Raw genomic sequence first — 133,909 nt, forward strand, 5'->3', positions numbered from 1 at the left:
AGAGTCTTCTCCAACACCACAGTTCAAAAGCATCAGTTCTTCGGCACTCAGCCTTCTTTACAGTCCAACTCTCACATCCATACATGACCACTGGAAAAACCATAGCCTTGACTAGACGGACCTTAGTCGGCAAAGTAATGTCTTTGCTTTTGAATATACTATCTAGGTTGGTCATAGCTTTTCTTCCAAGGTGTAAGTGTCTTTTAATTTCATGGCTGCAGTCACCATCTGCAGTGACTTTGAAGCCCCCAAAAATAAAGTCTGACACTGTTTCTACTGTTTCCCCATCTGTTTCCCATGAAGTGATGGGACTGGATGCCATGATCTTCGTTTTCTGAACGTTGAGCTTTAAGCCAACTTTTTCGCTCTCCTCTTTGACTTTCATCAAGAGGCTTTTTAGCTCTTCACTTTCTACCATAAGGGTGGTGTCATCTGCATATCTGAGGTTATTGATATTTCTCTCAGCAATCTTGATTCCAGCTTGTGTTTCTTCCAGTCCAGCATTTCTGATGATGTACTCTGCATAGAAGTTAAATAAGCAGGGTGACAATATACAGCCTTGACCTACTCCTTTTCCGATTTGGAACCAGTCTGTTGTTCCATGTCCAGTTCTAACTGTTGCTTCCTGACCTGCATACAGATTTCTCAAGAGGTAGGTCAGGTGGTCTGGTATTGCCATCTCTTTCAGAATTTTCCACAGTTGATTGTGAGCCACAGAGTCAAAGGCTTTGGCATAGTCAATAAAGCAGAAATAGATATTTTTCTGGAACTCTCCTGCTTTTTCCATGATCCAGCGGATGTTGGGAATTTGATCTCTGGTTCCTCTGCCTTTTCTAAAACCAGCTTGAACATCAAGGAGTTCACGGTTCACGTACTGCTGAAGCCTGGCTTGGAGAATTTTGAACATTACTTACTAGCATGTGAGATGAGTGCAATTGTGCGGTAGTTTGAGCATTCTTTGGCATTTCCTTTCTTTGGAATTGGAATAAAAACTGACCTTTTCCAGTCCTGTGGCCACTGCTGAGTTTTCCAAATTTGCTCACATATTGAGTGCAGCACTTTCACAGCATCATCTTTCAGGATTTGAAACAGCTCGACTGGAATTCCGTCACCTCCACTAGCTTTGTTCGTAGTGATGCTTCCTAAGGCCCACTTGACTTCACATTCCAGGATGTCTGGCTCTAGATGAGTGATCACATCATCATGATTATCTGGGTCGTGAAGATCTTTTTTGTACAGTTCTTCCGTGTATTCTTGCCACCTCTTCTTAATATCTTCTGTGACCTTCCTCTGCCTGAGGGACCCAGGTAGCTGTGGGGACTTCACCCCAGAGGTGCAGGCCAGCCGCCCAGGGGTCTGCAGATGGACAGCAGGGAGTGCTCGCTTAAGGCGCTCTTGAAGAAGAAGGCAGAGTCGCAGCCTTCCCAGGAGAAGGGGCAGCCCTCGGGGCCACCAAGTCCAGCGATGGCCTGGGGCCCACTAGGTGCCCAAAGCAGCAGTCAGCAGGAGCCGCAGACTCAGGACTGGGTAAGCTAGAGGGGGTTCCTCTCTGGAAACCTGGGTCCTGGCAGGGGAGTGTGGGTGGAGAGGGGGCCTCTGGAGCCCGGGGAGGGCCAGAGGGCGTCTGATAACAGGCAGATGCTGGACTGGGGGCCATGCAGGGTGTCAGCATCCTCTCCCGCAGAGCCCGGGGTGGGCACCAAGGTGGGCGGGCACCAAGGTGGGCGTGCCCCTCCCAGCCGCCCGCAGCTGTGGGCGAGCTACCTCTGCCGGCCACCCCAACCCCAGCTGCCGCCACATGGAGGGCGCCTGGCCCGGGGAGGCTCTGCACACAGCCGGGACGATGTCCTCCTGACCAGGTAGGTGGGCGGTTAGCAGGACACCTGTCCACCAAAATCATGACCGAAACGCTCCTGGAGGCCCTGCTTGGTGCTGGCCCCAGTGTGGAGGAGCCCGTCTCACCCCAGCCGGCTGGGTGGGCTGCTGTCTGGTCACCGTGCAGCCCCGCGTGCACAGGGGGCAGCTTCCCAAGCAAAGGAAGCCGGGCCCCCAGAAGTTCCGGACGGTTCCCTGTGCGTCAGTGTCAAAGGCAGGCCTGACGGATCCAGGCTGAGGCAGGGCAGGCCCAGTGGCGCTCGCGCAGCCGCGTGCTCGAAGCCGTCTGCGGCGATGTCTGCAAGGCCCTGGGTTTCCGTGGGAAGGCGGGCGAGGAGGGAAGCGGGCTTTGGGTGCCACACCAGCTGCGCCCCCGCCCGAAGCCAGCCTCCGCTTGGCTTCTACAAGGCCAGTCTCTCGGGACAGGCCATCTAAGACATGAGCACACAAGCATGTCGGCCTGTCCGGGGCGAGGACTCCTTGGGAGGGGCCAGGGTCTGGACGGGGGGCCTGCAGACGGAGGGGCCGGGCGACGCCTGGACAGGGGTGACCTGCTGCCTTGGCAGTTCCAAGAGGTGGGGGTGGCTGTCGGGGAGGGGTGCATGGGGACGAGGCCGAGAGGCAGCGCAGCGGAGGAGGTCCTGGGGGAGGCAGAGAAGGGGTGCAGACGCCTCTCCTCAGACTGCCAGGTTTCTGACTTGGGGCCAGGGAGTCCCACTGGGTCCGCCGCCTCGGCCGCCCTGTGTGCCCTCCTGCCTCTTCCCTCCGCTGCTCCCCGCCCTCGGGCAGCATCAGCCGTGGGCCGTGGCCCCGCGGGTGCGCTTGCTCACTCCGGCTGCCCTGCTGCGTCCGTCCTCTCTGCCCCTCCCTGCTGTGCCCTGGCAGGGAAGCTCCTCCTCCAGTCTCCCCACGTCGGGACCTCGTCGTCTTTCTGGGACGAGCCCAGCTGGCAGAGGTCGGCCCCCCAGTCCCTTCTGCCCCGGCCTTCCCGGCCCGAGCCCGTGCTGGGGGACACGTGCTCACAGGGCAGTGTCCTCGGGCTGAGGCCCAGGTCTGAGGAGACAGTCCCCCCTACAGCGAGGGTCCCCAGACAGGGGGCCTCGCACAGAGGACCAGGCACGCCTGTGCCCGTCCGCCTCCCGGCAGGCCCACCAACGTGGCTGCCGAGGACCCTGAGGAAGGCAAGAACCCATGGCACAGGGTTGGGCGGGAGGACCGGCCTACAGGAGATAGCAACCCCTGTCCAGTGAGTGGCCTTGGGGCGGGCAGGACAGAGGGTCAGCTCTCAGCTGCGTGGTAGGGAGCGGCCGAAACACGAAGCTGGCCCCGTGGCCAGGCCCCAGCCCGCCAATGTTGCTGTCAATTCTTAGTCCCTGCGGTAAACGCGAGGGAACAGCCAAGGGCACCAGACATTCTGAGATCTCTATCGTGAAAGAGAGCAAGACACCTGGGAAAAAAAAAAAAAGGAGTCCAAGAACCACAGTGCCAGGCGGGTCAGAGCAAAGCTGGAGGTGGGTCACCGTCCCCAGTGTGGCCCGCGCCTTCTCAGAAGCCTTGGCCTAGCAGCCGGGCGGGGGGGTGGAGCCAGCACCGTGGGAGACACGCACCTGCACCCCGTCGGTGCCGGGGGTGCACTGGAGCCCGTCCACAGAGACGGTCCAGGAAGGGGTTGCAGGCGACCACTTGGAGATGACCAGCCCTTGCAGACAGGTGCTGGGAGGCGAATGAGTGAAAAGGCGCGTTTGACAACAGGAGGAGACTTGACAGGAGATAACGCAGACCTGCCTGAAGCTTTAAAAGACCGCAGAGCGTTGCCAAGAGGCTTGGCAATGGGCAGACACCACGTTCTTGGAGAGCACAACTCACTGGCACGGAGGGCTCTCCCCGGCGTTTCACAGCCCACTGTCAGTAATGGTACAATGGTAAACATACATCGTCCCTTTCTTCAGTTGGGCAAACTGGTCACGTGGAAGAATAAACATGGGTGCAGCTCTAACAGGTGTGACTTCACATCACAGAACTTCAGTTATTAAGCTAGAGTGTCCTGTCGTGTCATGAGTCACAGCAGAGCTGAACGGGAGACCTAGAAACTCACTCCAGCGTGTGCAGACACTTGGTGTAAACTGGAGATGCCATCTCAAACCCATGGGGGGGGGGATGAGGGGGTGCGGGATCTTAGTCCCCTCGCCTGGGGAGGGACTGGTGCCCCCTGCAGTGGAACCGTGGTGTCTTAACCGCTGGCCCACCAGGGCAGTCCCGTGGATGTTTCGGTAAATGTTGAGACAGTGCGCAGCTGTCTCGAAGAAAGCGACTTGTAGGCACACCTCTCACTCAGTACCAGGATGAAGGCGTCGAAGTTTTAAATGCACAAAAAATAAACCATAAAAGTGTTAAGAGGCTTCCCTGGTGGTCCAGGGGCTAAGACTCCGTGCTCCCAATGCAGGGGCCCAGGTTTGATCCCTGGTCAGGGAACTGGATCCCACATGCTGCAACGAAGACCCAGCGCAGCCAAATAAATAAAAACAGTCATTTTTAGAAAGTGGTAGAAGAAACCCTGGGAAGATCCCTCTGTGGCCTTGGAGTGTTAGCCGCCCAGCCGTGTCTGGCTCTTTATGGCCCCATGGACTGTAGCCCTCCAGACTCATCTGTCCATGCAATTCCCCAGGCAAGAATACTGGAGTGGGCAGCCATTCTCTTCCCCAGGGTATCATCCTCACCCAGAGACCGAGCGTGACTCCCCTACCTTGCAGGCAGGTTCTTTACCATCTGAGCCACCGGGGAGCCTATGACCACAGAAGGAGGGGCAGCCTTTCCAGTCAGGCCTTTGCGGCCCCACGGACTGCAGCACACCAGGCTCCTCTGTCCTCGCTTAGAGCTCCCGGAGTTCGCTCAGATCCGAGCCCACTGAGTCGATGATGCCATCCAACCATCTCATCCTCTGCTGCCCTCTTCTCCTCCTGCCCTCAGTCTTTCCCAGCAGCAGGGGACTCTCATTCTTCTCCAGCACCATAGTTGGAAAGCATCAGTTCTTTGGCGTTCAGCTTCCTTTAAATCCGTACATGACTACTGGAAAAACCATAGCTTTGACTATGTGGATCTTTGTCAGCATAGTGATGTCTCTGCTTTGTAATACATTGTCTCAGTTTGTCATAGGTTTCCTTCCAAGGAGCAAGCGTCTCTGAAGTTCCTGGCTGCAGTCACCATCCACACTGATTTTGGAGCCTAAGGAAGCAAAAGCTGTCACTGCTTCCACTTTTTCCCCTTCTATTTGCCACGAAGTGATGGGGTCAGATGCCATGATCTTAGTTTTTTGAATGCTGAGTTTCAGGCCAGCTTTTTAACTCCTCTTTCACGCTCACCAAGAGACTCGAGCTCCTCTTCACTTCCTGCCATTAGAGTGGTGTCATCTGCATACCTGAGGTTAATCCTTTCCTGGCAATCTTGATTCCAGCTTGCGATTCACCTAGCCTGGTACTTTGCATGATGTGCTCTGCATATAAGTTAAAGAACCGAAGGAGATGGCAACCCACTCCAGTATTCTTGCCTGGAGAATCCCATGGACAGGGGAGCCTGGAGGGCTACAGTCCACGGGGTCGCAAAGAGTCGGACACGACTGAGCAACTTCACTTTCACTTTCAAAACCCAACAACAACAAAAAAACAAGAATTCAACTCAAAAATAGCGAAAAGGCTCGAATGGACACTTCTCCAAGGATGCACAAAATGGTCAGCCAGCACACGGAACAAATGCTCCACATCATTAGTCCCAGGGCAATGCAAATCAGAACTGCAGGGAGACACCACCTCAGGCTTGTTAGGCTGGCTAGAATGACTTTTTAAAAAGGACACGTGCTGGCAAGAGTGTGGAGAAACTGGAACCCCACGCACTGGAGGGAGTGTGAAATGGTACAGTCGATGGAGTTCCCTCAGAAAGTGGAGCACAGAAGGGTGGTGTGACCAATTCCAGTTCTGGGTGAAGAGCTGAGAAAATCCAAGGCAGAGAAGCAAACAGGTGCTTGTGTATCCACGTTCTCAGGGAGGGCGCACTGGAGAATCACCAAAACCTAGAAGCAACCCAAGTGTCCTTGGACAGACGAGGGCGGTAAAGACACAGAGCAGAGCATAACTCAGCCTCAACAGGAAGCAACTCTGACACAGGACACAGCGTGGGCGGGCCTTGAGGACATGATGCTGAGTGGGATAAGCAGAACACAGGACAGACGGGCCCACGCGCGGGGTCCCTCAAGGTGTCAGCTTCAGAGAAAGAGAGTAGACGAGTGGGGCTAGGGCTGGGGCAGGGTTGGGAGTGAGTGTGTCGTGGGGACAGAGTCTCGGTTTGGGCGATGGAAAGTCCTGGACATCTTGGTGACGGTTGCACAACTGTTTGGATGTGCTTATGCCAGTGAGCTGTACACTTAAAAATGGTCAAAGTGGCCGATTTTATGTTACATGCATTTTATCACAGTAAAAAAAAAACAAAGGGAGGGAAAGAGAAGGAGCAAGAGGTCATCTGACGGTGCATAACGCAGGGAGCAGCGGGAAGCCAAAGAAGCTCCCCGGGGCCCAGAGGTGGCGCTTCCTGGAGCCCGTCCCCGCCCTGGAGGAAGGGCTGGTAAACGAGCTGGCCCCAGGGAGTTAACTGAGGACACAGCCCAGCGGCTCAGATGAATGGTGGGCGGGGAATTAGGGCTGGAGGCCGAAGGGAACTTGAGCACAAGTTCCAGGACAGGAGAGAGGCTGAGTGAGGCCGAGCTGGCCCTGCAGGGCTCGGGGCCAGTCTGGGCTGGACGGATGCCCTGGGCAGCCGGGGCCAGCAGGTTGCATAGGAAACAGCAAGACTGTGAGGAAGCCCCAAGTCCATCCCTGCCCCGACAACCCCCACCACCCAGACAAAGGACCCGCGTGAGGCTCAGAGGGCCACCTGACACCGCGGACAGCAGGCGGGCCGTGGGCGCACACATCACGCGCGCACACGCCACACGCGCACACGCCACACGCGCACACATGCCTGCAGGAGAGGCAGATGGTCCCCCGGAGGCACAGGCCTTTCACAGAAAGGGAGCCAGAAAAAAGTGAAAGGCCTTTGATATCAGGGCAATAGATGAAACTCATGAAGATGCGGGAGGCCAGAGCATTGGCAAGACGCGCAGGGACCCGGCGCCCCTCGAATGACAGAGCCCCAGGGCGGCCCAGGCCGGGCCTGCAGAAGGCCAGCCGCCCCGCAGGAGCACACGGCCCAGACCGCCCATGCCCCTCCCCAGGTGAGGGCTCGCGCGGCTCCCGTGCTGCAAGCAGGCAGTGCCACTCGCGGGACGAGCCCCAGGAGCCCGCCTGCCGGAAGTGCTCTGTGCCCCGGGGCTCCGGTCGCACAGCCCGGCCTCCGAGTGCGTGGGCTTGTCAAGGAGCCTGCCCGGGACTAGGTCAGCACAGTTTCCTGGGGGAAAGACTGGGAGCAAGTATGGCACTGTTCATTTTGGGTCATGGATTCCCGGGTTTTAAAATACACTTTTCTGTGCATGTTCTCAAGTGGTTACCGTCCCAGTTTTGAACAAAACGTGTGCCTGAGGCCAGGCTGGGGCGGGACAGCCCTTCCACTGGCAGGGCCTGGTGAGCAAGGTCTCCCTGCGGTGGGCACAGGCCTCCCCCCACCTGCGGCGGCTTGGCTGCCCCAAGCACAGCCAAGGCCAGTGGGACCCGAATCCCCGGGGCGGCAGCACGCACACGGCAGGGGCGTCACCGTGCAGTCTCGCCTGGTGGGGGGATAGCTGAGACCCTGAACCCTGCTGATCTGAATCCATGTCACAGAGGGCTTTTCAGAACCCCGAAGAGACTAAGAGCAAAGGAAACTCTAAAGTGGGCCCAGACCTTCCCTAATGAGGGTTCGTGAGTAGGTGTCCACGCGCCCAAGAAGCGAATCCTCTGCGTCGATGCGGTCCTTGCAGCCCAGAGCGTCACCCTGGCACCCGTGCTGGCTGACGAGGCGGGGAAAGGAGAGCAGCGATGCCCTCTGACTGAAGCACAGGTTGAAAAATCCAGAAGTAAATCCAACCACGCGGCAAACTCCGCGACCACAGAGGGTAGCCCCGTGCAGGACTGCAGGGCCTCCGCCCTCCTCAGCCCTGCCCCCAGCATCCAGGAGGCGCGCAGTGACCATGCCCTGAATAAACGGACTTGCCTGAATGCAAGAAAATTGTGGCCCATGGATGAAGTGATTGGAAATCTCCTAGTCATGTTCTGAGCTTCCCTGGTGGCCCCATGGTTAAGACCCTGCACTTCCACTGCAGGAGGCGAGGGTTTGATCCCTGCTTGGGGAGCCACATGCCTGCAGTGTGGCCAAAAAGATTTTTTTTTTTTAAAGCAAAAAATATTTTCTTTATTAGCAAAAGGAGGAAGATCACATAATTATTTCAGTGGGTGTAGAAAAATAATGTTGCTATATTCCAGTCTCCTTCCTTGGGAGAAAAAAATAAAAAACTATCCATTCTTAATAGGTAGGAAGAAATGGACATTTCTGTAACCTGGTGAAGGGGAGCCAGAGAGCCCACCGCGGTCGTCTTCCCCAAAGCGGCAGCTCGGCCGTCACCGTGATGCTGCTGAGACAGCTCATGGGGCTTGCACCAAAGTCGGGGCTGCGAGGACCGCATCAAAGAGAAAAGATAGGCAGTCACTTGGTGGTGGTTCTTCAGTTGCTAAGTCATCTCTGACTCTTTGCGACCCCATGAACTGCAGCATGCCAGGCTTTCCTGTCCTTCACCAGCTCTTGGAGCTTGCTCAAACTCATGTCCATCAAGTTGGTGATGCCATCCAACCATCTCATCCTCTGTCGTCCCCTTCTCCTCCTGCCTTCAATCTTTCCCAGCATCAGTAGCTTGGAACAGTAATAAATATTCTCATCCCAGTTTCTGTAGGTCAGGAAGCTGGGAGTTGCTTAGTTGGGTGGCTTTGGCTCAGAGCCTCTTGTGAGGTTATTCCAAGACACCAGAGAGAGATGCAGTCACAAGGAAGCTCGAGAGAAGCTGAAGGTGCCTCCCTGGTCTGGCTGGCGAGTCAGTCCTCGATCGCTGTTGCTGGCTGAGCAGCCCTTGGAGACCTGGGTGAGCAGGCACCACAAGTTTCAATGGCATCACAAGACTGGGAAGTGAGCGCCTCTGAACAAGTGGAGGGGACGTGGGCTGGAAACAACACCCGATCGAGCCAGAGCAAGGGGGCAGAGAAAGGCCCTGCCATGGGCAAGGCCAGCAAAGCCGGAGACACAGCCGCAAGGAGGGGCGGCAGATTAACTCGAGTCAGAGGCAGCCGTCGTCAGAGTGGGCTGCAAAGGGCGCGCCCCCGCTCCCCGCTCCGACACACGCAGACGGCCGCAGGGGGAGCCTGGGGTACTCCCGCGGGGGAGAGGAGGCAGGCTGCGCGTGGTCTGCGTTAGTTCAGAGGCGCGTCGCTGCCAGGCTCGGCCAGTGACCATGGGCTCCGGGGTCAGGGCGGGTGGGAGGGGAGCAGACAGCGGGGTGCCCGTGTGAGGGGCTTCCTTTACTCAGGGCTCAGAAATGTGCAGAAGGAAACTGTGGTTGCAGAGTTTGGAAAATTAGAGATTTGAAGTTGTTTTTTTTACCTGGAAAAGAAACCAGGCAAGAGTTTTAAAACAGAAGAGCAGGGCCTGGCTCGCCTGCTCTGAGCAGAGAGTGTCGCGTGGCGCTGGGATGGAAGCTGACCAGGGGGCTCGAAGCCTGCACAGACTGTCCAGGTTGAATCCTGGAGTTTAATTTCCCCGTGGGGAACACACTTTTCAGTGAGTAGTATTGGGGCGACCGGCCATCCATCTAGACCCCCCGACTCGTCAGACAGACAGACACACACACACACACACACACACACACACACTCGAGCTGCAAGTTAAAACCAAACGCAGAAGCGCCGGGAGAACGGGAGCCGTGCTGAGAGTCCAAGGGGGAAACACCCGAGCTAGGCCAAACCCTGACGTAAAACCCCAGCAAACCTGACTGCTGTGTGTGAGGCTGGTACAAAGACACAATGGAGGTGTAGGATGGTCTGGGAAAAATACTTGTAACATTTAGAACATACAAATGTTTACCAACCAAACGTGTGAAGAGATGCTTAAGAGCAAAGTTTAAAACTGAGGAGAAAAGGACATTGAGTCTGAGGACATACATAGTTCATTAAGAAGAAACGGGGGCTGCCCCGGCGGTCCGCTGGCTAAGACTGCGTGCTCCCGATGCCGGGGGCCAGGTTGGATCCCTGGCCGGGGACCTATTAATAGACTCCACAGGCCACAGCTGAAACTGGGCACAGCCAATATAAATAAATACTTAATAGAAAGAAAGGAAGATGGGCACTACACACGGAAAGAGTGGCAAAAATGACAGAGGCGGTTAATGGCGTGAGGACTATTCTGCTTTAATGGTTTTTCAAAAAACCAGCTTTCAGTCACTGTCCGTTGTTTTTTTTTCCATTCTGATTTACTCACCAGGCTTTCCTAATTCTCCTTTTAAACTTTGAGAGGACCTCTTTCGTTGTTGTTTTTTCCTAGCTTCTTTAATTATTTGCTCGGTCCCTTGTTCCAGGGCTTTTCCCCTAATTTTCCAGCATTTAAAGCTGCCCTGTGTCCTCAGAGGCAGCGCTGGCCTCCCTCGTGGCTGGTGGGAGTCCTCCTTGTCCCCTCCTGAGAATCGGGTCCCCTTCCGCGCCGGCGTCCGTGCCCGTGGGAGCTCCTGGTGCGGGTTACCAGGCAGGCCCACGAGGGGGTCTTTTCTGCCCATGGCCTGGGGCTTGGCCGCTGTTGGTGATGGTCGTCCTGTCGGTGAGCACAGGGGCCCCTGTGCGTGCCGTCAGGTCGCTCCACTCCGTAATGCCCGTCTCTCCTCGTAAAGCTGTGCGCCACTCTCGATACCCCACGTGAGCACAGAGCTGAGAAGAGCCACCCGCCGGCCCTGAGGGCTCAGTGGAGGCTCCTGTCCCAGGAACGCGTGCTCGCTGCCTTCCCCCACCCGCAGACACCTGCCTCTCCGCAGGTCCTGCTTCCCCATACGCCGCTGCGCCTGCTCCCCAGCGACCCTGGCCCGGAGCCGAGCGTGGGCAGCTTCCCTCCGCCGTGACCGTCACCTCTCAGACAGCTACTGTGTCTGCTGGAGGTGACGATGGCGCCGTCCCGTCCCTTGTGCATCTTCTGATCCCTCCCAGACTTCCAGCACAGCTGTGGCCCTTGTCTCACAAACGACCTGGCGCCCCAGGCGACGGGTGTCGCTCCCGCCGGGTGGGCTGGGGCCCCTCCCTGCCTCTGGCAGCTCCTCAGAAGGCCCCGCAGGTACTCAGTTCCAACTGGACGGTCCTGAAGGTACTCTGTTCTGCCTGCACACCTGGGTGACACTTGGGTGGGTGGCAGTCCTAGCGGGAAGTCGCCCTCCTGCAGGAGTTTGGGGCCTTGGGTTCTCCTAGCCCTGGGAGCTCCTTGCCCCCCCACGTGCCCGTTTCTCTCCGCCTGGTTCTCAGATGTCCCCACTGTCTCCCCTTGGTCCTGTGGGCGCCCTTCCAGCCTGGAGCCTTGCCCCTTGGAGGGGGTGTGTCCGTGCGCGCGGCCCCTGTTCTCTCTGAACGCTGCTGTTGGCTGTCGGGGCTGCGCGCCTGGCCCTCCCACCCCTCAGGTCTCCTCGCCTCGGCTTTGGGCTGTGTTGCCGCTCCCGCCGTTAGTCTTTGCTGTGACGATGCTCTGTGACACGGCTTGGCAGCAGACTTCTGTCCGTCTGCTCAAGGCTGAGGTCGGTGGGTCGTCCCGTGCCTCTCACCGCCGGAGGTCTCCCCGGGAAGGCTGTGCTCGGGTGGAGCAACCCCCGTGCGCCACCAGCATCCTCGGACCCGCCCCACTTCAGAGGGAACGCCTGTGACGCCGCCTTTGGCGCCGCGGGCCTCGGTCACGGCGGCGGGCTGCCCGCGCAGCAGCCCCTCTTTGCTCTGTCCTCTTCTGTCTCACAGTCCGTGGAGTCCAGGAGGCGGCGGGAGCGGGGAGGTGGCATGCTTCCTCCCACTCCCGTCGGAGCCTCTCGGGCCCCGGCCGGGGCTCTCCCCTGTGTTTCTCGTCCGTGGAGGCTGCCCTGTCTGCACCCAGGGGCGGGCCCGTGGGCTGGCTGGAGGCCCCGTGTGCCGGGGGCAGCCCCGCCAGCAGTCGCGAACGTCGCGGGGTGATCGGGCAGGCTTCTGGCTGCTCTGCACTGGACGCCCCGGCTCTGTAGGGCTCTTCTCTGGGGCTGGTCTTTTTCCCCAGAAAGGACCCCTCCCCTCTCCGAGGTGGAGAGGTTGCTTAGCCAGGCTGCCAGGGTTCTTGATGTAGAGTGGGAAGAGGGGCTGGGGACTTCGCTTTTTTCGTTTCCTTTTTTTTGCTTAAAAAACAGAAATGCATTGGTTTTCAGTCTGGAGGCAAGAAGGTCGGACTCTGTGTCAGCTGGGCCGGCTCCTCCTGCTGGCCGAGCCTCTCCTGGGCGGTCCTTGCTCCCTTCTCCTGTGCTGCTCACCCTATCCTCCTGTGTGTGTTTCTGGCTCCAAGCGTCCACTCCCCCCACCACATCCTGACCATTTTGAAGTGTAGGGTTCAGTGGTGTTAAGCACTGGGTTGGCCAAGAAGCTCGTTTGGGTTTTTCTGTCCCGTGGAGAACCCCGAATGAACATTCACTCACCTCACCGTGAAGACTGCAGCAGCTCCCATGCTGCAGCTCGGAAATGCTGTCCGCGTCAAACCGCACCCGCCCCTCCCCAGGCCCGGGCAGCCGTGGTGCCGTGCTCCGACTGCGAACCTGGTGACTCCAGGCAGCTCGCGCGAGTGGACCACACGAGACCTGCGTTCTCTGCGCCCGCGTCCCCGAGGCTCACCCATGCTGCAGCTCATGCGGTGTCTTTCCTTTTTAAGGCTGGATGATGCTCCGTCGTATGGACGGGCCACACGAGGCTGATTCATTCATCCGTTGATGGGCGTTTGGGTTGCAGCCACTTGTTGGCTACTGTGAACAGTGTGGCTCCAAACACGAGCGCAGAAATATCTCTTTGACTTGCTTTCCATCCCTTTGGATGTATACCCAGAAGTTGGATTGTCAGGTCATATGGTAGTTCTATTTTTAGGTTTTTGAGGAATGGGGACTGAGTTTGTCTTAATCCTCCTTTTATTTTTAGCATGGCACCTACCCCACCCCCCGTGGCACTCCGAGGGTGACCTCTGGGACCCCGCAGGGAGGCAGCCAGCTGGCCCCTGGCTGGGCAGAGTGGGAGGGGCCCTGGAGCCCTTCAGGGACAGCCCACCTGGGCAGGAGCGGGGGTGCGGGTCCTGCAGGATGCCTCCGGGCCTGTCCCGTGTGCCTGTGGAGCCCTGAGTGTCGTCTCCCCCAACGCCTCTCTGTGGGCATTTTGGAGGGGCCTGGGACGAGACTGACTTTTGGGCCCTGTCTTTCTCGAGGCACCCACAGTCTGACTTCCTGTTCCGGGGGCCTCCCCAGAGGGTGGGCCGACTGTGCCCAGCTAGGAAGGGGCACTAGCGGAGGGCTACGACCTCTGCTGTAATGGCCCCCAACATCCAGGGGGCCAACCCACGCACAGGGAAGCGGGACAGGTGCTGGCCTGGGTGTCCAGGCGCCGAGCCGCTGACGAAAGCCACACACAGCCCCAGAGCTGTGCTGAAGCTCTGCCCGCCCGCCGGCACTGCGGTGGCTGTGTGGAGCGCAGAGGGTTGGCGGGTGCGGGACCCCGGGTGCGGCCGGCGCAGACCCCTGCCTTGTCCCCCCAGGTGTGCGAGCCGCAGGACAGCTGGCGCCGGAGCCGCCGCCGCTGGAGCGTCAGCATAGATGCGCGCCGGAGGCTGGCTGTGCTGGGCCGCAGCGAGAAGCCGGGCGTCGCGGGGGCGCCCCCCTCCTGCAGGGTGCGGGGAAGCGCGGGGGCGCCGGGTCCCGCCCCTCCCCACCGGGCCCGGCCCCGCCCCTGACCCCGCCCTCGCCGCAGGACCTCGCGCGGATCGTGGCCCCGCTGGTGTCCGAGGGCGTGGACAAGGACGTGCTCTTCCTCCAGCCGCCGAGGTCCTCCGAGCCCACCAGCGCCTTCCAAGCCTTCCTGGTCCGGAGCAAGCCTTTCTGGCACGACGTGGCTCTGGAGGCCCCGGCCTCGAGGTCGCCGCCCTCCTAAGAGCCGACTCAACCCAGCGTTCTGTCTTCCGGTGTCTTTCCTGCGGGTGCTGGGGAGGCGGGCCCTGCGCCCGCCCTGTAGCCCTCTAGGCAGCCGCGACCAGCCCGGGATACGGAAACAGGCCTGGGAGGACGTCTGGCTGGCCCCTCCTCAGGACACTGACCCTTGGAGGTCACCTCTGGTTGGGGTGACTGGTACCAGCCCAGCCTCCAAGAGGCCACCTGGAGGGTCAGGGGACAGGGTAGAGTGGCCCTCCAGGATGGGCCCGGGGCTGCCAGCAGAGGGTGCCCGTCCCCAGCAGGGCCATCCTCCTGGGACCAGCAGCAGTGTGTGGCCTGGGAGGGCGTGAGGCTCCAGCAGCTCCCCTTCCGGGCCTGCTTCACGGACAGCTGTCAGCAGCCCAGGTGGAAGGGGTCTGGGCTGGGGAGCCTGGCCCCTGAGGTGACTGGGCACCTGCCTGCCAGCTCGCGGGCTACAGTCCATAGGGTCGCAAGAGTTGGATGCGGCTGAGGGAGCTGAGCAGGCGTGCACGCGGGCGGTGTGTGGAGCAGTGAGGGCCACTCTCGCAGCAGGGCGGAGGTTTGGATGTTTGAACTGCTTGGTGCTGGCTCCACCCAGCCCAGGAGTACCCGGTCCTGGGCAAGCCCATGGGGAGGCGAGGTGATGTGGAGGCCAGAGGCCGCAGGGGCCAGGGCAGCTCCCACACAGAGGGAGGCTTCCTGGAGGAGGTGGCGCTGTCCCTTCTCTGCACAGGGAGCGCGTAGGTGGACCAGGGCCCCGGAGGAAGGGTGGGCAGAGGCCTGGGGTAGCTGTGAGGAGCTGGCCCTGGCCTGCCATGGTGTCTGCCTTTGCCTCAAGTTCGGGGGTGGACGGGAGGCTTCTGAGCTGCAGGTGACAGTGACATGGGGCTGCATTTGGGGAGACCAGGCTGGCAGCAACGGGAGGTGGGAGAAGGGGAGCAAGGAGGGGGTCACAGGAGCCCAGCCCCAGGACGGCAGGAGGCTGGCATTGGGCGGGTCATCTCCTGCACTTGGTGACTAACTGACAGCTAGGGGCTGACGGGGGCAGTGGGTTGGAGGGGGGCTTTGGGCAAAACGAGGTGGCCCACCCCACCCCCAGGCCCAGGATGTGGGTAGTTCCCGAGTTCTGGCCTCGCTCGCTCAGAGAGCCGGCTGCTGAGATGAACCTAGCTGCCCATCCCAGCCTCCTGCTCTGCTTTACCTTAAGGCTCAGCACAGGTTCCTCCTCCAGGAAGCCGTCCAAGATCACACAGCTAGCCCCCCAGGGCGCACTCTCTGAGGTCCCCTGAGTGTACTCTTGTTCTAGGCCTGTGGATTTCTCAGAATCCCCAGGGTGCGTGGAGGGGCCCAGGGACTGTGGGCATGGTGAGTGGGAGTATGGTGGGGTGTCGGGAGAGGAGTGGAGTGAGGTCTGGACAGGGCCCTGGGGGCCTCATGACTTTCTCCTCCTCCTCAAGGACCCCTGATAAAGTGGGGGGCAGGTGTCAGGGGCCAGAACCTGCTCTGGGCCACTCTCCATGCCGGCTGGGAGGACTCCCTCCAGCCCAAGCTGAAGTGTCGGCAGTTAAGACAGAGGTGGCAAGTGCTGTGAGTCCTTTGCCCCAGAGGCCGCAGAGGACCCCACGTCTTCGCTGAAGACCTGGGCCTTGCTGGGCTCTCCCGGCCATGTCTCCTGGTCTCGCCTGGGGGTTCTCCATAGGCCACGGTCGGTGGTGTGGGTCCAGCCTTGGGCTGGCCGGCCGGCTGCCCTGCAAGCGGCTTCAGGGCCTCTTCTTTGCACAAGTCTCCCCCGACCACCCGGTGCTCCCCACCACAGCAGCAGCCGTGGGGGGCCTCGTGGGGACCAGCAGGCAGCCTGTGGCCCTCAGTCGTGCCTGGAGCCTGGGGGCAGCTGACGGTGCCTGGAGATGGCTTTGTTGTCACCCTGGGTGTGTGGGTCTCCTCTTGCCGCCCTAACAAGATTCCACAAGCTTGGTGTCTTCATGCAAATTCATGGACGTTAGATTCTGTAGAAAGCCGGAATGGACCTCACTCAGCTAAGAGTGGGGTGTGGGCAGGGCTGCCTTCCTCCTGGAGGCTCCAGCCTTTCCAGCTTCTTAGAAGCTGCCCACTTCCCTTGGCTCTCGGCCCCTTCCTCCGTCTTCAGAGCCGCAGAGGAGCCCCGTTCTTCCGCCTCTTCCTCCACGTTCAAGGACCCGTGAAGATGTCGGGCCACCTGAATGACCCAGGATCTCACTTCAAGGTCACCTGGTTAGCCACCGTAACTCCTCCCTTGCCGTGTAGCCCAGTATGGTCACAGGTTTGGGGGAAAATGTTGACATCTTTAAGGGAGGGGCACTCTGCCTTCCACAGGGGCCCCTGGCACTGAGTGGGTGGGGATTGCTAAGCATCTCAGGCGCACTGGACAGCCCCTCACTGCTGAGAATGATCAAGCCCCAAATAGCAGCAGGGGCCTGTCTGGGAACCCCCAGAAGAGAGGAGAGAGAGTCTAAGGGAGCCTGGCAGCCTGGATGAGAGGAGGCGGCCTGGGAGCAGACAGGTCAGGCAGCACCCTCTGGTTGGGATGCCATCCGTCACCGCTGACAGTGGGCAGTGCAGGGTGCCTTTACTCCACTTCCCTCCCTGAAGGCACCTCCCCAGACTCACAGGGACACCCCCAGGCAGAGAGGACGCCCCTGCACTGCGTGCCCCCCTTGCACCCTGGCACCCGTCTGTGCTCGAGGGTCAGGGGGACTCAGAGCAGGAGCAGAGGCCGCTCTGGACACCCCAAACAGAAAGGGGTGCACCCAGCCGAGTTTGCAGGGCGCAGGCCCCCAGGGCCAGCAGGGTACCTGAGCCGTGTGGCCTCCCAAGGGCTGCAGACACTCAGTGCCCAGTGTTGCCCGTTGAGAAAAATGACTTCATTGGCTTTGCGAGAATACTTGCTCACTCTTCAGCAATAAAATAAAATAAAAAATCTCGCCTACAATTTCATCACCGAGGGGAACGCTGTTAACATCAGGTGAGGGTGGTTCCGACAGTTCTAAGGGCCCAGGCAGAGAAGTGAGGGTACATGGAACTACAGAATGACTGTAGAATTCTTTCAAATTTTTAAAAATTTACGGGAAAACACGATGCTGAAATTAGATGAATGTTTCTTCATCCGAAGTTCACAAGATTCTCTTAAGATTATTTTTAGAAATTACAGCAAACATTGAGAGCCGGGTGTTGACTGGGTTTGTGCGACGCCCATCTGCCTGCTGCTGGGTTTTGGACGGCGAGGGGCGCTGGCAGCTCTGTGCCTGCCCGGGCCCCCGGCCAGTGCCCCCTGTGCTCTGCCGTCCGTGGCCCCTGCTCCTGGGCGGCGAGCTCCCCGGCCAGCACTCCCCTGCCTTCGTCTTCGTTACAGCCTTATTGGCTGCCCTGAAGGTCAGCTTTCACATTTTTAAAGAGCCTGATTTCTCAGGTTCTTCTAGGTTTAAAAGTGCTTGCCCAAGGCCTTTAGACTCTCACGGCGGCTCCCAAGGGCGCCCGTTCACCAGTGCCCCCACTGTGGTCACCCTGTGCTCTGACCCTCCTCGCTCTCGTCTTCAAGGCCTCGGCTGCCTGTCTAGCATCTCTTCCCTGCTCCCCACTGGACAGCACCCTCTGCAGGCCGGGGCAGGATTCTTTGGTAAAGTGCTCTCGGCCTCCTGACTTGGTCTTCCAGTCTCAGACGTTGCTGCGGAGAACGGGGCCAGCTTCCGTCCTTGCTGCACGTGGCACGGTTTTCTGAAGAGCACCTCTCATCTCAGGCTGAGTGAGCAGGCGAGGTCGGCTCCGTGCGGCTTGCCCCGCTGTGGTCCCGGGGGCTCCCAGCTGATGCTGGGGGGAGCGCCCTGTGGTGGGTCTTCTGAGCCTTTTTCTAACCGTGCCTCCTGCGCCCTGTGCCTCCCACCGGGGCCGCTGGGCTCCACGTGCTGCTGCCCCCATCCCTCGGCAAGTGGCCGCCAGGGCCAAAGGTCAGCTCAGGTCACCCGGAGCCCTGCAGGCCCTGCACAGGGACGCTGCCCTGTCCAGTGGCCTCTGGACCTTTTCCCCCACCATTAGGCTCCCATGGGCCCCTCCCTCACCAGTGTCCCTGCCTCTCTAAACAAACAGTGCCCCCACCGTGAGCACTTGTCCCCTGACCCTTCTCGTCACTTTGTCTTCAAGGCCTGAACTGTCATAACCCTTCCCTGCTTCCTGCTGGACAGACTGCCCCTCCCCCGCCCCCCAGCATCTAGTGTGTGGCTTGAAGTGGGTGCTTAGCAAGTGAATGACGAAACGACTGTTCTAATCGCACCCTACTCATCACTTTGTCTGCAAGGCCTGAACTGTCATACTTATAAGCCTTCCCTGCTTCCTGCGGGACAGTGACTGCCCCTCCCCGCCCCAGCCCCCAGCATCTAAAGTGTGTGGCTTTGAAGTGGGTGCTTAGCAAGTGAATGACGAAACGACTGTTCTCATTGCTTGGTCTCGCCCCAGACCACCTCTAGGCCTGCCCGGGTTAGTCACTGCCACCCCGGGCCCCGCTTCCTGTCCTGGCAGCGGCGGCACCTTGGCCTGCCTCCTTGGCTCTCACATCCTGCTCTTGCTCTGCTGCCTTGTCAGCCTGACCTCTGACCTCGGATCACGGGGCTCCCGTGGAAGTGACTCCCGTCGCCCCTCGCCCCCGCTCCCCACTCTTTCTGCGGCCCTTGTGGTCTGGGACATGGCCGCCCCGTTCCACGTGGCACGCCCTCGGCTCCTTCCTGAACGTCTACTTTGCCACTGAATGCAAGAATTTTGAAGTCTTCTGCAAGGTGCCTGGGGCCTGTCGCCGTGCCTCTGAGCTGCTGTGAGGTCTGGGCCCTGCCTGCAATCCCCCTTGTTAGTCTGGAGAGGGGAAAGCAGTGTGAAGCCAGCAGAGGAGCGGGGTTTAGTAGACGGCGCTCTGCTTTGGGAGGGGGAGGCCTGGAATCCAGCAGCTTGCCTGAGACTTCCGGGGAAAGGCAGCCCTGTCCGCCACTTGCCCCCATCCCCCACCGTGGCTGGAGGAAGGCAGCCTCCGCCCTTCGTCGCTTCTCCCCGCGGCAGGCGGGGGTGCTGCAGGTGGACGCCACTCTCAGGGAGACAGGAGCAGGCGCTTTGCAGGCGGGAAGCGTGGGGCTCTGTGCTGCCTGGGCATTTATCCGTGGTTTTTACTGTTTGGTCAGCTTGTTGGGTGCTGGTGGATGGAGGCTTCATGGTACAGCTTCGCTGTCCAGAGGAGGAAACGCAGGTCACTGAGTTAGGATGGGCTGTGGGGAGGGGGACGTTCCTGCCCCCCTCCCCTTAGGGGGGGGCCTGCCTGAATGGCCTCAGCGCTGAGCTCCTGCCTTCTAGCCGCCCTCAGTCTCCACGACGTGCGGGGCCTGGGGCCTGTCCTGGGCTCTGTCCCCTCGCGTCCCACAGGGATGTCCCCAAGCAGATGAGGCGGTCACCCTGGGGCCCTCACCTCCCTCCTCTGGCCCCCCCGAGCAGCGGGCTGATCCAAAAGCCACCCTGGGCCCGCGACTGGCCAGCCGGGCCGCCCCCTCCACCCTCCGCTTTCTCCTGCGGGCAGTGCCCGGGCCACCGCCATCCTTAAACTGAAGCCCACACAGCGTGGCAGGTCCTGCCGGGCCTGCGGAGGGCAGGCCGGTGCCTCACCCACGGCCCTTCCACCTCGCTGTCCTCGCAGGACCGCCAGCCGCCCCGCCATACCCCCACCATCCGCGTCGGGCCCCCCCCCCCCCCCGCCCCCCCGCTCCTGCCCCGCTCCCGGGCGCGGCCTCCCAGAGGGTACTCTGGGCACGGCCACCCGGCCCCCTTGGCCGGTTTCTCGGGCCGCAGTCCAGGGAGGAGGTGCCCGCGCGGAGGTGGGATGGGGACCCGCCACCGTCCGGGCGGGGCCGCGGGGCAGGGCCGGGGGCAGGGACAAAGACCCCGGGGCCGGGCGCGGGCAGCGGGGGCGCGGGCGGCGGCGGGCGCGGGCGCGGGCAGCGGGGGCGCGGGGCGCGCGGGCGGGCGGCGGCGGGGGCGCGCGGCGCGGGGCGGGGCGCCCGGGAAACGGCCCCGCGGGGGGCGCGGCGGCGCCCAGGCCCCTCCCCCGCGCGGCCCCTCCTCTTCCTCTCCCGCCCGCCCGCGGCCTCGGTCCCTGCGCGGCCTCGGCGGCCTCGGCGGCGGCGGCGGCGGCGGAGCAGCGCGGCCCCTTTAAAGCGCCCGCCCCCGCGCCCGCGCCCGCGCCGCGCCGCGTCCTCCCGGCCGCCCGCGCCGAGCCCCGCGCCCGCCCGGCCCAGCCCGCGGCCCCCGCCGCCGCCGCCGGACATGGCCGCCAACATGTACAGGGTCGGAGGTAAGGCCGCCGCCTGTCCGCCGCCGCCGCCGCCGCCGCCTTTATGCGCCGCGGCCGAGCCTCCGCCGGGCCGCCACCCGGACCCCCGCCCCGGGCCCCCCGGACTCCCGGCCCCCGGCCCGGCCCCGCCGCCTCTGCCCCCGGCCGGCCTCGGTCCCAAACCGCCGCCCCGGGCCTCGCCATCCCCCGGCCGCTCTGCACCCCGCGCCCGCCCCCTCCCCCGTTTCCCTCCCCCGCCCCTCCCCCCGCCCCCCGGTCCGGTCCCCGCCCCCGCCCCTCCCCCACCGCAGGCCGGCCTGCCGGGGCATCCCTCCTCCCCCCGGCCGCCCGCACCCCTCGTCTGCACCGCACCCCGTCTCCTCCCCACACCATCGTTTCTGAGCAGCCTGCCCTCCACCCCCACCCCGGCCCGGCCACGCTCACTGCGGCCCGAAAGGGCCCCTGGGGCCGCCCCGCTGGAGCCGGCGGGGACAGGGGCCGAGCGGGGGCGGGAGAGGGGGCTGTGCCCACCTGTTGGGGGCGGCCCGTGGTCTGTGAGGAGCCCTTCTGTGCGGGGGTCTGGCCTGAGCCCCGCGCCCCCGGCGGAGCGGAGCACGTGGTGCGGGGGTCCCGGCTGCCCTCCGGGGGGTGGGGGGCTCCGGGGCCCAGGGGTGAGGAGGGCCCACGGTGTGCCGGGCGGGCTCAGAGCTGGGGTGCGGGCCATGTCCCCCGCTGGAGCCCAGGGCCGCTGAGGGCTTGGGCCTGGAGTATGCTTAGGGGCTGTGTTCTGGGGGATTCCCTCTCCAGAGCCTTAGCAGCCTGTGGTCACCCCGAGCGTGCTTTCAAGACACCCCAAACTTTTTTGCTGCCTCCTATTTCCCCAGGGCGGCAGGGAGGTGCTTTGCAGGGGTGTCGATGAGCCAGGTGGTCCCTGCTTGGGATGCTGAGCGGGCCGAGGCCCTGTAGGCCCCCCTCCTGGGCTGTTCCCTCGTTGGGCCCCGGAAAGCCCCTGGCATTGGGCCTTGCGCCACTTTGTGGGGAGGGGGCTCCGGGAGACGGCACTGCTGGTTTCCCGTGGGGTTCCCAGCTGGTCCGTGAATTCACAGGGAGGCGAGGTGCCCACTGGCTGTCTCTGAGATCCTGAGAGGCCCGCGTGCCCAGCTTTGGTGGAGCGTGTCAGGCCTGAGAGCAGCCGTGGCCTCGCTGTCCGAGCCACTTCTGTGCGCCGTCTGCCCTGTTGCTGGCCGGCTGACCCCGAGGGCCAGGCCAGCCTCGTGACCTTGGGCACACACCCCCACCTGGGCAGTGGGCAAGCAGGACACCTGCTGGCCCGTCAGGCCCTCCCCTGCCCGCTCTGGCTCACAGGTGGTCGCGGGAATGGGGGCCTGTGCCGCCTGTAGCACAGGCCCTTGGTGGACACGTGGGGATCGGGCTCAGCTGCAGCGGCCCTTCAGGGAGGGCCCTGTTCATTTCCCACCCTTGCCCATCCGAGCAGGAGCCGGTCACCTGGAGGGCGGTAGGAGGTCCCTGGGACCCACTCGCCCCCTCTGTGCTGGCAGCCCCCAGCCTCCCCCGCCCAGGTCTCCTGGCCGCCCCGGCAGCTCTCCTCCGGCACAGTGTCCTCTCGGACCACATTTCTGCATGCAGGCCCTCTCTTTCCCGGCGTGAGACCCCTCCGGTTGGCCCACCCTTCCGGCTTGCCTGGTGCCCCTGAGGTTTACCTGGCCAGAAGCCCCCCACACGTGTGGTCTCCCCTCCCCTCCCAGGCTTCCGCCCTAGGGCCGCGTTGGGGTGCTGAATAAATGAAAGAAAGGAGGCGCCCAGCTCCTGGGTGGAGACTGGAGGGGGAGGGAGTGGGGTGCTGGGGGCCCTTCGCCGGCCCCCACTACACCTTGGCCGCCTGCCGCTCAGGGCGGGACCCCCACTGTGTGCTGTCCCTGCCCCTCCCAGGCCGTGGGCCCCGCAGCCTGTCCTCACGTCCCTGCTTTGACGTGTGGGCTCCAGGCCTCCTGGCTGTGCAATCGACCAGGGCCTGGCCGCACTCAGGCCTTGCTGTGCCTCAGACGCCTGTGTTCCCCGCGGGTCCCGGAGGCGCTCCCGGGGCCCGAATGGAGGGCCGCTTCCCCTTGGACTCCAGGTTGGTCCCTGCTGTTCCGTCCCCCACCTCTGGACGGGATCCCAAGGCGCTGTCCCCTGGGTCCACAGGGCCTGTGGGCCGGGTGTCGGCAGGTCGGCGTCCTGTCCCGAGGAGCTGCTGGCTTGGGGTTGGGGTCGCCGTCAGGGCCTCTCAGGACCCAGATGGGCAGATGCGCGCCTCTCCCTGGGGCTGGGGCCCACCGGGCAGGCTGCCTGGCCTCGGTGCACCACAGGGACAGAACCCGGGGAAGCTGTCTGCACGCGGGACCCTCCACCAGTCACTGGGTTCAGCACGAAAAAGTACAGGATGCCCGTTAGGTTTGCATTTCAGATACAACGTGTCTTAGCATCTGTGTGTCCCAAATGCCGCATGGGAGGGACACAAGAAAGTGGTCCGCGGCACCCAGCCTCTCCCGGGCGTCCTGCGTCCTGCCTGGCAGGCTGTCCCGAGGCCCTGCCAGGGTGTCTGGGCGGGGCGAAGGCATGGCCGCAGCTTCGTGCCAACTGACCGGCTGGGCGGAGTGGGTCAGCCTGGGAGGGACCAGGCCTGGTTCTTCCCCAGGAGGTGGCCCGGCCTGGACAGAAGGCCTCTTGGGCGGCACGTGGCGGGCGAGGCCTGGATGCCGGTGGCGGGGTCAGGGTCCGCGCCCCGCTGCGGCGGTCTGTGCTCTGCAGGAGGGCGGCGGGTTCCCGTCCGGGGCGGCCCTGGGCTGCGGGCACCGTAGACATCTCTTTCTGCCCCTTCGTGAAGGCAGAGCTGATCCATCAGGCTCCAGGACAGACGGAAGACCCGCAGCCCGGAGCCGCGGGCGCCTCGGTCACCGGGCAGTGGGCGCCTGGGGCTGGCTCCCGTCTCCTCTCCTTTTGCTCTCGTGGTGCTCGCTTTTAGAAGGTGACGGGACCCCCGCCCTCCGGGCCGCGTGGCGGTGCTCCTGTCGCCCCCGCTCTTTCCCGTCTGTCTTCTGCTCTCTGTCGGAGACGCTTCTGCGCTTGTTTGCTTACCTTTTTACGAGGTAAGACGTTGCCAGGCGGGAAAGCTGCGCACGCTTCAGGGGCAGCAGGGACACGCTGGGGACCGTGGCGAGCGGAGCGGCCGCCTTGGGCTCTGGGCGGGAAGCGGGTGGACCACTGTGCATGTGTGCACACTTAACCTGCAGCCTGCCCCCCTGTTGGGGATCTTCTGGGGCCTTCACGTTCCTCTGAGAGGAAACTGCAGCCATTGCAGTCTGGGGTTAATTCGCGAGGAGCTGTGGCTCAGGGATGTCTGGGGCAGGTCCTGGGTTGGGGCCGGGCTGGGCGGTGGACGCCTTCCAGTTGGTGGTGGCCTTGCTGGCCACCTGGATGGGTGGGCATCGGTGCCGGACTCACCAGGGCTGAGGGGGGCTTGGTCGAGGTTGGCGCAGGATCCCCTTCTGGGGCTGAAGTTGGGATCACTATGGATTTGGCAGGCTGCCCTGAGGCCCTGGTCCAGGCCCCGCCCGTGACTCCGCAGCCTGCCTTCTCTCGAGTCTGGCGTTCTGTGCTGTCCTCTGCTTCGCGCCTCTGCGCCCCCAGCACCCCTGCCCGTCTGTCCTCGGGGAGCAGGTGGGCTGGAGTCTGATGGCAGCAGGCCCGCTTCCCTGGGTCTCCAGGGGCCCTGCGTGGATGGAGGAGGCCACTGGCGCTGTCCTGTCGGGGGCTCGGGGTGGCGTCAGGGTGGGGGGCCTGGGGGGGGGCCTGGCGGCCGTGCTCCTACCCTCCCAGGCCTTGCAGCCCTTCGGCCGTGATCACGGCAGCCTGAGGAGACGACCTTTCCGAGCAGCAGGTCTGTCCTCTCCCCTGCTTCAAACTGCAGGGTCCACTCCCAGCGCCTTGAGGGCCCATCATCTGGCCCTGCCCCCAGCTGGCCCCTCGCAGGCCCGGGTCCCTCTAGCTGACCCACGTGACAGTGACCGCCGGATGTGGGGGCGAGGGGTGCGGGCACAGCAAGCCCGGGGGGCCCATGCCCGGCACCTGGGGGGCAGGTCCACTGCCCCCCACCCTCTGCAGGGCGGGCGTCCGGGCGGGCCCCCCCGGCCCCCGGGGCTCTGTCTGTGGACGTCGAGCAGAGGGGGCTACCCTTGAGGAGGGGGAGGTCACCCCTGAGAGGCGGCCACATCCTGTGTGGCCAGGGTCAGCACAGGGCCACCCGGGGGGGCATGCTCTAGTGTGAGGGGACCAGGGTCAGCACAGGGCCACCCGGGGGGGCATGCTCCAGTGGGCACCATGTGAGCTCAGGCCTGTGGGTCCGTGTGTGGGTCAGCGTGGGCTCCGCAGGGCCTTTTCTGGGGGTCAGCGTGGGCTCCGCAGGGCCTCTTCTGGGGGTGAGCGTGGGCTCCGCAGGGCCTCTTCTGGGGGTCAGCGTGGGCTCCGCAGGGCCTCTTCTGGGGGTCAGCGTGGGCTCCGCAGGGCCTTTTCTGGGGGTCAGCGTGGGCTCCGCAGGGCCTTTTCTGGGGGTCAGCGTGGGCTCCGCAGGGCCTTTTCTGGGGGTCAGCGTGGGCTCCGCAGGGCCTTTTCTGGGGGTCAGCGTGGGCTCCGCAGGGCCTTTTCTGGGGTCCAGGTGGGAACAGTTCTGCCCCTTCGTCCAGAGAGAGCGCAGGGCATCTGAGCTGAGGCCTGGTGCCTGGCCCGACCCCCTGTCACCTCCATCCTCTGACCCCCTGGATGGAGGCCGGCCCCTTGGTCGTCGGCCACTTTGGCTCCGGGCAGGGCCTGGCCTCCGTCCAGGGGGTGTGTGCACGGGGGGTCTGGCTGGAGAGATGGCGCGGCCACACTGGGCCCGAGGGGGTGTGCCTGCCAGGCCCCGGGCCCGTGAGGCTCGGCAGGTGAATGTGGAGGCTGGCCGGGGCCTGGGGTCGGGCTCCCGCAGGCTCCCAGCTCCCGGGCTGAGCCTCCGCGTCCCCCGCGGGGTCTGCGGGCCCGGGGCTGGCGGGAGCCCGTCCCTGAGGTGCTGGTGACCCGGCCCTTCAGGGGCCGTGCCGCGTCCCTGGGGGCCGCCCTCCGTCCCGCCCTGCCTCGTCGCTCCTGGCTGCTCGCCTTTGTGAGCCTGCGGGTCCCTCAGGGTGATGCCGACCAGCGGGGCCGCAAGGGAGCAGTCCCCCGGCCTTAGGGACCGTGCTGTTGGAGGTGCTGTGCTTTTAGTTGGAGGTTCCGGTGTCTGAGTGGGCCCAGCGATGCCCTGAGGCGCGTCCAGGGTCCCTCAGTGCCGGCAGGCTGCAGCCGTAAACCGGCGGTGTGATACGAGCCAGGATGTGGCTGTCAGTCTCCGAGCCGAGCGTGGAGAGCAGGTGCTGTGTTGATCCCGAAAGCAAGCCTGGCCTGAGGCTGCAGCAGCCTGACTCTGGCCTTGGCTCTGACCCTGACCTCGCCCTGGGCCAGTGGGTCAGCTCAGGAGAACTCAGCGTTAGCGATGATTTCAGAAATGCGATTACTGTGGCTAAGGGATTTTTAACATCGGAAGCTAGGTCTGCCGAAGCGCTCGCTCACACACCCTTGTGGCTCAGCTCTTTGACTTGGACAGGTGTGCACGGCGGCTGTCACACGCTTCCGGGTGTGTGGTCTCAACAGGCTGAGGAGGGCCCCGGCGATCAGACGGCTGGCACGACCCACCAGTTTCCCTCTTGCCTTGTGGTCAGCCCCCCATGCCCAGCCCGGCTCCGCAGCCCCGAGGGGACCCTGTCGCTCCTGACGCCCCCTAAAGGGTGTCACGCAGCACGTCCAGGGCTTGCCCAAGTGTGGAGAGCACCTTCCTCTGCCTGCCAAGTCGGTTCTGTTGAACGGACGTGTCGTGGTGGACTCAGCAGCTGTGGGACGTCGGGTCTGGAGGCCCCAGCCTGAGGGCTGGTCAGCCGCAGAGGCGGCTGCTTGCAGTTGTGGAGGCTGCAGGTCCCCAGATGCGGTCCAGGCTGCCTCCTGCAGACCTGACGTCTCGGGAGAGCCCACTTCCTGGCAGGGAGCTCTGGGGTCTCCTGTAAGGGTGCAGACGCCCCCTTCTGGGGCACACCTTCAGCCCCTCCCAGAGGTCCTGCCTCCAGATAGCGGGCAGCCGGTTTGGGGTTTCAGCGTGACATTTGAAGGGCGCGTTCGGGTCGCTGCAGGGTCATCTTCAGCCTCTGGTGGCTGCACGCTCCACCCTGCTGTGTCACCTGTCGTGGTGAGAGTCCCGGGCTGGGAGGGCCTGGCGGGGCGGGGACACCCCCAGTGCCCCAGGCCTTCCGCACCCTGGCCGGCTGGCTCTTGTCGGGCCAGTGTCTCTGTCGAGGGTCTGACAGGCGGGCAGGGCGCCTCCAGTCTCCCCAGATCGAGGCGCGGGGCACCTTTCCGCCTGCTGGTTGGCCTCCTAGCGTCTGGCTGTGTCTGCGTGCGCCCTCTGCCTGGCTCCTGAGGTCGGGAAGGAGCTCGCCAGCGAGTTGTGGCGCTTTGTTTTACGTTGTATGCTTTAGTCCTTTATCAGATACGTGTTTTGCAAATTTTTTCCTTTACAATTTACATGTTTTGTGCATAAAATCCGCCAACCCCAAGGGCACAGAGGTCTTGCCCTGTGTTCTCTGGAGTGTTTATGGTTCCGGGCTTTGCCTGTAAGTGTGTGGCCCATTCTGACCTACTTGCACGTGCGGTGGAGGCGAAGGTCCTCGGCCTCTTCCTTGTGGGTGTGAATGCCCTGTGGCCCGTCTCCACCTCTTACCGTTCGGACCCCCCATCTGGGGGGTCTGGTCACAGCTCTTTGCCTCCCCGCACCGTGTGGGTCACTATGACTTCACAGCAAGTCTGGGTCAGGTGGGACGCCTCTGATTCGTCCTTTCTCTTTCAGCTGCACTTGAGGCTCGCGAGGTCTTAGTTTCTCCAACAGGGGTCAAGCCCTGGACAGTGACAGCGCTGAGTGCTAACCAGTGGGTGGCCAGGAAGGCCCTGGCTTCATGCCGTTTCCAGATTGCTTCATCTGTCCTGCTGTCTCGGATGCCCCATGTCAAGTGTAGGGTTGTCTTACTGACGTCTCTGCAGAAATCACTGTGGAGTTCGGTTGGGATTATGGGGAAACTGTGGCTGATACCAGCTTGGGGGAAGGTTGGCATCTTTTCCAGGACTAGTCTCTCCTGCAGGGCCTGGCAGGCTGTGGCCCGCTGACTGCTCCTGTGACTCACGAGCTAAGAATGGTTCCTACATTTTTAAATGGTTGAGGGAAAAAAAATGAAAAGAAAACTTTAGGACGAGTGAAAATTCCGTGAAATTCCAGTCTCAGTGCCTCTAAATAAAGTCACGTCAGAACGAGCCCTGCGGGCGTGTGTGCCTGTGTCCTCGGGCTGCTGTGGGGCCTTGACGAAGTCGAGCGGCGGATGGTGAGGTCGCCTGCCCACATGTCCACCCGCCCTTGGGGCTGTAACTGAGTCACACGCCCATGTCGTAAGGTCAGTGTCCCAGAGAGTGGAGCGCTGGGCTCAGGAGGGTCCTTGCGGGGTGCGTGCGCAGGGACAGCGTGTGTGTGCAGGGACAGCGTGTGTGTGCGGGGACAGCGTGTGTGCGTGCGGGGACAGCGTGTGTGTGGGGACAGCATGTGTGTGCACGAGTCTAGCATGTGTGTGCGGGGACAGTGTGTGCGCAGCGGACAGCGTGTGTGTGCGTGGGGACAGCATGTGTGTGCACGAGTCTAGCGTATGCGTGCGGGGACAGCGTGTGTGTGCAGGGACAGCGTGCGTGTGTGCAAGTCTAGTGTGTGCACGTGGGGACAGCATGTGCGTGCAGGGACAGCGTGTGTGCGCGTGCGGGGACAGTGTGTGCGTGTGTGCGGGGACAGCGTGCGTGCGGGGACAGCGTGTGTGCGTGCGGGGACAGCATGTGTGTGCACGAGTCTAGCGTGTGTGTGCGGGGACAGTGTGTGCGTGCAGGGACAGCGTGTGTGTGCACGAGTCTAGCGTGTGTGTGCGGGGACAGCGTGTGTGTGTGTGGGGACAGCGTGTGTGGGGACAGCATGTGTGTGTGCGGGGACAGTGTGCGTGCAGGGATAGCGTGTGTGTGCACGAGTCTAGCGTGTGCACGTGGGGACAGCATGTGTGCATGGGAACAGTGTGTACGTGCGCAAGTCTAGCGTGTGTGCGCGGGAACTGCATGGGGACAGCGTGTGTGTGGGGACTGCGTGTGCGCGTGGAGACTGTGGGGACAGCGTGTGCGTGGGGACAGCGTGTGTGCACAGACGTGCGTGGGGACAGCGTGTGTGGGCGGACGGTGTGCGCACATGGGGACAGTGTGTGCACGTGGGGACAGCGTGTGTGCATGGGGACAGTGTGTACGTGCGCAAGTCTAGCGTGTGTGCGCGGGAACTGCGTGGGGACAGCGTGTGTGTGGGGACAGCGTGTGCGCATGGAGACTGGGGACAGCGTGTGCGTGGGGACAGCGTGTGTGGGTGGACATCGTGTGCGTGGGGACAGCGTGTGCGTGGGGACAGCGTGTGCACGTGGGGACAGCGTGTGTGTGCAGACATCGTGTGTGGGGACAGCGTGTGCACGTGGGGACAGCGTGTGTGTGTGGACATCGTGTGTGTGGGGACAGCGTGTGCGCGTGGGGACAGCGTGTGTGAGTGGACGGCGTGCGCGTGGGGACAGAGTGTGCGCGTGGGGACAGCGTGTGTGCGGACATCGTGTGTGTGGGGACAGCGTGTGCGCGTGGGGACAGCGTGTGTGAGTGGATGGCGTGCGCGTGGGGACAGCGTGTGTGCGTGGGGACAGCGTGTGTGTGCGGACATCGTGTGTGTGGGGACAGCGTGTGCGCGTGGGGACAGCATGTGTGAGTGGATGGCGTGCGCGTGGGGACAGTGTGTGCACGTGGGGACAGCGTGTGTGCGCAGACAGCGTGTGCGTGGGGACAGCGTGTGTGTGTGCACAGACATCGTGTGTGTGGGGACAGCGTGTGCGTGGGGACAGCGTGTGTGTGGGGACAGCGTGTGCGCGTGGGGACAGCGTGTGTGGGCGGACGGCGTGCGTGTGGGGACAGTGTGTGCACGTGGGGACAGTGTGTGGGGACAGTGTGTGCACGTGGGGACAGCGTGTGGGGACAGCGTGTGCACGTGGGGACAGCGTGTGGTGACAGCGTGTGCACGTGGGGACAGCGTGTGCACGTGGGGACAGCGTGTGTGTGCGGACATCGTGTGTGTGGGGACAGCGTGTGCGTGGGGACAGTGTGTGCATGTGGGGACAGCGTGTGTGTGTGGACATCGTGTGTGTGGGGACAGCGTGTGCGCGTGGGGACAGCGTGTGAGTGGACGGCGTGCGCGTGGGGACAGCGTGTGCGCGTGGGGACAGCGTGTGTGAGTGGACGGCGTGCGCGTGGGGACAGCGTGTGCGCGTGGGGACAGCGTGTGTGAGTGGACGGTGTGCGCGTGGGGACAGCGTGTGCGCGTGGGGACAGCGTGTGTGGGCGGACGGCGTGCGCGTGGGGACAGTGTGTGCACGTGGGGACAGCGTGTGGGGACAGTGTGTGCACGTGGGGACAGCGTGTGGGGACAGCGTGTGCACGTGGGGACAGCGTGTGGGGACAGCGTGTGCACGTGGGGACAGCGTGTGTGTGCGGACATCGTGTGTGTGGGGACAGCGTGTGCGCGTGGGGACAGCGTTGTGAGTGGATGGTGTGCGCGTGGGGACAGTGTGCACGTGGGGACAGCGTGTGTGCGCAGACATCGTGTGCGTGCGGACATCGTGTGTGTGTGCACAGACATCGTGTGTGTGGGGACAGCGTGCGTGTGCCGGGAAAGCCGTGGACCTTCCAGCTCAGGGAGGGCCCGTCACAGCTGACCCTCCTCACCAAGTCCATGAAGACAATGTGATGGGGTCTCCACGGATCTTTGGCTGGGCAGGAAAAGCCGGTCCTTGGCCATGACGTCCCTGCGTCGTGCTGGTGGTCAGCTTCCCAGGCTGAGGGCCGGAGCCCTGGGGTCAGGAGCCTGGCTCTGAAGAGTCTGCCTACAGGCACAGCCAAGATGCTCAGAGAAGTTGGGAGAACACCAGCCTGGCAGCAGTGGAAGCGGGCTCTGCTGGGACGCTGTGTCCACCCGGTTGGGCTCAGGGCGGCTGGGGGTTGTCATCCCAGGGTGTCCGCCAGGGTGCTTCGGGACAGGTGTGCGCTGGGTCTGAGCCCGCCCTGCCCTGCCCGGCGCCGCGGGAAGCGGCCGGCTCCTGCTCTCACCCGCGTGTCCGTCCCCTCTTGCCCTTGGGCGGCTCAGGGGCTCCTGGGTCTCAGGCCGTCAGACGCGGGCTGACCCTCACCACCAGCCGCCCTGGCCCCGGCTCGCGGATGGCACATCGTCTGACCTCTCGGTCTCTGTATCCACGTGAGCCGGCTGGTGGAACAAACCGCTGCGTGTGAGTGTGCACACGCCCGTGTGTCACACACACACACGTGCCTCTTCCTGCCGTTGGCTCTGCTTCCCCAGAGAGCCCTGGCGGGGGCAGCCCTGTCACAGGTGACGGGTCGACAGGGCGGGCCGCAGCCGGACACTGGGCAGGGTGCGTGAGCACGCCGGGCAGCTGCTCAGCAGGCGCTGTGTGCAGAACGCAGGGTCTCCCACCTCACCCCGCCTGTGTGTCCGCCACGAGCCGCGTCCGCCTGTGGGCTCTGCTGTTGTGAGCTCTGCGAGTCGTATCAGAAGTGGAGGCTACATATCTTGACTCGCCCTGCCCAGAACGGGAGGAGCGCCTCTCAACCCGTTCAAACGCGGACTGTCTCTGGACGTCAGTTTTGGTGCAGCTTTAATGAGAGTTCTCTGTGAATTCACCTGAAAAGCACATAAAACGGCACTTGCTGCAAGTTTACGCGTTTGGTTTGGTGGCGACTGATCCTGAATCACCGACTGCTCTGCGCAGGTTCCTCCTGTTGAAAGGCGAAATGGGACCTCCGTTCGGGTCCACGTTTGCAGCGGGCGTGTTTTCTGAGCTCAGGCTGCAGTGCCGGCGGTGGAGGTGTCCGGGTTTCAGAAGCCGCTCCGCCGCCCGCCTCAGGTGCTTTGGGCTTGCTCCTTCGCCGACAGGACTCTGCGGACTTGGCGGAGCTGCGCTCGAGCTTCAGCTTAGGATCCTCGCGGCAGCAGGATACAGACCACGAGCGGCAGAGGAGAAAGGCCACGCTTCCCGCCCGTCTCTCCGGGGCTGCAGACAGCGTGACCGCACGCACTTCGGCGTCCAGGGTGTTCCTCCCAGCCGGCCGCGTAGCCAGGGCTGGCCTGGGGCCTGCTGGGCTGACCCTTCGCTGCACAGACGCTGAAAGGGGCAGAGAGGAAGCTCGGCAAGTTCGATACGAATGGTCTTGATTCAGCTTTCGCGCTGGCAGACGGATGCTGGTGTTCGGGTGCTTCCTGTGTGGAGAGACGCTGAGACCACAGCACGGGTTGGTGTCAGCAGGGACAGGGCCCCGGGCTTTCGTGATGCAGCACGTGAACTCTGAGCCCTGCTTAAATGAATTGTTTCTCCCACCAACAGAATTTCTTAGTAGACCAGTGTTTTATCAGAAAAAGTGTATTCAGTTGTTTACTTTAGATTTCATTGGCAAAACGTTTGTGGAAACGTATCCTGTAAATAAATAAGCTAGAGGGGTATCTTTGGTCTCGCTTCCTGTCCTGCGAGGCCTGCAGTCCTTACTGTCGGGCCCTTTACCGGAAAAGGTTCACGGTCTGTGTTCTGACGATGCCTCGTACGTTACTACTTGTGCAGACTTTGTTGGTTTTTCTCACTAGTGTCTTGCAGTTCTCAGCATGCAGATCTCTGCGCAGGACTTCTGACCTTCAGAGGTTCGTAGATGGTTAAGTCGATACCGCAGCCCTGAGTACTCAGTGGTGCTAATTTCTTTTCTCTATCAATGTGCTGGCTCCTGGCTCTGCGGGACTGTGGCTGCTGCCGGCGGGCCCTCTCTGGCCGTCGGAACCAGGGCTCCTCCGCACGCTGCACGGTCTCATGGCGCGCCTTCTCCTGCGGCGCGTGGGCCTCGCCGCCCCGTGACACATGCCGGCCTCCCAGACCGAGGGTGGACCCTGCGTCCCCTGTGTTGGCCGGCAGATTCTTAACCCCTGGACCACCAGGGGCGTCCTGTAGATGGTGCTTCTGATAGACTTTTGTATCCTGTGAGCTTGCTAAACCCTCCCTCGTGAGCTGCTTTCTTCTAACAAGAGAAAGCAGGTTTATGGAGCAGGCCGCCCTGGCCACGAGCAGCTGAGGTCCTTCCAGCCCACTGAGGGGCCAGGGTGGCCCCAGCCTCGCAGTGCTGGCAGCTGTTTGGTCGACCGGGAATTTCTGTGCGGACAGCCACGTCGTCTGCACGGAGAGTGTCTCTCTTTTCCTTTCCAGCCTGTACGCCTCGAGTATTTACTCTTACTGCTTGTGGAGCCGGCTGGGTCCAGTGGGTGAGCAGCAGGGGGCGGCGGGCGCCCGGTCCCGGGTCCATCAGTAAAGGTGGCGTCGCTGTAGACTTTGGAGAAGCCTGCCAGCGGGCGAGGGTGTTCCTTGGACTCCTGGTTTGCGTCTGAGTTTTAACCAGGAGCTGTTCAGGTGTCGTCGGCTGAGGCGGCTAGGTGGCTTTTCATCCTTACTCCGCCGCTGTGACCCCCGGGCCGGGGGTGTGGCCCCATCCAGGCTGCCGGCCTGGCCTTGCAGAGGTTGCTCCCTGGGGTGGGGGGCGCCATGCTGTGGTCCCTGGGGTGCCAGCGGGGGTGTTGGGGCCTCCTGAGCCTCAGGCCTCTCCTCCAGTGCTGCGGGGGGAGTGTGAGTGGACCTGCGGTTGGCCTTCCCTCTGTATTTGGAGGGGTTTCGGGGGGTTCTTTTTTCTTTATGTCTCTGTTAGGCTGTTGCTTCTCAAGTCAGGTCCTTTGTGGGTGTCCCTGCAGCCCCCTGCCCCCTCGTGGCTGCTCAGGGTGAGGCTGCTGGGCCTCCCCCCTCCTGCCCCGTGTTTGTGCCCACCTTGAAGCCCGCCCTCGGGAGTGCGGGGGCCCTGGGAGTGTGGCCCCCACCCCTCCGCCGGCCCCCCTGCCGCCGCCGCCCCGGCCCCGGCCCCGGTCCTGGTCCAGGGAGCTGGGTGCTGTCCTGGACACACGGCACCCAGGGGCGTGTGGGCTGTTTCCGGTTCCTGACATGTAGGAGCGATTCTTTCAGGTTTAAGTTGCTTATCATCTGGTTTCTTAGAGTGAAAGCTTAGATGGTTGATCTGAGGCCTTTCTGTAAAAACAGCTTTACTGAACAAGCCTGCATGTGATAAAGCGCACCCACCGCATGGCCAGCCCCCGCCCCGTCAGCGCGGATGGTGTGACCCCTGCTGTGACCCCTCTGGGGTACTGTCCGTCCGGGGTCAGCTGGGCCGTGTGCGAGCCTCAGCAGAGTCCAGCGGGGCAGGCATCCCCTGCGGGCGCGGGGAGGTGAGGGCCCACGGCCGGGCTGGCAGCCGGTGGCCTGGTGGCTGTCCTGGGCTTCCCCGGGCAGGCCCCCCGCTCCCACTGCAGGCCTCCCTGCGCCCACCCCAGGGTTTTGGGGAAACGAACTTCTGTGAGGGGAGTTTGCCGTGACCTGAGGCCTGGGACCCCGCTCCCCCGCGTGCCCCGTCTCCTCCCGCCCCCGCGGGAGTCCAGGACCCCGCCCAGCGCATTCGTCTTTCCAGGGAAGGTGGTGGTTTGCCAGGGCCGGGACTGGTGTGCGTGGGGTGGGGTGGGGTGGGGTCTGGCAGCCCTTCCCTGTGCTGACGTCTCTGGAGCCACACCCATCCGACCCAGGTGCCCCCCCCGCACTGTGAAGATGTCCCAGGGGGCGGGCTGTGGACGCCCGCCTGGAGCAGCGACCCTGCCTCAGCTCACCCGCCCCCATAGCGAGGACCCTGGGGCGGGTGAGGGCTCCGCACAGCTGACATGCTCTCCCCCACCCCCTTTGCAGACTACGTCTACTTTGAGAACTCCTCCAGCAACCCGTACCTGATCCGGAGGATCGAAGAGCTCAACAAGGTAGCGTGTGCCCGTCCCTGCTGGAGCCCCCTTCTCGGGGTCCCTGCTGGCCTTGCCGAGGGGGGGCGCCCCGACCGAGGAGTGAGAGTGAAGGACGCCCCTGCCCATCTCCCTGCCCGCCCCACACCGGCAGTGTCCTGGGCGGGGGCTCCTGAGCCCTTCCAGCCCCGGGAGCCACCCCGCCTCTCCTGCAGGCCACCTGGTTGGCCGCATGGGCGGGGGTTCTGGGAGGCCGCCGAGCACGCCTCCTCCTCAGCCACCGTGGAGCCCGGTCACCGGCCCTGGGGCCTGCTGCTGCTCCCTGCTAGGTTCCTGCGGGGGTGGCTGTGGCCCAGGACAGTGGATGCCCCTGCGGAAGGGTGCCCTGCAGGTGTCTGGCCCATCTCCACGCCATCGCCCCGGAGCGGCCTGGTGGGGTGCGGGGGTTCCCAGCAGGCGGAGCAGGCAGGCCCTGGAGTGGCCTGTGGCGGGCGGAGGGGAGCGGGCCGCGTGGCAGGCGGGGCCGCCCCCGCGCTTTGCTGCTCTTCCGTGAAGGAGAGCAAGTGGAGAGTGAGCTTTCTTTAAGGAAAGCGCAGTTGCTGTCGTCCTGTGGGTTGGGGTCTGCGTCGCTGCTGGCTCACCCCCTCCCCTCTGACCCCGCAAACCCTCCTCGAGCTGCGCCTGCCACCCCCTTCCCTGGCCCTCCCAGGACTGGGGGCTTCCGTGAGCTTGCGAGGGGACTGCTGAGTTTCCCGCTTAGGAGTCTGATTGGGTTTGTACCGGCTCTGCCTTGACTGCGTGGAAACGTAAGTCTTTCCGCCGCTGGAGCAGATGATTTGCTGTTTTGAAAGGACAGGGAGAGGCCTGCTGTGGGGGTGGGAGGGGCAGACCCTCGGGGCGGGGCTGTGGGGGGCCCGGCAGGCTCCCCCCAGGAATTAGAAGGCAGATTCCAGAGTGAGGTCAGAACCTGGGTGTGGGAATCTCCACAAAGTCCAGCAAGGGGCACCAAGTAGGTGTCGCCAAGCCCAACAGGACATCCCCTGCGCGCCGCACTGTCATCCTGACGGAGGACCCTGCAGGGCGTCTGCTCCCGGGCAGGGCCCCCTGGGGGCGCGCTCGGCGATGGCGCCCTGAAGACACGAGCCCGGCTGCTCCGTGGTTGGCCTCCCGGCTCCGTCCAGTCGCTGCTGCCATCCTGTTGAGGTGCCGGATGTCTGCGTCTGTCAGAGGCCCCTCGTCCTCCCCAGCTCGTCGGATGGCCTCCAGACTCTTTCTAGCGATTGCTTTTTGGTCTGGAAATCACAGTGCGCAAAACTCGGGACGCCCGTGAGTCCTGCAGACTGCGTCCCGATGGGCCTGGCCACGCTCAGGACGGGCGTGCCACCTGCAAGTATTCTGGACCTTAGTTTTCCCTGGAGACATCTTGGTTCTCGTCACGTCCCTTGTAGGCTGGAGGGAGGCTGTGTGCCCTCCGAAGTCTCTGTGGCGACCTCGTAAAGCAGCAGAGAGGGTAACACTTATTTTACGTCAAGAGCGTGAAAAGCTCTGAAGACTCCTGAAAGGTTCCTGGTCTAATGGAGTTGGATAACTAGAAGTCAGATGCTTCGTGTAGAGACTTTATTTGACCTAACGTGAAAATTTCTGCAGTATTTTAAATTCTGCGAAGATTAGGGTTGTGATACCGCCCTTGTATTACTGTTAAAAACGCTGTGAATGCTGTTAAACAGTCTCCTCCTGGGGAGGCGAGCGCCCCTGGCTCTGCCGCGTCCTGGCTGCCACTCGGTCGGGGCCTCGTGGGCCTCGGCAGCCTGACTGTCCCGGGCCATGGCGACCGCTCCCGCCCAGGTGCCCGCGTCCCTCGAGGCTCGGGCTCTCCTCACGAGGCGGCTGGGACCGGCGCCCCGTCCTCGGTCGTGCCTGTCTGGTGTCCGCTCGCAGGGGCGCGGGCGGCTTTAGGTCCGCTGAGCCTCCCCCGGCCCTGGCCGGCGTGCCCTGCCCCGTGGCTCCCTGTGCTGGCCCCTGCCCCCACCCGAGGCCCTGCGAGGGGCCGCCCTTGCGAGGGCGCTCAGGGCCCGCCTTGCTGTTGCAGACGGCCAGCGGGAACGTGGAGGCCAAGGTGGTGTGCTTCTACCGGCGCCGCGACATCTCCAGCAGCCTCATCGCCCTAGCCGACAAGCACGCCAGTGAGTCCTCCTGCGCGCCGCCCCGTGCCCCGGGGCCTTCAGCCGGGGGCGGGGCTGCTGTCCGTGTGCTCGCGTGGACCGCCCCTTGTACAGTGCAGGGGTCACAGGCCTGGGCTCAGGCCTGGGGGTGGGCCACGCAGGGTGGGCGCCTCTGGTGGGGGCGGGCTCCACCTGTGGGTTCCGGCCCGCGTGCATGCATGCGCACCTCCTATCGACAGCGTCCTTGTGGCCCAAGCCTCTGTCCAGTGCAGGAACCTGGTGCCCTGCCCATAGGGGCAGGGGTGGGGTTCAGGGCCACTGGGCCCTCCCAGAGCCTGTGCCCACCAGCCTGGTACTGCCTGCGGCCTCCCGGTGCTGAGCAGAGGAGTTGGATCCTGGAGGTGCGGTGTTAGTGGGCCCGGCCCCATCTGCGCCATCCCGATGGTCAGGGCCCTGAGGCGGGCCGGGGGTCTGTGTGGCCCGGGCATAGCCAGTGGTGGGCAATCTCCCGTATCTGTGCCCAGCCCTGAGTGACCGCAGCCCTGGCCCTCTGCTCATGGTGGCGGCCGTGTCCACAGGCCCAGCTCTCCTGACCTTGGGCCCCAGGGGAGCTTGTCCAAGTGTTAGGTCACAAGACCTGAGGGGAGTGGGTCCCCCCGAAGGAGGGAGCTGGCAGGGCTGGGGAGGCCCCCACACCCGGCTCAGGGCAGGGCCTCCGTCTCCCCAGGACCCTCCGTCTCATGGGGCCAGGCTGGACCAGGGGAGTGGGAAGGATACTCGGGCCTCTTCTGGCAGGAGGGATGGAGGCTGGGTGGGCGCCCACTGCGTGGTCGGATCTGCTGCTAGAGTTGCTTCTGGGCCTGGAGCCCGAGGCACGAGCTCGCGCCCCACCCCGCTAGCACAGATGCCCCGGGCCCGTGGGCCTCCCCAGAGCAGGAACGCTCTCACCGGGTCTGCAGGCCTCGGGCTGCCTGCCCGGCCCTGCTCACAGGTGCATGGGCCTCCCGCAGAGCTGTCCTGAGAGCCGGACCTTGCCTGAGGAGCAGTGGGCATGGGACAGGTCCTTCCAGGAACCCCAGAGCGAGTGCGGGGCTCAGGGGAACTGGTGGGGTGTGTGGGTGAGGCCCCAGCTCTGAGCCCAAGGCCAGGACTCGCTGGATCCCAGAGGGAGGGGCTTTGGCCCCAGGGGCTGTGTGCCCCTGGGTTCCTTGACGCTGGGTACCACAGCCCCCTCATGTCTGCGGCTGCAGAGCTGCGCAGAGACTCCTGGTCTCCTGGGGGCAGGGGTCAGCCTGGCCGAAGCCCTGGCTGCCCCTGAGGCCGCAGTGTGGCTCCTGGCCGCTCCTCGTGTTGCTGACGGTTGGGAGCCCCGGTGGGCCTGTGTCGGCGTGAGGAGGGTGAGGTCTGCGGCCATGATACGGGCCCCCAGGGCCTGTCTCTGGCCCTGGCTCCTTGCTGCTCTGCCAGGCCGGCGAGGCTGCCCCTTGATGGTATGAGCGCCAGTGTGGGCTGGGGGCCGTCTGAGTGTGGGTCACCCCCTTGCGTGTTGCTGCCCTGGGGTCCCCAGGGGTGGGCAGGGTGTGACGTGGCTGCAGTGTGGGTGGGTGCCCAGGTCCCTGTGGCCCCCGCCCAGATAGCCTGGCCCAGCCTCCTCCCCAGCTGCCCGCACCCCAGCCCCCCGGCTGCTGAGCTGTGGACACGTTGGGGGCAGCGCGGGTCTCTGCGCAGCCACCACAGGGGGGCAGCAGAGGGCTGCAGGCCGCACAGGGGCCCGAGCGTGCTCCATGCAGCCTCCTGGGGGCCTCGGGGTGGAGGGTCGTCTGGCTGTGGGCTTGGCTTTCCCTGTCCCCCTGCGTAGCCCCAGACCACCACTGCCAAGGGCACTCCCGCCCCAGGCCTGCCTGTGCGGAGTCCACATCCTGGAGGCCCCCCGCTGCCCCCCACATGCCAGACTTCCAGGCTCTCCCTGTGGGCGCCAGTGTCCTAGCTGTGGGGGGCAGGAAGCTGTGCCGCTGATCTGGCTTGGGGACCCATCCCGCCCCCACCTGGTGCCCTGGGCCCGCTTCTCCGGAAGGTCTGCCTCCCTCCGACTTTGCCCAGACAGGCCAGCCCAGGCTGGTCTGGGGTCTGCTTGGAGGCGTGGGTGGCGTGGGCGTGGGGGTGGGCAGGGCCAAGGTCAGCTAGGTGGGACGTCCTCTGGCTTTGGCCGGGTGGTCTGCGGGCTCCTGTCCACCTTGCCTCCCAGCCTCACCCCCTCAGCCAGGCCGGGTGCTGAGGCTGACCTGCTGTCTGGGCGCTGTCTGTCTGCCTGCTGTATAGCCCTGTCAGTCTGCTATAAGACCGGATCGGGGGCCGACACCGGCGAGGAAGGTAAGAGCCGCCCTTGCCGGAGAGTCCTGGCGCCTGTGCGCCGGGCTGCATGCCCGCCCCTGCCTGCCCGCGGTGAGGTGGGCCTGCGGAGGCCCCTGCAGCTTGGCCTTGAGGGGGTTCTGGTGCAGGGAGGGCACGGGACATGGCCGTGGGGTCTCTGCCTCCCCCGCCCTGGACGTGCAGCAGCGGCCGCCTCGTCGCCCCTGTCTCCCCTCGCCTGGCTCAGGACACGTCCTCCTTCCTGATGAGACTCCCCGGCTGCGGGCTGCTGGGGCGGCTGGGCTAGAGTGCCTGCCGGGGCCCCCTGCGGGGCGGGGGCCGGGGGAGCCAGCGGGTGGGTCTGTTCGGTGGCCTGAGTTCGTGTCTGCTCTGTCCTTCAGGAGAAATAGAGGAGGAGATGGAGAACCCGGAGATGGTGGACCTGCCTGAGAAGCTCAAGCACCAGCTGCGGCATCGGGAGTTGTTCCTGTCCAGACAGCTGGAGTCCTTGCCTGCCACGCACATCAGGTACCGGAGGCCTGGGCGGGGGACCGCACGTCAGGGGCCGCAGGCCCGGGCGGGGACCACACGGGGCGGGGGGGACCACTACCGCAGGCCTGGGCAGGGAGCACAGGTCAGGTATCCCCGGGCCGGGCGGAGACCGCACGTCAGGGGCCGCAGGCCCGGGCGGGGACCGCACGTCAGGGGCCGCAGGCCCGGGCGGGGACCACTACTGCAGTCCTGGGGCGGGGACCAGGGCAGGGACCGCACGCCAGGTGCCGCAGGCCTGGGTGGGCACGGGAGCACCCGCCCGCCCTGATGCCCGCCCTCCTGTGTCCTGCCTCGCAGGGGGAAGTGCAGCGTCACTTTGCTGAATGAGACCGAGTCCCTCAAGTCCTACCTGGAGCGGGAGGTGAGGCTCCCCCGCCCCCCGAGGGGCACAGCTTGTCCTGCCGGGGGCAGGGAGGCCCGTGGCAGCTGCCCTGGTTGCCGTCTGGGCTTCCCCAGCAGGCGGGTGCCCACCCAGCCGTCCTGGCCGCCATGTCCCGGCCACACTGCGCCGACCCAGCGTTGCTGGCCGGGCAGCCGGAAGCGTCTGAGTTTGTGGAACAGGGGTCGTCAGTGCTGCCCGGGCCGGGGGACCAGCCTCGTCCCACCGGTGGACGGGCCTTGCGGTGATGCCCGAGCTCCTCACCCTGTGGCCGCTGTCCCTCCCACCGTGACCCCCAGGGTGGGTGGTTCTGGCGGGCTTGCCTGTCCATCGTCCCCTCTCCCGAGAAACATGATGATCAGAACCATCTCCAGAGGACACACGCGTGTCCCCGGAGCAGCAAGACGCATCTCCAGGGAAGCCGGGGGGCCAGCAGGGGTCGCCGCAGCGGGGCTCGGGCGTTATCCTGCAGGGGCAGGTCAGGGCACGGCCAAGGGGACACGTGCTGCTGGCTCCCAGGGGACCTGCCCACGGATCCCTGCAGTTCCTGCCGGAGTGTCATCCCCTGCGGGCGGCACCCTCCCCAGGCAAGGCCAGGCTCTCCCGGGGCCCCGAGGAGCGAGCGGAGGGGGCGGTGTGGACTGGGAGCGCAGGTGGCTGCTGGTGCCGGCGGTCTGGTGATCCAGTGAGGGCGGCCTGGTGCGCGGCCTCCCTGATGCCTGACTCAGGAGTTGGAGAACCGCCAGGCGACAGCCTGGAGTCGGCGCAGAGGAGCTGCCAGGGCAGCCCGGCCCCCCGGGAGCCCCTGCCTGCGGGAGGCCTGGTGTGGCCTGGAAAGGTGGCGGGCAGAGCCGGGCCGTGGCCCCAGGCAGCTTCCCCTGGGGAGCGGACGCGTGGCCTGCAGTTGGGAAAGGCCCCCCGGTGGCAGCCGCCCGAGCAGTGCCGTGGCGGCTGTGAGCAACCTCTGGAGGCGCGTGGGTCCTGCCGAAGCACCTGCGTGTGCCTCTAGGGTGCACGGCGGGTGTCTCCTGCTGCTCTGCTTCACCCGTCTGGGGAGTGGGTGCCTCCGAGGAGAGGGGGGTGGCCCAGGCGAGGGGCTGGCAGCACAGGCACGCAGCTGCAGCCCATGGGACCTACGCCCAGGAGCCCTCGGCCCTGATGCGGGGGCAGCCCCTGCCCTCTGCCACCTGGGGCTGAGGGCTGTGGGGCACAGCCACAGTGGAGTCGGGCACAGCAGGGGCGCGGGGCCAGGTAGACCCTGCGGGATACAGGGAGGCCCCAGGGGAAGCCCTGGGTGGCAGGCTTGCTTTCGAGAAGCGGCCCAGGCCGGCTCTATGCCGCTTCCTGGGGGCCAAGGAAGGTGCCCACGGGCTGGGGGCAGCCAGCTCTGGGCGCCAGGCCCGGGACGTCCTGTCACGTGGCTGCTCTGTGTGTGTCTCCTGTGACAACTGCACGGGAACCCTGCCGTCTCCTCCGAGGCCGAGCCCAGAATCTGTCAGCTTTGTTCCCAGGTGTCTTCGGGGTTTTGCTGCTGTTAAATGCTTCTGTAAACTAAGCTGCAGACTGGCTGCTGACGGGCTCGAGGCGGCTCGGGGGGCTGCCCGCGCGGCGGCGGCGCTGAGCGTGACAGCCCCGCCCCGCGCTGCTTTCCAGGACTTCTTCTTCTACTCCCTGGTCTACGACCCCCAGCAGAAGACCCTCCTGGCAGACAAGGGGGAGATCCGGGTGGGAAACCGGTACCAGGCGGACATCACCGACCTGCTGAAAGAAGGTGGGTGGGGGCGCGGCGGGCCCAGCACCCCCAGCGCCTGTCGCTGGACCCTCCACGCTACCTGGAGACTTTGTTTCCTCTTAGCAGTTGTTTTCATAACTTTTTAAAAGCTCTTTCTCTGTTCAAAGAGCTCATTTGAGTGATTGCTGGTATCACTGACTTCTGGTGGACGGTGCTGTCCCCGAGGCCACTGTGCTCGGGGGACGAAGTGCCCGGCTCCCCTGCCCGCTCAGGCCTCCAGCGGCCCAGGGGTCATGGGCGGGCCTGACCCCTTCCTGCAGCTCAGTCTGTCCCCATGCACGCAGCACGGAGGAACTCGGGCCCCGATGACCCCCCAGGCCTTGCTTCCTGCAGGGGCCCCATGGTTGACAGCAGGCCTGCCGTGAGTGGCCCTCATCCCTTGGGTGGTGGCCTTGCCCCGGCAAGTGGGGCTGATGCAGGGGGCCGCGGGGTCCACACTCGTGGGCATCCTGTCCTCTCCTGTCCTGCTCACGCGCTTGGTGAGGTGGGTCTGGCAGCTGGACCGCACATGCGCTTAGCCTCGGGGCATTTGGGCACCTTGCTCTCTTTGGAGCCGGTGTCCCCGCAGAGCTGGCCCCGTGTGAGGTGCCCAGGCCGCCCGGGGTCCCCGGGTCCCTCGTGGAGCGCGTGGCCGCTCCGCTCTCGTCCTCAGGCGGCCCTGGCGAGCGTCTCCCGCGTCGGTGGGGCGTGGGCCAGGCCTGGCTCCCCCTCTGCTCTGCACCCCAGGCTCCTCTGTGCCGGAATCCCCAGAAGCCCCCTCTCCGCGGCTGCCGCGCCTCCCGACCCCCAGCTGCTCCGCTCGTCCCGGGCTCTGCTCTTGGCCCGTGTGCACGTTTCCTGTTGCACACATGTGCACACACGTGTGGCACACCTCACTTGGACCTCACCCACACGCTCACACCCGCCTCCCTGCCGGGGCCTCGGTCTCCATTTCGGGGCACCTGCTTGTCTGCTGAGCCAGACTCGTGGGAAGCGGGTGGTGGGGCGGCTCCCCAGTCCGCCCTGCGTGTCCAGCTCCGTCGCAGGCGGGCCTGGCCGCCCCTCCCTCCGGCCCCACGAGGACTCGCATCATCCTGGGGCCCCCGCACTGCATCTCCCGCACAGACACCCCTCCGGGGTCAGGCGTCCTTGGGAGTCCCCGGGGCCCCCCAGGCCTGCACTCCCGCGGGGTGGCTAAGGGTTCCTGGTGAGGCCTCAGGAGGATGCTGGTGGCTCAAATGTCCAAAGAGCTCACGTTGCCCACCGCCTGGGTGCTCGGCGGGGTTGAGCCTCTGTTCTCAGGGGCCCTGGGCGAGCCCTGCTCACAGCCCAGGCTTTTCCCGCTCCTGACTTGGGGACCCTGGCGAAGGCCTCAGCCTGCCGTCTCCCCGCGCCTCCTGGGGCATGGACCCTGCCAGTGTGAACCTGTGCCCCGTCCGTGAGTGTGTGTGGCGGCCACAGTGTGCCGTGATGCTGCCCGCCCGCTGGCGGGGCACTGGGACGGGGCTGCCACTGCATCTGGGGCTCTGGGCCAGGCTGCCTGGCCACGCCACTGGGGCCTAGATCCAAGGGGAGGGTCCCTGGCTTCCCCGGGGAGGGTCTCAGTGCCATGTAGCCGCCAGGAGGGAGCGTGCCATGCCCATCCTCCAGATGCCCCATCGCGTCCCACAGACCTGGCACCCCAGGCTCTCGGATCTCCGCGCCCCATCCCTGGATCAGCCCTGCACGTCTGCAGTGCCGGGCTTCCCTTCCATGGGCCCCTGGCCCAGCGCGCCCCTGTAGCCCACCAGGGTGACCTCCCCAGGGCGAGGGGGCACGTGTCTCCCCAGTGACTTTCAGCTGTGCCGGCCCTGCTGACCCATGCCCACCCCAGGCTCCATGGGCTTCCCGAGTGCACAGGGGTCCTGGGCCTGGAAGCGGTTCCTGCCGAGAGTGACCGTGGCCGAGGGCGTCTGCAGGTGTTCAGCTTGGGTGCCCGAGTTGAGGGTGGGTGTGATGTGTCCTCCATGCCAGCCCAGCCACGCTGGGTGGGCATTCTGCAGACCCTCCTCGTGGCCCCATCCCCCCTGCTGATCAGAGCACACTGGCCCTTGGCATAGGTGCTGCCCAGGACAGAAGCATCCACGGCCGGGCCGTGGGCTCCCCCGTGCCACCCACAGGCCGAGGGAGAAGATGCCCTGAGACGAGGCCTCTGGCCTCAGGACCCCAGGTGGTGGGCGAGTGTCTGCTGAGCTGGCATCAGCGCCCTGGTGGTGAGGGGCTGGCACGGGGGGCCAGGCGCGGTGGCACCCAACCCTGCAGTGTCTTAGGGTAAAGAGCTCGACCGGTCAGATCCGGACTGCCCGCCCTTCCCCCCATGGCTGCGCTGCTGTTGCCGTCCCGGTGGTTCCTCCGAGGCCCGGGGGCCCAGACCCGGACCCCACTCCAGAGGCAAAGGCTTGCCCCGTGCCACGCTTGCCCTGGCACGCCGACTGGACCGCGTCCGTGTGTGTGTCTGTGCACGCGCGTGTGTACACATGAACCTGTGTGTGTGTGTGCACACGCGTGCCATGTCCCCGCCCCGGACTCACTCACCCTCTCCCTCCCTGCAGAAGGCGGTGCTCCCTTTTCACCCCAGTAGGCCAGGCCCTAAGGGGACCCTTGGCGCCAAGCTCTCACGAGAGCCTCGGGGCTCTTCCTGCAGCCCCGGCGGCCTCACCCCGCGGCACCCCTTCTCCACAGGCGAGGAGGACGGCCGAGACCAGTCCAAGCTGGAGACCAAGGTGTGGGAGGCCCGCAACCCGCTCGTGGACAAGCAGATTGACCAGTTCCTGGTGGTGGCCCGGTGAGTTCCCGGCAGGCAGGGCACAAGCTGGCGCGGCCTTGACTGCTCGCCCACTCTGGTGGGCTCTGGGACGTCTGTTCCTTGGGGTGTTGCCCAGCGAGGGCACACGAGGCCAGCGGGGTGGGGCCCGCTCTGTCACGACCCTTTTGTGGTCCCCAGGGAGGCCTGGCCCTTCCTGCGTGCAGAGCTGGCTCTGAGGGGCTGCTCAGGGTCCCCCAGCATGCTGGGGCTCTTCCCGCGGACTGCGGGGTGGGATAGGGTGCCTGTCCAGCTCCAAAACCGGGCTGAGGCTGCTGGGGCGGATGTGGCCAAGGCCCAGGCCTCCTGGACACGCGCACCTCTGCTGAGGCCGCCGCCCTGGCCCCCACTGGGCAGCTGCGGTGAGCACTCAGGCCACATGCTCCCCCCAGCCCCGCCCCAGGCTGGGTGCCATCCAGCGCTGGAACCCAAAGGCTGTCTCGGGAGAAGAGCTCTTCGGAGACTGGCAGAGTCCCCGAGCTCCAGAGCAGAGCGCTCCTCCCCGAGACAGCCGAGTCTGGGCCCCTCTGCGTGTCTGGCTCGGCCTGCCTGGCCTCCTGCTTGTCTGCTCCAGCGGTCAGCGTCTCTCCCCCTCCCCGCCGCCCCCAGCTCCGTGGGCACCTTTGCCCGGGCCCTGGACTGCAGCAGCTCCGTCCGGCAGCCCAGCCTGCACATGAGCGCCGCGGCCGCCTCCCGGGACATCACCCTGGTAAGTGGGCGCTGGCCAAGGAATGCCCAGCACGTCTGCTCAGGCCAAGCCCCTGGGCGCGGCCCCACCCGGGGCAGGGCTCTCAGCGGCCCCGCGTGGCAGCCCCGTCTTCGCACAGGCTCAGGCTGCCCTGCACATCCTGGGGCCGCCCTGCTCCTTCCTGCCGCCCTGTCTCGGGCAGCGAGTCTCCCAGAAGGAGGCTCACGTGCCCCGGGCGGGCCCTGCCTGCCCACGGCTCTCTCCCCACATTCTCCCCGGAGGCCCGAGCCTGTGGCCTCCCACACATGGCCCGGGTGTGTCCGCCACCTGGGCTGGGGCTAGGTCCCAGCGCAGGGCCCCGGTGACCTTGCCTCCCGCCCTGCGCAGTTCCACGCCATGGACACGCTGCACCGGAGCGTGTACGACGTCGCCAAGGCCATCTCGGCCCTGGTGCCGCAGGGTGGGCCCGTGCTCTGCAGGGACGAGATGGAGGAGTGGTCAGCCTCGGAGGCCAGCCTTTTCGAGGAGGCCCTGGAAAAGTATGGGAAGGACTTCACAGACATTCAGCAAGACTTTGTGAGTTCCGCGGGGCGGGCTCAGGGCCGCGCTGCTCCCCAGCTCTCTGTCCCTGTCCCCTCGCCTGTTAGAGGCGCCTGCTGCGCCTCCAGGTCCTCGCTGGCCCTCAGGCCCCGGGCGTGTTTGAGTCCGGTGGTTTTTAACCAGCCAAGCTTCCGCATACGTCCTTGGAAGTGTTCCCCAGTGAGCGCGTGGGAATCAAGTCTGCAGGGCCCCCTCACTCTCTCGGCCCCTAAAACACACTTGAGCTCGTCTGAAAGGAGGCGAAATGCTGGTCATTCAGAGGAGCAGGTCCGTGCGGAGAGGGCAGCAGGGCGGCCGAGCCGGCCTGACCACAGGCCCTAGGGAGAGGCTGGGGTGCAGCAGCCTTGCCCGCGTCTGATGCCCAGCAGCATCTCCACTGGAACAGATGAAGCTGGTGCCGGGCTCACTGCAGGAGGTGGAGAACAGGTGTGGCCCGGAGGCCCTCAGGGCGCCCTGCAGAGCCCTGGTGCCACGGGTGCAGGCTGAGCCCTGAGCCGGCCCCTTGACCGACATGCTAGAGTGTGCCGAAACCTCAGCAGGGGGGCAAGGGCTCCCCACCAGAAATAAGCGGAGCGCGCCCCCCACAGGCCCCCGGCCCCTCACGCCTCCCGTGTGACGGCCCAGGTGCAGGAGACACGTAGCCTGTGATCAGCTCGCCCCAGCGGATGTGGGTGAAGGTGCTCGGGGGGGGCAAGGCCCGCAGGCGGCACAAGCCCTGCTGGACTTGGGCTTGGCCTGTGAGCCCGGGGTGACGCCAGAACCGCGGGAGCAGAGGGTTCTCGCTTGTGCAGCCCGCAGCCTGGAGGGCTCGGGGACCTGGGTGCCTCCCGCACTGCCCCCCTTTCCCCGGCACTGTGCACCAGGGGCGGAAGCGCCCGCCCGCCCAGCCAGCCAGCCAGCCAGCCCGGCGCGGGCGCTGCGGCAGGAAGGGAACCTGGGCAGGGCTTCTCTGCCATGCGGTCTGCCCAGGAGGGCCCGCCGCCCCCGCTGACACGCCTGCGTCCCACAGCTTCCCTGGAAGTCGCTCACCAGCATCATCGAGTACTACTACATGTGGAAAACCACGGACAGATACGTGCAGCAGGTGAGGGCCGGCCGGCGCAGGCGGGTCTCCCCCGCAGACCCCGCTGCCGCCTCTGACCCTGTGTTCTGTGCTTTAAGAAACGCTTGAAAGCGGCCGAAGCGGAGAGCAAGTTGAAGCAAGTTTATATTCCCAACTAGTAAGTGTTCCCCTGGAGCACCGCCCCCGCGGCTCCACGCCCCGGGTGGGCCAGGCCCGCTGCTGGCCTCACGTGGCTGAGTCCGGGCGAGTCGGGGGCCTGTCCTTGAAGCCCAGGATGGCAGGGGTGGCGGGAGGGCAGAACCCAGCCCTGGCTCTCCCTCGGCCAGCCAGGCAGCACCGGGCGCGGCGGCTGGAAGCCGTCCCGCGTGGGGTCTGACTCTGACCCGAGCCCGCGGGGAGAGAGCTGGGGTTGGCAGCCGCCCTGCGGCCAGGCGAGTACGGATGGGGCTGCCGGGGTTCCAGAGCTGTGCGCCCGGGGCTCCGTGCTCCCGTGACGCTCTCCCTCTCTCCCCTACCCAAGTAACAAGCCAAACCCGAACCAGATCAGCGTCAACAACGTCAAGGCAGGCGTGGTGAACGGCGCGGGGCCGCCAGGCCAGAGCCCTGGGGCTGGCCGGGCCTGCGAGAGCTGTTACAGTAAGTGCCCCCAGGCACACCCTAGTCCACTGCCCTGGGCACCCTGGGCACCGTCCCGGGGACCGGCCTGGGGGCGGGGGTCGCACTCTGCCGGGAGGAGCCCTGATGGGGAGCAAGGGGGGCACGGTGCCCGGGCCCGGGGTGGTGTGGGCGGGCGGCAGCTGTGGAATGCTCTTTGCCGTCACTGGTTCTGCTTAAGAATCCGTCTATTTTCAACTTTGTTGTCCGTAGCCACCCAGTCTTACCAGTGGTATTCTTGGGGTCCCCCTAACATGCAGTGTCGCCTCTGCGCATCTTGTTGGACATATTGGAAGAAATATGGTGGCTTGAAAATGCCAACCCGGTTAGATGGAGAGAGGCCGGGACCCAACCGCAGTAACATGGTAAGCCCCGCCCTGCGCCCCGCCCCGCCCGCCCGCGCGCCCACCCCTGCGGCCCGGCCCGCGGTCATGGCGCTGTGTCGGGGCGGCGCGCCCCCTTCCGCAGAGCCCCCACGGCATCCCGGCGCGGAGCAGCGGGAGCCCCAAGTTCGCGATGAAGACGCGACAGGCTTTCTACCTGCACACCACCAAGCTCACGCGCATCGCCCGGCGTCTGTGCCGCGAGATCCTGCGCCCCTGGCGCGCCGCCCGCCACCCCTACACGCCCATCAACGGCGCGGCCATCAAGGCCGAGTGTGAGTGTGCCCGGGGCGGGCGGGGTGGGGTGCCGCTGGCGGGCGCGCGCACTGACCCTGGCGCCCTCGCGCAGGCACGGCTCGGCTGCCGGAAGCCTCCCAGAGCCCGCTGGTGCTGAAGCAGGCCACGCGGAAGCCCTTGGAGGCCGTGCTGCGGTTCCTCGGTGAGCTGGCCCGCAGGGTCCTGTGAGGATTCGGAGTGGTCTTCTCCATGCTGTGCCCTCCCCGGGGGGCTCTGGGCTGGGTGGGAGGCGTGCCCCCCAGGAGGGACGCAGAGGGGCGGCCTGGGGCCTCGAGCATCCCGCTTGTCCGTGGCCCTCCGCTCTGCTGGGCTGGGCTAGGATTCGGTCCCTCCCGCTGTGCCCGCGCTCCCTTGGGAAAGACGCTCGGAGCTGGCGGGCTCCCGGGAGACACAGGCGGCTGTGGCCCCTCCTGCTATCTGGGCTCTGGCCTCTGAGAGTCGCTGAGGGCTGGGGCGCTTGGTAGGTGTAGGCCTGCGCCTCCTGGAGCCGGTCTGGTGACCTGTCCATGGTCAGCTGATGGAGACCCTAGTTTATCATCTGGCCAGTGGCCAGCCTGGGCTGTCAGCTCTGTGGCCGCTAAGGGGACCTGCTCATTTGTGGGGATCTGGAGCCTGCGCGCTGGTTGGTGGTGGTCACCAGTGGGCCCGTCGGCTGGACCAAGGGGTCTAGCCCCAGCCTCTGTCGCTGCCCTCAGGGTGCCCAGGGCGCCACACTGGCGTGCCTACCGGGCCTGGGCCGCCCACACCCTCCCAGGTGGTGGGGCTGCCGCTGAGGGGCAGCCTGTGCCCACTTGCCTGTGTTGGCCCTGCAGAGACGCACCCCCGCCCCCCCAAGCCCGACCCAGTGAAGAGTGTGTCTGGCGTGCTCAGCGGCCTGACCCCTGCCAAGTCGGCCCCTGTCATCAACAACGGCTCCCCCACCATCCTGGGCAAGAGGAGCTACGAGCAGCACAACGGGGTCGACGGTGAGTCCGGGGGGCCTCGGGCTCGGCCGGCGTGGCCGTGGGCCTGGGGTGCCCGGCGCCCGCCGCGCCCGCGCCCGCTGACCGTGTGTTCTCTCCTCTCTCCTGCCGCCGGGCGCTGCCAGGCAACGTGAAGAAGCGCCTCTTGATGCCCAGTAGGGGTAAGGCCCGGCCCTCCGCGCCTGCCTGTGTGCTGTGCTCACGTGTGTGTGGCGGATGGCTCAGGGCAGTCCACGCGGGCTGGGCCGTGCCCCTAACCCGGCGCCCACCTGTCACTCGGCAGAGACCTTGGGGCCGCCCCTGCCCCCACCCGGGCGCCCCGGCTCACGAAATGCCCTTCTGTCCGGGCCCAGCGCCGGTCAGTGGACTGTCCTCTGTCGGGCGGCTGTGGCGCCCCTGCCGCCCGCCCGCATGCCGTCAGCCTCAGCTCGCGCGGCTGCCTGCCCTGTGCTTGTGACCTTGCCTGCGCCTTGCCTGGTGGGGGGCTGTGGGACCCTGGCCCCTCGGGCGCCGACGGGACAGAGCTGTGGTGTGGCTGGCATGGCTGGGTGGGGGTCTGTGAGGCCCAGGGAAGGCCCAGGCCGGGGCCCCACGGGGAGGTGCACCGGGGCTGAGACCGTGGGCCCTGTCCAAGGTGTGGGGCTCGCGCCGGGGCGTGAGGCCACCACAGGGCTCCCCTGCTGTTGGGTGCAGCTGGCACTGGCTTCCGGAGTGTGGCTCCCTCGCCCACCCAGTGGCCCCGGGCTGCTCTAGTAGGGGTCACCACGGTGCCAGTGAGGAGCGTTTCAGCCTTGTGGGGGCCAGTGCCCCCGACGGTCAGCCTGTGGCGGGACCAGTGAGGGGGAGGTGAACGGAACCAGCAGAAGGGGAACTTAGGGGGACACACTCAGAGCTCCTCCCGCCAGTCCCTCCCAGCAGGAAGGTCCGGCCGGGCGTGGACACCCCCACGCTGCGTCATGGGCAGCCAGCATGGACGTGGCTGGAGCCTTCCCCCAGTCTCAGGACTGGAGACTTGCCTGCCCCGGAGGCTGGCCCAGCCTTGGTTCTTGGATCTCTGGGAGGTGGTGGGAGGCAGTGGCTATCTGGCCCAGCCTGGTCCCCTGGACATGCTCATCTCAGTGTGTCCAGGAGCCCGGCAGGCACCTGCTGAGGGTCAGCTGGTGGCACTGAGGTCGGGTCCTCTCACTCCATCTGGACACAGGCTCTTCCCGCCCCAGGCCCCCTGCCGCCTTGCCCACGATCCCTTGGGGCGCCAGCTCACTTGAGCCTTGCCCCCTCGCTGACCTCCCCCCTCCCCTGGAGCCATCCTTGGGTGTCCTCACAGTCCCTGGTCTCAGCAGAGCGGCTGGTCCACTCGGCTGCCCACATCCCACAGGAGGGGAAGCGGGTCTTATCAACAGGGCTTGGGGCTTAGGGCCTGACTTGTAAAGAGCTCTTGATAGCAGTGGGATAAACTATTCACTTCCGTCAGTTTTTTCAAAATCCACGTGTTCCCGTAGCTACTTCAGCCCCAGCCCTGGGTCCCGGGCGGGTGTCAGGGGCTGCACTCAGGCTCACTGGGGTTCCGTGTGGCGGCTGGAGCAGCGGCAGATGGCAGGAGCCGGCTCTAGGCCAGGGCCCTGACCCCAGGGGGCCTTGGCTCCCTAACCCGGCCCTCTGTGGCCTGTGGCTGCCTCCGCCCCAGGGCCCCGTGTGCACATCCCTCACGCTAACTGTGTGCTCTCTTCTCTCTGCCACCCGTCCCTCTGGTAGGCACCTACCTGGGTAAGTAGCACAGAGCCCTGAGCGCTGTGCATAGCTGTGCACACCCGTGGACAGCTCGCGAGCGCTGCAGGCTGGCGGGGCCCCCGCCCCTGCCTGCTGGGGTTGCGGCTACCCCAAGTTAGGAGGTGCTGCAAATGGGGGCTGGACAGCTATTCCAGGCTCATCTAGAGTCAGACCTTGGTCAGGAAGCACTTCTGGGAGGAGTTAGATGTGTGTGGCAGAATGTAGGCGATGGAGACTAGCTCACGTGACCATATAGTGCACACGGACACGCTCACAGCCACACGCACTCACCCCAACACGAGCTCACGGCCCTGTGTACGCACACCAACACGTGCTCACGGGCCCGTGTACGCACACCAACGCGCTCACGGACCCGTGTACGCACACCAACACGTGCTCACGGGCCCGTGTACGCACACCAACGCGCTCACGGACCCGTGTACGCACACCAACACGCGCTCATGGGCCCGTGTACGCACACCAACACGCGCTCACGGGCCCGTGTACGCACACCAACACGAGCTTGTGGGCCCATGTACGCACACCGACACGAGCTCACGGGCCCGTGTACTCAGACCAGCACATGCTCACAGGCCTGTGTACTCACCGACACTCACGGGCCCGTGTACTCACACTGATGCTCTGGTGGCCACGCACGTAGACTCGGTGCACGTGCGCTTGGGAATTGCGGATCGTTTCGGCTCCCGTTGAAGGTACAGCCTGTGACCTGGGACAGTGCCTTTTCTGAGCCTCTGGTAGTGGCTTTCACCTCCAGACCCCCGACCACAGAGTGGAATTGCTAGCTGGAGCATGGCCTACTGACCTCTCCTGGGTACTTCCATCAGCTTCCTGCAGGGCATCTGGCCCCAGGTCCACGCTGGGGACTGGGAGCCCCTTGGGAGGAAGTCTGGTAAAGTCTGAGCCCAGGGAGTGGCTGCCCTGCAGAGGGCCCCCCTGTTGCTGTTGCCGGGTGTCACTTGGCTGCTCTATAAACCAGGCCACAGTGGTCCTGCCTCCTCAAGGGAGTGAGCTCAGACCGAGTCTCCTACACTCCTCCCCTCCCCAGACCGGGGCCCCTGAGAGCCACCTGGGCGAGGCCAGGGCTCCGGAGCTGAGGCCCACCTGGGTGTGGGCTGCAGCTCTGGGGAGATGTAGCCCCGGGCTTCCTGCGTCTCCGCTGTGGGCCCTTGGCACGCGTGTGGGTGCGGCACGTGCCCGCGGGGACTTCATGGCCTGTCCTTCCTCCTGTCAGGTTTGGCCAACCACGGACAGACCAGGCACATGGTGAGCGCAGGGACCCTGTTCTCCACATGCTCGCACACACATGCTCCTGTGGGCCTTAGCAGGGAGGCCCCAGCCCTGCCAGGCGCTGTGGGCGCATCTGGGAGGCCCCTGGGGGCGCGAGGAGGGGTAGATGTTGGGGTCTTCATGGGGTCTTCGTCGCCCTCGGGGCACCCCTGCCGCCACTGCCCCTGGGACAGCCACCGTGGGGCTCCTGGGCGCTGCGTGGAGGCCCCGAGCTCCCCTCTCAGGCCTGCCCCACCGTAGGGACCAAGCCGGAACCTCCTGCTCAACGGGAAGGCATACCCCACCAAGGTGCGCCTCATCCGGGGGGGCTCGCTGCCCCCCGTCAAGCGGCGGCGGATGAACTGGATCGACGCCCCCGACGACGTGTTCTACATGGCCACCGAGGAGACCAGGTGGGGCGGCCGGGCGGGCGGGGCTCGCGGGGCCAGGGGCTCCGCGCGGTGCTGCGCGGCCGCCTCACTGCCCGGCTCCACCACAGGAAGATCCGCAAGCTGCTCTCGTCCTCCGAGACCAAGCGCGCGGCCCGCAGGCCCTACAAGCCCATCGCCCTGCGCCCGAGCCAGGCCCTGCCGCTGCGGCCGCCCGCGCCCGCGCCCGTCAACGACGAGCCCATCGTCATCGAGGACTAGGCCGCCCGCGCGGCGCTCTGACCGCAGACCACGCCCGCCCGCCGCCCGCCGCCCGCCGCCCGGTTTCGGTAGTGCCCCCGCCCGCCCTCACCCGCAGAGAAACCGCCCCTCGGCCGCGCGGGGAGGAGCGCCCGACCTACTCCAGACCCGCCGGGAGTCGTTTCTTTAGCTTTGTGTTTACTTTTTGGCCAGAGCGGAGCTGAGGAGCCGCCCGAGTGCCTGCCCCGCACGCGGGCTCAAGGGCCGGCCGGGAGTTTTGTTGTTTCTGTTGAAGGTGCCATTTTAAATTTTATTTTTATTACTTTTTTGTAGATGAACTTAAGCTCTGTAACTTACACCTGGAATGTTAGGATCGGCGTGGCCAGCGGCCGGCCGAGCTGCCTGGTGGGGTTGGCCCCTTGTCTTTTCAAGTAATTTTCATATTAAAAAAAACAAAGAAAAAAAAACTTATAAAAACAAAAATCCAACTAGCCCCTCCTGCGTCTTCTGTTCTCAGTCCGTCTCCCTGTCTCGGGCCCACCGCACTCCCGTCGCCTCAGAGGAGCCCAATGTCCCCCCCCAACCCCCTCCGTGGGTCTGGAAGCCACCCCCTGCTCGGGTCTGCCCAGCGATGGGACGTCCAGGGAGAAGTCTGGGCAGCAGCATGTGGCCCCTGCAGGCTGGCCTGGGGGCTCCCTTGCTGCCTCACCTTGGCCCCATGCCCACCACCTGCCCCCTGGGGGCAGAGAAAGGTCCATCGGGGCTCGGGGCTCCCACACGGGGAGCCGACACGCCATGTCTGTCCGAGGCAGGGGTGGTCCAGGCCTGGCCTGGGAGCCAGACTGGCAGGTGCCGGGCTCCCCTGCTCAGGCAGCCAGGGTGGCAGGGTCAGCCGGGCTGCTGGCTGGCCTGGCAGAGCCTGCTGCAGCTGTCCACAGATGGCTGCCAGGAGCCATGGGGCCACCCGAAGCAGGTGTGCCGTTTCCTCCGGGAGACTTTGCTCAGATTTCAGCAAGTCCGTTCTCAGAAACCCTACCTCGGTCTGGCCCCCCCGCACACCCGCTCCAGGCCCACTGGACAGGTTCATCCAGGCCAGATGCCGGAGGGAGGGGTCCCCAAGGCCCTCGGAGGGGCTCCTCTGCCTGCTGTGCCTCCAGCCCCACTGTGATGTGTGGACATCTCGGCTGGAGAATTAAAATAGAAGCCACTCTGCTGCCTTACTGGGGACAGATAAGGGGTGTCCTGGCATCCAAGGGCCTGCTGTGGGCCCCACTGGGTGGCGGGCCAGGGTGTCAGGAGAGGCTGGGGCATGCCACCCCACACGGCTGGCCTCACACCCGCCCATCCCCCAGCTCCAGTGGTGGGGCTGGGTGGCCAGGCTGGTGACCTTGACAGAGACACTACCTTCCTCCAGTATGGTGGGCAGGGGAGGGGCCTCCCCCCAGCCAGGTCCTCCCCCTGCCCAGAGACAGGCAGACCCTCAGGAGGGCCGGGGTCCCCTCCCCCGCCCCAGCACTGTGCTGGGCAGGGCCTGGACTGCGTGTCTGAGAGGTCTGTGCCAGGCCTAAAAGTGGGGTGGGAGGCGGATGCTGGCGAGGGGAGCGAAGTCTTGAGAACCCGAGTGTTGGTTAGCTCTGCCCGACTCCTGTGGGCCCAGCAGGGGCCTGCAGCTCCAGCCTCCAGGGCCAAGGGCATCGCAGGTGGGCATGTCCCCATGCCCCACCTGGGACCTCCCACTGCCCACCACTGGGCACAGCCCAGGGTCCCTGCAGGAACACGAGCCTGGCTTCCCATGTGCCATTTGCCAGTGCCACCAGGACACTGGTCCGCTGCAGCCTCACGGGAGGGGCCTGCCCCCACGCCTGGCCAGCGGGGCCCCACCTGCTTCCCTCCAGCCCCGCCGTCCTCACTCAGCCTCATGAGCCGTGCCTGTCCCAGCCTCTAGCTCTGAGATGCGGCTCCGTGTCCACTGATCAGTGCCTCTTCCCAACAGCCCAGCACGTCAGCCGAAGCCCTGCAGCTGGCAGGCAGGGTGCCCGTGCCACCCACCCCTGCCCAGGGCCTCGGCCAGGGCCTCATGCCATTCCTTGACTCCACCCCCTCTCTCCAAGCAGAGCTGGGGCCCACAGGTAGCTGCCTTGAGAGGGCTCCTGCGCCCAGCCAGCCTGCCCTCAATAGCAGTCCTGCAGATTTCAGGGCGGGGTGGTCCCTCAGGCTGATACCCTGGGGTCCCAGGGGTCTCCCAAGCTCAGAGCCCCTGGCAAGGGGTGCCAAGTGGGGGCCCATGAATTATTCAGAGACACCAGACACCCAGCCTGAGCGGGGAGCGGTCTGTGAAGGGCTGACCTGCAGGCCACCTAGCCCAGGAAGGGGCCCGCTGAGGCCTCCTCTCATCTCCACCCCAGCTGGCTCAGGGCCAGAGCTCAGTGCAGGGAGAGGGCACCTGCCTGCTGGTCAGCAGCTTGAGGGCTCTTGTCCTCACTCATGGAAATAGCAGTGGCTGAAGGGTGTGAGTGCGGGTCGGGGGCACCTCAGGGAGGGGGGGAGTTACCTCAGGGAGGACAGGGGCACTTCAGAGAGGAGGGGGGCATCTCAGGGAGGAAGGGGCACCTCAGAGAGATGGGGGGCACCTCAGAGAGGAGGGGGGCACCTCAGGGAGGAGGGGGCACCTCAGGGAGGAGGGGGCACCTCAGAGAGATGGGGGGCACCTCAGGGAGGAGGGGGCACCTCAGAGAGATGGGGGGCACCTCAGGGAGGAGGGGGGCACCTCAGAGAATGGGGGGGCACCTCGGGGCACTTCAGGCAACAGGGTGAGGGGGCTGCCGTGAAACTGCCCTGCGAGACCAGCTCCCTCACCCCCTCTGAACACACGCACCAGGAGCCAGAAGCAGGCCCTGGAGGCCACCAGGGAGAGGAACTGGGCGTGGGGGCACCTGGTGTCCAGCACAGAGCCTCAGAGACACAGGGCAGGGTGTCAGGGAGCTGGAGCCCGCTGCCCAGACTGGACCCAGTCATCTGGGCTTAGGCGTCTGTCCATCTGCCAGACCTGAGGCTCAGCGGGGATGGGGGCCCAGGAAAGAGCCCCTGGGAGATGGCTGCCGCGACCTCTGGGTCCCCAGACCCTGGGGCTCTGGCCAGTTCTGCATGGCGCCAGGCGGAGGCAGGCAGGGGTGGGAGAGGCCAGGCAGTCCTGCCCGGAGGGGCTGGAGGCCCCCTGGGGAGAGGCCGTGAGCGCTAGCAGACCTCTAGCTCCCCAGCCCTCCAGGAGGAGGCTCTGGGGCCAACAGGCCGAGGTCAGAGGCCCTGGGTCCGATACTACTGGGTCTGGAGGAGAGATGGGGCAGGCGTCCAGGGCAGGACGGCATGCAATGCAGGTGGCAGCGTCTGCCCACGGGGTCGCTACGCCTGCAGAGGAGGCACCCCGGGGGCCCCACGCCTTCTGTCTCCCGTCTCCCCCCGCCCCCCACATCGCCCTTGGGTGGGAGAGCTTGGGGAGGGCGCCTTCAGAGCCTGCCGCACACACCGCTGGCCCCCTCGCTGCCAGGCACCCCCTCCCTCACCCCCTTCCAGCAGTTTCTCTCGCGCTGTTTTTGGAAGTGGCGGAGGCCCTGCCCTCCACCCGCTGAGGCTCCAGCACCACTGACAGTGTTAGGCGGGGCCGGGACCGGGCCTGGACCGGGTGGCGCTCCCGCCCAAATCCCGCTCCTGTCCCAGAGCGAGGCCGTTGCTATAGAAACCGAGCAACAAAGGGAAGCGGGCGGCGGCGCGCAGCAGGGTGGGGTGGGGTCCTCTGGGGACCCGGGCGCCAGCACCGCGCCGGGCGGGCTGCTGCGCCGTCGGGGCGTCAGTCTGCGTGTCCCGACGCCGCCCTTCCGGGCCGAGGCCCCGCTGGCCAGGACGCCCCCCGTCAGGGGGCCGCGGAGTCCCAGCCCCACCCGCGGCCCAGCCGGTTGCCCCGAAGTTGCCATGGAAACAGGCGAGGACCGAGCGGGCCCGGTAGAGGCCACCCCGAGAGCGAGGCCGAGGGGCGCCAGGCGGCTCGCGTAGCCCCCCGTCCGCCCCGGCAGGTGCGCCCCTGCCCCCGCGGCGTCCAGGGCGGCGGGACCCCGGGGGCGGGCTCCCGACGCCCCGCCCCGGCCGCAGACCAATGGGCGGGCGGACAGCCGGGCGGGCGGGGCGGGCGCGGCGGAGGCGGCGGCTGCGGCGAGGCGACGGGCGCGCGCGGAGGACGCGGGGCGACTGGGCGTACGGACCATGGCCTCCAAGTGCCCCAAGTGCGACAAGACCGTGTACTTCGGTGAGTGCCCGGGCCCGGCCGCCGCCCTTGGGGCCAGCTCCCCGCTGCAGAGCCGCGAGCCCCCGGCGCTCGTCGGCCAGCGCCCGGCCGCCACCCCAGGATGCCCGGCCCGGATCCGGCTCGTCCGCTGCCCACGCGGGTGCGGCCGGAGGGTGGAGCGGCGACGAGCTGGGGGCGGCCACGCCCGAACCCCCGAAGTGGCCGACGGGGACGAGGCGGGGGTCCGAGGCCTGGCGGGCGGGGGCGCGTGGACCCTCCAGAAAGCGGCCAGGCTTCGGGGAGCGCTGTGCGCTCGCGGGCCGCCCGATCGCGGTCCTGCCTGGCGGTGCCCAGCGGGGCGGGGTCGGGCCCAGCAGCAAGCTCTGCGCGCTTCTAGCGCGCTCCCGCCTTTCTCTGCCCTTTCGCTCGGACCCCAGTCGCGCCGCCCACGGACATGTGGCCGGGCCGGCTGGCTTCATGACTCCCAACCCCAGCCCCGACCTCTGCCCACGCTGGGCCAGGTCTAGGCTCTATCTGGATTCAGCCCATGCGGGGGCGACCTTGGCCTCCACCTCTTACGCGTTCCGACGCGCTCCTTTTCTTGGCGCAAGTTCCCCCGGGACTCTCCTGCGGTTGGGGTGAGGAGGGAACCCTCCCTCACAAGCAGGAGAGGACGCTGGAACCCAGGTGGCCAGGCCCCCACCTCCTCAAGGTCCCAACGGTGGCATCCAGGAGGAGGGAGTGGGGAGGAGAGCCTGTCTCTGCCTGGAAGCCCCCTGGGTTGGCAGAGACTGCCCCCCATGGGCGCACCCACTCGCTGGCACTCCTACCCTGGTGTCTGGCTCACTCCCCCACTCTCCCTCACCCTGGCTGGCCCTCTCCCCCACTTTGCCAGGGTCCCTGCCCACTGAGCCTCCCACCAGCACCCGCACAGACAGACAGTGGCCCAAGTCAGAAGAGCAGGAGAGACAGGGCCAGAGAGAAGACCCTTCTCTCGTCATCCGTGGGGCAGTGGCCAGGCTCTGAGGTGGGGACTGGCTGAGGTGAAGACGGCCCCTTGGTTTCCCTGCGGACGGTGGGAGGAGGCGCAAGCCGTTGTTTGCTGTTCCCAGAGGGCAGGGACCGGATTTGGCCTGGAGTGCTTCTGGCCTGGCTGGGGCCGCGGGGCTTCCGGCTGCCTGCTGGGGAGCCCGCCCAGCCCTCGGTCCCGGTCCCCATCCCAGACAGGACTCGTCCCTATAAGGCTCAGGGTAGGGGCCAGCCCCAGGGTTGTCCTGCCAGCCCCGCTGCCCACGTCTTTACCCTGGGCCAGGCCAGCTCAGGGACGGGCCGACGGTCCCGTGGACAACCCGGAAAAGCACTTCTGCCTGCTTGGGCGGCTGCTGGCTCCCAGCAGAAAACAAAGGCTGGCTTCTCTCCTGGTCTGGAGGCCCTGGTGGAGGAAGGGGCGGGGCCAGGACGCTGCCACCCCGAGTGCGGCTGCACCCCAGTGGGTGCGTGGAGGAGCCAGGCCAGGCCACCCCGCAGCCACCTCGGGATGCTAAGTCTCTGTGTCCCCGACAACCGCACCGGGTGGGGGCCGGTTCCTTTCCAAGCCATTAGACTCAATCGATTCTGCCTTCCCAACTTGGGCTGGTAACGTGTGGCCATTGACCTGCTCGGTGGGTCCGAGGGTCATTCCCCTGCCCCCCCCCCCCCAGTGGCCACAGCCTAACAGCGAGCCAGATCAGCATGGTTCTGGCTGCCCTGAGCCGCAGCTGCCTCAGCAACCGCTGGCCAGCGGGAGAGCTGGGAGAGGATGCCAGTCTGGCATGGGATCTGAGCCCGCCTTGGGCTCAGCCAGCTCCCGTCTGCCCTGGCATGGACCTGCGGGAGGCCTGGCCAGCCTGAGTCCTAGCCTTCTAGGGTGGAGTGGCCAGAAAGATCTATAAGCCTGCGGAAGGGGATGGTGGGTAGGGGTCCTAGAGGCTGCCCCTGGCCAGGCCAGCAGGTGCCACCAGGGCCACTGGAGCCAGGGCTCAAGCCCCGAACCTGAGCCACCAGGAGCGCGGGCCATCCTCCAGGAGCCTCCCAGACCTCCTGGGACTGGGGGTGTCCCGGCCAGTTCCCGCTCCCCACCCTGCTGGTGCCCTGGGGGAGGCCTGGCCCAAGCAGGGGCCGCTCTGGGAAGGAGTCCCTGCTCCCTGGCTAGTCCTGCCTGAGCAGAAGGGCCCCAGCCCACCCACCCCTCTCCTGCCCTTGCCTCTGGCCAGGCCCCTTCCAGTCGGGAGGATTCCAGCTCGGCTCCAGCGGCTTCCTGCCCCGTCCTCCGCCCTTTCCCTGCTGTGCTTCCCTGGAGAAGCCCCAGCTTCCGTCCACTGGGAGATGGCCCAGCAGCCCCGGAGTTGGGGGAGGCAGGGGGCAGGGAGGGCCCCCAATGTGACCCTTAGCAGCTGGTCTCAGACCTTGGGCGCCAAAGCCAGAGGCAGGAGGGGGCAGTGCTCTCGAAGCTTAGGGTGAGGAGGCCAAATATGGACAGCCAGCGCCCTGCCCTGTCCCCTGGGGGGCCACAGGGACTGGCCTCTCCACTGGGGGTCTGGAGGCTTGAGGCCACTCCCCTCAGCGGGGCTGGGGCTCTGCCAGCTCCTGTAGGGCCCTCCTGGAGGGTCTGGGGCTGTGTGAGGGGGCAGGTGTGTGTGGCATGTGTCAGGGAGGGGCAGGTTTAAGCTGGAAGCCCGTCCAGGTTGCCTGGTCCAGCAGTGACCCAGGGTGATGAGGAGCGGATGGTGGGGGTGGCCACATGGCTCCTGGGGGGTGAAGGGGACCCAGGTGCCGAGGCTGCCCGGAACCTGGGGGGCAGCGGGGGCTGAGTGTGGGGGGCGGGGGCGCTGTGCTGACACTGCCCTCCCACCCAGCTGAGAAGGTGAGCTCCCTGGGCAAAGACTGGCACAGATTCTGCCTCCGGTGTGAGCACTGCAGCAAGACGCTGACCCCAGGGGGCCACGCCGAGGTGAGCGCCCCCCCGGGGCGGGGAGGGCTCGGGGAGCTGGGCCAGACCCCGCCCTCAACGCCTGCCCTCTGCCTAGCATGATGGAAAGCCTTTCTGCCACAAGCCCTGCTATGCCATGCTGTTTGGACCCAAAGGTGAGACTGGGGCCTCCGTGGGCTGGGCCGGTGGGGACACCCCGCCCAGCTCAGATGGCCCCGGTCCCCTCCTCCCCTTGGCGGTGCGGTCCCCTCCCTCCTGGAAGGACAAGCACTCTCCCTTCCTTGCCCACCAGGGCCCTCTGGGTGGGGGCGGGGAGTGGTCCTGGGTCCCCGTGGCTGAAGGAGCCTTCCTGGGAAGTTGGGGGTGGCTGAGAGGGGCGGGGGTGGGGAGGGCCCTGGCTCCCGTGTCCAGTGCCTGCCCCCACCAGGGGTGAACATCGGAGGGGCCGGCTCCTACATCTACGAGAAGCCCTCTGCCGAGAAACCCCAGGTTACCGGCCCCATCGAGGTCCCCGTGGCCCGAACCGAGGAGCGGAAAGCCAGCGGCCCCCCGAAGGGGCCCAGCAAAGGTGGGCGGGGTGAGTGTGGGGCGCGGGGGTGGGGTCGGCGCCGGCAGGCCCTGACCCCGCCTCTGCCCCAGCCTCCAGCGTCACCACGTTCACCGGGGAGCCCAACGTGTGTCCTCGCTGCGGCAAGAGGGTCTACTTCGGTGAGTGCCTGCGCCCAGCCCTGGCCTGGGAGGGTCCCCCGCGCGCCCTGGCGTCACCCTCTGTCCCCTCCGCAGCTGAGAAGGTGACGTCTCTGGGCAAGGACTGGCACCGGCCATGCCTGCGCTGCGAGCGCTGTGGGAAGACGCTGACCCCGGGCGGGCACGCGGAGGTGAGAGGCGCGCGGCCCCCGACTGCCAGGGGGGCCGGCGGGGGCCTGAGGGGGCCAGCGGGGGCCCGCGGGGGAGCCGGGCGGGCCCAGCCTGGAGACTGTGGGCCCGGAGTGGCAGGCCCGAGGGGGGCTATGAGGGTCCGGGGGCGCGGGGGTCCGAGGGGGCTGGGCGGGGTTCGAGGGGGGCTATGAGGGTCCGGGAAGCGGGGGCCCGAGGGGGGCGGACGGGCCCCGAGGGGATCTGCAGGCCGGGAGGGGCGGGTGGGGGCTGCGGTCTGGGGTGGGCGGGCGTGCCCCGAGGGGAGCTGCGGCCCGGGAGGGGCGGCGCGCTGCCCCCTGGAGGCCGGCCTGGCGCCGTGTGCGCACGGACGCTGGTGCTGCGGCAGCGCTGCGGCCTCCAGGTCCACCTGGGAAACCGAGGGCTCAGGGTGCCAGGCGTCTGGAGGTGGAGGCGGCCACCGGGGGCGGTGGGCGTGGAGCCTGTGGCCCCCTTCTCACCACCTGCACCCTGTTCTTAGCACGATGGCCAGCCCTACTGCCACAAGCCCTGCTACGGAATACTCTTCGGACCCAAGGGTGAGTGTGGGCCGGAGTGTGGGCCGCGGGCCCCCTCCCGCCCTCCCCTCCACCGAGCGGTCTCTCTCTGCAGGAGTGAACACGGGAGCCGTGGGCAGCTACATCTATGACAAGGATCCTGAAGGCAAAGCTCAGCCCTAGGCCCCTGGGCCGCTCTGCGTGGGCCCCTGACCCCAAGCCCACTGCTTGGCTGCGCGGGGAGAGTGCCCGCTGCCCAGGCCGCCTCTGCACCTGCAAGTCCAGGGCCAGGGGGCTGGGGAAGGACCCTAACCGCAGGACCCTGCCCCGCCCCCGTCTCCTGGCCTGTCTGCCCGTGTGTCCCTGGCCGCCCGCTGCCTCCTTTCGTCCTGGCCCCATGTGTCCCCACCTCGGGGTCTCGTGGCCCCCCGTGCCCCTGGTGTCTCTGTGGCCCGGGGGGCCTTTCTGAGGTGGTACCGCCCCCGCCCCGCCCCCAGTGGTATTTATGTCCCTCTTGCCAGTGACACCCACAGCCACGCCTCCACCGCATTCCTCCCGCCTGCCAGCGCCCGCCCACCACCCTCACATGGCTCACACTTGAGTGCTGGGACTTTTGCTACCAATAAAAGGTCTGAAGGTCAAGGGCGCACGTGTCTGCAGCTCTGGGGTGGACTTGCAGCCAGGGGCCCATCTCTCAGTACAAGCGCCCCCAGCATCCCTAGGCCCGGTTTCAGGTGGGGGCGGGGCCCTGTGCCCAAGGGTGATGCCCATGGGTGGGAGGCAGGGAGGCTCTGGTTTGGACTGGTTGAGGCGAGTGGGGGGTTGGGCCCCTGAGAAGGACTGGACTAGATGGAGGTGGGGAGTGTGGGAGGCTGGGGTCCTAGTGCCCAGAAAGGGGCACTAAAACCAGGCGGTGCCTCGGTCCAGCAGAGAGCTGGAGGGAGGGGAGCTGCGGGCACCCGGTGGAGGGAGGGAGGGACAGACGACACCTCCTGCAGGGGAGGAGCGGCGAGGGGTGGGCAGGACACCTGCGGCAGAATATGTGCCAGTCTGCCCAGGGAGCTCAGCTTCTCAGCTGGCGGGTGGGAGCCCAGGGACAGGATGCAGCTGTCTCCTGCATCTGAATGCAGGGCCGAGTGCTCCTGCCCGAACGGAGTTTCTGCATCGCGTTTGCGGTGTTGATGGAGTCACCTCCGGCCTCTCCAGGCTGTCCCTAGCAACCGGGAACCCCCAGCAGCTGGAGGAGCACCCCCCACCCCGAGTCCCGCCCACGCGCCTGCCTTCCCTTGATCCGCGGCTCCCTAGCAGCCCGCCAGAGGGCGCCCCTTCCCTTCCGCTCCGGGGCAGAGCCCTGGTAGACCCGCCTTCCACGGCTCAGCGCCTGCTCCAACCTGCTCCCAGTATCGCATCCCCAGAGGCCTGGCCCTCCCGGAGCCAGGAGCTTCGGGGCCTGGTCATCTCTGGGCCTGTGTCCTCAGCACTGTAGGCAGCCGGCTCCATATGTGCCCTGCCCCCACCCCCTCATCCCCGGGGCCAGCTCCCAGCACCCCAGCCTTTGGCACAGGCCCCTCCCTAGCCCGTCCTCCAGGACGCAGGCTGAGACAGCTGAGCCAGAAGGCCGGGCTCATTGTCCTTCGAGCAGCCATCCGTGTCCCTCGGGTGGAGCGGCCGGCTCGGTGTCTGCAATGCCAAGCCGCCCTCCTTCCTCCTGGCCCGTCCGGGCGTCCAGCGTGGGCAGCAGTGTCTCCTTGCATTTGGCCGGCGCCGGGAACGCAGCCAGGATGTGCAAGGCGGGTTGGCCTGCCTCGGGGGTGGGAGGCCCTGGTGCAGGCGCCCCAGGGGCGCCCCTCTTTAACCCCGGGCAGAGGTAAGGGGTGCACTCAGAGGAGCGGCTGGGACGACTCTCCACTCCCGCCTCCCTTCTGCTCAGCCGAAGCTCCTTGGTTGGGGGGTCGTTGGGGGCACCCCCAGGCCCGCCCTTGCCAAGGGCTCCTCTTGCCGGATGGGAACTTCCTGCGGTCCAGCAGGTGGGGGTGGCTGAGAGCACAGCTGGGCTCCTCCTCCTCTGTGACGCTCCAGTGGAAACTACGCGAGGGAAATGCGATCTCCTGCGAGCCCTTCCCCCAAACCCAGGAGGAGGGGCGCCTATGGTGTGGCTGCCGCCTTGCGGGCAGGGTGAGGGGCACCGGGTCCCCCAGAAGGCGGGTCGGCCGCAACCTGCCTGGCCCTAGTGCCTCGCACTCGCGGGGTCTGGCCGCGGAGGCCGCCTTCCGTTTCCTGCTCTCGGGAGGGTGCTGAGCCTCCTTGTTTGTGTCCTCCGGGTTGTCATGGAAACCGGGGCGGGGCAGCTCCCGCCAGGCTCCTGGCGGTCGCCGAGTGCCGCCAGTGGGGGCCGCGGGGGCCCCGCGCTCCCGGGGCTCCCTAGGGGACCCCAGCTCCAGGGAGCCTCTCCACGAGCCAGGTGTTTCCTCGGGCACCCCGCAAGATGCCGCGGAGGCTTGTGTGCGGTGCGCCGCCCTCTCCGCCTGCCGCGGCCCGGCCTCCACCCCACCCCGCCAGCGAGGGGGCCCTGAAATGCCATTTAAGCTTCTCTCTCCGCTCCAGAACCCCAGGGCTGGGCACGGCGCCCCGGCCTCCTCTAACACCCTGCTCCCCAGCCGCACCCCCCTCCCACCGGTCCAGTCTTCCCCACTTCCTCCACAGGGCCCTCTGAGCCCCCTGCACCCCATCAGCCTCCCAGGCCCTGGCTGGTGTTCCCTTGCGCCCCACGCCAGGCATCTCTTCAGCTTCCTCCGTCCGCACTTCCTGAGTCCGGGAATCCCCTGACCCCTGACCTAGATCCCCCAGCCCTTCTCCCCGCCAGCCCCACCAGCTTCCCCTGGGCTGCCCCTCTGCTGTGAAGGCTCGCTGGGGACCCCGCCCAGCTCAGCTAGCCTCCCTGAGCCCCTCCAGGCCTGGAGGGGGCATGACCTTTCTTGCACCAGCGCACTGGTAGCGGTTCCAGGAGCTGAGGGTCAAGAAGTCACCGAGTGCCTGCGAGCCTGGCCCTCGGCCGCTGGGGGCTGGGCTGGGAAGGACAGCCGGGAGAGGCGGCCAGGTGCAGGTCGCACACTTTCTCAGGGCCCAGCCGCTGCAGGGGTGGGTCTGGGGCGGTGAACACGCCCAGCTGCCGGACTGGAGAGGCTGGAATCTGAGGCTATTCTGCATGGCCTTTGGCTCCAGGATACAGAGATTCCTGGCACCAGGCTCATCCTGGGGGGGTAGGGAGGGCAGGGGCACCTCAACGAGCCTAGCTGCAGGCCCTGGCAGGGCTGGCTGAGGGGGCTCACGGGCGCAGGTGCCCCTAGCCTCTCTGCCTCCCGGGCCTGCTTCCAAGAGAGGAGGGGAGGGACCCTCTCCTGCCTGGGCTGGTCTTAAGCCTGGAGGACAGGGCTGGAGCCCTCCTGGGAAAGCACGGATTCCATCCCCCTGCCCCCACCTCAGGGCCACCTGGGGCAGGACCTTGGGGCAGACAGGGGGTCCTGGGAGACAAGCTGCTAAAAATAGGCCCTGGGAATGTCTGAGTGCCTGTGACTCAGCCAGGCCTGGAGGAAGGGCAGGGAGGGGTGGACTCCGGGGGTAGGCAAGCCGGCTCTGGCCCTGGCTCAGCAGTGGTCCCGGAGCACACACTGGACCCGTTAGGCACTGGGTGCAGGAATGCCACAGAAGCCCTGCAGGCCTCCAGCCCTCGCAGGGGACAGCCTTACTCTTGTCCACTCTGAGGAGGAGCCCAGAGACTGGGGGGCGAGGTGGAGGCTTCGGGAATGGCTGGCAAAGGCCAGGGGCAAGGGCCACAGTGTGTGGTCTGGGATGGGGGTGGATCTGTGTAGCTCCGAGGGCAGAACTTCCCCGGAAGAGTCCTCAGTGGCCACTGGGGCCCAGCCTCGCCCCGCAAGCTCTACCAGTGCCAGGAGCCCAAGCGAGCCCACCGTGGGGCCCCCGCTTGCCCCCTCTGTCCAGAATCCTGCTGTGGGGCAGGGTCCCACCCGGTTCCCTTCTGGGTGGAACACGAGTGGGTGAGGGCGTGGCCGTGTGCACAGAGAGGGTGAGCACGCGCTGGAGGCCTTGGCCAGCAGCCAGAACCCCACAGTAGCCTCTCCCAGGTCTCAGGGCCCTGGGTGCCCTCACGCTGGCCGAGTGTAGGGGGTGTGTTCTGGGCACAGAGCAGCCTGGGGCAAGGGGCTGTGCTGGCCGCTCTGTCCCTCACACTCCAGATGCCCACAGCCCTGGGGCCAGTGCTGGGAGGGAGAGCGCGGGGCTGGGTGCTGCCAGCGCGGGGGCCGTGTCTCGGGATGTCCCCGGCGCTCCACCGTGCCTTCCGTGTGTTCGTGCAGCAGACGCCACTAGTGGCCCCAAAGGGCCAGGCAGGGCAGGGCTGGGTCTTCAACTGGCCCGGTGGTCCTGAGCTTGGTTGACCTTGGGCCAGGTCAGCGCCCCGCCCCTTCAAGAGCTTCCTGGGGCAGCTGAGCTGATGGAAGCAGGAAGCCTGCTCCTGGAGGGGCTGTTAGGGCCTGGCCGGCAACTCACAGGAAAGCCTCAAATGGGCCGTGCCTGCCAAGAGAGTCTAGAAGCTGTGGGAGCTGTCCACCCTGCACACCCCCCAGTGCTGGGGGACTGCAGCTTTGGGGGGTCCCCAATTTCACAGGCGGGCAGGACAGACGGGGAGCTGGGGGAGCTGAAGCTTTGGGAGGGCTCCACGGAGAGAGTGTGTGTGGTGTGTGTGTGTCTGGAAAAACTGTGCTAAGTACCAACCCGAGGGCTACGCCCATGGGCCTTGGCCCCTCTCGGCCTCCTCCCCACACCAGCCTGCGCTGTGGCTATAGCAACAGCAATAACAGCCGGGCAGGCCCGGAAGAGACTCATCACCCTGGTTTGCAAGGGGGGGCTCTTGCTCCCCCACTCCCAGAGTCTGGGGGGCTTGGAGTCCAGCGCGGGGAGGGGTCATCCCCAGGGCCAAGTGTGCAGAAGGAAGCCGAGCCCAGCTCAGGGTGGCCCCCCGTGTCCCGGAGCCCCCCAGAGATGCTCAGATGGGTGTGCCCACAGAGGCGTGCCTGCAGGCCCTGGACACACGTGCGCATCCAAGCTGCCAGCCGTTCACTGCCCCCTCGGGTTCATCACGTGGGGGGAGCTGACCTTCACCCAGCACGCCTACTCGGGCAGTGCACGCACCGTGTGTGGCCTGACCCGAGGGTCTGCCGTGACAGATGCCCACTTCCCCAGACGGTCCTGCCTGGCACCCCCACCCACCCAGCCCTCTCTGTCACTGGGGGTCTCAACCCTTCCTCCCCTCTTTGCTTCTGCCCGTCTGGCCGTGTGCCTGTCCCCCTCCGGCTGTCTCTCATTTCCACTTCTCTCTCAGTCATGAAGCCGGGAGTGGAGGGAACCGGGGCCAACCCTTCTGTTCCTGGCCTGGCCTGGTAGACCAGGCACAGGCCAGGGAGACACCAAGGGCTGAGTGGGGGCAGGCGGGCAGCCACAGCTCCAGAAACCGGGGAGGCACTCCTGTGCCCGGGGGGAGAGGGTGATGAGGCTCAGGGCAGGGCAGGCTGGTGTGGCTCCTGCAGTGGAGGGTGGGCACCCCTCCTGAGGGCAGCGGGCAGCCAGCCGCCTAGGGCTCCAGGGCAGGGCTCAGGCTTTGTGGACCCCAGGGCTCTCGGAGCCGCAGTGAGGGCAGAGCGGTGGCCTCCTCTCAGAAGAGGGTCCCGGGGAGGGAGGACGAGAGTGGTGGTGGAGGGTGGGGCCCTGTGCGCTGGCCTCCCCGAGGCTGGGGCGTGCCCCCCCACCGCAGGGCCTGGCGGGGGGCAGAGGGCAGGTCGGGTCGAGGTGGGGTTCTGAGGTGCAGGTGGCCGTGGCTCCCCTCCTCCCAGAGACAGGCCCGGGGGGTCAGGGGTGGGGGGAGGCTGGGGGGGGAGGGAGAGGGGTTCCCGCCACTCAGGGCTGAGGGCCTCTCAGACGATGGTCTCCAGCGCCCTCTGTGCGGACAGGGCCTGGTCAGGCCCAGAGATGACGATTTGTTTTGAGGGACGGGTGTGTCGAGGGGAGCTGAGGACACTGCTGAAGGTTCGGGGTGGGGGCCGGGATGGAGAGAGGACTGAGCGCTGAGGTTGCTGAAGCCAGGAGCTGGGTGTGGCTTGAGGGGTCACGGTGGACCAGAGAGGCGGAGGGTCTACAGGGAGGGTAGCCCCTCCTGCAGCAGAGAGCGAGAGGGGGGGCCCTGGGCGACACTGACTGAGAGGAGGGTGGAGCTGGGCAGTGTCCTCCTGGGGCAGGGAGCAGGGGGACCCCACCCAGGCCTCCCTGCCTCCACCTGGGCTGAGGGGCAACGGAGACCGGTCCATCAGCCTCCCCACCAACCCCGGACCTTCCCATGAGGCCGCAGGCCTCTCTGCTGGTTAGCGGAGGATGGCCTAGGGCCGTGCAGCGCGCCAGCGCCAGCCCCCTTGGCCTTCCCTCATTCCTGGAGCGGGTGGGGCCCACAGTCTCCGCCTGGCACCGGAGAGGCTCCGGGCCGCCCGCCCTTTCCTTGGACGTCGGACTTGGACCGCTCGGCCCTCGGCCCTCAGCGCTTTCTGCGGAGATAAGGACCCCTCCCCCGCCGCCGCGCAGCTCCATGCAGGCCTGGGCGTTGCCGCACAGACTCCCCCCACCCCCAGCATCCCGCAGAATCTCCAGCCCTGCCGTTGATGAGTGGCCCCGCCTTGGGAGGGGATGTCCCGTTTCGGAGTCCCCGGGGAGTTCCGCTGTGGTCCGACGGACGTCCAGGGGCGGGCCGAAGGGGGGCTCGGTGGACACTGGGATGTCCCTTGGCGGTAGGAGACTGGGGCGGGCCAACCTTCTGGCCCCACGCGTGATGAAGGCGGAGGGCAGTTCGTGGGGGAGGGCTACTAGGCTGAGAACGCCCTGTAGGTGGCCCCCGCCCTGTATCTAGGGAAAGGCGCGGAAAGGCACGACACGCTCGTTTGCATCCATCTGCATTGTAGCGGTTACCTTCCGGCTCCAGCACTCTGAGGTGGGGGCTGGGGTGCTCCCTCCCGCTCTGGGGAGACCCCGCCCAGAGTCCGGGGCGAGGGCGAGGCTCCTCCGGGGTTCCAGCCCCGTCCAATCGGCGAGAGAACCCGCCGACCTCCTGCACCCCTCGGACCGCGCTCTGCCGTCGGCCAGGCCCGGGTCCTGCTCCAAGGCGAGGGTGGACCAGATGACCTTTCTAGGCTCGTTGGCTGGAATCCGAGGCCTCCGGGTCCAAGTTCAGGACCCAGGCGGGCGGGGCGCTGGGGGCGTGTCCCAAAGGGGCGGGGCCCAGGGGTCCTTGAAAGACGCAGACCGGGCGCGACCCACCCAGTCCAGCGCTCCGGTCTGCTCCCGCCTGGCTATCTGCCCCGATCCGGTGCCACCATGCCCAAGTGCCCCAAGTGCAACAAGGAGGTGTACTTTGGTGAGCGCACCCCACCCTCACCCTCCCCGGCTCGAGCTGAGGCTTCCCCCTCAGCCCCACGCGGAAGCGCGGCCCAGGGTCCATCCCGAGGGGCTGCCCGGGTGGGCCGGGGGCGCAGGGGGACCTCGGGAAGCGCCGCGGGGCGACACCTAGCCTTGCTGGTGGCCGTCTGGGTGTGCCGGTCGGGCCCCCTGCGTCTGGCCGCCGTCCATCTCCGCCCCGCTCTCTCTCCGGGTCTCACTGAGTCTCCGGTCTGAATCTCCCTGACTTTGGGTCTCCCTGTCTCCGCGTCCCGCTATCTCGCCCCTTCCCTGGCGCGCCCTAGGCGGGGACCCCGGCGGATAGGAGGGAACACAGGGTTCGGGGCGCTTCTCCCATCGTTAAGTAGAAACAGACGCGGAAACCCGCGCCCCGGGCGGCGCAGCCCCGGGCGCCGCCTCCCGCCCCGCGCCCCAGGGCCCAGGGGAGGTGGGGGGGCAGGAGGAAGTGGGAGGTCCCTCCCGCCCCAGCACTGCGGTCGCCGGTGCAGAGGCGGGGGAGAGCTCAGTCCCGGAGCCCGGCCCGGTCCTGCCCGAGACCCCCACCTCCTCCTCTCCCAGCCCCACCCAAACCCTCGGGGCGCCCCGAGGACCAGCGCCCACTCCCGCTCGTTAGGCGGGACGGTTTGGGGACTGGAAGTGCCCCACCCGCGGGGGCACAGGTGCCGCTGAGCCCCCGGGCGGGCCGCGGGGCGCTGTAGGCGGGCCTTGGCAGAGGCGTCTGGAGCGCGTGGGTGTGAGCGTGTGCGTGTGCCCCGTTTCACGGGGTCTCGTCTGTGCCTCTGCAGCTGAGCGGGTGACTTCCCTGGGGAAGGACTGGCATCGGCCTTGCCTCAAGTGTGAGAAGTGTGGGAAGACGCTGACCTCTGGGGGTCATGCCGAGGTCGGTGGGGCCTGGCGGGGCCAGCGGGGAGGCTGAGGGGTAAGGGCAGGGCGCGTCGGCAGACCCTCATGGCCGCTCTCCCTGCAGCATGAAGGCAAGCCCTACTGCAACCACCCCTGCTACGCAGCCATGTTCGGACCCAAAGGTATGCTCCCCACGCCCCCGCCCGACCCAGCCCTCCATAGCCCCTGGCCACCCCTAACCTGCCCTCTACCTCTCCGCAGGCTTTGGGCGTGGCGGAGCCGAGAGCCACACTTTCAAGTAAACCCAGGTACCTCCCCACGCCTCACCCCGCCCCGCCCAGTGGCCCTGAGCATGCGTCCCTCGCAGTGAGGTCTGAGCGCCCTGGGCCTGCACTCACCTCTGTCCTTGTCTGTCTCTGCACAGGTTTTGGAGACTCATCTCCAGCTGCCCGCTGGGCTGCTGCCCTCCAGGCTGATGGCAGGCCTTTCTCCACAGGCACCTGGGGCTCCCCTCTAGACCCCCATGCCCTCAATAAAGGTGGACACTTGGGAGGCCTGCTTGTGTATTCGCATCCCCGGAGCAACGGTGCAGGGGCGTGGCCAGGGTCCTCCTGCGGGTCCCGACGCCAGGCCACGCTGGCGCTCCCGCTTGCTGCCTGCTGCCCTGGCGGGGCAGGGCTGCTCTGCGGGGAGCCATGCTGTCCAGCCCCTGTCCAGATGCACAGCCCTCCTCTCTCGTTCTGGAACGGGTCAGCAGGGACAGGGGCGCAGGGGAGTCGCTGAGCTGGTTCCGCTTTTGAGCTTCGGGGCGCTGTGGTGGGGAGCCCTTGCCTGCCCTCCCCACTTCCTGTGGCTCCACCCTTGTCTCCATTCCCTACCCCACCCCGCCAGATGGAGCCAGCCCCCTCTGCACGTCCACCCAGACAACACTCACCTCATCTGCCCCCACCCTATGCCCAGGGGCTAGCATGTGGCCGCTGCCTGCTGGGCGACTGTGAGGACTGGCTGGGGAGCGACGGCTGGGGGCTGTCTCATGTCAGCCTGAGACTGCCTCAGAGCCCTCCCGGTTCCCCCTGCTTGGTCACTGCTGCTCTGGCTCTGGCAGACTGCCCCGTCCCAGGACTTGATCTAAAGAGCCCAGAGGGGTCATCTTAGCCTTGCGTGTGGCCTCCGCCCTGCCCCATGGCTTGGCTGTGGGTCTGGCAGGCCAGTGCTGGACAGGGGTGGGGGCCCCAGGGAGGTGTGTGGAGTCACGTGTGTGTGTGTGAGAGGGGTTTGGGTGGTTCAGAGAACTCCGAGGGGTGGGAGCCGGAGAGCCTCTGGGGGTGGATGGGACCAAAGAGGAGGGGGCAGAGGATGCCGAGTGAGCCTGGGTGTCTGTGTGCGCGGCCGCGGGAGTGGAGGTGTCTTGGGGGCCCGGGGACTGAGGGCTTGTGGGCAGAGCAAGTGCAGAGTGGGGAGTGTGTGCACAGGAAAGCCTGCCTTGAGCTGCTGGGAGGCGGCCCTGAAGAGGCAGCCGACTCCTGGCCCCACAGCATGCTTCGCTGTCTGGGGGTGAGGGGCAGATGACTGCTTACAGAGCTGAGGCCTGCAGAAGAGTGGGTCAGCCAGGCCTCAGGCTGGGAAGGAGGGTGCTCCACGCAGAAGGCCCGGCAGGTGCGAAGACCAGGGAGGGAAAAGGGCTCAGGAACCACTTTGGGCAAAGTCTGCCGGCACTACGGCTGGTGGGCCTAACCAGGGTGGTCTCCGAGCTTGGAGACAGAAGACAGCCAGACTGGAAGTCTGTGCTGGTCCCAGCCCTAGTTGAAGGAGGACCCTGGAGGGGACTGAAATTCGGGGTGAGGGGGCAGAGAGCAATGCCCCCATGCCTGTGGCGGGAGGACTCTTGGGAGGTAAGCTGCTAGTGGGTGGCCAGTGAACAGCCTCCTGGGGTCGGGGTGCCTGGGTCAGAGGCCAAGTTCTAGAGAAGGGGGTCACTTCTGCGGGGGACACAAGGGATGAGCAGCTGGCTGTGCCTGAGATGGGGGCAGGCAAAGATGAGGACTGGGAAAAAGATGGGGGAGTCAGGCATGACCACACTTCCTGTCTGCTTGGCCAAGGCTGGGGTTGTTTGGGGAGCACTTTCTCTGCCTTCTTTCCCCTACGCTTGTCCTCTTTACAGCTTTATTGAGGCATAATTTCATGCCATAAAACTCACCTATGCACATTCCGTGCTTTTTAACCAGTTCACAGAGTTCTGCAACCATCAGCACAATCCAGCTATAGCCCAGTCTCCTCGCCCACAAAAATTCCCTCATGTCCATCTGCCACACCCCAGTCCCAGCCTCTGTCCAGGTCACGTGCTTCCTGTCTCTGTACACTTGCTTTCTGAACACTTCCTATAGATGAAAAGTAATATTCGTTGGAAGGACTGAGCTGACGCTTTACTATTATGGCCACCTCATGCAAAGAGCTGACTCGGAAAAGACCCTGACGCTGGGAAAGATTGAAGGCAGGAGGAGGAGGGGGCCACAGAGGATGAGATGGTTGGATGGCGTCACACTCAATGGACATGAGTTTGAGCAAATTCTGGGAGATAATGAAGGACAGGGAAGCCTGGCGTGCTGCAGTCCATGGGGTCGCAAAGAGTTGGACACGACTTAGCAACTGAACAAAACACCACGTGGTGTTTTGTATCTGCCTTCCTCCATGTCTACTCGAGTCCTTGTAGATTCCCGGAACTTGTACTGTGGGCTTCCCTGGTGGCTCAGAGGTTAAAGCGTCTGACTGGAATGCAGGAGACCCGGGTTCGATTCCTGGGTGGGGAAGATCCCCTGGAGAAGGAAATGGCATGGCAACCCCACTCCAGTACTCTTGCCTGGAGAATCCCATGGAGGGAGGAGCCTGGTAGGCTACAGTCCATGGGGGCGCAAAGAGTCGGACACGACTGAGCGACTTCACTCACTCACTCACTAGTAAACTTAATAAGGCTAGCTCTGAAATTACCCAAACTGCTTTCCAAAGTGGCCGTGCGGATCGCGCTTTTCAGTGGTAGGAAGAAGGCTGAAGGGGCAGGACAGACGCAGGCAGGGGTGGGGTTGGGACGAGGTAAGGGGTAAAGGGTTAGCTAGGCAGAAGCTGGATTGGACAGGAAGGGGCCGGGCGGGGGTCTGCAGGCGTAGGTTTGAGGGGGAGAGTCGCCGGCCGGTCGGGAGGAGCACCTGCCTGCGTGACGCGGGGCTGATCGGTCTAGGGACGTCCCCCGGTGCCCGGGTGCCGGCCCCCGCGTCTGCGGCCTGGCGCGCGCGGCGGGGCCTGGGAGCCCGCAGCGGCCTGGCCCAAGAGGGCTCGAGGAGGCAGAGGATCGCTCCCGGGGTTGTTGGCGCCCGGCAGCAGTGCCCGCCCAGCCGCCGGCTGTTGCCCGGCCGCCGTTTGGAGCAACCGGAGGTGCGGAGCTGATTGGTGGGATCCGGACAAGGCGTGTCGGGGTTGCTGAGCTTGAGTCGCGGAGGGCGGGCCCCGCGGAGTTCTCAACGCTGATTGGTTCTCGACGCACCGGAAGTGCCTCCGCACGGGGCGGCACAGACAGCACCCAATGCCGGGGGCACCGCTCATTGGGGGAGCTGGAGGCGTGTCCCAGCCGGCGCGGTGATTGGGCGGGCAGGCCCGGGGGAGCGGGACTTGCGCGGCGACTGGGCGCGGGGACCCCGCGCTCGCGCGGATTGGACGCGCGGAGGCGGTGGCGCGCAGTCCGGAGGAGGCCAGTGGGAGCTCCATGGGGAGGCGGCGGCGGCGCCGGCCCGACCCGGCGGACGCGGCCCGGGCTCTGCCCGAGGCCATCGCTGCGTTGAGCCGGACGCTGCCCGCCGCGCCCAGCCCCGAGACCTTCCGCCGCGCCAAGTTCGACCGTCCGGAGGCGGTGAGGCCAGCAGGGCAGGCAGCCGGGCTTGGTGGGCCCGCGGGTGGACGAAGGGAGGTGGCCAGCTCCACTGGCAATGGTTCTTTGATCCCCGCAGGCTCCCGCGCTCTGGCGGCTGCTCTTCCGTGTGCTCTCGCCGCTGCCCGCCGACGGCGCCTTGGCCTCGCTCGCCCTGGGTAAGCCTTCCCGCCAGGCCCGCCCCGGCCGGCCCCGGCCCCGCCCACCACCCACTCACGGGACAGCCCTCTGCAGAGCCCCGATCATCGCCCCGCCTCCCCGTCAGACCCGTCCTGGTGGCCCCGCCCCTCCACGCCCACCATCCACTCACGGGACAGCCTTCTGCAGAGCCCCGCCCACCGTCCCACCTCCTCGTCGGACCCGCCGTGGTGGCCCCGCCCCTCCCCGCCTCCTGGCTAGGTCCCCGTGTCCCTGCGGGACCCTCCGGAGCCTGCTCTCTGCTCTGGGGTCGCGCGTGGGGCCCTTCCTTAGAGTCTGGGGGAGTGTCGCCTCCAGTGGGTGGCCCCCCTGAGCTGGCGTCTCCTATCGCAGAGGCTCAAGCCCGCTGGGTGAAGTCGGCGCTGCGCTCCCAGGGCTACCCGAGGCGGGCGCTGGTGCAGCTCCCGGACGAAGGCTCACAGGGTGGCCGCGAGCTGCTGCTGGCCCTGGCCTGGCTCCTGGCCCGCGGGCCCCTGCCCGAGCAGCTGCTGACCCAGAGCCACGTGCGGCTGGGCGACGAGATGCCCGTGTGCGAGGTGGGTGCAGGAATCCCAGCCTGGGCCGAAATCCGGGGTGCGGGAGCTGGATCGGCGGGGTCGGCCCTGTGGGGGTCAGCGTTGCCCTCCTGAATGCCCGGGCGAGCACACGGAGGCAGGGCAGGGCCCGGTGTGTACACAGGGTCTGTCCCCAACTCTTCCTGGCACCCCTCAGACTTGGCTGTGGTCGCTCCCATGGGCCTCCTTTCCCTTTCGGGGTACCTGTGTGGGGCGCGGGGGCAGCGTGTGACCATTGCCCCCTCCGCAGTGTGAGGCCCTGGCCAGCCCTGGCCTGCCTGCTCCCGGTGTGGAAGCAGAAGGCTGTGTGGACATCCGCCACCTGCAGTGGCTGGCGGGGAAGCTGCGGCTCCGGTGGCGAAACCTGATGGCCGGTCAGCAGGAGCAGTGCGCCCTCCTGGGCAAGGTAGTGCCACTCTTGCAGCGCCTCTCTGCTGCACAGGCCTGTCCAGCTTCCCAGTTCAGGATGGGGCCGGCCTTTGGCTGGATGTGGGTCTTCCCAGGCCTGGCTGGGGACTGACTGGTTGGGGGTGGCCTGACGGTGGGACGCTAGGGCTCCGGATTGTCCAGGAGGGGTCTTGAGCAGGTGCTGCTGGGCATCTGTGGGGCAGGGAATCAGGGAAGCCGGGGGGGGAAGGCACCTGGTCCTCCCTGAGTGTGGCTCAGGCACAGTGGGCAGCTCTCTCGGGGGTCCTGACGGCTGGTAGGGCTCAGTTGTGGGGGCACAGGGGTCCCCCCACTGGCCCAGGGCATGTGCTGGGCTGAGAAGTGACTGGGTAGGTGGCCTGGGCTCTCTCCAGCACAGGACTCTTTGGTGCTAGAACCGCTGGCAGAGGGTCTTTGGCTCAGCTTGCGTTTCCTGGGACGCCTTCACTCCCTCTTGTCTGGGCTCCAGCGGCTCCTGCTGTGTGGGGCGTGCCCCCTGCTGGCCTCCCCGCTACCTTCCGGCCTCCCCTTGCTGGTGCACCTCCCTCCCCCCTAGACCCAGGTAGCCTGTGTCCCTGCCATTGGCCTCACTGGACCACCGAGCCTGTCCGAGGCTGTTTCTGCCACCGCCCAGGCCTGCCACTTGATGAGCTGAGGGCGGGTACAGGGGTGCAGGGGCTGGGTGGGGGTGCCCCTCCCTCTGCAGGGCCTCCGAGCCAGCCTCAGCAGTGCCGACTACTCTCCCTTGCTGGGCCCTCTCTGAACCCCCTTTCCTGGTCTGTGCCATGCCTAGTGCTGGGGGACACCCGAATGCTCAGCATGGGGTCTGCGCTGCGTTTCAGATCCACTCATACACCCGCGGCTGCCACAGTGACCGCAGCCTTGGCCACCTGTCTGTCACCGAAACGGAGCTGCTCAGAGACCCCGAGGGCGGCCGGCAGGTGAGGCTGGTGGGACCGAGGTGGGCGTGGCCCAAGGTGAGAAAGGGCCTGGGAGGGTGGCACCCCCAGGCAGTGGATTGGCTGTGGGTGGTCGTCAAGCTCGCCATCTAGCTTGCGTGGGGGATGGGCACAGCCTCTGTCCCTCTCCTTGCCCCGGCCTGCCAGTGCCGCCATGAGTGTGTGTGGCTGGGTGCAGTCTGGGCCGTGGGGAGAGCACAGGTGTCGGGCGGCTGGCAGCCAGCCGTGGCGGTGGCGGGGGGACACTGGAGTTAAGGAAGACACCCAGGGTCTGGGCTGACGGGTGTGGGTGCCTGTGGAGGTGTTGCCTGGTGATGGGCTGGGAGTGGCCCACTCTGCTGACCTTCTTTTCAGGAGCCCCCTCCATTCCTGTGTCCTGCTCGGAGGCTCATGTGGCCAGGGGCTCCTGGGACAGAGCGGTGGCCGCGGCTCGAGTGCTGGGCTCTGGCTGTCCAGAGTGAGGCTGGCACTGCCTGGCCTGGGGGCACTTGGCCGGGTAGAATGACTGAGGCTCAGGATGGGCCCGGCGGGTCTTGGCTGCACTGTTGCGTGCTCCTGGGGGTCTGCTCCCTGAGGTGGGGTCAGGGTGGCCCGTGGGGCCCACCTGGCTGGCGTTCCTGGCGGCTGTCTGCTGGCTCTGTGGGCAGGACTGTGCTTGGCCCTTGAGGTGCTGAGGCAGCAGCTGGGTGTACTGAGATGCCCTTGGCTTGGTCCCCTTTTGGGGTGACTCAGCGGGGCCCGGGCCTCCTGCCCCTGGTCCCCTGGTCAGGGGAGCGCGGGGGCTGTGGCAGCCCCAGCCTGGTGCTGTCTGGGACCCCAGCCTCCGTGGGTGCTGGTCGGGGGGGCGCTCCCCCTCCGCCTGGGGGCTGGTGTGAGTTGGTGCCGCAGGACTGAAAACAGTGTCGTGGCCAGGCGGAGGGGGACGCTGACTTCCTCCCAAGGTTTGAGGATGGTCTGCGGGTGGCAGCTGGGAGCAGCCTACTTGAAGGGCCTGTGCTCTCAGGATGGGTCCCAGAAGCTTCTGGGATGGTCTCTGGTTGCTGTCAGTGGCCAGGCGTGCTGTGGGGCGCTGGGCATTGTCCTTGTCCATCTGCTTCTGTACGGCCTGTGTGGGGGGGGTATGGGCACCCCCGGGACTGTTCTTGGGAACCGACGAAGCTGCTTTTCTCACTCGCCACCAGGTGTGTGCGTGCGTGCGTGCGTGCGTCTGTGTGTGGTATGGGCACGTGGCTCCGCCCTCCCAGGTCCGCAGCCCTCCCCCAGGTTACGGGGCGGCTCTCGCCGCAGGGAAGCCTGCCTCTACCTGCTCCACTGGCTCCGGGCTGGCCCTTGGCCTGGTGTTCCAGCCCCCCTGCCACCTGGCCAGCGGTGCCCAGCCCCCAGTGGCATGCCAATGTTCGTGGCCTGGGGCTCCGCGCAGCTCCTGAGAAGGTCGGCAGGGCAGCCTCAGTGCTGGCTCCGGCTGCTTGTTGAGCCCTGGAGTACATTCTGGGCTGTCTTCTAGGAGTGGCCTGGGCCTTCCCAGGGGACCAGAGGCCTGGGAGGCGGTGGAGGCCGATGTGTCTGTCGCTTGCCGTGGGCCCTCTGGGTGGACCACACCTGGCCTCACCCCCTTCGGCTTCCTGAGGCCGTGGCGGCCTGGGCAGGCGGGGGAGCTCAGCACGGGGGCCGCCTGGGCCCACACGCGCCGGTGCGGGGTCTGCAGGTGCGGGCGTGGGGGCAGGGCGGGGCGCACGGGGCCGTACGGCTGTGTTCTCCGTGCTGGGCCCCTGCCCTGTCCTCCGTCACCCTGAGCCAGGCACCGCACAGCCCCTGCCCTGCCTTTGGGTTTAGGGGGTTACAGGGGAGGGGCTTCCCAGAGCCCAGAACTCTGCTGTCCAGGACCCGCAGCTGCCCGAAGCCTCCAGGGTGCAACCCTCCGTCAGTGGGGATGTGGGGTGGAGTCCCGAGTGAGGGGCACCAGCGCTTAGCCCCCACCCGCAGGACCCATGGTGGCGGCGGGCACGGGGGCTCCCGGGGTGGTCGAAGGCCTGGCGGGCCTGGCCAGGGGGTGCCAGAGGTGACGCCGCCCCGCCCCGCCCGTCAGCCTGCTGTGAGACGGCTCAGCCCGCCTGGGCCGACTGGGCTCGGCGGGAGTGCGGTGAGCACGATGGCGGGGCCCTGCGCTTGGCTCTGACGCGGGGCTTGTGTTGCAGCTGTTGCAGCTGCTGGAGACGGAGAATGCGCGGCTAGAAGCGGCCCTGGAGTGGCGGCGCCGGGAGCTGGTCTTCTGGCAGTGGATGGTCAGGAGGCACCCCGCCCCCACCCCCTGCCTGTCCTTCCCCTCCGCACCCCTCCCCTCCCGTCCCACCCCTCCCCTTCCCCTCCCCTGCCCTGCCCTGGCCACGGCAGCCCTGGGCCTTGGTGGGTCTTCCTATTCTCCAGGAGAGAAGAGAGGTCTCGGGGATGCCCCCTTGCCCAACCCTGAAGCCGGTTTTTCACCTGGGCCTTGGGTTTCGAGTGTGGGGCTCTTTTCAGACATCTGTCTGTCCCATCTCCACCTTTCCCAGCTACTGGGGAGACCCAGACTCCTCAGGGGGTCTCAGCCTTCTGGACGTTCGGCCTCTGTGCGTCCCTGGTATCCAGGCCCCCTGGGGTGAGGGTCGGTCCAGCCCCCTCTGTGGCCTTGGGGTGGGAGCTGAGCCCTGCTCGCTGTCCCCGCTGGCTGGGGAACCTGGCCCGTGGTCGAGGCCCGGGACTGCCACCCTCCTTCTCACTGAGGTCTCTCCCTGCAGGACACAGTCCTGGATGCCTGCTCCCCGGAGGACTCACCGCCCACGTTTCTGCCCAGGATCCCTGAGCCAGAGGCTGGAGTGGCGGGGCTGCTGGCGCGGGAGCTGCAGGCCTTGCAAGAGGAGCTGCGGGAGGCGGCAGAAGCCCGGCGGGCTGCCTGGCAGGCTGCGGTGAGCTGGCTGCGGGCCTGGGCCACCTGGCCGTGGACTTCCATGCTGGGGTTGCTCCGTTCGCTGTTTGGAAGACGTGGGCTCACCTGCCAGACTCCCCGGTGCCCCACCCCAGCCGCCCTGTTGGATGTCTGGAGTGCTGGGTGGGGCTGGAGGTGGGCTCCCCGGGTCTGTGCCCTGGGCTCTGAGTGGACCCCCGGGACTTGGCCTGCAGGCAGCAGCCAGGCCCAGTTCCCCACCATACCTCAGGGAGGAGCTGGGCCCGAGGCAGGGTGGTCCTGAGGGCTCAGGGCTGCGGAGCTGCTCCGGCTGCGGGCCGCGTCCCAGGCACCCAGCACCCCTGGCTTGGGGCTCAGGTGCTCGATGAGGGTGAGACAGCCTGGAGGGACCAGGCCTCGGCACCAACTCGGGGTCGTCCCCCGCCCCGGGAGCAGTGACGTCTAGGCGGGGCTGGGGCGGGGGTCAGGCTCAGTGAGAGCCAAGGGGCCCGGGGCTGCGTGCTGGTGGGCGGCTCGCCCTTGGCTCACTGGCTGCTGTCTCCTGTGCAGGTTGGTGGCCACGGGCCCGAGTGGAGAGCTGCGAGGCGGGCCCTGCAGGCGGCCGTGGCGCAGGACCTGGCAGCCCTGCAGCGGGCCTGGGAGCAGGACGAGGGCCGGGCCCGGCCCCACGGGCCCCACCGGCTGGTGAGGACCGAGGCCAGGGTGCCTGGCGGCCCGGGCCTGCGGGCCGCTGAGGTGACGGAGGCGCTCAGGGCCCGGGAGGCCTGCCTGGAGGCAGTGCTGCGCCAGCTGCAGGGCCAGTGTCGGCAGGAGCTGGCCAGGCTGGCAGGAGCGCGGCCTGGCCTCGTCTGGGTCCCACCGCCCACACGCTGAGTGCTGCAGGCGCCCCACGTCCGGACGGCCTTGGACGGGCAGGGTCCATCCCCAGTGGTGCAGGCTCTGGGCCCTGGGGCCCCACATCGTGCAGAGCATGCCTGCACCCTGCGGGCCTGGAGCAGGCCCGGGCTGTGCCCCCGAGGAGGTCGTGGCAGCCCCCCCGCCATGGGCCTCAGGCCTTGCTGAGCACTCGGAGGAACGCCGTTGAGGCCTGCTGGCAGAGCCGAGGCTCCAGCTGGCCTCTGTCTGGGGAGGCGGGTGCCCCTCAGGCTCGGGGGGCTGCCCGGGTGCTGGACAGACAGGCAGGGCCTTCAGCGCGGGGGGGGGGGTTGTGGGGCAGCATGTCCTGGGTGCCCCTGCACACCCCGCTTGGGCCAGCCTGTGCCTGGGGCATGTGCAGTGACGTGTGAGCGTCGGACCGGGATGCCTGATGGGAGCCCTGGGTGGGGGCTCTGCTCTGTCCCTGGGGGTGGTGCCCAGGGGCCCGGGAGGGAGGCCAGTGCGGACAGAGCGGCTTTGTTTCCGAGGCTGTTCAGGGGTGGGGCCCGGCCTGACAAAGAGCCCTCTGTCCGGGGATGTCCCGCCGGAGCCGGCCTGTCCCCGTCACGGGAGCTCGGTTTCTCGTGCCCACGCCCCACCTGCCGTGGGCACAGCCGGGGCCCAGCTTCCTGGGCCAGGCTGCCCTCTTCCCGGGTCCCCGGGCCCCCCAGAGTACGTTCTCCTTGGTACTTTGCCATCTGCGGGGCACCAGCTGGTCTGGGCCTTTGTCCCGGGGGGGGGCATGCCCATGGCGCCTCTGCACTGGCCTCTGGAGCATCGGCCAGACCCAGCAGTGGCAAGCGGACACCCCTGTGAGGACCGCCTGTCTGACCCGACCCCGCGGCTGGCCCGGGGTTCCCTGCGCCCCCTCCCCGGCCGGAGCCCTCCCACCAAGGCTGTGGCTCCCTGCTGCCTGCAGTTGGGGTCCAGGCACCTGACCCAGGCCCTCTGCCTCGGGTGTTGAGGCCACTTCTCATCTCCCTGCCACCGCCCTCCTGCCTGCCGGACGGGAGCAAGTCCATGGAAGGACTCCCTGCCTCCTGTGGAGTCCCTGGGGCCGCGACGGCCACGGCCTTCGGGAACCCGAGCTTTAGAAACTCAAGTGGAAACTCAGTGCCTTGGGGCTGGCACTCCTCCGCTGACCCGCAGGCCCAGTACAGTTCAGCCAGAAGCCCCGTGTGTCCGTGCGTCTGTGGGACTCGGGGTGCTGACCCTGGAACACGCGGTGGCCCATCCTGAGAGGCCAGGCTGGTGGGCGGCGGGCCCTCTGTGGTGACCCTGAGGCAGGAGCTTGCCCAGGTTGTGGGGTGCAGGCTGGGGCCCTGGGGTCGGGCTCCTCCTGCTGTGGTAATAAGTGAGCATGGTCCCCATCCGGCCACTCCGGGGGGCTGAGGCCCAGCGGGCAGGCCAGAGGCCCCGGAGAATGTGCCCTGGGCCGCAGGCCTCACCCGCTCCTCCTCGGACCCTCTGCTTCCCCTGCACTCCCCCTGGCCTGCCGGCCACCAGAGTCCCCTTCTGCGTGTGATGTGACAGGCTCACAGGCTGGACCCCTGGCCTCGCGTGGGGCAGCGCAGGCCCGTGTGTGCCCTGGAGCCAGCCCGGCCTCCCACCCGCAGACACAGCCCTGCAGGAGGTGGGCACACCGCGCCCCCGCTCGTTGGGGACTCACTTCATTGAGGCGGAGGCCTGGTCACTGAAAGAAGCTGGAGCTGCAGCTCTTTGCGGTACCGGCCGTGTGTCAAGGCTGGAGTGGAGTGGATGGAGCTGTCTGTCCAGAGGCCCCAGAAGAGAGGAAACAGGCAATCAGATGAACCTCCGCTGTAACCAGGGGCGACGGGCAGGGCCGCCTGTGGGTGAGGGGTAGCGCGGGGCGGGGCGCCTGGATTCCAACCGCGGCCCCCCGAGCCCCCTCAGGCACGTCTTTCGAGGTGGGCGTCCGCTGTCGCCAAGGGGAGAGGCAAGGAGCGAGCGTCACGGCACGCGGGCCCCCTGCCGAGGCCTCCTGGGGCCCAGGGGCCCAAGCGCGGAGTCTTCTAGAAAACAAGCCCGTCGCAGAAGACGAGCGGAGCCCCCGAGACTCGGGCCGGGAGGGCTCGCCCCCGGGGGGCCTCGCTGGCGGTCACGCCGTGAAGACCCTTGCTTCCGCCGCAGGACGCGCCGCTTCCACCCTCGTGGCCTGAGATCCTCGCGTGACGCGGCCAAAGAAAGGCGCTGGTCACGCGCGTGTGACTTTGGAGACGTTCGGCTCTGGGGTGCCACTCGCCCCCGGGCCCCTGTCCTGGGTCACCTGTGGCGTCAGAAGGCAGGGCGAGGGCCCAGGTGCCCCCGCAGCCGGGCAGCTCCGCCCGCCGCCCCCGGACTCTCATCCCCGCCGCTCCGTCTCCGTGGTCCTCCAGGCGCCGGACCTCCCTGCCCGCTGGCTGGCCCCCGTCTCCCTCGCCGTATTTGCACGGGTCGGCCTTGGCCTGGGGGCGTGGCTGGCTAGGCAGGACCACAAGCCCCCCCAGACGCCCCTCCCGGCGGCCTGAGGGTGCCCCCGACCCCGCTGAAGTCCAGGTGCGGGCGGGCAGGAGCATCTCCGAGCCGCATGTAGGAGGCAGTCCCTGTCGGCGGGGCCCAGCTGGCCACCCGTGCCCTCCCCGTGGGCGTGGCCGCGGCCGCTGCCCACGAGGTGCCCATGAGCTCCGGGGGCCTCAGCTGGGTCCTGGCTGCCAAGCGTGGCCGGGCAGCGGGCTCTCCGCTGATTCTCCACTGTCGGGCAGCCAGGGCCGCCGCAGTGCCGTGCCTGCCCCGGGGCTGGGGGTAGGCGGGGGCCACCCGGTGCCTGGGGGGGAGCGGACACCCAGAGGAACCTGCATAAGGGGTAGGGGCCTGCCCTGCGGGGTGGGGAGGCCCGCCCTGTGGGGGTGGGGGTGGGGCGACAGGGTGCTGAGCGTCCTGTCCCGGAGGGGCGTCAGGAAACGGGGCGCTTCCGGGGAGACTGCGTGGGAGGGGCACGGACTGCAGGCTCTCCTGTCTCAGGTTGGGAGGGTGGTACCCTGCCCAGGGCCAGGTCCCATCTTGGTTCTGAAGGGCCCCTCTGCCCCGGGTGGTCTGGGGCTCAGTGAAGGGTGGGTGAGGGTCTGGCTGGCGCCTGGGGTCTCTCGCTCTTGGCTGTGGGCGTGTCTGCTGGTGGCTTGCCTTTAAAGCTGTTTTTCTTCCTATAGCCTCTCTGTCTGTTTTTTTTCAGCAGCCCTGTGTCTTCACTGTGGCCTGTCCAGCTGGGGCTCCGGGGCTGGGTTGTGGTGTGTGGGACCTGAGACCCCCAGTGAGGGGCTGCACTGGGAGTGTGGGGTCTCATCCAATGGGCCAACAGGAAATTCCCTCTTCTGGTCTTTATTTACAGGTCCCGTCTCTCCCCCTCCCATTTAGGGACATGTTTAAATCGTGGTGTAAAACACAACATCAAATTTGCCATCTTAATCTGCCTGCTAGTGCCGCAGACACTGGGGGGCACAGGTTCAAGCCCTGGGTGGGGAAGATCCCGGGAGGAGGGCCTGGCACCCCACTCCAGTGCTCTTGGCTGGAGAATCCCATGGACAGAGGAGCCTGGTGGGCTGCAGTCCATGGGGTCACAAAGAGTTGGACACGACTGAACGTGAACACAAAATCATTTTTTAAAAATTGAAATATAGTAGATTTACAATACTGTGTTAGTTTTGGGTATATAGCAAAATGATTCAATTAGATATATATATATCTCAGATTCTTTTCCATTGTAGGTTATTATAAGATATTGAATATATTTCCTTGTGTTATACAGTAAATCTTGGTTGCCTGTTTCATGTTTAGTAGACTGTATCTTTAACACCGTGAAAGTCAAAGTGTTAGCCGCTCAGTTGTGTCTGACTCTGTGACCCCAGGCTTCTCTGTCCTTGGAATTCTCCGGGCAAGAATCCTGGAGAGGGTTGCCATTCCCTCCTCCAAGGGATCTCAATCCCATACTCCTGACTGATTCTTCCCTACCCCCTTTCTCCTTCTGTAACTATGTTTTTTTCTCTCCTATGTCTGTGAGTACGTTTCTTCTTTTTTTAAAGTTAATGATAATGGCCTTTGGCTGCGCTGGGCCTTCGCCGCCGTGCTCAGGCTTCCTCCAGGGGCGTGGGCTGGTCTCTCCCTCGGGGTTGGGGCTTCTCACTGCAGCGGCTTTTCTCCTGGAGCACAGGCTCCAGGCTCACAGGCTTAGCTGCTCGGCAGCATGTGGAATCCTCCCAGACCAGGGATCAAACCCCTGTCCCTTGCATTGGCAGTCAGACTCCCAGCCAGGGCAGTCCTGAGTCTATTTCTGTTCTGTGAATAAATTCATCTGTCTCGGTTTTTGGTTTCCATTTGTAAGTGATATATAATATTAATATTTCTCCTTCTCTTTGTGATTTACTTCACTTAGTATCATAATGTCTAGGCCCACCTATGTTGCTAAAAGTTGCAATATTTCATTCTTTTTTATGCCATCCTAACTATTTATTTTTAAATTTTATTTCGAACATTAATCAGATTGAACGCTGCCACCGGAATTAACTGATGCACATGGATTTTTGCCTGATGTTTGCTGACTTTCAAAAATTGCTTTGCAGGAATTCCTTGAAAATTCGAGATATGAGCACATCATTGGTTTCACACATTATAGATATCTTCTCCATTCTGTCCCCCTCATAGCTCAGTTGATAAAGAATCTACCTGCAATGCAGGAGGTTCCAGTTTGACCCCTGGGTTGGGAAGATCCCCCGGAGAAGGGAAAGGGTACCCACTCCAGCGTTCTGGCCTGGAGAATCCCATGGACTGTTAGGACGGGGCTGCATAGAGTCAGACGCGACTGAGCGACTTTCACTTTCCCTTTCCATTCTGTCGGCGGCTAAAAATTGGCTCATGGTTTCCCTCTGTCGAGTAGGACTTTAAATTTTGTTTTAATTGAATTATGCTTCTGCCTCCTGCTTTTTCGGTTAGTGTTTGAAGACGCGCTTCCGCCTTGTGTCATACTCTCCGCATCTCCTGTCAGTTCCTGCTGCATTCCATCCGGAGTCCACTCTGTGCAAGCAGACAGGAGTCCGATCTCTCCCGGGCAGTGAGCCAGCTTCCAACACCGTCTACACACAAGCTCGCCCGGCCCCCTGCTCTGTGCTGACAGCTTCTCCACACGGCCCCCTTCTCTCCCACCAGGCAGTTCGTGCGCCGGCAGCACGCTGCTTCAGCTCCCTGCGCTTCGTCAGGGTCCACCCTTGGGAGCAGAACCAGTAGAGACGTGCTGTCTGCGGCTGCTGGTGTAGAAAGATCCTGTGGTGACGGCAGCTTCATTTGGCCGCCTTGCTGACGCTCACCAGTCAGCATGGTGACCTGCTCTTGGTCTTCAGGTTTCCCCGTGAAGTACAGCGCCACCTGTGCTCCTCTGGTACGCAACTTTTTACAACTTTTAGGAAGCTTTCTTCCACTCTTATTTTCCTAAGGGCCGTTTTAGAATCATAACTATCAAATGGTTTATCTTCGTTAATTAAGACAGTCATATGATTTTCTCCTTTCTTTATCATAATGATTGCATTATATTAACACATCAGCACCCTTTCCGAAGTCAAGCCACCCTTGCATTCCTGTGAGAAGTCCTGTTTGATCACAATGCTGCAACATTTAAATATGCAGTTGGTTTTGAGTAGGTATAATTTTATTTAGAACATTTATATCGATACTCGACGGGAAATAGGCCTATGACTTTCTTTCTTCTCTGTTTTTCTTTGTATTTCCCTTTTTATGTTATGGAATCAAGGTTACATTGGCCTCATAGCCTCTGCCATCTATTTTTTGGAATAACTTATTAAGATAGGAATTAATTAGGCCTTGAAACTTTTTTCTTGGTCATACTGGGTGGCACTCAGGCTGCTTGTTCCTCGGCCAGGGATTGACCTGTGCCCCCGCACTGGGAGTGTGGAGCCCCCCCCACCCGAGTCCCCCCATGTCCTGGGAGTGTGGAGCCCCCCCACCTGAGTCCCCCCGGCACTGGGAGTGTGGAGCCCCCCCACCCAAGTCCCCCCGGCACTGGGAGTGTGGAGCCACCCCCGCCCTGGGAGTGTGGAGCCCCCCCACCCCGCCCCGGCCCCGGGAGTGTGGAGCCCCCCCACCCCGCCCCGGCCCCGGGAGTGTGGAGCCCCCCCCAGTCCCCTCCCGCCCCCCTCCTCCGCCCTCCTCCGCCCCCCCTCCCCCCTCCTCCGCCCCCCACCTGCCCCGGCCCCGGGAGTGTGGAGCCCTCCTGCGCTGGGAGTGGAGTCTTGGGTTTTTTAAGATTTATTTGTTTGGCCGCGCTGGATCTTCGCGGCTGTGCGCGAGCGTCCTCTCGTTGCGGAACGCAGGAGCGTCTGCTGTGGCACGCGGCCGTCTCATCGCATGCTGGGCTCCCCTGGTCTGGACCATGAGCTCTGGGCATGTGGGCTCAGTAGTTGTGGCGATCGGGCTTAGTTGCCCTGTGGCATGTGGGACCTTCCCAGACCAGGGATCGAGCCCATAAGCCCGGCATTGGCAGGTGGACCCGTAACGGCTACGGCACCGGGGAAGGCCTGGGAATGTGGCGTCTTCACCGTCGGACCAGGGAGGCCTGGACTTGGCTTTTACAAGGTGAAGGCTTTGACTTGAATGAGGCCCAGTTTCTCACTTCATCTCCCGTGGGCTCTGCTTTTGGTGTCACGTTTTTTTTTTTTTTGACCAGTCCCAGGTCATGAAGATTTCCTTTGATGTTCCCTTCTGCAAATTTATAGTTTTTACATTTAGACATACTAACCACTTTGTGTTAATTTTTGTGTTAGATATTAGGTTAGCTTAAGGATTGTTGTGTTTTTTTTTGGCATATGAATGTCCAGTGAGTGAAAATTCTATCCCTTCCCTGTTGAATCACCTTCACACCTTAGTTAGAGCGCATTGGTTGCGCTCAGCAAAGCAGGAGGGGAAAGGAACTTCCTCAGGCTGATGCAAAGAATCTGCCACTTTCAAGAGACTTGCGTCCAAAACATAAAAAGAATTCTTTCTTGCAACTCAACAGTAAGAGGGCCATAGCACGATGGAAAAATGGGTAGTGGATTTGAACAGATGTTTCTCCAAAGAAGATACAGACTTGAGCAGTGAGCACATGAGGGGGTGCCCAGCATCATGAGCCACAGTGGGAAGGGCAACTCCAGCTGTGAGGAAGCAGACGCCCCTTCAACCCTGGGGGGCTGTGATGAACAATACTGACAAGTAACAATCACTGGGGGGAATGTGAAGAAATTGGAGCCCTGATATACTGCTGGTGAGAACGTAAAACAGTCTGCAAAACAGCAGCTCCTCAAATTGTTAACCTTGGAGTCACCTCATGACCCAGCACTTCCACTCCTGGGTATACACTCAAGAGGAATGAAGACATGTGTCCACACAAAGTCTCCTTCAGAAAACAATCTTGTACAAAGTGTCCATTGAAACATTATTTATAGCCAAAAAGTGGGAACAACAGAAATGTCCAACTGATAAACAGATAATAAATCTGGAGTAAACAGTGGAAGGTTACTTGGCAATAAAGAAGAATAATGACAGGGGCACCTGCTTTCTAAAATAAGTCACAGAAGAACGTATTGTGCGATTCTATTAGCACGAAATGCCCAGAATAGGCGGCAGATCTAAAGAACAGATTAGCGGTCGCCTAGAGTTCGGGAACCTGGGGAAGACTTGGGAAGTGACTGCTAACAAGTCTGAGGCTCCTTTTCGGGGGCGATGAAAATGTGCTAGGATTGTGACATGTGCGAATATACTAAAAAAACTTTGAATTGTAAACTTCAAATGTGTGAATTGCATGGTATGTGAATGATACTAAGTCTGAGTAAAAATCCGACTATAGGGGTGTGGGTTTATTTCTGGACTCCAGTCTGTTCATATGGATCTATGCGCTCATCCTTTGACAATACGAACTGGTTTGATTACTTCAGATTTACAATGTCTTTTTAAAAGAAATTATTTCTTTGGCTCCCCTCGGTCTCAGTTGCCGCGTGTGTGATTCAGTTCCCTGACCGAGGACTGAACCTGGGCCCCTTGCACTGGAGCAGAGTCCTAGCCACGCGGCCACCGGAGGAGCTCCCTGCAATGACTCTTAAAGTCGGTTGGTGAGGATCCTCCAGCGTCTCCCCTTCTCTTCCAGAATCGTCTTGGTTACTGTCCTCCCTTTGCATTTCTATATAAATGTGAGAGTGACCTTGTCTGTATCTACAAAGCTTCCTCCCCAGATTTTGACTGGAGCTGCATTAAATCGGTGGGTCGTTTTGGAGGAGAACTGGCATCTTGACGACACTGCACCTTCTCCCTCATGAACACAGTCTTCTATTTATTTAATCCTCGGTTTCTCCCATCAGCATTTTGCAATTTTCATCACACAGATCCTATACATGTTTTGTTAGATTGATATCAAAGTATTTAATTTTGAGGGGAGCTAAAGTGTTATTCCCCTAAAATTTTTGGTTTTCACTTGTTTGCTTCCAGTAGAAGAAGAATTGAAGTTGTTTTGACCTTGTATCCTACAACCTTGCTAACCTCACTTATTTGTACTCAGATATTTTTAAGTAGAACATTTGGGATTTTCTATATAGACTTCATTGTCATCTATGAATAAAGAGGGGGTTTCCCAGGTAGCTCAGTGGTCGAGAACCTGCCTGCCAATGCAGGAGACGAAAAAGATGTGGGTTCAATCCCTGGGTCGGGCAGATCCCCTGCAGAAGGTCGTGACAGCCCATTCTAGTATTCCTGCCTGAAGAATGTGGTGGACAGAGGAGCCAGATGGGCTACAGGCCATGGGGTTGCAAAGAATCGGACACAACTGAGGCGACTTAGCACACACTCACACGTGCAGGCGTGAGTATAGAGTCTTCTCACTTCTATCATGTAAGTCACTTAGCACACACTCACACGTGCAGGCTTGAGTAGAGTCTTCTCACTTCTATCATGTGAGTCACTTGGCACACACTCACACATGCAGGCTTGAGTAGAGTCTTCTCACTTCTATCATGTGAGTCACTTAGCACACACTCACACGTGCAGGCTTGAGTAGAGTCTTCTCACTTCTATCATGTGAGTCACTTAGCACAGACTCACATGTGCAGGTGTGAGTAGAGTCTTCTCACTTCTATCATGTGAGTCACTTAGCACACACTCACATGTGCAGGCTTGAGTAGAGTCTTCTCACTTCTATCATGTGAGTCACTTAGCACACACTCACATGTGCAGGCTTGAGTAGAGTCTTCTCACTTCTATCATGTGAGTCACTTAGCACACACTCACACGTGCAGGCGTGAGTAGAGTCTTCTCACTTCTATCATGTAAGTCACTTAGCACACACTCACATGTGCAGGCTTGAGTAGAGTCTTCTCACTTCTATCATGTGAGTCACTTAGCACAGACTCACATGTGCAGGCGTGAGTAGAGTCTTCTCACTTCTATCATGTAAGTCACTTAGCACACACTCACACGTGCAGGCTTGAGTAGAGTCTTCTCACTTCTATCATGCAGGTCACTTAGCACAGACTCACGCGTGCAGGCGTGAGTAGAGTCTTCTCACTTCTATCATGTAAGTCACTTAGCACAGATTCATGTGTGCAGGCGTGAGTAGAGTCTTCTCACTTCTATCATGCAGGTCACTTAGCACAGACTCACATGTGCAGGCGTGAGTAGAGTCTTCTCACTTCTATCATGTGAGTCACTTGGCACACACTCACACGTGCAGGCTTGAGTAGAGTCTTCTCACTTCTATCATGTAAGTCACTTAGCACAGATTCACGCGTGCAGGCGTGAGTAGAGTCTTCTCACTTCTATCATGCAGGTCACTTAGCACAGACTCACGCGTGCAGGCGTGAGTAGAGTCTTCTCACTTCTATCATGTGAGTCACTTAACATACTCACGCGTGCAGGCGTGAGTAGAGTCTTCTCACTTCTATCATGTATGTCACTTAGCACAGACTCGCGTGCAGGCGTGAGTAGAGTCTTCTCAGTTCTATCATGTAGGTCACTTAGCACACACTCACACGTGCAGGCGTGAGTAGAGTCTTCTCACTGCTATCATGTAGGTCACTTATCACACACTCACGCGTGCAGGTGTGAGTAGAGAGTCTTCTCACTCCTATCATATAAGTCACTTCTTTTTCCTATTGTATTGCGCTGGCTAGGGCTGCCAGTCCAGTTGTGAATAGCGGTGGATATGCCTTCTCATGCGGAGAGCTGACTCACTGGAAAAGACCCTGATGCTGGGAGGGGTTGGGGGCAGGAGGAGAAGGGGCCAACAGAGGATGAGATGGCTGGATGGCACTGCTGACACGATGGACGTGAGTCTGTGTGAACTCCGGGAGCTGGTGATGAACAGGGAGGCCTGGTGTGCTGCAGTTCATGGGGTTGCAAAGAGTCGGACACGACTGGGCGACTGAACTGAACTGAACTGAACTGAGTGGATCCAGGGGACATCTTTGCCTTGTTTCTGATTTTAGAGTAAAACACCCAGTCGTTCAGAATTAACTATCACATTAGCTGTAGATTTTTTTCCTCTCTTTCTTTGAGATGTCATTTACTATATTTAGTGAAGACTCTCCTGTTTCTAGTTTGCTGAGAGTGTTTATCATGGGTGGATACTGAATTCTGTCAAGCGCTTTCTTCACATGAGTTGATATGCTCGTGTGGTTTCTTCTTTAGACTGCTAATATAGTGGATCACACTGATTCATTTTCCCACGTGGAACCAGCCTTGTTTTTCTGAGATAATCTTCATGTGGTTGTGGTTTTTATATTTTATGTTGCTTGCTTCTATTTGCTAATATTTTGATGAGGATTTTTATGACATGATGACATTGGATTTTCGTTTCCCTTGTGGGTTGGTTGGATTTTCCCTGGTTCTTCATATGCAGAGTGATGTTGGATTGTATCCTGCAATTTAAGCATTATGTTATAAATATCTGGTTTTGTTTAAACCCCATTGAGAATGGTGACATTTCTGTTTTAGCACACAGTCAACCCAGTTGGGTTCAAGCTGCAAATTCCAGGTGGCCTTGTGTGGACAGCGGTTTCAGCGCCGGTCCTGCTCTCACAGCCTTTGCAGCGTTGTTTGAACTCTGTCCTGTGTGGGCACTGCCAAGTGGCCAGTGTGGGGCCTGGGCAATGCTGTGTCCTGTGGTTCACTTCTTGAACTTGGTGTGGCACACAGCTTGGGGGTGAGCCCAGAAGTCATAAGCCACCTCATGGCTGCTCTCTGGAGCCCCTTCCTGGCTCGTCTCTGTCACGTTCCGGCTGCCTGAGGCTCCGCCTTCCAGTCCTCTGGCAGAAGTTGGGGGCTTCACTCACCCCACGCTCCTGTACACTCCCCCGACTGAGCCTGCGTCTCGAGACAGAAAAGGCCTGGCTCTCCCCCTCCCCTCGAAGCAAGCGGGTCCCACCCTCTGGAGCGTGTCTCCTCTGACTGCAGAGGCGGGTCTCACCCCTAAAAAGGTGCCTGTGAGCCCCACTGCCTTGACTGCAGCCCGGCTACAGGTGGGACTGCCAGGGGCCCCAAACCAGCAAACAGAGCCACCCTCCCCATCCCTCTCCTCTCCCTCGCTGAGCCAGAGCTAGAGGGCTTCTGGAGCCCCCGTCCTTGTCACAGCCCCTGGCTGACTTCTGGCGCAGCGGAGTCCAGCCAGGGCCACAGGGGGAAGACCCTGAGGCTCTCCGCCGGGTCGGTGCTTCCAGTTCTGGTCCCCCCACCCCCCGCCATCTGCCTGCCTCTGCTCCGTCTTCAGAGGCCTCAGTGCCTCCTGCGCCACCTTCTCTCCGCAGGTGCGCTTGCTGGGAGAGACCAGGCCCATCTCACCCGCAGTGGGAGCCCAGGAGGCGGGAAAGGAAAAGACCGCAAACAAGCGCGCCTCCTCCGTCTCGCCTGGGTGGCGCTCCCTGTCTCGCCTCCTCTGGCTTACCCTTACTGAAGTGAGTGTGTGTGTGTGTGTGTGTGTGTGTGTGTGCGCATGGACGTCGCATTCTGGGCCACTGGAGGGTGAACTGCAGGTACCAGTCCACCTGGACATGTCATCATGCCTCGCTCCAGAAATGGCTCCTGGGGAGCAGCCTGCCCCGGAGACCTCCGTGGCGATGCCACCTGCCACCTCCTTCAGTGCATATTTGCACAGCCGGTCCTTCCCCATCCACAATCTCAGAATTTATCTGTGTCCCTTGTAAACAGTATCCATTTTAATAAAAAAAAAAAACCCAAACAGACTGACCATCTTAGTCTTTCCATGGGAGTGTTTGGTCTGTTTGCATCTAATGTGATTACCGCTAAACGAGCTCGTGGACCTGCCGTCTTTAGAAGTTTCCTAATTTCTGCAGCTGCGCTATCTCCCCCTCTCGTTTCTTGTCCATGGGGCTGATTACGGAGAAAAGTTCCGTGGTTTCTTTCCACGTGTGTGAGCGCTACGGTCTGCGTATGTTCCTTCGGCTCTGCAGCAAGAAGCTGCCCGGCGCCGTCTTACCTCACTTGTTGGCTGGCCCTCTGCGTTTCTCTTACTTCACAGGGAAGCTGCCCGGCGCCGTCTTACCTCACTTCAGTTAGCCGGCCCTCTGCGTTTCTCTTACTTCACAGGCCAGGGTTGCATTTTTACTTCATGTTTTCTGAAACAGGGTCATTCCGAAGCACCTAAAAATTTTTTTGTAATGTACCTCAGTTCACTTTTTTATTTTAAAGAGCCTTTGTTGAATTTGTTACAATATTGCTTCTGTTGTGGGATTTCAGCTCCTTGAGCAGGGATCAAAGGTGCGCCCCCTGCATGGGAAGGTGAGGCCTCAACCACTGGACTGCCAGGAAAGTCCCAGTTCACTCTTATGTTTTTAAAAACATTCATCTGGCTTCGGCTTCGTTGCAGCGTGTGGGATCTCCGGTCTCCCCTGCGGCGCGTGGGGCGGAACCCAGGCCCCTGTACTGGGAGCGCGGAGTCCCAGCCCCTGGACCTCCAGGGAAGCCCTGCTAAGCATTTTCATCACTGCCGTTATAGTCTGTGTTAAGACTGCCCCTGGTCTCCCTGATCTCATATCTGGGATTCGTTTCTTTGCCCAGAGTGCCTCCTTCAGCAAACTCTGTCTGAGCAAAGTCAGATTTTAGGTTGGCCGCTGTATTAGTAACCCACCGCTGCTGTGACGAGTCGCCACAGGTGAGCGCAGCATAGATTTAGTCTTGCAGCCCCGCAGTCTCACTGGGCTCAAATCCAGATGCTCTAGAGAGTGGCCTCCGTGCCTTTCCAGCTTCTAGAGGCGCCTGTATTTCTCGGCTCCTGGCCACTCCCTGCACCTTCCAAGCCGACTGTAGCCTCTTCCGATCTCTCTGACCCTCACACCCCACCTCCCTCCCACAAGGAAGCTGGTGATGACAACGCCTGCCCCGGCAATCTGGGATGATCCCAGATCTCAAGGCCTGTGATTTAATCATATCATCCAGAGGGAGCTGGCACACGTCCCAAGTGTTCTGGGCCTGGCTGGGGGCAGGGCAGGGGGGGCAGGGGGTGCAGAACACTGATGCAGACATGCGGGACTGGGGTAAAGACTGGACTTTCCCAGCAGCCCCTGGGTGAGTGGGGAGGGCAGAGTGAGAGGAGGTGGGCAGGGAGGCCTGGCGGGCAGCCCCTCCTCCAGGGCAGATGGCGGCGGGAGGTGTGGGCTCAGGGGACCCTGGGGCTGCCCTGGTCTCCTCTGCCTTCCCGGCCAGCCAGGGTGGGTCTCCCACAGGGCTGCTGGTGGTGCCCGCTGACCTGCCGGAACCTGCACCTCCATGCTGCAGGAAGTGGTCTTGGTACCTGGGCCCCTGGGCCCTGGAGACTCCTTGGGGAAGGTAAGTCACCCTCGTGGACCTGGGGCCCCTCCCTGGGCACAGAGGCAGCGTTGGGGCCCTGACTGCACTTCCTCCAGTGAGAGCCAGCCTCCAGTGCTGGTATCCAGCAGTCAACTGTCCTGAGAGCCCAGTCCCAGAGCATCTCACCGTCTTCCTCATGCCCCTCAGGAACGGCCCAGGGCAGCCTGCTGGCTCCAGGGCACCCCTGGAGGGCCTGATGCTGGGGAAGGGCGGCAGAGCCCATCATTGGCGCAGACTCGGCCGCCTGTGTGGGACCAGGCACTGCCGGGGCCTGGGTGTGAGCAGGCAGGTGCGGTGGGGCCCAGGGGGTCCCTTCACCTTCTCACCTGCTCTTCTCCGTCAGAGGCAGCAGGCAGGCAGCGGGTGCGCGCCCCTCCTCCGTCCCAGGGTGGACGTGGCTGCGATGTTGGCGGCGGTGCTCAGTGAGGGCAGGGTGGGGACTCCGGTGGGTGGAAAGCGGCCTGAGCCTCCAAAGCCTAGCCGCTCCCGGATGGCTGCTCACTGCCCCTGTTCTCCGGCCTCAGATGAGGACGGGGTGGGGCGGAGGAGCCCAGGACCCAGCGTCTCTGGGAGGCGGCACCGCGTCCCCAAACGAGGCCCCGTGGGGCCACCTGCAGAGGGGCGGCGGCCCCCGGGCCCTCCTCGGGGCCAGCTCCGCCGTCAGGCCGCCTGCTGCCGGCGATCAGAGTCGCCCTGGTCGGCGGCCTGGGTGTGGGCTGCCGCGGAATTTCAGGGCGCCCGCAGGCGCGTCTCCCTCGGGTTGCGGAGTGACGCCGGTGGAGAGGCTTCCCGGGCCGCGCGTGGAGCCCGGGGGCGTCCGGCTTCCTAGTGCCGAGGTCCCGGGCGCCGCTGCCGCGCAGGGCTGTCGCCCTGGCAACCGGCGCCGCTGAGGGGTGGGGGCGCGGGGACCCCAGTCCGGGTCCGGCGGGGGCGGGCGGCCGGGAGCGTGGGGCGGGGCCTCGGGCCGGGGGCGGGGCGCGCGCGGGCGGGGGGCGCCGCGGAGCCGAGGAGAGCGCGGACTCGGGGGCGCGCAGACGAGCTCCGTGGGGCCGGGCCCCGCGCGCGCAGCATCCGGCCGGCGGCGGGTAGGTGCGGGCAGGGCACGCGGGCAGGGAGCCCCGGTGAGCCCCGAGTGGCCGGCCGCAGGGGTGGCAGGGTGCAGCGGCGGCGCTGCAGGGGTGAGGCCTGGCGGCCAGACTGCCTGGACCAGGCCCTGTCGCGGGGAGCGGGCGGAGCGGACCGAGGAGTCTAGACGCAGGCTGCCGGGAGCGGCCCAACCCCTTCACCGGCCTCGCCTCCGTCCGATCGGGCTGCGGGAGGGCCGCCTTTTCCTCTCACCCTACCACCCCTTGTGGGCACTGAGGGATGCTTGCGAGGCGCCAGGGAAGAGGCGGGCAGCGAAGCGCCCAGAGGCCCCGGAGTCTGTGAGGTCCGGGCAGCCAAGCAGGAGGCCCCGGGCCGGGCTCAGGACGGCGGGGCCAGCAGGGCCTGGGACCGGTCCCCAGGGAGAGGCCCTGCGGCTGCGGGGGAAGGGCGGCCAGGCCCTGGCTCCGGCCTTCTGGAGCAGGGGCTGGGGCTCCCTGCGTGAGCGCCGGTCGGGACAGGGTCTGTCTGGCCCCCGCGGCCCTGGCCCAGGTCTGATGAGCGCGTGAGGGAGTGGAAACGCCCGTGGAGTGGATGGGAGGCGGGGTGCGCGTTGCAGCGGTTGTTTGGCTCCTTGGCCGGGCCAAGGGCTGGGATGAAGGAGGTTCCCAGGCCGCTGCTGCAGCCCCGGGGGGGGGGCCGCGGGGGGGCTTCGTGGGTCAAGTGTGTCCACACAGTGGGGGTGAAGCAGGGTTGTGTGTGTGATGGGGGGCAGGAGCTCATGGAATTGTGGGCGCAGGAGCTAGGCCGATGACCCTCCCAGGGCACCTTCTACTCCAGGCGTCCACGCTCAGAGTGGTGGGCTCCTGCATGTGGTGGCAGAGCCCCTGGGAGGCGGGTGCCAGGTGGGGCAGCAGCTAGGATGAGACCAGGGCTGGCGGCGCCCACTTGGAAGGGGGCCTTCCTCCCCAGGCGGTGGGGGCTGCAGTGCCACCAGGGGAGGCCGAGCGCCAGCTCCACAGTCGCGGGTGACATTAAATTTTATGTCTTTGTCTAGACAGGGCAGTAAACAGAGCTGGGGCCAGGGGTGCTGTGGGCGAGACTGGAGGGGTGGGGAGCCTGGCTAGGAGTGAGCCTCAAGTGACTTTGGGGTGGATGAGGCCTGGGCCCTCTGTCTTTCCTGAGGGTGTCAGCGGGCACACGGGTGCTGACCCACAGCCTGGAGTGGGGCTGTGACCAGCCCCGCCGTGACAGCCAGTGCCAGGGGTGTGAGACGGGTGCAGGGGCTGGCGGCCCCGCGGGTAGCAGAGGAGGCTTCCTGACTGCCACCAAGGCTCGGGGGCAGGGGGCGACTGGGGGCCCACCCCTTCGTGGTGAGCAGGGCGAGCTGGCGTCAGGGCTGGGGGAGTTCAGAGCGCAGTAGGGCAGCAGGGAGCCACGGTGCGTGCAGGGCGGAAGAGAACGGGCCACACGCCCTGTGGAGAGTGGACCACAGGCGAGACCGAGTTTGCGGAAGCAGGGAGGAAAGATGCCGGGGCTGCGAGGCAGGGGCAGTGGGGCGCGGAGGGGCTTTGGGGATGGAGCCTCCGGGACCTGGATGACTCTCAGTCCTGGATCGGAGAACCGGCTCACAGCCCCGGCTCCTCGCGCCTTCGCTTCTCGCCGAGCCGAGGGCGCAGGCCCGCCTCCCTCCCGGTGCGGCGCGGCGAGCGAGGCTGCCCGAGCGGGAACGGCCGCGGGACGGGACTCCGGGCGAGCGGCGCGGGCCGCTGGAGCCGGAGGGACAAAGCCTCAGGGCGCCGGGGCCGCGCGCGGCAGGGAGCAGCCGCTTCCGCCCCCGTCCCCCCTCGGCTTCGGCGGGAACGCGGCCCCGGCCTCAGGTGCGGCGGCGGCGCCCCCTGGAGGCCCGGGCTCGGCGCGCGGCCCCTCCCGCGCGCGCGTGCGGCAGAGCCCGGCCTGGGGCCCGGACAGGGTTCCACCGGGGAAGGGCGCCGGGGGGTGGGGGAGCGGCCGCCCGCTCTGCGTGCTGACCCCGTCTGCTCTGATCTCCCCAGATTCCGAGCTCGCCGGCCCGGAGCAGCGGCGCCCTCGGGGCGCCTGGACAGGCCCCGCGCCATGCCCGAGGGCTGAGTGCTGCCGCCGCCGCCGCCGCAGGGCCTCGTCCCGCCTCGCGTGGGACCGCGCGCGCCCAGGTCGGGGCCCAGGCGGCCGACCATGGTGCTGCCTCCCCCGGACCGGCGCCACGTGTGCCTGACCACGCTGGTGATCATGGGCAGCATGGCGGTCATGGACGCGTACCTGGTGGAGCAGAACCAGGGCCCGCGCAAGATCGGCGTGTGCATCATCGTGCTGGTGGGCGACGTGTGCTTCCTGCTGGTGCTGCGCTACGTGGCCGTGTGGGTGGGCGCCGAGGTGCGCACGGCCAAGCGCGGCTACGCCATGATCCTCTGGTTCCTCTACGTCTTCGTGCTGGAGATCAAGCTCTACTTCATCTTCCAAAACTACAAGGCGGCGCGGCGCGGCGCGGCCGACCCGGTGGCGCGCAAGGCGCTGACGCTGCTGCTGTCGGTGTGCGTGCCGGGCCTCTTCCTGCTGCTGGTGGCGCTCGACCGCATGGAGTACGTGCGCACCTTCCGGAAGCGCGAGGACCTGCGCGGCCGCCTCTTCTGGGTGGCGCTGGACCTGCTGGACCTGCTGGACATGCAGGCCAGCCTGTGGGAGCCGCCGCGCAGCGGGCTGCCCCTGTGGGCCGAGGGCCTCACCTTCTTCTACTGCTACATGCTGCTGCTGGTGCTGCCGTGCGTGGCGCTCAGCGAGGTCAGCATGCAGGGCGAGCACATCGCGCCGCAGAAGATGATGCTCTACCCGGTGCTCAGCCTCGCCACCGTCAACGTGGTGGCTGTGCTGGCGCGCGCCGCCAACATGGCGCTGTTCCGCGACAGCCGCGTCTCCGCCATCTTCGTGGGCAAGAACGTGGTGGCGCTGGCCACCAAGGCCTGCACCTTCCTGGAGTACCGGCGCCAGGTGCGCGACTTCCCGCCACCCGCGCTGGCGCTGGAGCTGCAGCCGCCCGCCCCGCAGCGCAACTCGGTGCCGCCGCCCCAGCCGCTGCACGGCCCCCCGGGCCGCCCCCGCGGCCTCTCGCCCACGCGCGATGCCCTGGACACGTGACCGGGGCCCCCAGACTCCGAGACGCGTGGCGGCAGGCGCGCGCGGTTTGCATGGGATGGGGTGGGGTCAGGTGCGGAGAGCGCCCCTACCAGCGGGGCCCGCGGCCGCGCCTTCATCTCAGGGATCCTTCGGACCACGGACCTCGGCCCCGGCCCGGGAGCCAGTGTGTGCGGCCGGGGCGGAGCGGGGAGGGTCCCGCCTCCACCTGCGGGGGGGTCTGGGTGGCAAGGGAGCACAGAGTGGGCCGAGGTCTGGTCCCTTGGGGGTCCCTCGGTGGGGGCCTCTGGCTCAGCGTTTGGGACCGAGGAGGCCTCTGTCATTTTAAAGACTCGTGTTTACAGTTTTGTATGTAACTGGCTGTGCTCTGCCTGTTTGATGCGTCCAGTCTCTGACAGCCGGGGAGGGGTGTGCGCGAGTGACGGCGGGGTGGGGCCTGTGTCCTTCCCAGGCCTCCTCCCAGGGGCTTCTCCCCAGCCCCTGCGCAGGCACAATTGCCTGGGCATTCTGAGGCAGACCCTGCAGCTTCCCTGTTCCTGTCCCCACCCCCGCCCCCATCCCCGAGATGCTGGCCCTGTCCCCGCCCCTCCCTCCCCACCCCCTCACCCCCAGCCCAGAAGTGTCCAGCGCCCAAGTTTCCCTGGCACCCCGGGGGCTCTCCCTGGCCAGGACAGCGGGATGCCAGATGGGACCCGGCCCCAGCTCGGCTCCCTGTGGCCCGGGACAGGGCAGTGGAGCCCAGATGCCTGGGGAGCCAGTGGCACCCGGGGCCCAGGGCTTGGTGCCCAGAGGTGCAGAGCGGCCACCTTGCTGGCTGGTCTGTCTGGAGAGCCCACGGGGCAAAGCCCATCCGCAGGGCTCTCTGCGGCTCTGCCCAGGCCCTTGCACCTGAGATGGGACTCTGGGTGCCCAAAAGTCCTGGGAGGGGCTCGTAGCCTCTGGGGAGGGGCCCTTTGCCTTGGGCCTGGTGAGGCTGTGGACCAGGCTGTTTGAGGAGGCCTTGAAAACCTGTCCTGGCTTCCTGAGGTGGCTTCCGGAGGCCAAAAGTGACCCAGCGCCGGCCAGCTGACTGTCCGCCTGTTCTTCCCTCACTCATTGGCTCACAGGTCCTCACTGAGTGTCCACGCCCTGCTGGCCCCGAGCAGGCCCTGATGCTGAGCCAGGCAGACTGTCCCTGTGGACGCAGCCGGGCCACGGGGCCTGACAGGAGGGCTCTGCGCTGGGAGGCCTTCCTCAGAGCAGGTTTGGAGCCCGCGCGGAGGCCTGGGTGGGACAGGCCTGGGAGGAGCTTGACGGGCTCTGAGGCGGTGGGGCCTGGCGGGGGCGTGGCGGGCAGCCCCACCAGACCGGCTCCAAGTTGGGGGTGAGGGCGGGGGTCCCTGCGTGGGGGCCCTGGGTGTCCCTGGGGGCGGGGGTGAGGGCGGGGGTCCCTGCGTGGGGCCCCTGGGTGGCCCTGGGGGTGGGGATGAGGGCGGGGTCCCTGCGTGGGGGCCCTGGGTGTCCCTGGGGGTGGGGGTGAGGGCCGGGGTCCCTGCGTGGGGCCCCTGGTGGCCCTGGGGGGCGGGGATGAGGGCGGGGGTCCCTGCGTGGGGGCCCTGGGTGTCCCTGGGGGCGGGGGTGAGGGCGGGGGTCCCTGCGTGGGGGCCCTGGGTGTCCCTGGGGGCGGGGGTCCCTGCGTGGGGGCCCTGGGTGTCCCTGGGGGCGGGGGTGAGGGCCGGGGTCCCTGCGTGGGGGCCCTGGGTGGCCCTGGGGGATGGGGGCAGGGCCAGAAGTGGGGACACGTCTACTAAGACAGGCGGTGGCAGGGTGGACGGTCACGCAGGAGTTTTGGGGGAAACCAAGAATTTTGTGCGAGGCCCCCCACATGGAGAGGATCCTGGGCCCGTCTTAGAAGCACACATGGGACTAGGCAAGGCCCGGGCCAGGGGTCCCCCTGGACTCGCAGTGTGGCGGGGAAGGGCCTGTGGGGGATCGGGGGCAGCCGAGTGGAGGGGCAGGTGGCCAGCATGGGGTGGGCGGAGACACGGTCAGGGCAGCTGGGAAGCCACAGGCAACTCTGCAGGCCCAGCCTGGCCTCCTTCCGGGGGGCCTGATGTCAGTGTGCGTCTGGGGACAGAGGGCCCGAGGCCTGAGGACACATGGTCCCACCGAGTTCCCCGGCCCAGGGCGCTGCCGATGTCTCGATGTCTCCCGGGCTGTCCAAGGACCGCAGCAGCAGTGAGCCCCACGCCATCTCAGAAGCAGCGACCGAGCTGCGGAAGCCGTGGGGGGGGGGGGGTTGGCGGCTCCCCTTGTGAGCCTCCCCGTGTCGTTGGGGGCGTCCCGCAGGGGCCCGGGTCCAGAACTGGGTCCTGCGAGGTCCCTGCCTCATCAGGCCTGGGTGCTGGCTGAAGGTGAGGCTCCTGGCTTCAAGCCAAGGGCCTCGTCTCCTCTCCGGGCGTGAGGGACCCCGCGGGCCCCTTCCTTCTGCAGGGACGGGGGATCGTCCTCGCCTCATTTGCCACGGGGCCCAGGCAGGGTCGGCCGCCCTGCAGAAGCAGCTCCTCCCTCAGGACAAAGACTGCTGACCCACGTCTCGTTCCACAGCACGTTCGCTCTTCTGTAGGAAAACAGCCTCAGGTACTAATAGTAAAAGCCCACCTTGGCAACACTGAAGCCCCTCACATTGAGTAACACCTGCCTCTCACAGTATCAGAGTCCCGCGTGCAGCAATGCCCTGGAGACCCCGTGGCTGGTGGGCCCGGGAGACGCTCGCCCAGCACCCCCGGCCCGGTCAGGACGCCGCCACCGCCTTCCGTCCGAGGTCTCTGGCTGATGGTGGGGCCAGACGCTCCGGAGTCACCAGCCTCTCGAGACTGAAGGGAGGGCGGCTTAACTGGTGGCAAAAGCCGGATGACTGCCGCATCATCAGAGAAAGATGGAGGGGAGGACCCCCAGTTAGGCTGGGCACTGCCCAGGGCAGGGGTCAGCAGGGCACATGGGTGCCCCGGGGACAGGGAGGAGGGGCCTGTGAGTCAGAGGTCTGCAGTGGGGAGGGGCCTGTGAATCAGGCGTCTGCAGTGGGGAGGGGCCTGTGAGTCAGGGGTCGGCAGTGGGGAAGGGCCTGTGAGTCAGGGGTCGGCAGTGGGGAGGGGCCTGTGAGTCAGGGGTCGGCAGTGGGGAGGGGCCTGTGAGTCAGGGGTCTGCAGGGAGACAGCCGGTTGGGGGACACTGAGCCTCTGAGCGCTTCACGTGGCTGGAGGCCGAGCGGCCCCGTGACCTGCGGCCTGGGGGCCAGAGGGCAGTGGCGCCGTTCAGCCTGAGTCCCGAGGTCCAGGAGTCTGAGGAAGAGGAGGCGGGTGACAGAGAATCACGGGTCACAGGTGGGCAGGGAGGAGGTGGGTAGGCCACTGGGGAGCAGGAGGCCGGGCGGGCAGGTTAGGTCGGCTGAGGAAGACGCTTGCTGGGTTTGCAGGCGGCCACCTGTCCGGTGACCCCGGGCTGGCCTGTGCCTCTCCTCAGCCCTGTGATCAGCATGGACTCCATCCTTCCCGGCGATGGGTCACTGAGGAAGGCGTGTTGACCTCACCGTGGACTCATCCGCGTCCCCCGAGCAAGACGTGGAGCCGGAGGGGACAGCGGTTAGACAACGTGGACGCTGGTGACGCTCCCACGCGAGTCTGGAGGGTTGTCTATGGCTGGTCCGCCCGCTCACGGGGACACGGACACCCCCTCCTGTCCTGCGGCTCCTCCCTGAGTCCTGCTCCAGAGGCGCGGGTTGGGAATGAAGACCTCAAAGGAATGTGACCCAGCCCCCTGCACCGCCCCCGCCACGCCCGGTTCTTGGCCTTGTTCACGGATAGAAATTGACCAGAGGCCCGACAGGAGATTCAGGGGAGGCTTTACTGGGGCCCCTGCTTCCGTGGGGAGAGAGGACAAGTAACAGGCTTCCTCGCTCGCTCCCCGCGGCAGCGAGCCTGTTCTTTATAGCGGTGAGGGCAGGGTGTGGTCCGGGGCTGGGACCGGGGGGCCCACTGATCTGCCCGCCGTTGATGGTGTAGTGTGCGGGGGCGTGAGCAGCGTGCGGGGGCGTGTCAGCGTGCGGGGGTGTGTGCAGTGTGACGGGGCGTGTGCAGCGTGCGGGGGCGTGTCAGCGTGTGCAGTGTGTGGGGGCGTGTCAGCATGCAAGGGCGTGTGCAGTGTGTGGGGGCGTGTCAGCGTGTGGGGGCATGTGCAGTGTGCAGGGGCGTGTGCAGTACGCAGGGGCGTGAGCAGTGTGCGGTGGCGTGTCAGCATGTGCAATGTGCGGGGGCGTGTCAGCATGCGGGGGCGTGAGCAGTGTGCGGGGGCGTGTCAGCATGTGCAGTGTGCGGGGGCGTGTCAGCGTGCAGGGGCGTGAGCAGTGTGCGGGGGCGTGTCAGCGTGCAGGGGCGTGAGCAGTGTGCGGGGGCGTGTCAGCGTGTGGGGGCGTGTGCAGCATGCAGGAGCGTGTCAGTGTGCGGGGGCGTGAGCAGCGTGCGGGGGCGTGACCAGTGTGCAGGAGCGTGTGCAGCGTGTGGGGGCGTGTGCAGCATGCAGGAGCGTGTCAGTGTGCGGGGGCGTGTGCAGCGTGCAGGGGCATGAGCAGTGTGCGGGGGCATGTGCAGCGTGCGGGGACGTGAGCAGCGTGTGCAGTGTGCAGGGGCGTGTCAGCGTGCAGGGGCATGAGCAGCGTGTAGGAGCGTGAGCAGCGTGCGGGAGTGTGTACAGTGTGCAGGAGCGTGTGCAGTGTGCGGGGGCGTGTGCAGTGTGCAGGGGCGTGTGCAGTGTGCAGGAGCGTGTGCAGCGTGTGGGGGCATGTGCAGCGTGCAGGGGCGTGTACAGCGTGCAGGGGCGTGTACAGCGTGCGGGGGCGTGAGCAGTGTGCAGGAGCGTGTGCAGCGTGCAGGGGCGTGTACAGCGTGCAGGAGCTTGTCAGCGTGCGGGGGCGTGAGCAGTGTGCGGGGGCGTGGGCAGTGCGCTGCTTTCGCCCGGGCTGTGCAAGGAGCAGCTGGGCCTCCTGCGTCGTGTCGTTCACGGCTCGCCCCAGCTGCTGCTCCTGTGCGCCGCTCTTCTCAGTCCCCTGCAGTTCCTTTGTGCTCTGTCGCTGGAGGAGACGTCTGTCCAGGTGCAAGCCCTGCAGCACCGCGTCGGGGCCGCTGGTAGCACCTGGTGGTGCTCGGAAGCTGGCTCAAGACCGTGCCCGGCTTAACCCCGCTGTCCTGACCTCTCCACAGGGAGACGGTGCCCGGGTGCCCGGGTGCCTGGGTGAAATTCTGCTCTGGAGGAATGGGGTCCACACTGGGGCCACTTACGTCTCTCAGAGAGCAGCTCCTTTCAGCTTTCCCCTGACGTTCTCACCGCAGAGTATGAGCCTGGCGGTGTCTCCACCCCTGAGGCGGGTGGGGGGTGTGTCTCACCCACGTGGTGGGGCTGGAGAGTGAGCCGCACTCACGCTTCCTGCATTAATCGCAAGGTGGAGCATCTTCTCACGTCTCCGTGGAACATTCATGGTCCTCTGTGAATGGCTTGTATTCCGTTTTTCTATACGACTGCGTTTTCCTTACTGGTTTGGAGCCACCCTGTGTAAATTCTGGGCACAGTCTTCTTGTCTTAAATGGACACCAGGTGCAGAGAATCAGGGATCGTTACCTTTGCTTCATGATACGCCCCCTTCTTGGGTCCACGCTGGGTGGGCGTTTCTGCACACAGTCAGTCCTTTAGTTTGTTACTTAAGTCATAGAGGCACCTGCAAACCCATCACCCAAAACCAGAGCTGAAATCTGGACAGTGACTGCATTTCTCTGAGGCCCACCCCCCACCCCTGCCGTGTCCGGAACAGCTTCACCCTCAGTCCTGGGAGCGCCTTCCCTTTCTTTCCGTTTTGTGCAGATCTATTGGACCCTGGTTGGGAAGATCCCCTGGAGGAGGGCCTGGCAACCCGCTCCAGCATTCTTGCCTGGAGAATCCCCACGGACAGAGGAGGCTGGCGGGCTACCGCCCATGGGGTTGCGAAAGAGACACGACCGAAGTGACTCAGCACGCACACGTACATGTTGGGGTCATATGTGTTTCTGAATTTGTATTTTGGCTTTAGCTGTTTTTAACATTATGGAAAGGGTATGACGCTGTATAGGGCCTCCCACGTGGCACTGATGGGACAGAACTCGCCTGCCATTGCAGGAGACGTAAGAGACATGGGTTCGATCCCCGGCTGGGGAAGACCCCCTGGAGGAGGGCACGGCCACCCACTCCAGTATTGTTGCCTGGAGACTCCCACGGACAGAGGAGGCTGGAGAGCTGTGGTCAGCGGGGTTGCACGAGTCGGACATGACTGGAGTGACTTGGCACGCACAGCCCGTCACCCTGTTTGTACATTCTCTGACTGACGCGTCACTCCACGTTTTACTGAGATTCGTCCATTCTGTTGTGGGTCTGTTAATGCGTTCTGCTGCCAGTGAAGGCCCCTGTGTGAATACTCCACAGTCTCCCATCCCGCCCCATCCACAGGTGTTTGGATTTGCCAGATTTTTGCCAACATGAGCCACCCTGCTGTGACTACCTGCATCGCTCATCCTGGGTCGCCGTGCCCAGGAGCAAAACTGTGGGGTCGCAGGCTGGGGCTGCCAGCCCTCTCCAGGTGGTACCACTCAGCTTTCCAGAGGCTGCGTCGGGCGCCGCCCCCAGCGCCCCCAGCGCCCCCAGGCTCGGTGCTTCTGCATTCAGGGTGGCTGTTGACGGCTTACCAGCCTTTACGCCTTGATTCTCGGTCTGAGACCTTCGCTTTTCCCTGCGCGTTTGGAGAGTTGGTCTTGGACGGTCTTGAATCCCTGCCGTGTGTCCAAGCGTGGAGCTGTGCTTCTCGCTCTCGCCTCGCTAAGTCCTGGGAGTCGAGCGGAGGCATCAGGTGTGGGAGCTGCATCGCCACTGATTCTGCCGTCTGACTCCTCTGCTGGTTTTGGGCGTGAGTGGCTTGCTGGAGCCTCACGCCCTTGTTGCCTTTGCTGTGCACATCGTCGCGCTAGGTTGAGGTTCCTGTAAGTTGCAAACAGGTCCGGTCTTCCCCGGTCCTTGGCTGCTACGGCTCTCTCTTTTTGGCTACTTGCCTTCAGTCTGTGGCTGCGCTGGGCCTTCGTTGCTGTGTGGGCTCGCTCTAGTTGCGGTGAGTGGGGGCTCCTCTCTAGCTGGGGGTGCTGGCTTCTCACTGCCTGGCTCCTCCTGTTTGCAGAGCGCAGGCTCCAGGGCACCGGACTTTGGTAGTCATGGTGCCTAGGCTTGGCGGCTCCTCAGCCTGTGGGATCGTCCCAGACCAGGAATTGAACCCGCGTCCCCTGCATTGGCAGGTGAATTCTTAGCCGCTGGACCCCCCGGGACGCCCTGTGAGTGTCTCATTTTGTCGCTGTTCATCCGTGGGGCCTCACGCTCCGTTTGTGTTTTTCTGCTTCATTCTCAAACCCTCTGCCGTGGCCCGTGTTCCCACCACCCGCACGTGCTGAAGCCCCACCCCAGCGGGTGGTATTTGGAGGTGGGGCTGTTGGGAGGTGATGAGGGTCGGATGATGTCCAGCCTCCAGGGCTCTGAGGCCCAGGTGCCTGCAGTTTACGCCCCTTCTGTGTTGCTCTGCCGTGGCCCTGGGCCGAGGGGGCCGCTCTTCACGGTTCCGTCCTGAAGGTGGGCTCTGTGGTTTACGGGTTACCTGGAAATCTCTGCTTGGAAAGGCCAGCGTCGTCAGTGTTCCCTGGCTGTGAAGTCTGTTATGTTTGAGTCTCTTTGCCCTGCCTCGTTTTATGCGTCTGTCCTCTTTCCCTTTAAACCCTCCCCTCTCCACCCCCAGTCCGTTGGATCAGCCACATTTCCTATCATGCTTTCTTTTTTTGAATGGCAGCAGCCGCTAATTTGTTTATTTTTGGCCGTGCTGGGTCTTCATTGCCGCGAGAGCCTCTCTCTGCTTGCGTGTGCGGGTGTCTCTCTGCAGCCGTTTCTCTTGCTGTGGGGCTCAGCGGTTTGCACGTGCTTCGTTACCCCATGGCGTGTGGGGTCTCCCCGCATCAGGGATGAGACGCGCGTCCCCTGCGTTGGCAGGCGGGTTCTTTACCAGGGAGCCACCAGGGCGGCCCTCCATCGTACTTTCCAGAAGCCGGTTTCGTTCGCTTCTTTTTGGCCGTGCTGGGTCTCTTGCTGCGAGGGCTTCTCTCGAGCTGCAGAGAGCAGGGCTGCCCAGGGCGTGCTGCTCGGGCTGCTGCCCGCAGTGGCTTCTCTGTTGCAGAGCGCAGGCTCCCGGGCGCACGGGCTCAGCAGCTACAGCCCCCGGGCTCCAGAGCGCAGGCCCAGGAGTTGTGACGCGCGGGCTTCCCTGCCCCCTGGCATGTGCGATCCTCCCGGACCAGGGATCCAGCCTGCGTCTCCCGCATTGGCAGGTGACCCCTTATCCACTGTACCACCCAGGAATTCTGAGTTGGTCATGAACTTTACCCTCCAGGTCCACCTGGCCTCCTAGACGCCAACAGAACGAAGTTGCACAGCTCCCGCCAGGGCTGCCAGCCATCCTGGGGCCTCGCCTCCTTCCTCTCACCCCCTCCTGCTGGAAGGCGTGCGTGGTGGTGGGGCTGAGAACCTGTGCCCGGCCGCCCACCCCGCAGTCTCAGACGCGGTCCATGGAGGGTGTTCTGGACTCCGCCTGTGTGAGCCATCTGCTTTTCCTTGCGGTTACGCAGCTGTATTTTGTCCTAATGGACCCAGAAGGGGTTTGGGGCGTCAGTTCTCTTAACCCTCGTATGTCTGGGCATGTCTCTTCTTTCTCCAAGTGAAGCTTGCTGGCAGTTAAGTCTGCCGGACCCGTGACCCTGGCCTTCCTGTGCTAACAGGCTGGAGATGGGCGTCTCCAAGCCCCGTCCTGCTTAGTCGGTGCCAGTTCTGGCCAAGAGGATGAAGGTGGACGTCGCTTCCCTGCTTCAAAAGTGACTCAGGAGGTCTGGCGGCTTCCTGACCTCACGCGTCTGTCCCCTGGTCCTCTGCCCTGAACACCCCCAGCCTGCCGCCCCAGGGCGCTGGTCTGTGTGGCGCCACCGTGCCAGGTGGGAGTGTGCTGGTCCCCTGCTGCTGACGCAGACCTCCGCTTTTGCCTCCATCGCGCTCTCTTCCTGTAGATTCCAGAATTTCTTCTGCTTCCATCTCCTGTGCCACCCCCCGGGCCCCGGCAGCTCAGCTTGAGAGTCGCGCACCTTTGACCGTGGCTTCAGATCTCAGCTCTGGAGCTCCCAGCAGAGCAACCTGGGTGCGTGGCCTCCTCCTGTCTCCTGGCCTGTAAGCTGGAGTCTGTGAGGATCAGGCCTGGTGACCCTGCAGCCCACCCAGGATGGGGGCCGGTGCCTGGAAGGGGCCCAGGAGGCATTTTCTGTTTGTGTCTTTTTTTAATGTTTGGAGCGTAGTTGATTCAGGTTTGGGTGTACAGCAACGTGAGGCTGCCCTGGTGGCTCAGCGGTGAAAACGTTCCGCCTGCAGTTCAGGAGATAAACTAGATGGGGGTTTGATCCCTAGGTCGGTAAGACCCCCTGGAGGAGGGCAGGGCAGCCCACTCCAGTATTCTTGCCTGGAGAATCCCATGGACAGAGGGGCCTGGCGGGCTGCAGACCCGCACATTCACACGCGTGCAGCAGAGTGAGTCACTCACAGGTGTGCACGCATCCGCTCTTTCTAAGCTGCTTTCCCCAGCTAGGCCATCACACAGTGGCGGGCAGAGTTGCCGGTGCCATTCAGCAGGCTCTCGTTAGTTACTCACTTTATGTGTTGTAGTGTGTATATGGGGTTTTGGGAGAGTACGTTTGTAAGTGCCCAGGCTCAATCCTTTATATTTCACTGGCAGCCTCAAAAAAGACTTTCAATCTTTCATTGAATTGAAAAGAAATATTGCAGCTGAAGTAACAGGTACATCGTATGACGGACAGAGCAAAGAACACTCCCTTGAGCCGACTCTAGGCAGGGAAATCCGATCTCGGCAGGAAACTTGTTTCCGCAGAGTTTAAGCGGCGAACACTGTTTGTGATGGTCGGCGTGGACGGGAAAGGACACCCAAGGACGGAAGACAGGATGGTGCTGTTTGGCCCGATGAACCGTGACCCGTGCATCACGTCTACACTGCAGAATTCACGTGGACGTGAATCTTTATCCATTTTTTAAATGAAATGAGGCAGAAACCGGAGCACATCAGGAATGGTGTGACGCAGCGGAGGGCGAATCCAGGCCTTCCCGCCCCCTCGGGGACCTTCGCTCTTTCTGGGGGCGGCTCGGTGTTGGCGCTCACAAGGTGGGGAACAGCCAGGGAGGGCTGGCGGGCCGACTGCAGGCTGTTGTAGGAAAATGCCGGTTCCTCACCCGAGGGGTCGCACGCAGACCTGGGCGTGGGCCGTGGCCTGCAGGGGACATCCGGCAGGGCTTCTCCAGCGACGTGACGCTGAGACTCTTCCAGGAGCAGGGATGGGGCGGAGGAGAGGAGGGGCGCCCGCAAGCGCTGCTGCGGGGGAGCCCGCCGGGCCGGGCGGCCAGGACGTGCAGCGGCGCAGTGGCCACCAGGGGGCGCGGGGGGGCCCAGGGCTGCCCGCCGGCCCAGCGCCTCGCCAAGCTCAGTCCAGGCGGAGGGACCCCTCGCTCTGCAGGAGCGCAGCACGGCTTCACTTCGCACTGAGGAGCGTCCTGGGGATTCTAGCGTGAGAGCCCAGCGTGGAGGAGCTCTGGAGGAGCACGTTTCAACCTCAGAGTTCTTGGATATCGCGGGGTCAGGTCCCTGAGGTTTGGGGCGTGAAACAAGCCGCTCGCTGAACCCAGTTTCTGACAAATAGGTCTGAAAAGGGACCAGCTTTGGGACTGATCCGGACGATCACAGTTTCAAGTTTAATGTGTCAGGATGGCGGACACACCTGCCGTGCACACACCCGACAACGCAGGTGCCCAGGCACAGGCCCCGGGTGTGTCTGGCTCCCCGTGTGCCCCTTCCCTCGAGGCCATTCCAAGGACCTCAGAACTCACCTGCACTGCAAGGACGTGGGGTGGGCACGGGGTCCAGGGGGCACACCCTCACTGGGCTCCAGGGTGATTCCTGGATTCCCACCTCCAGGTGGTGCTGGCCACACCCGCTGCCCCCAGGGGCCCGGGTCTGGGCAGAGCCTCCTGCTGGCCCAGTGCGTGCGATGCTGCTGATGGCCACACGGGGGCAGCAGAGACCAACATATTGTTATTCCGTTGCTCAGTCATGTCCAACTCTGACCCCATGGACTGCAGTACACCAGGCTTCCCTGTCCATCACCAACTCCCGAAGCTAGCTCAAACTCATGTCCATTGAGTCGGTGATGCCATCCAGCCATCTCATCCTCTGTCGTCCCCTTCTCCTCCTGCCTTCAATCTTTCCCAGCAATAGGGTCTTTTCCAGAATTAGCTCTTTGCATCAGGTGGCTAGAGTATCGGCGTTTCAGCGTCAGCATCAGTCTTTCCAATAAATATTCGGGGTTGATTTCCTTTAGGATTGACTGGTTTGAGCTCCTTGCAGTCCAAGGAACTTTCAAGAGTCTTCTCCAACACTATAGTTCAAATATATCAGTTCTTTGGTGCTCAGCCATTGAAATAAAAAGACGCTTGCTCCTAGAAAGAAAAGCTATGACGAACCTAGACAGCATATTAAAAAGCAGAGACATCACTTTGTCGATAAAGGTCTGTATAGTCAAAGCTATGGTTTTTTTTCCCAGTAGTCATGTATGGGTGTGAGAGTTGGACCATAAAGCAGGCTGAGCACCAAAGAATTGATGCTTTTGAACTGTGGTGCTGGAGAAGACTCTTGAGAGTCTCTTGAACTGCAGGGAGATCCAACTAGTTCATCCTAAAGGAAGTCAACCCTGAATATTCACTGGAAGGACTGATGCTGAAGCTGAAACTCCAGTCCTTTGTCCACCTGATGCAAAGAGCTGACTCGCTGGAAAAAACCCTGATGTTGGGAAAGACTGAAGGCAGGAGGAGAAGGGGACGACAGAGGATGAGATGGTTGGATGGCATCACTGACTCGATGGACATGAGTTTGAGCAGGCTCCGGGAGATGGTGAAGGACAGGGAAGCTTGTGCGCTGCAGTCCATGGTGTTGCAAGGAGCTGGACACGAGTGAGCTCCTGAACGACAACAGCAGCCTTCTTTATGGTCCAACTCTCACATCCATGAACGACTACTGTAGAAACCATAGGTTTGACTGGACAGACCTTTTCAACAAAGTGACGCCTCTCTTTTTTGATACACTGTTTAGGTTTGTCATAGCTTTTCTTCCAAGGAGCAAGTGTCTTTTAATTTCGTGGCTGCAGTCACTGTCCGCAGGAGCCCAAGAAAATAGTCTGTCCCTGTTTCAACTTTTCCCCCATCTATTTGCCATGAAGTGATGTGACCGGATGCCGTGGTCTCCAGGTGATGCAGGCCCCGGTCTGCCCAGGGGCCCCGGGTCTGGGCAGAGCCTCCTGCCGGCCCAGTGCATGCATTGCTACTGGTGGCCACACGGTGGCAGCAGAGCCCAGCATATTTAGGGGCCCAGTGCCTTAACGATTATACGGTGGAAGTGAGAAATAGATTTAAGGGACTAGATCTGATAGACAAGATGCCTGATGAACTATGGACGGAGGCTCGTGACACTGTACAGGAGACAGGGATGAAGACCATCCCCAAGAAAAAGAAATGGAAAAAAGCAAAATGGCTGCCTGAGGAAGCCTTATAAATAGCTGTGAAAAGAAGAGGTGTGAAAAGCCAAGGAGAAAAGGAAAGATATACCCATTTGAATGCAGAGTTCTAAAGAATAGCGAGGAGAGATAAGACAGCTAGTGGAGGTGATGGAATTCCAGTTGAGCTATTTCAAACCCTAAAAGATGATGCTGTCAAAGTGCTGCACTCAATATTTCAGCAAGTTTGAAAAACTCAGCAGTGGCCACAGGACTGGAAAAGGTCAGTTTTCATTCCAATCGCAAAGAAAGGCAATGCCAAAGAATGCTCAAACTACTGCACAGTTGCACTCATCTCACACGCTGGTAAAGTAATGCTCAAAATTCTCTAAGCCAGGCTTCAGCAATACATGAACCATGAACTTCCAGATGTTCAAGCTGGTTTTAGAAAAGGTGGAGGAACCAGAGATCAAATTGCCAACATCTGCTGGATCATGGAAAAAGCAAGAGAGTTCCAGAAAAATATCTATTTCTGCTTTATTGACTATGCCAAAGCCTTTGACTCTGTGGCTCACAATAAACTGTGGAAAATTCTGAAAGAGATGGAAATACCAGACCACATTACCTGCCTCCTGAGAAATCTGTATGCAGGTCAGGAAGCAACAGTTAGAACTGGACATAGAAAAACAGACTGGTTCCAAATAGGGAAAGAAGTATGTCAAGGCTGTATATTGTCACCCTGCTTATTTAACTTATATGCAGAGTGCATCATGAGAAACACTGGGCTGGAGGAAGCACAAGCTGGAATCAAGATTGCCGGGAGAAATCTCAATAACCTCAGATATGCAGATGACACCACCCTTATGGCAGAAAAGGAAGAGGAACTAAAGAGCTTCTTGATGAAAGTGAAAGAGGAGAATGAAAAAGTTGGCTTAAAGCTTAACATTCAGAAAGCTAAGATCATGGCATCCAGTCCCATCACTTCAAGGCAAATAGATGGGGAAACCCTGGAAGTAGTGTCAGACTTTATTTTTTTGGGCTCCCAAATCATTGCAGATGGTGATTGCAGCCATGGAATTAAAAGGCGAATACTCCTTGGAAGGAAAGTTATGACCAAACTAGACAGCATATTAAAAAGTAGAGACATTACTTTGTCAACAAAGGTCTGTCTAGTCAAGGCTATGTTTTTTCAAGTAGTCATGTAAGGATGTGAGAGTTGGACTATAAAGAAAGCTGAGCACGAAAGAATTGATGCTTTTGAACTGTGGTGTTGGAGAAGAGTCTTGAGAGTCCCTTTGACTGCAAGGAGATCCAACCAGTCTATCCTAAAGGAGATCAGTCCTGGTTGTTCATTGGAAGGACTGATGCTGAAGCTGAAGCTCCAGTACTTTGCCCACCTGATGCGAAAAGCTGACTCACTGGAAAAGACCCTGATAGTGGGAAAGATTGAAGGCAAGAGGAGAAGGGGACGACAGAGGATGAGGTGGTTGGATGGCATCACCGACTCAATGGACATGAGCTTGAGTGAGCTCCGTGAATTGGTGATGGACAGGGAGGCCTGGCGTGCTGCGGTCCATGGGGTCGAAGAGAGTCGGGCACGACTGAGCGCCTGAACAATAACAACAGCCTTCTTTATGGTCCAACTCTCACGTCCATACATGACTACTGTAAAAACCATAGGTTTGACTAGACGGATCTTTGTTGGCAAAGTGACGTCTCTGCTTTTAAATATGCTGTCTAGGTTTATCATAGCTTTTTTTCCCAGGAGCTAGTGTCTTTTAATTTCATGCTGCAGTCACAGTCCGCAGGAGCTCAAGAAAATACGGCCTGTCACTGTTTCTACTTTTTCTGCCTCTGTCTGCCATGAAGCGATGGGACCGGATGCCACGGTCTCCAGGTGCATGCAGCGCTGCTGCTGGCCACACGGTGGCAGCAGAGCCCAGTACATTCAGGGGCCCAACGCCCTCCTCATGGGGCTTCGCCGGCACCAACGCCGGGAGTGGCCAGAGGGGACGCTGCACCCACCAGCCCCAGGTTCCCGAGCCCTAGGTCCCCCGGACCCCACCCCCAGGCTCAGCCTGGACCCCGACCCTCGCCGGGCTGAGCTCACTGGCAGTACTCGGTCACCCCCCGGCCGTGGGTCATCGGGGGCTGCGCTGACTGCGCCCGTCCTGAGTGCCCACTGAGGGCAGCGTTTGGAGAATTCAGGGGCGCTGGGCCCCCGCAGTGAGACTGATGCTTGGCGAAGAGGAAGAGGATCCCCCTCCCTGTCACCTGTCCCGGCATCTTTGGGGTGGGCGTCCCTGTGTGGCAGGAGGGGGCGCCTGTCCCTGCCTGGCAAGGGAGCCTGAGCCTGCGGGGATGATGTGGGCCTCCGGGGAGGGTCTGGTGGTGCCAGTGTCGGGGGTGGGGGGGAAGCTGCCGCGTGAAGGACTCAGATTGGAGCAGAGGGGCTGGGGGGCCCCAGAGCCTTCCCCGGCTCTCACACCTGCACACACACGTGGTGGGTCGGTCCCGAGAAAGCCAACAATCCGAGGGGAAACCTCGCCCCTGGTCTTACAGCGCGGGCGGCGAGGGATGCCTGCGGCGCTGAGAAGGCTGCTCGACGTGACCCGCAGGCTGGCTTTGCACCCGTGGAGAGGAGGGTCCTTCCGGTCCCAATGGAGAGTCTCCCTGAGGCCTGGGACGTGTGCCGGCTCTTGGGCTGCATCACGAACAGCCCAGCCCGTGTCTGACTGACTGTCCCTCCAGGCGTGTGGTCAGGGGTTCAGGCTCAGCTGATGTTCTTGGCTCCTTAGGGCACTGAAGGGTCACTTGAACGTGGTTGCTGCCGGCTGGGTTGTTTCCAAACCTCGGCCATATGTTGGGGTTCCCTCACCTCAGTGACTCAGACTGTAAATAACCTGCCTGCAATGCAGGAGACCTGGGTTCGATTCCTGGGTGGGGAAGATCCTCTGGAGAAGGGAATGGCAACCCACTCCAATGTTCTTGGCTCCACAGACAGAGCAGCCTGGCGGGCTGCGGCCCAGGGGGTTGCAAAGGGTCGGACGGGACCTAGTGGCTAACACCTTCACTTTCGACGGCCATGGTCCCTCCAGTCGGGGGCTGGAAGTCCCACCGGGGCTCACACCTCGCCATGTCCCTCCACTATGTCTCTTTAAAGATTTGTTTTCCTCTGGGGAGCATTAGCTTATTTCTGTACCGTGTTTTACGCCCCTGGATGTGTTCCAGTGTCTCCTGGTTCAAGTCTACGGGGACTTGAATAGCATCTGTGCCCTGCTGTTGTGTGGAAATTCTAGAGCCTTAATGACGTTAGACTGGTCCACAGTGCTTTTCAGGTCTACTATGCCCTTCTACTTTTCTGTCTATTCATTCCTATTAAGTTTTGAGAGTTTGGTATTGAAACGCCAACTAAAAGTCTTACTTTATTTAAAGAATAATTGTAATATATAGTGGGACCATAGGCACCCTCGTTCTGTGTTTTCCAAGTCTTCTGTAAATGTGTTGTCATGCTTTCGTAATTTAAAAAATAGAAAAGAAAAAATATTGTTTCATATGTTCAACGTATTTCTACTTCTGTATGCCTTACAGCGTGCATGCATGCTAAGCCGCTCCAGTCGTGTGTGACTCTGCGCGACCCCATGGACTGTAGCCCGCCAGGCTCCTCTGTCCACAGGATTCTCCAGGCAAGAATACTGGGCTGGGTTGCTATGACCCCCTCCAGGGGCTCTTCCCGACCCAGCCATCGACCCCAGGTCTCCTACGGCCGCGGCATTGCAGCCTGATTCTTTACTGCTGAGCCACCGGGGAAGACGCCGCCCTATAGCGTGCTCACCACCAAAAACTCAGTTTCCACCCGTCACCGTAGCGCTGGCCCCCTTCACTGCCTTGCCTTTCCCACGCCCTCATGCCCTCCCCGTAACCTCTGCTCTGGCCGTTGACCCCGTGGGCCTTCTTGGCATGCGGTCCTGTCTCCGCATACTGGTTACTTTTCCAGCTTTCTTCCTGTAGTTGATTTCTAATTTCATGCGATTGTGATTGGAAAAGATGCTTGGTAAGAGTTCAGCCTTCTTAAATTTACTGAGACTTGTTCTGTGTCCCAAGACACGACCGCGCCTTGAGGAAGTGCCATGTGTGCTTGAGAAGGACGTGCGCGCCGCTGCGCTTGGATGGAGGTCTGCGGAGGTCTGCGGAGGTCTGTGGAGGTCTGTGGAGGTCTGTGGAGGTCTGTGGAGGTCTGTGGAGGTCTGTGGAGGTCTGTGGAGGTCTGCGGAGGTCTGCGGAGGTCTGCGGAGGTCTGCGGAGGTCTGCGGAGGTCTGCGGAGGTCTGTGGAGGTCTGCCGAGTCCATCTGGTCCAGTGATTCAGTGAAGCCAAGGTCTGCTGGTTGACTTCCGACCTGCCTGCTGATGGAAGCGGGCTGCGGGAGTCCCCGGCGATCACCGCACCGCTGCCCGTCCCCCTGTTGGACCCCTAGTGATTGCTTCATAGATCCTGACGCTTCCGTATCAGGGTCTTCCTGGCGGCGTGTGGGCTCCAGAGCCCGGGCGCAGCACTCACGGTGCACAGAGTTGCTGCGTGGTGTGTGCGACCTGCCCAGACCAGGGGCTGAAACCGCCTCCCCTGCCTTGCAAGGCAGATTCTTAGCCCCTGGGCCACTAGGGGAGTCCCGACTGTCACGTCTTCTTGACGGGCTGTCCCCTTTATCATCCTCCACAGTCCATCTTTGTCCCTCGTCGCGTCTCGGCTTGAAGTCTTACCTGATGCGAGCGCAGTGCACACGGTTTCTTTGGGCTGTGCTCGGGGTGTCACGTTCCGTCCCTTCCCCTTGGGCCTGTTTGTCTGCAGAGCTGAGCTGAGTCTCCGGAGGCAGCACATGGTTGGTTTTGTTTTTTAACCCATCCGGGCACTGTGTGTCATTTCATTAGTGAGTTCAGTCCATTCATATTTAGGGTGACCGTTGGTGACTGAGGGCTGAGGACTGCTGTTTGCCTTTTGTCTTATGGTTGTGCAGTCTCTCCATTGGGGCTTTCCTGGGGGCTCAGGGGTAAAGAACCTGCCTGCAGGAGACACAAGAGATGCGGGTTCGATCCCTGGGTCAGGAAGATCTCCTGGAGGAGGGCACGGCAGCCCACTCCAGTGTTCTTGCCTGGAGAATCCCACGGACAGGCAGGCTGCAGTCCAGAGGGTTGCAGAGTCAGGCACGACCGAAAGCAGCTTAGAACATCCTCGCCACTGCTTTTCCCCCTGTGTTCTCGCTACCATTTAGGTTTTGGGTTTCTAGGACTTTTTCTCATTTTCTTTTTTTGGTGTTTCTTGCCCCTGCGCTCAGTGTATGTCTTGTGGCCACCATGAGGTTTGTATAAAACGCCTCATGGAGGAAACAGTCCTCGCTCTGCAGACAGCATCTATTTCCATTTGTCAAACAGGCTCCATCCTCTCCCCCACATATTTTCGGCGTCTCAAAGTACTGCCTTTTATATTATGAGTTGGTCGCCATGCTGAAGCGGCTGCAGTCGTTCTCTGCTTTCTCCTTTACCCTTTATGCTATGGCAAAGTGCTTAAAAGCCTAGACTGTTCAGCGCCGCCGATTTCTGACTGCCTCGTCACCACTTCACTCGGCTCTGTGCACTCTTGCCTTTTTGCTCCTGGTCAGAGATCTCCTTCCAACAGCTCTTGTGAGGCAGGTCTAGTGGCGATGGACTGTCTCAGCTTTTGTCTGTCTGCAGAAGCCTTTATTTCTCCTCCGTATCTGAATGACACCTTTGCTGGGTAGAGGAACCGTTCGGTCTCTTGAGAATGCCATTCTACTCTCTCCTGGCCAGTAGGGTTTCTGCTGAGTACTCTGCTGGTAGCCTAAGAGGGCTCCTTTGCAGGTGACTGTCTTTTTTTCTGGCTGTCTTCAAAATTCTTTGTCACTGGCTTTTGACAATTTTGATATAAGGTGCTTGGAAGGTCTTTTTGCATTGAGGCAATTGGGTGTTCTCTCAGCTTCACGGACTTGTGTACCCGGTTTCTTCCCAGGTTTGGGACTTCCCAGCTATTCTTTTCTTTCTTTCTTGGCTGCACCGAGTGCCTTGCGGGATCTTAGTTCCCGGACCAGGTATCAAACCTGGGCTTGGGGCAGTGAAGGTGCCGAGAGTTAGCGCTGGACTGCCAGGGCACGCCCAACTCTGGTCTCCTTAAATAAACACCCTGTCCCTCCCCTCTCCTTTCCCCGTGGGATTCCCTCGCCCTCGCCTTGCTCTTCCTGAGAGTCAGCCGGAACTCATGGAACGTCTGCCTGTTCGGTGTCATGGTTCTCTTCCCTCTTCTGCTGGCGTCATTTCTGGGTGTCTACCTTTGAGCTCACTCATTCTCCTTTCCACGCAGGCTGCTCCATTTCAAGCGCTCTCTAATGCGTCTTTCATCTCACTGGCTGAATTCTTCAGCTCCAGCGCTGCTGTTTGGTTAGTTTTACACTAAGGTTCTAATCTTCCTGGTGAATTATTCCTTGTGTTCATTAAATTTATTTCTGAGCTCACTGAAGTGACCCTCTGAGCTTCCTGTGGCTTGCCGGGTCTCCGTGACAGCTGTGTGACTTGCCCGTCAGTTCATACTCCGTGACTTTAAGCTTGGTATCTGGAGAATCGTCTTCCCTTTGTGGGACAATGTCCCAGCTTCTTCCCGGTACTGGAAGGGGGAATGGGGGTTCCTGGCTGGCACCTTCCAAGTGGTGTGAAAGTGGTGGTTCGCTCAGTCGTGTCTGACTCTTTGCGAACACATGGACTTCTCCAGGGCAGAAAAGACTGGAGTGGGTAGCCGATCCCTTCTCCAGGGGATCTTGCCTATCCAGGGATCGAACCCGGGTCTTCAGCTCTGCGGGCTGGCTCTGCCCGCTGAGCCCCAGGCCCCAGGGAAGCCCCGGCGGTGTTTTGGATCCGAGCCCTCCCTTCCGTCCGGCAGGCGGCGCAGCGCAGGCCTCTGGCCTCGGCGCCCGCGGGCTCGGTTCCGCCAGGGAGGCGCCGCCGCCGCCTCTGTCGGGGGGTCGCTGGAGCCCTGTCGGGGGCTCGTCTTTGCCCCTTGTGCCTTCGGGGTCGTGGGTGCCCCGCTGCGGCCAGTGTCTCCGGCGTCAGCACTTGGGGCCCGGGGAGGGTGGGCTTTGCTCCGCTGCTCCCCGCCGCCCCCAGCCCCTACGCCCGCCGCTGCCACAGGGAGACGGACACGGGGGTGCTGGCTCTGCAGCGGAGGCGGCCAAGGGGCGGGGAGGGTCCCGGGCCGGGGGGCGGGTTGGGTCCCGGGCTGCGGGGCCGCCCACCGCTCCGGCTCCGCCTCCCCGCTGCCCGGGCTCGCCATGTCCCGCCCGCCTAGACGCGCAGCTAGACCTCCCCGGTGCCCTCGTGCGTCGGGCGGCTGGGGCGCTTTCGCTGGTTGCGGACTGAAGGGACCCAGGCCGCTCTCGCTGCCCCTTGCTGCTGACCGCCCCCGCCCCGGACGCCCAGGCCGGCCCAGCGGCCTTTGGCTGTGCTCCGTGGCGAACGGCAGGCATGGCCAGCCCTGTCCCTGCGAAGGGCAGGGTGACTCCCCACGCCCGCCCCCGGGCCGCCTGGACCCCTTCGCAAAGGGGTCCGTCCATAGGCCCAAAGTCCCAGCTGCAAGGCCGGACCCCAGGACGACGCGGCTCGTCCGTCCATAGTGAGAGCCCGCCGATCCTACAGAAACCGCAGGGGCATCAGGCGGAACCGTGGGCTGCTCCCCGGCCCCCCGATACGTGCTCATCGCTGTTCCTGGGGCCGCTCGGTGGGTGGAGCTGGGGCCACACATTTGTGAGCACAGGCCCTCTCACACACACACCACGTGCTCACGTCCAAGCCTGGAGACCCCCGACTCCAGAGCCGAGGGCTGGCTGGGCGTGGCCACCAGGGGCGCTGTCGGTGTGAATCACGTCGTGCGGGAACACACAGGGCTGTGTGCAGTTCTGCACACGAGATTCTTCGGGGTGTGCGAGTGAAGAGAGCGCGCTCCGAGCCCCAGGCCAGCTTGAGAGAGAGCACGGGGGGCCCCAGTCCCTCCATGAGGCAGCGACCGCAGAGTGGCGGCTGCCTACCCGCCGTCTGCGCTCAGGGTCCGTAAAGAGGCGGGCGCAGGAGGAAGCCCCCTGCGCAGGGTGTGGGGGGGTTGCCCTCCGCTTGGGGGAGGGGAGCATCTCCGGAGGTGTGGGGTTCTTCTGCAGGAAGAGCTGTCTCTTCTCCCCCATTTTAATTTTTTCATTCAATGCCTTACTCGGAATCCATTATGTGGTTATGTCAGTGTGGACTCAGGGCGTTTATTGTACACTGTGAGGCCTAGAGGAATACCCGGACGGTGGTCGTGTGCCAGGAAGGGGCTGCCCTGGGACCCCCTCGGTCTCCTGCATTAGACTTCACAGTGCAGTTCAGTTGCTCAGTCGCTCAGTTGTGTCCCACTCTTTGCGACCCCATGGACTGCAGCACGCCAGGCCTCCCTGTCCATCACCAACTCCTGGAGCCTGCCCAAACTCATGTCCATCGAGTTGGTGATGCCATCCAACCATCTCATCCTCTGTCGTCCCTTCTCCTCCTGCTTTCAATCTTTCCCAGCATCAGGGTCTTTTCAAATGAGTCTGATCTTCACATCAGGTGGCCAAAGTATCGGAATTTCAGCTTCAGCACCAGTCCTTCCAATGAATATTCAGGACTGATTTTCTTTAGGATTGACTGGTTGGATCTCCTTTATGTCCAAGGGACTCTCAAGAATCTTCTCCAAAGAGACACAGATGTATAGAACAGTCTTGTGGACTCCGTGGGAGAGGACGAAGGTGGGATGATTTGGGAGAATGGCACTGAGACATGTACATTGACATATGTGAAATGAATCGCCAGTCCAGGTTTGATGCAGGATACAGGATGCTCGGGGCTGGTGCACTGGGATGACCCAGAGGGATGGTATGGGGAGGGCGGTGGGAGGGGGGTTCAGGATGGGGAACACATGTACACCCGTGGGGGATTCATGTCAATGTATGGCGAAACCAGTACAATATTATAAAGTGAAAAAAAAAAAGAAGAATCTACAGAAAAAAAAAAAAGTATCTTCTCCAACACCACAGACCAAAAGCATCAGTTCTTCGGGGCTCAGCTTTCTTTATGGTCCAACTCTCACATCCATACATGACTACTAGAAAAACCATAGCTTTGCCTAGACAGACCTTTTCTGGCAAAGTAATGTTTCTGCTTTTTAATATGCTGTCTGGGTTGGTCATAGCTTTTCTTCCAGGGAGCAAACAATTAGACCCCACAGTGTAAACACCCTTGTGCCCACATGTGCATGTGATGACGCAGGACGGCCACCAGGGGGCCCCCGAGTCTCGCCCTGGGGTCACTGCTGGGACAGGACCGGGTGTAGGAGCCGCGTCCAGACAGGCGCACCTGCCGCTGTGACCTGAGCCCTGGAGCCCTGCCCAGCAGCCACGCTCAGCCTGCCCTGCCCGGCGTGCCTGGCCACCTGCTTCTAAAGTCTTCCGTTTTCTTTTTTAAAGCAATGTATTTATTTTAATTTGAGGATAATTGCTTTACAATATGGTGATGGTGTTTGCTCTCCATGGACACGAATTGGCCACAGGCGAAACTGCATCCCCTTCCTCCGGAGCTCCTCCGCCCCATCCCTGCAGACTGTCACAGGGCACCCAGTTTGTTCTCCTCAGTGTGTCAGGAATTGCATTTTGTTTTTATTTGATGTTATGGAGGGAACTGTGTCTGCCCAAATTCAGATGTTGCAGCCCTAACCTCCAGGAGCTCAGATTGTGCTGAACTTGGAGATGGGCCTTTATGGAGGTAATCGAGTTGAGATGCAGTCCCTGGGGTGGCCCCAACCTAGTCTGGCTGGTGTTCTCCTAAGAGGAGGACGTGAGGACACAGACAGGCCCTGGTGGTGCCTGGGAGAGGACGTGTCTACACGCCGTGGCCTCGGGCGGAGCCCAGTGAGGACGGGTCTACAGGCCACGGCCTCGGGAGGAGCCCAGCGCCCCACCTTGGTCTCAGCCCTCTGGCCTCCAGGACTGGGAGTCCGCTTTCTGCTGCCTGGAGCCTGGTGCTGATCACAGCAGCCCAAGCGGGCCGAACCCTGTCCTGATGGGGTCTGCTGGGGTCTCGAGCGTGCCGAGCCCCGCCGCTTCTCCTTTGGGCCGCCCTGGGCGCCGGCCTCTCGCACCCCCACTCCTTTGGGGGATGAGTCCCGTGGGGTGGCCTGCCTGCTGCAGGCTCCAGGCACCTGGTGCTGCTGCCCCACGCCCTCTTGCTCGGGGTCTCTGCGCTGCCTGCGTGCTCAGTCGCTTCAGTCGTGTCTGATTCCTTGTGACCCCATGGACTGTAGCCAGCCAGGCTCCCCTGTCTGTGGGATTCTCCAGGCAAGAACACTGGAGCGGGTTACCGCGCCCTCCTCCGGGGGATCTTCCCGACCCAGGGCTTGAACCTGCGTCTCCCGCGACTCCTCCAGGGCAGGGGGGCTCTCCGCCCCCTGGGGAAACCCCTGCTGCCTTACCCCTCCAACACGAACCCTCGCTCTGCTGGGGCCTGTGTGCCATCTGTTTTGTCTGTTTTGACTTCCTTGTCGAACATTTTTCAGTTCTAGGAGATCTTTTCAAATCTCTTGGTTTATCTCAAACTTTCACCTCATTCTGTAATGTGCTCGAGTGCATTATCTTTAGAAAACCGCCCTAGACGCTTCCCCTGGGTGCTCTGTGTCTGATGGTTCTGATAACCGGCTTTTCCTCTCCCTGGGGTCCGCCTCTGTGGTTCCTCATTTCACAGGAAACGACAGTTGGCTTCTTGTTTCTCTTCTTTGTGATTTTCATAGTGGGCTTCCGTCCTCAGATCTCTGTATTCTTTGAGGCTGAAGGCTGAGTGCCCCAGGTACTCAGGGAGTGAGGCTTATGCCTGCCAGGGCAGTGCCCCTCTCAGCCACCCACCTCTCACTGGCCATCAGTGTCCATTCAGAACCACCGCCCCCCTGGCCCTGATACCGACGGGGGCCCACCCAGGTCCCAGACCCAGACCCAGGCTTGGTCCTGCCCTGTTGCAGATGGGCTTGGGGCCTGGGTCTGGTGGCCATCCCTGGCGTGCTGCTGGGTGGGCACTTCCCGTGGGCCATGCAGGAGGGCTGGTCAGTCTGCATGTCTGTGATGGACCTGCTCACTCAGAACCGAGTCCTGGCCCAGCCCCAAGAGCAGCTCTGAGCCCTGACCCCGGTGCAGCTCCAGGGGGATCCCCTGCCCCCCTGACTCAGTCCCAGACTTCCCACACAGTGCCCACAGAGCCCCTGCCCAGAGCCCCAGGACTGTGTGGAGGGCTCTGATGCCCCAGGTTTGGCAGAGCTGCAAAGGTGCAGAATGGCCCCCAGGGGCACCGAGCCTCACCTCGGGGACACCTGATATGACCACCTGCCCGGGACCTGCTGTGCCGTGGGACGGGCTGCAGGGTGGGGCCTGGATGTCACCTCACGGGCACACAGGGGGCATCTGGTGGACCAGGGAGCAGAGTGCGGCCCTTGGGCCGTGCCCTCGGCCCTGGGCTGGGCCTGTAGCCCTCAGGGCCACGGACACACCTGCCGCACACACCCGACAACGCAGGTGCCCGGGCACAGGCCCCGGGTGTGTCTGGCTCCCCGCGTGCCCCTTCCCTCGAGGCCGTTCCAAGGACCCCAGGGCTCACCTGCACAGCAAGGACGTGGGGTGGGCACGGGGTCCAGGGTGCACACCCTCACTGGGCTCCAGGGTGAACCTGGATTCCCACCTCCGGGTGGTGCTGGCCACGCCCGCTGGCCCCTGCCTCTGCTCCTGCCCCGCAGGGCCCGGGGCTGGGCAGAGCCTCCTGCGGTCCAGTGCATGCAATGCTGCCAGTGACCACACGGGGGCAGCAGAGTCCAGCGTGTTCAGAGGCTGGAGGTCCAGCTCCCGGGGCTGCTTTGGGCAGCAAGACGGGGAGTGGCCAGAGGGCATGCCGGCACTGAGGCCAGCCCCGGGCTCCCCCGAGCCTGGCCTTAGGTTCCGCGGACCCCAGCCCCAGGCTCAGCCTGGACCCCGACCCCTGCCGGGCTGAGCTCACTGGCGGTACTCGGTCACCCCACGGCCCTGGGTCACCGGGGGCTCCTCTGGCTGCACCGGTGCTGCGTGCCCACTGAGGGCAGCGTTTGGAGAATTCAGGGGCGCTGGGCCCGCAGTTAGACTGGTGCTTGGGGACGGGAGAGGGGACACCTGTCCTGGTCAGCAGTCTTGACACCTCCGGGTGGGAGTCCCCGTGTGGCTGGAGTTAGGTCCCTGCCTGGGGAGGGAGGCTGGGCCTTCAAGGGGGTCTGGTGGTGCTGGGATTCAGGGAGCGTGGCTGCTGCCCGGAGGACCCACGTTGTAGGTGGAGGGGCTGGGGGACCCCGGAACCGTTTCTCAAGCTTTCACGCGTGCACACACATGGGCCATGGCCTTGGTCTGTGTGTGTCATCCACCCCAGCCCTGCCCTGCACGAGGCACCTCAGAGCAGAGCCCCCAGCCTCCCTATACGGGTCACAGCCTGATGGGAGAGACACCATTTGGGTTTTGCCTGTTGGCTGCCCGTCCTCCCTGGACTGGCCGCTGCTGAGGGAAGGGCCCTAACCTCCACAACCCGGGAGGTGAAATGGCAAAGGGCAGAGCCAAGGTGGGGTCACTTCCACCAGCAGAGTAGACCCACCCCCTGTGTGCCTGTTTGGGTGGGGAGGGGCGCCAAAATACCGGACTCGAGAAACCTAACGTTCCCGCTTTTCTAAAGCAAGACGAGCTGGCCAGGAGAGGGCAGGGCCGGCCAGGTTCACCCCGAGAGCAACGGGGCTCTGGTCAGCTGTGGGTTCCAGAGCAATCCCCAGGGCACAGATGCTACGAGCATCAGCACGGGGCCCTCTGAAAGGTGCCCAGCCCAGCAGCCGGGGGACTCGGGCTCGGGGCCTGAGGGGACAGGCCCAGGTCAGCTGGACCATGACCCTGGGAGCTCAGCCTCACGGGGCTGGCGGCCAGCTTCCCGTGTGTGGCTGTGAAGAGTGCGAGTGAGCGAGTCCAGGCCCAGACTCACACGTGCACACGCCATCCCCTGGCCGAGGCCCGGGCCGAGGTCTGTGGGGCTCTGGGTGGGTGGGAGGCCCCACATCCGTGTCTGGACCCAGGTCCAGGCTCAGTCCTGACAAAGTGTGACCCAGTCTGAGCAGGTGTCACTGTGCAGAGCTGCCGAGGCTCCAGTGCCGGGGGTGATGCTTGGGGCAGGCCGAGCCTCTCTGGACTGAGCAGGGCTCTCACTTGGGTGCCTCAGGGGCCCACACTGGACTCCCTCACCTGTGACTGGCCTCAGTGCCCGGCATGCCTGCGGAGTCTGTGAGCCTGTGTGAGCTTTTGTGCCCCTGTGAGCCTGTGCCCCTGTGTGAGCCTGTGTACCTAGGTGAGACTGTGATCCTGTGTGAGTCAGTGTGCCTGTGTGAGCCTGTGTGCCTGTGTGAGCCTGTGTGCCCCTGTGAGCCTGTGTGCTTGTGTGAGCCTGTGTGCCTGTGTGAGCCTGTGTGCCCCTGTGAGCCTGTGTGCTTGTGTGAGTCTGTGTGCCTGTGTGATCCTGTGTGCCTGTTGGAGCCTGTGTGCCTATGTGAGCCTGTGTGCCTGTATAAGTCTGTGTGTCTGTGTGAGCCTGTGTGAGTGTGTGTGTCTGTGAGAATTTGTGTGTCTCTGTGAGCCTGTGTGCCTGTATGAGACTGTGTGTCTGTGAGAATTTGTGTGTCTCTGTGAGCCTGTGTGCCTGTATGAGACTGTGTGTCTGTGTGAGCCTGTGTGCTTGTGTGCCTTTGTGAGTCTGTGAGCCTGGTTGAGTCTTTGTGGGACTCTGTGCCCTGGTGCCTCTGTGAGTCTGAGGGAGTCTGCCTGTGTGAGTCTCTGGGCCTTTGTGACACTGTGGGCCTTTGTGAATTTGTGTGCCTATGTGAGCATGTGTGCCTCTGTGCATATGTGAGTTTGTAAGCCTGTGTGAGCCTGTGTTCCTATGAGAATCTATGTGCCTGCCTGAGCCTGTGAGCCGGTGTCAGTTGTGTGTCTGTGTGAGCCTGTGTGTCTGTGAGAATGTGTGTATCAGTGTGATCCTGTGTGTCTGTGTGAGGTTTTGTGTCTGTATGAGTCTTTCTGCCTGTGTGTACCTCTGTGAGTCTGTGAGCCTGTGTGAGTCTGTGTGCCTGTGTGAGCCTGTTTTCCTGTGTGAGCCTGTGTGAGCCTGTGTGAGTCTGTGTGCCTGTGTGAGCCTGTGTGTCTGTGTAAGCCTCTGTGAACCTCTGTGAGCCTGTGTGCCTGTGTGAGCCTATGTGCCTGTGTGAGCCTCTGTGAGCCTCTGTGAGCCTGTGTGCCTGTGTGAGCCTCTGTGAGCCTCTGTGAGCCTGTGTGAGCCTTTGAGCCTGTGTGAACCTGTGTGCCTGTGTCACTTGTGTCTCTGTGTGAGCCTGTGTGTCTGTGAGAATGTGTGTGTCTGTGTGAGGTTTTGTGTCTGTATGAGGCTTTCTGCCTGTGTGAGCCTGTGTCCCTGTGTGAGCCTGTGTGAGTGTGTGTGTCTGTGTAAATCCGTGTGTCTCTGTGAGAATGTGTGTCTGTGTGAGTCTGTGTGATCCTGTGTGAGCCTGTGTGTCTCTGTGAGCCTGTGTGCCCGTGTGAGCCTGGGTGTCTCTGTAAGCCTGTGGGACATGTGAGCCTTTGTGATCCTGTGTGAGGCCGGGTCTCTGTGTGTGTCTCTGTGAGCCTGTGTGCCCCTGTGAGCCTGTGTGCCCCTGTGAGCCTGTGTGTCTCTGTGAGCCTGTGTGTCTCTGTGAGCCTGTGTGTCTCTGTGAGCCTGTGTGTGTCTCTGTGAGCCTGTGTGCCCCTGTGAGCCTGTGTGTCTCTGTGTGCCTGTGTGTGTCTCTGTGAGCCTGTGTGCCCCTGTGAGCCTGTGTGTCTCTGTGAGCCTGTGTGCCCCTGTGAGCCTGTGTGTCTCTGTGTGCCTGTGTGTGCCCCTGTGAGCCTGTGTGCCCCTGTGAGCCTGTGTGTCTCTGTGTGCCTGTGGGACATGTGAGCCTTTGTGATCCTGTGTGAGGCCGGATCTCTGCCTGTGCCTCTGTGAGCCTGTGTGTCTCTGTGAGCCTGTGTGCCTCTGTGAGCCCATGTCTCTCTGTGAGCCCATGTGCCCCTGTGAGCCTGTGTGTCTCTGTGAGCCCATGTGCCCCTGTGAGCCTGGGTGTCTCTGTGAGCCTGGGTGTCTCCGTGAACCTCTGGGACATGTGAGCCTTTGTGATCCTGTGTGAGGCCGGGTCTCTGTGTGTGCCTCTGTGAGCCTGTGTGTCTCTGTGAGCCTGTGTGCCCCTGTGAGCCTGTGTGTCTCTGTGAGCCTGTGTGCCCCTGTGAGCCTGTGTGTCCCTGTGAGCCTGTGTGTCTCTGTGAGGCTGTGTGCCCCTGTGAGCCTGTGTGTCTCTGTGAACCTGTGTGCCCCTTTGAGCCTGTGTGTCTCTGTGAGCCTGTGTGCCCCTGTGAGCCTGTGTGTCTCTGTGAGCCTGTGTGTCTCTGTGAGCCTGGGTGTCTCTGTGAGCCTGGGTGTCTCCGTGAACCTCTGGGACATGTGAGCCTTTGTGATCCTGTGTGAGGCCGGGTCTCTGTGTGTGCCTCTGTGAGCCTGTGTGTCTCTGTGAGCCTGTGTGCCCCTGTGAGCCTATGTGCCCCTGTGAGCCTGTGTGTCTCTGTGAGGCTGTGTGCCCCTGTGAGCCTGTGTGTCTCTGTGAGCCTGTGTGCCCCTGTGAGCCTGTGTGTCTCTGTGAGCCTGTGGGACATGTGAGCCTTTGTGAGCCTGTGTGAGGCCGGGTCTCTGTGTGTGCCTCTGTGAGCCTGTGTGTCTCTGTGAGCCTGTGTGCCCCTGTGAGCCTGTGTGTCTCTGTGAGCCTGTGTGCCCCTGTGAGCCTGTGTGTCTCTGTGAGCCTGTGTGCCCCTGTGAGCCTGTGTGTCTCTGTGAGCCTGTGGGACATGTGAGCCTTTGTGAGCCTGTGTGAGGCCGGGTCTCTGTGTGTGCCCCTGTGAGCCTGTGTGTCTCTGTGTGCCTGTGTGTGTCTTTGTGAGCCTGTGTGCCCCTGTGAGCCTGTGTGTGTCTTTGTGAGCCTGTGTGTCTCTGTGAGCCTGTGTGTCTCTGTGAGCCTGTGTGCCTCTGTGAGCCTGTGTGCCCCTGTGAGCCTGTGTGCCCCTGTGAGCCTGTGTGTCTCTGTGAGCCTGTGTGTCTCTGTGAGCCTGTGTGCCCCTTTGAGCCTGTGTGCCTCTGTGTGCCTGTGTGTCTCTGTGAGCCTGTGTGCCCCTTTGAGCCTGGGTGTCTCTGTGAGCCTGTGTGTCTCTGTGAGCCTGGGTGTCTCTGTGAGCCTGTGTGCCCCTGTGAGCCTGTGTGCCCCTGTGAGCCTGTGTGCCCCTGTGAGCCTGTGTGTCTCTGTGAGCCTGTGTGCCCCTTTGAGCCTGGGTGTCTCTGTGAGCCTGTGTGTCTCTGTGTGCCTGTGTGTGTCTTTGTGAGCCTGTGTGCCCCTGTGAGCCTGTGTGCCCCTGTGAGCCTGTGTGCCCCTGTGAGCCTGTGTGTCTCTTTGAGCCTGTGTGCCCCTTTGAGCCTGTGTGCCTCTGTGAGCCTGTGTGTCTCTGTGAGCTTGTGTGTCTCTGTGAGCCTGTGTGCCCCTGTGAGCCTGTGTGTCTCTGTGAGCCTGTGTGCCTCTGTGAGCCTGTGTGCCCCTGTGAGCCTGTGTGCCCCTGTGAGCCTGTGTGCCCCTGTGAGCCTGTGTGTCTCTGTGAGCCTGTGTGCCCCTTTGAGCCTGTGTGCCTCTGTGAGCCTGTGTGAGCCTGTGTGTCTCTGTGAGCCTGTGTGCCCCTGTGAGCCTGTGTGTCTCTGTGTGTGTCTCTGTGAGCCTGTGTGCCCCTGTGAGCCTGTGTGTCTCTGTGAGCCTGTGTGCCCCTGTGAGCCTGTGTATCTCTGTGAGCCTGTGGGACATGTGAGCCTTTGTGAGCCTGTGTGAGACCGGGTCTCTGTGGGAGCCTGTGGGGCACTGTGGGTCTGGGTGCCTCTGTAAGTGGTGCTGTATGAGTTTGCTTGTCTGTGAGTCCGTGCTTCTTGAGCCTGTATGAGTCAGTGTTGGCCCAGGGGTGTTTGTGTGAGTCTGTAGGAGTCTGCGTGCTCTTGTATGAGGCTGTGTTCCTGTGTGAGTCTGTGTGAGCCTGTGTGATCCTGTGTGAGCCTGTGAGCCCTTGTGAGCCTAGTGGCCTATCTGTGCCTTTGGGCTCCTGTGTGAGTCTGTCCTGTGTGAGTCTGTGGGTCCTGTGGGCACCCCTGTAAATGGTGCCTCACGAGTCTCTTTCCCTGTGAGTCTGTGCCTCTGAGGCTGTATGAATCAGCATGTGTCCATGTGAGTCTGTGTGAGTCTGCGTGCTTCTGCGAGCCTGTTACGCTTCTGTGTGCCTGTGAGAATGTGTGTATCTGAGAGAGCTTGTGTGCCTATGTGAGCCTGTATGCCTCTGTGAGCCTAGGTGCTTATAGGAGTCTGTGTGATCCAGTGTGAGCCTTTGTGCCTGTGTGAACCTGTGACCCTGTGTGAGCCTTTGTGCCTGTGTGAGCCTCTGAGCCTGTGTGAGCCTGTATGAGCCAGTAGGCTTGGGTGAGCCTGTGAGCCTGTGTAAGCCAGTGAGGCTTCTGAACCTGTGTGAGCCTGTGTGAGCCTGTAGTCTTTGTGAGCCTGTGTGCCTGTGTGAGCCTGTGTGGCTGTGTGAGTTTGTTTAAGCCTGTGCGCCTGTAGAACCCTGTGTGCTTGTGAGCCTGCGTGAGCCTATGTGCCTGTGTGATCCTCTGTGAGCCTGTGCGAACCTCTGTGTTTATATGAGTCTGTATGCTGGCGAGAATGTGTGTCTGTGTAAGCCTAGGTGCCTGTATGAGTCTGTGTGATCCTGTGTGAGCTTTTTCTCCATTTGTGTCTGTGTGAGCCTGTGTGAGCCTTTGTGCCTGTGTGAGCCTGTGTGCCTGTGTGAGCCTGTGTGAGCCTGTGGGAGTCTGTGTACCTGTGTGAGCCTCTGTGAGCCTGTGTAAGCCTTTGAGCCTGTGTGAGCCTGTGTGCCTGTGTGAGCCTGTGTGAGACTCTGTGGGCCTGTGTGAGTCTGTGTGCCTCTGTGAGCCTGTGTGCCTGTGTGATTGTGTGTGCCTGTGTGAGCCTGTGTTCCGGTGTGAGCCTCTGAGCCTGTGTGAGCCTGTGTTCCTGTGTGAGCCTGTGTTCCTATGTGAGCCTGTGTGCCTGTGTGAGTCTGTGTGCCTGTGTGAGCCTGTGTGAACCTTGGTGCCTGTGTGAGTGTGTGAGCCTGTGTGAGCCTTTGAGCCTGTGTGAGCCTGTGTGCCTGTGTGAGCCTGTGTGAGCCTGTGTGAGCCTTTGTGCCTGTGTGAGCCTTTGAGCCTGTGTGAGCCTGTGTGCCTGTGTGAGACTGTGTGGCTGTGTGAGACTGTGTGCCTGTGTGGGCCTCTGTGTGCCTGTGTGAGCCTGTGTGAGTCTGTGTGCCTGTGTGAGCCTGTGTGAGCCTTGGTGCCTGTGTGAGTGTGTGAGCCTGTGTGAGCCTGTGTGAGCCTTTGAGCCTGTGTGCCTGTGTGCCTGTGTGAGCCTGTGTGAGCCTGTGTAGCCTGTGTGAGCCTCTGTGAGCCTGTGTGAGCCTCTGTGAAACTGTGAGCCTTTGTGCCTTTGTGAGACCTGTACATGTGTGAGCCTGTGAGCCTGTGAGCCTCTGTGAGCCTTTGTGCCTGTGTGAGCCTGTGTGAGCCTGTGAGCCTGTGTGAGCCTGTGAGCCTGTGTGAGCCTCTGTGAGCCTGTGTGAGCTTCTGTGAAACTGTGAGCCTTTGTGCCTTTGTGAGACTTTGAACATGTGTGAGCCTGTGAGCCTGTGAGCCTCTGTGAGCCTTTGTGCCTGTGTGAGCCTGTGTGCCTGTGTGAGCCTGTGTGCTGTGTGAGCCTGTGTGAACCTGTGTGAACCTCTGTGAAACTGTGAGCCTTTGTGCCTGTGTGAGACTTTGTACATGTGTGAGCCTGTGAGTCTGTGAGCCTCTGTGAGCCTTTGTGCCTGTGTGAGCCTGTGTGAGCCTGTGTGCCTGTGTGAGCCTGTGTGAGTCTGTGTGCCTGTGTGAGCCTGTGTGACTGTGTGAGTCTGTGTGCCTGTGTGAGCCTGTGTGAGCCTTTGTGCCAGTGTGAGCCTGTGTGCCTGTGTGAGCCTGTGTGCCTGTGTGAGCCTCTGTGATCCTGTGTGCCTGTGTGAGCCTTTGAGCCTGTGTGAGCCTGTGTGCCCGTGTGAGCCTGTGTTCCTGTGTGAGCCTGTGTGAGCCTTTGTGCCAGTGTGAGCCTGTGTTCCTGTGTGAACCTTTGTGCCTGTGTGAGCCTGTGTGCCTGTGTGAGCCTTTGTGCCTGTGTGAGCCTGTGTGCCTGTGTGAGCCCCTGTGAGAGTGTGTGAGCCTTTGAGCCTGTGTGAGCCTGTGTGCCAGTGTGAGCCTGTGTGAGACTCTGTGAGCCTTTGTGGCTGTGTGAGCCTCTGTGCCTGTGTGAGCCTCTGTCGGCCTCTGTGGGCCTTTGTGAGCCTGTGTGAGCTTCTGTGAGCCTTTGAGCCTGTGTGAGCCTTTGAGCCTGTGTGAGCCAGTGTGCCTGTGTGAGCCTGTGTGAGCCTCTGTGAGCCTTTGTGCCTGTGTGAGCCTTTGAGCCTGTGTGAGCCTGTGTTGCCTGTGTGAGACTGTGTGCCTGTGTGAGACTGTGTGCCTGTGTGAGACTGTGTGCCTGTGTGAGCCTCTGTGTGCCTGTGTGACCCTTGTGAGTCTGTGTGCCTGTGTGAGCCTGTGTGAGCCTTTGAGCCTTTGTGCCTGGTGAGCCTGTGTGCCTGTGTGAGTCTGTGTGCCTGTGTGAGTGTGTGTGCCTGTGTGAGCCTCTGTGAGCCTGTGAGCCTGTGTGCCTGTGTGAGTCTGTGTGCCTGTGTGAGCCTCTGTGAGCCAGTGTGAGCCTTTGTGCCTGTGGGAGACTTTGTACATGTGTGAGCCTGTGTGTCTCTGTGAGCCTGTGTGTGTCTCTGAGAGCCTGTGTGCCCCTGTGAGCCTGTGTGCCTCCGTGAGCCTGTGTGCCCCTGTGAGCCTGTGTGTCTCTGTGAGCCTGTGTGCCCCTGTGAGCCTGTGTGTCTCTGTGAGCCTGTGTGTCTCTGTGAGCCTGTGTGCCCCTGTGAGCCTGTGTGTCTCTGTGAGCCTGTGTGCCCTGTGAGCCTGTGTGTCTCTGTGAGCCTGTGTGTCTCTGTGAGCCTCTGTGTCTCTGTGAGCCTGTGTGCCCCTGTGAGCCTGTGTGTCTCTGTGAGCCTATGTGTCTCTGTGAGCCTGTGTGTCTCTGTGAGCCTGTGTGTCTCTGTGTGTGTCTCTGTGAGCCTGTGTGCCCCTGTGAGCCTGTGTGTCTCTGTGAGCCTATGTGTCTCTGTGAGCCTGTGTGTCTCTGTGAGCCTGTGTGCCCCTGTGAGCCTGTGTGCTTCTGTGAGCCTGTGTGTCTCTTTGAGCCTGTGTGAGTCTTTGTGCCCGTGTGAGCCTATGAGCCTTTGTGCCTGTGTGAGCCGGTGAGCCTGTGTGAATCTGTGTACCTGTGTGAGCCGGTGAGCCTGTGTGAATCTGTGTACCTGTGTGAGCCTGTGTGCCTGTGTGAGCCAGTGAGCCTGTGTGAGCCTGTGTGAATATGTGTGCCTGTATGAGACTGTGTGTCTGTGTGAGCCTGTGTGCTTGTGTGCCTTTGTGAGTCTGTGAGCCTGGTTGAGTCTTTGTGGGACTCTGTGCCCTGGTGCCTCTGTGAGTCTGAGGGAGTCTGTCTGTGTGAGTCTCTGGGCCTTTATGACACTGTGGGCCTTTGTGAATTTGTGTGCCTATGTGAGCATGTGTGCCTCTGTGCATATGTGAGTTTGTAAGCCTGTGTGAGCCTGTGTTCCTATGAGAATCTATGTGCCTGCCTGAGCCTGTGAGCCGGTGTCAGTTGTGTGTCTGTGTGAGCCTGTGTGTCTGTGAGAATGTGTGTATCAGTGTGATCCTGTGTGTCTGTGTGAGGTTTTGTGTCTGTATGAGTCTTTCTGCCTGTGTGTACCTCTGTGAGTCTGTGAGCCTGTGTGAGTCTGTGTGCCTGTGTGAGCCTGTTTTCCTGTGTGAGCCTGTGTGAGCCTGTGTGAGCCTTTGTGCCTGTGTGAGCTTGTGTTCCTGTGTGAGCCTGTGTGCCTGTGTGAGCCTATGTGCCTGTGTGAGCCTCTGTGAGCCTCTGTGAGCCTGTGTGAGCCTTTGAGCCTGTGTGAGCCTGTGTGCCTGTGTCACTTGTGTCTCTGTGTGAGCCTGTGTGTCTGTGAGAATGTGTGTGTCTGTGTGAGGTTTTGTGTCTGTATGAGGCTTTCTGCCTGTGTGAGCCTGTGTGAGTCTCTGTGCTTGTGTGAGCCTGTGTGCCTGTGTGAGCCTGTGTGAGTGTGTGTGTCTGTGTAAATCTGTGTGTCTCTGTGAGAATGTGTGTCTGTGTGAGTCTGTGTGATCCTGTGTGAGTCTGTGTGTCTGTGTGAGCCTGTGTGTCTCTGTGAGCATGTGTGCCCCTGTGAGCCTGTGTGCCCCTGTGAGCCTGTGTGTCTCTGTGAGCCTGTGTGCCCCTGTGAGCCTGTGTGTCTCTGTGAGCCTGTGTGTCTCTGTGAGCCTATGTGCCCCTGTGAGCCTGTGTGTCTCTGTGAGCCTGTGTGTCTCTGTGAGCCTGTGTGTCTCTGTGAGCCTGGGTGTCTCCGTGAACCTCTGGGACATGTGAGCCTTTGTGATCCTGTGTGAGGCCGGGTCTCTGTGTGTGCCTCTGTGAGCCTGTGTGTCTCTGTGAGCCTGTGTGTCTCTGTGTGTGTCTCTGAGAGCCTGTGTGCCCCTGTGAGCCTGTGTGCCTCCGTGAGCCTGTGTGCCCCTGTGAGCCTGTGTGTCTCTGTGTGTGTCTCTGTGAGCCTGTGTGTCTCTGTGTGTGTCTCTGTGAGCCTGTGTGTCTCTGTGAGCCTGTGTGCCCCTGTGAGCCTGTGTGTCTCTGTGAGCCTGTGTGCCCCTGTGAGCCTGTGTGTCTCTGTGAGCCTGTGTGCCCCTGTGAGCCTGTGTGTCTCTGTGAGCCTGTGTGCCCCTGTGAGCCTGTGTGTCTCTGTGAGCCTGTGTGCCCCTGTGAGCCTGTGTGCCCCTGTGAGCCTGTGTGTCTCTGTGAGCCTGTGTGTCTCTGTGAGCCTGTGTGTCTCTGAGAGCCTGTGTGCCCCTGTGAGCCTGTGTGCCTCCGTGAGCCTGTGTGCCCCTGTGAGCCTGTGTGTCTCTGTGTGTGTCTCTGTGAGCCTGTGTGCCCCTGTGAGCCTGTGTGTCTCTGTGAGCCTGTGTGCCCCTGTGAGCCTGTGTGTCTCTGTGAGCCTGTGTGTCTCTGAGAGCCTGTGTGTCTCTGTGAGCCTGTGTGCCCCCGTGAGCCTGTGTGTCTCTGTGTGTGTCTCTGTGAGCCTGTGTGCCCCTGTGAGCCTGTGTGTCTCTGTGAGCCTGTGTGCCCCTGTGAGCCTGTGTGTCTCTGTGAGCCTGTGTGCCCCTGTGAGCCTGTGTGTCTCTGTGAGCCTGTGTGCCCCTGTGAGCCTGTGTGTCTCTGTGAGCCTGTGTGCCCCTGTGAGCCTGTGTGCCCCTGTGAGCCTGTGTGTCTCTGTGAGCCTGTGTGTCTCTGTGAGCCTGTGTGCCCCTGTGAGCTTGTGTGTCTCTGTGAGCCTGAGTGCCCCTGTGTGCCTGTGTGTCTCTGTGTGTGTCTCTGTGAGGCTGTGTGCCCCTGTGAGCCTGTGTGTCTCTGTGAGCCTGTGTGCCCCTGTGAGCCTGTGTGTCTCTGTGAGCCTGTGTGCCCCTGTGAGCCTGTGTGTCTCTGTGTGCATGTGTGTGCCTCTGTGAGCCTGTGTGTGCCTCTGTGAGCCTGTGTGCGCCTGTGAGCCTGTGTGTCTCTGTGAGCCTGTGTGCCCCTGTGAGCCTGTGTGCCCCTGTGAGCCTGTGTGTCTCTGTGAGCCTGTGTGCCCCTGTGAGCCTGTGTGTCTCTGTGAGCCTGTGTGTCTCTGTTAGCCTGTGTGCCCCTGTGAGCCTGTGTGTCTCTGTGAGCCTGTGTGTCTCTGTGAGCCTGTGTGCCCCTGTGAGCCTGTGTGCCCCTGTGAGCCTGTGTGCCCCTGTGAGCCTGTGTGTCTCTGTGAGCCTATGTGTCTCTGTGAGCCTGTGTGTCTCTGTGAGCCTGTGTG

At 63.4% G+C, this 133,909-nt stretch overlaps 5 protein-coding genes across 9 annotated transcripts; all 5 read left to right on the top strand.

Moving 5' to 3' along the window:
* Window positions 1–20,366: 20,366 nt before the first annotated feature.
* MTA1 (metastasis associated 1) lies at window positions 20,367–52,897 on the top strand. Of its 3 annotated transcripts, XM_068991264.1 has the most exons (21): window positions 20,367–20,420; window positions 34,445–34,512; window positions 36,581–36,674; window positions 38,973–39,023; window positions 39,404–39,530; window positions 39,852–39,915; window positions 41,587–41,704; window positions 44,426–44,528; window positions 45,156–45,255; window positions 45,622–45,810; window positions 46,844–46,918; window positions 46,996–47,054; window positions 47,418–47,533; window positions 47,765–47,916; window positions 48,020–48,209; window positions 48,284–48,373; window positions 49,044–49,196; window positions 49,319–49,354; window positions 52,213–52,244; window positions 52,509–52,660; window positions 52,747–52,897. In XM_068991264.1, the coding sequence occupies exons 1-21, from the start codon at window positions 20,393–20,395 to the stop codon at window positions 52,895–52,897; spliced, it is 2,148 nt and encodes a 715-aa protein (XP_068847365.1). In that variant the 5' UTR covers window positions 20,367–20,392. The 3 variants fall into 3 exon arrangements, with proteins under 3 accessions (XP_068847365.1, XP_068847366.1, XP_068847367.1); XM_068991265.1 differs by lacking the exon at window positions 49,319–49,354; XM_068991266.1 differs by lacking the exons at window positions 48,284–48,373; window positions 49,044–49,196; window positions 49,319–49,354; ... (1 more) ...; window positions 52,509–52,660; window positions 52,747–52,897 and having other exon boundaries at window positions 47,812–47,916; window positions 48,020–48,145.
* Window positions 52,898–57,078: 4,181 nt separating this feature from the next.
* Window positions 57,079–62,154, top strand: CRIP2 (cysteine rich protein 2). Of its 2 annotated transcripts, none has more exons than XM_068990912.1 (8): window positions 57,079–57,173; window positions 60,047–60,141; window positions 60,218–60,275; window positions 60,548–60,688; window positions 60,760–60,828; window positions 60,904–60,998; window positions 61,517–61,574; window positions 61,648–62,154. In XM_068990912.1, the coding sequence occupies exons 1-8, from the start codon at window positions 57,131–57,133 to the stop codon at window positions 61,713–61,715; spliced, it is 627 nt and encodes a 208-aa protein (XP_068847013.1). In that variant the 5' UTR covers window positions 57,079–57,130; the 3' UTR covers window positions 61,716–62,154. The 2 variants fall into 2 exon arrangements, with proteins under 2 accessions (XP_068847013.1, XP_068847014.1); XM_068990913.1 differs by having other exon boundaries at window positions 57,138–57,173; window positions 60,511–60,688.
* A 6,778-nt stretch (window positions 62,155–68,932) lies between these two features.
* On the top strand, window positions 68,933–70,431 carry CRIP1 (cysteine rich protein 1). Its single transcript, XM_068991427.1, has 5 exons — window positions 68,933–69,003; window positions 69,830–69,924; window positions 70,012–70,069; window positions 70,149–70,195; window positions 70,312–70,431. Exons 1-4 carry the CDS (start codon window positions 68,964–68,966, stop codon window positions 70,187–70,189), a joined length of 234 nt encoding a protein of 77 aa, XP_068847528.1. The 5' UTR covers window positions 68,933–68,963; the 3' UTR covers window positions 70,190–70,195; window positions 70,312–70,431.
* A 3,210-nt stretch (window positions 70,432–73,641) lies between these two features.
* Window positions 73,642–79,754, top strand: TEDC1 (tubulin epsilon and delta complex 1). Of its 2 annotated transcripts, XM_068991468.1 has the most exons (8): window positions 73,642–73,785; window positions 73,883–73,961; window positions 74,335–74,537; window positions 74,806–74,961; window positions 75,824–75,922; window positions 78,136–78,222; window positions 78,715–78,882; window positions 79,431–79,754. In XM_068991468.1, exons 1-8 carry the CDS (start codon window positions 73,642–73,644, stop codon window positions 79,752–79,754), a joined length of 1,260 nt encoding a protein of 419 aa, XP_068847569.1. The 2 variants fall into 2 exon arrangements, with proteins under 2 accessions (XP_068847569.1, XP_068847570.1); XM_068991469.1 differs by lacking the exon at window positions 75,824–75,922.
* A 17,226-nt stretch (window positions 79,755–96,980) lies between these two features.
* TMEM121 (transmembrane protein 121) lies at window positions 96,981–97,937 on the top strand. The gene has a single exon (XM_068990850.1). The coding sequence runs from the start codon at window positions 96,981–96,983 to the stop codon at window positions 97,935–97,937; it is 957 nt and encodes a 318-aa protein (XP_068846951.1).
* Window positions 97,938–133,909: the final 35,972 nt, after the last annotated feature.

This window comes from Capricornis sumatraensis, chromosome 19 (assembly GCF_032405125.1).
Source record: "Capricornis sumatraensis isolate serow.1 chromosome 19, serow.2, whole genome shotgun sequence".
Taxonomy (NCBI): Eukaryota; Metazoa; Chordata; class Mammalia; order Artiodactyla; family Bovidae; genus Capricornis; species Capricornis sumatraensis.

Coding starts and splice junctions, on each gene's coding strand:
- CRIP2 (XM_068990912.1), top strand. CDS start 57,131: ATGGCCTCCAAGTGCCCCAAGTGCGACAAGACCGTGTACTTCG. Junction 60,276..60,547: donor CATGCTGTTTGGACCCAAAG/GTGAGACTGGGG, acceptor TGCCCCCACCAG/GGGTGAACATCGGAGGGGCC. Junction 61,575..61,647: donor AATACTCTTCGGACCCAAGG/GTGAGTGTGGGC, acceptor CTCTCTCTGCAG/GAGTGAACACGGGAGCCGTG.
- MTA1 (XM_068991264.1), top strand. CDS start 20,393: ATGGCCGCCAACATGTACAGGGTCGGAG. Junction 45,256..45,621: donor CCTCCCGGGACATCACCCTG/GTAAGTGGGCGC, acceptor CGCCCTGCGCAG/TTCCACGCCATGGACACGCT. Junction 46,919..46,995: donor CGGACAGATACGTGCAGCAG/GTGAGGGCCGGC, acceptor CTGTGCTTTAAG/AAACGCTTGAAAGCGGCCGA.
- CRIP1 (XM_068991427.1), top strand. CDS start 68,964: ATGCCCAAGTGCCCCAAGTGCAACAAGGAGGTGTACTTTG. Junction 69,004..69,829: donor CAACAAGGAGGTGTACTTTG/GTGAGCGCACCC, acceptor GTGCCTCTGCAG/CTGAGCGGGTGACTTCCCTG. Junction 70,070..70,148: donor AGCCATGTTCGGACCCAAAG/GTATGCTCCCCA, acceptor ACCTCTCCGCAG/GCTTTGGGCGTGGCGGAGCC.
- TMEM121 (XM_068990850.1), top strand. CDS start 96,981: ATGGTGCTGCCTCCCCCGGACCGGCGCCACGTGTGCCTGACCACGCTG.
- TEDC1 (XM_068991468.1), top strand. CDS start 73,642: ATGGGGAGGCGGCGGCGGCGCCGGCCCGACCCGGCGGACGCGGCCCGG. Junction 74,962..75,823: donor AGTGCGCCCTCCTGGGCAAG/GTAGTGCCACTC, acceptor GCTGCGTTTCAG/ATCCACTCATACACCCGCGG. Junction 75,923..78,135: donor ACCCCGAGGGCGGCCGGCAG/GTGAGGCTGGTG, acceptor CTTGTGTTGCAG/CTGTTGCAGCTGCTGGAGAC.